Source organism: Somniosus microcephalus, chromosome 4, assembly GCF_052327205.1.
Source record: "Somniosus microcephalus isolate GS21.2 chromosome 4, FLI_Smic_1.0, whole genome shotgun sequence".
Classification (NCBI taxonomy): Eukaryota; Metazoa; Chordata; class Chondrichthyes; order Squaliformes; family Somniosidae; genus Somniosus; species Somniosus microcephalus.
In genome coordinates, this window is record NC_140990.1 from 192,259,736 (window position 1) to 192,403,914 (window position 144,179).

The 144,179-nt window shown below is 50.9% G+C and overlaps 2 protein-coding genes across 2 annotated transcripts; one reads left to right on the plus strand and one right to left on the minus strand.

Moving 5' to 3' along the window:
• The first annotated feature begins 4,295 nt into the window (after nt 1-4,295).
• Nucleotides 4,296-7,406, plus strand: LOC147120092 (uncharacterized). The gene is made up of 2 exons (XM_085983803.1): nt 4,296-4,599; nt 5,197-7,406. The coding sequence occupies exon 2, from the start codon at nt 5,322-5,324 to the stop codon at nt 6,390-6,392; it is 1,071 nt and encodes a 356-aa protein (XP_085839929.1). The 5' UTR covers nt 4,296-4,599; nt 5,197-5,321; the 3' UTR covers nt 6,393-7,406.
• Nucleotides 7,407-39,964: 32,558 nt separating this feature from the next.
• s100b (S100 calcium binding protein, beta (neural)) lies at nt 39,965-105,515 on the minus strand. The gene is made up of 4 exons (XM_085985650.1): nt 105,407-105,515; nt 92,057-92,209; nt 76,130-76,298; nt 39,965-40,320 (listed from the first exon to the last, which is right to left on the minus strand). The coding sequence occupies exons 2-3, from the start codon at nt 92,192-92,194 to the stop codon at nt 76,152-76,154; spliced, it is 285 nt and encodes a 94-aa protein (XP_085841776.1). The 5' UTR covers nt 92,195-92,209; nt 105,407-105,515; the 3' UTR covers nt 39,965-40,320; nt 76,130-76,151.
• Between the last annotated feature and the right edge of the window lie 38,664 nt (nt 105,516-144,179).

Genomic DNA, 144,179 nt, shown 5'->3' on the forward strand with positions numbered 1-144,179 from the left:
GGGCAACAATGGACAGGTCTATCCAGGGCTTCGGGCCAACAATGGAGAGGACTATCCAGGGCTTCGGCCCAACAATGGAGAGGACTGTCCAGGGCTTTGAGGCCGCTGTGGAAAGGACTGTTCAGGGCTTCGGACAATCCCTGGAAAGGTCTGTCCAGGGCTTGTCCGAGGCAGTGGAGCGGTCGGCACCTGCCTTGTCCGAAGCAATGGAAAGAACTGTCCAGGGCTTCTCCGAAGCACTGGCACCTGGCACACAGGTCCTCACTGTTGCCACACCCAGATTGAGGCAACACGATCTCTCACTGCAGCCACCCTCTCTGCATCAGTTAGGATCACCCCGGGCCCTTCCAGTCCCATACAAGGCCAGGAATCAGTGGAGCATGCGATTGTGGCGGATGAGCCGAGCCGGTCCCCTCAGATAGCCAGTGTGTCATCCGACCATGGTGCAGGTGTCCTCTCTCGGCAGGAGACCATTGCACATGCCAGCGCTGGGACGTCTGCAGTGCAGCTGCCACCACCTGCAGGGCACACTGCTTCCAGCCATGGTCACATCAAGCATCCTGCGTCCGCACCCTCCAAGCCCAGAGGTCGGCCAGGCCGTCCCTCAGGGGCTTCTGCGCTTCCACACAGTCAGCAGGCATCCCCCAGCCTTGAGCCCGCCACTGGGGTCCAATTACGTAGCAGCAGCAGGGAGGGAAGGGGCCGGCCGCGAAAGAGAAGTCGTTCTCCCTCAAGGGGCCAGTTGTAGAGGGAGGTGCTGAGATGTTTCTTTGTCCAAATTCAAGGACACCCTCAGCTGTTGTTATATTTGCAGAAGGTTTGTTGAGTTTTGCGGCTTTGCTGAAGAGTTCACAGTTATTTTGTTACTTATGGTTTCTGTTGACATGACGTTGTTTTGCTGTAATGAAAGACTTTTGTGACAATAAACAGAAGTTTCAATGTGGCATGGTGCACGTGACTACTTTCAGTGATGCTGGCATTCAGAGGCCGTCAAACATCCAAAGTGCGCAGGGGTTAAGACTCTCATCATTCCGCCAGAGGGGTCTCAAAACGAGTCCTGATGAGCCTCTGACGTATGGCCCTTCCACTTTCAGGAGCCCTTCCATCTTCCTCCTCCTCCTCCTCCGCCTGCTCTTCGTCCTCCTCCTCATCCTCCTCCTCCGCCTGCTCTTCCTCCTCCTCCACCTGCTCTTCCTCCTCCTCCTCCTCCTCCTCACCCTCCTCCTCCGCCTGCTCTTTGTCCTCCTCCCCCTCCTCCTCCTCCTCCTCTGCCTGCTCTTCCTCCTCCTCCTCCTCCTCCTCCTCCACCTGCTCTTCCTCCTCCTCCTCCTCCTCATCCTCCTCCTCCACCTGCTCTTCCTCCTCCTCCTCCTCCTCCGCCTGCTCTTCCTCCTCCTCCTCCTCCTCCTCCTCCTCCGCCTGCTCTTCCTCCTCCTCATCCTCCTCCTCCTCCGCCTGCTCTGCTGGTCGTTGAGGGACAGCTGGAATTGGCTGGGTGCGTCGATTCGCCAAGTTGTGGAGCATGCAGCAGACGACAATGATGTGTCCCACTTGCTCCGGCGAGTACTGCAGGGATCCCCCCGAATGTTCCAGACATTGGAAACGCTTTTTGAGAACACCAATAGTGTGCTGTTCACTGTGCCTGGTCGCCTGATGGCCGCTGTTGATCAGCTCTTCTGCTGGGGTGTCAGCCACACGGAGTGTTGTCATCAGCCATGGGCAGAGAGGATAGCCCTTGTCCCCAGTAAGCCAGCCTCGTGTTCGAGCCAGCCCCTCAAAAAGGTAACAAACTGAGGTCAACCGCAGGATAAAGGCATCGTGGCTGCACCCTGGGAAATGCGCGTTGACTGCCATGATGATTTGGCGGTGGTCACAGACCAGCTGCACGTTGAGGGAGTGGAACCCCTTGCGGTTGCGGAAGTCCTAAGGATGCTGGCATGGCGCCCTCAAAGCCACGTGTGTGCTGTCAGTCGCCCCCTGCACCATGGGGAAGTCCGCAATAGAAGCGATACCCTGCGCGTGCTCTGCCTGCTTGTGCAGGGTCAGAGGGAAGGTCATGAATTGACGCCTTTGCCTATAAAGGGCATCTGTAACTTGCCGGATGCAACAGTGGACTGCAACCTGAGCGATAGTCGCAATGTCCCCAATGGCTGACTGAAAGGATCCGTTGGCATAAACATTGAGGCCATCAGTCAGTTTAGCGAACACGGACAGAGAGGTCCTGCACCGTTCACGCGGCTGCAGATCCTCAGCAAGCAGGTGGCACAGATCAGTAACAATGTCCCTCCAGAATCGGAGCCTTCGCACACACTGCTCCTCCGACATGTCAAGGCTTGACACCTGCTGCCTAAAGACCCTCGCAGCATACCGTCGGATTGGCCGACCTCCATTGCCCCTCCTCCTTCTGGCCAATCCCGGCCCTCTCTCCCGCCGTCTCTCTGCCCCTTCACAGTGTTGGGCCATGAGGCCGTCGCCCTCCAAAGCAGCTCCCATTCCGATGCCAGTTGGTCAAAAGGCTGTTAGGTGTAGTGCTGCAACTGCTCCGGACAGGTCTGAAGGTCCCAAGTACTCTAAAGCTAAATTCCCAAAACTCTGCTCCACAGTAGCTCGCCAACTCTCTCCACCAATGATCACAATGAGCAGGCCAAGTGGCTGAAGCTTCTGCACTAGAGCTGTCCCCTTTAAATAGCACCCCCCTACTCCGAGAAGGGCCTGCTAGCGCTCCCTCAAACTGTCACTAATAGCGCTAGGCGTTAAGGCTCCGGGCGCCACCCAATATGCGCTCAGGCGCTCCTAAAAGGCGTTGCACACTGAAATGACGTCATGATCTGCTTGCGCTCGTGGGCGCGTGCAAACACTTAGCGCAGGCGTTAAATGTATAGTCAATATGCGAGTTGTCGCTATCTTCATAGCGACCGCCCCAACATAGGGTATCGCCCCAATTCTAGGTCTCTTTAGGCGCTCAACGCTGGCGCTACCAACCGAATTTCTAGGCCTATGACTCTATGAACGTCAGGAAACCCAAATTTCTCGACACAGGGATCGCGAGATCCTCGTGCGAGCTTACTTCGGGCCTTCGCTTCGCCGCTGACCACAAATTACGGACCAATGTTACATCTGAATTGGGGAATTATTAGCTCTGGGCAACGTAACCAAAGGAACTCATTATCTAATCACAATGGTTATGGCCAACTCGTGAATAGCCTGGTACAACTGCTAAAATAGAAATTACGTTTCCCACAAAGCGAGGTGTTTTATTTTTGGGGCAGGGAATCGGATATACAACTAAATTCATCAGGGTGCAAAAAATAGTGACTGGCTTAAATCATAGACTGCACTGCCACGTGTTCAAGGCCCTGGAGTGGGACCTAAATCTCAGACCTGTTGACTCAAGAGGCGAGAGCGCCCGCCACTGAGCCAAGGCTGACACTAAGCTACTTGTTTTCACATCTGATTGTTGGCACTGTTCCTTGAAGCTGTTGGTCCTCTGTTGCTAGTTTTCTATATCGACATGTTTGACTATATTTTATTCTCTCTCTTCTGTTTGCCCCTTCTCCACTCTAGTATTTGAAATCCTCCCTAGCCTCTGTTGATGAGGCGGACTAATAGTTTTTTTTAGCTTTTGAGTTACGGGCAAAGTATTTGGTTGTCGTTGAATCGTCGGAAACGATGACAGGTTTTCTGACAGATTGAACAGGAAACACGCTGTTTAGTAGCATTTCACTCTGTTCCAGTGTCAGGAATCTATGTCCTTTCACAATCTCTAAAGCTTTCTCATGTTTAAACCAAGTCAATGACGGAAAAGAGGATTCGCTGAATCTGTCTCTAAACTCGCGGCGTTGCAGCCATGCCTTTATCATTGAATGTTTTAAACACGTTTTACAGCGACGCTAATCCGACTGGTACATCCTGCATGTAACTGGGATTTAACTGAGCCCTGATTGCATTCGGAAGGCAACGTTTTAATGGAAAATCGTTAAAAATAGAATTAACAGAGGAATATACGCGGGACTTGTCTATGTCACAATTTTTTGCACTCTGATGAATTTAGTTGTAAATCCGATTCCCTGCCCCAAAATAAAACACGTCGCTTTGTGGCGGATTTTTCATTTTTTGTCCTTGCAGGGTAACTTGCTGGAAGACAGGGAAGATTGTGTTTATTTTGTATTAAGCTCCTGCTGTAAGTCGCCAACTGCACGCCCGGCGAAAGGATGCTCTGGGCGCACCTGGCAAGCGATGCCGAGTTGGTTCGTGTATTATTTACAGAGATATACAGCAAGGTAACCGGGTCCCTTTTCCCACCGACACGCACTGAGCACTTAAACCCAGCCCACTGTTTGACACCTCATCCTGATCTTACCCCCCGCCCCGCCCTGCCTGAAAGACTTATCTTCAAAATCCAACCTACCTCGGAAATCCCTGCTGAATTTTTGCAGCAACCCATCAGTCACAAGCTCTTGGATTTCCGCTGGACTCCCTCTCCCGCACCCCCATCCTCGGTCAGTTTGGATCTCAGTCTCCTTGTCATCTCACCGTTCACTGCCAAGATTGTGGATCCTTGCTGAAACGTCCGGCCAGCAAACAGACCCAGAACACAAGGTGAGACCCCAGGACAGGTAATTGCTGCATTGCAAGCAAAACAGTTATTGTACAGTCAATTACCTTGTGTGTTTCACAATATATCCAAAATACAATCAACATCTAAAGATTAAATATATATACATGTCTAATACATTGATATCTTTTATATGTATGTGTCATTTGACATTTGCTTTGTGAAAACCATGGTCAGATTAATAAACCTGCTAATGATAGTTGTAAAGATACAGATATTGGTGCTTATAATGACTGACATCAATTTAGTTAAACCTTAGTGCGATCTAAGCACTGACAATATATTTGCTACGGCAGTTAATTTTTTTTAACAAGGTAAAAGTGCTTCCCTGGGAAAACAAACAATATCTTGTTTCCCAGGACAGTCCTATGCTGATTAGTGTTTACTCAAACCTATCTGTATAATCCTGGAAATTAATAAAATACACGGCTTTACATTACGGTATATATTATCAGTGCATGGATTATATTGGAAGATGCAATTAGATGGATATCAGTCAGTAAATAAGAATACAATCCAGATGAAAAATATTTTATTTCACTTGATTACTTAATTATTTACATTCTGATTGCACCCTTAAGGCTGGAATTGAAAAGTAGAAACAGCACAATTATAAACCAGAGGAAGAGACTGCACCAAATGACTTGGGAGTTTCAGAGCTTCCCACTCCAACCTTCCGATTTCAATTTTAAAAGTATAGTTGAAGATGATTCCCCCTGCAATGCTGTTGCTTATTTTTCACTTCACTGTTATAAGTTCCACATCTGAGACCTGGTCCTTGTGTCCCAGAGGGTGTGATTGTAGAAAGAGCCTCAAGTACATAAACTGCTCAGCTGCTCCACTCCACCAGATCCCCACCAGCTTACCAACAGATACAGAGCACCTGGACCTCTCCAAGAATAACCTGACCATTCTCCCAGCCAAAGCCTTCCAGTTCCTCTGGAAAATGAATATTCTCCTCATTAGCTCCAGCAATGTCAAGGAAGTGGAGGATGGTGCCTTCACCGCACTGGAGAGCCTATGGAGGCTTGATCTCCAGAGAAATGACATCAGGCAGCTAGGCAACAGCTTTTCCATTGGCCTTTCCTTTCTCAATGAGCTAATACTATCAGACAACAATTTAGAGGAGCTCAATTCACAAATGTTCCAGTACCTAGACAATTTGCAGAAACTCTACTTGAATAATAACCAGATCTCTGACATACCAAGTGGAGCTTTCAGAAGTATGACAAGGCTACGGCAGCTGCACCTTCAGAATAATCGTCTCGATAACTTAAATGATGGTGTGTTCTTCATGCTTCAAAGTTTGGAGGTGTTAAATCTTCAGGGTAATCAAATCAAAGATGTTGACACTGGCGTTTTCATGCCATTGACAAGCTTGACACTCTTAAATCTGACCCAAAATGGATTGGAACGAATTAAGTTCAAGACTTTCTTGGGTATTCAGACTTGGGGTACTCATATTTTGCTGTCTGAGAATAACTGGACCTGTGACTGCGAGCTCCAGAGGGTTTTTGGTAAGCTGCACAGCGTCCAGCGCCTGATTGTGGATGACTATGACAACGTGATCTGCTTGGAGCCACCAGCATTGAGGGATTTGCCTTTAGCATCTGTTGACACTCAGTTGTGCATAGCAGAGACTGCCACAGTCCTGGTCATCACTGTTACAGTCTTCATCACTGTAGTAGCTGCCGTTGTAATGGCTGAGAGGAACAGAAAGAAACGAACAGGAAAACACTGGAGTGAGGAAAGCGAAGACATCGATTCACAAGATTAATGTACATAATTCAGTGGACAAGAGTAAGGTTAGGTCACATATCTTCCTCAATGGGTCACAGGGTAGATGAGCCACATGGTGTGGCACTTAGCTATCTAGACGTGGAAGATCCCAGGTTTACTCCATTGTCTGGGTTGAGTTAGCCAAACTGGGTGTGCTGCAACTGACCTCGATGTCCCCAGATGAGGCAAGGGGATAAATCAGCCTATTCCTGCCTTGCCATATAGTGATTTACCCTGGAATTGTGTTTGTGTGGAAACTGGGTGGGGACAGGAGTGGATTAAGCTGTTAAGTAGTCCTAGCACTTGCTGTCTATGGTCACACAAGGGGGAGGTGTTGGACAGCAACTTCATCAGTTGCTGTCTTCACACGTGGTGGGTTGGGGCAGAAAATTGAGAGGCAGAAAAGGAAGGGATAGGCCACAATATATACAGGCGTGTCAACACTCAGTGGGTATTTATTGGACATCCTGGAGAGTTGTGTGTTGGACATCTTGGGGAGTTAAGTGTTAATAGTCAAACTCTCTTGTATCTTGGAGCAACAGGCTTTCCAATATAAACAGGGTGGCTTTGATATATCAGAAATGCTTGTGCAAAAAAATACATGATAGTAATGACGTCAGCCATGAGTGAGTAACGTGTAACTTTAGGGGTTAGGATAATAAACATAGGTAGAGTTATCCATTAACTATAGTATAGAAAGATAACGGTAGATAAAGCCTGTTCTTCAAAGATGTTAAGAAGAGTTACATCAGGAAGCCTTGTTTGAGGGAAGTAGCTTTGGAGTAAACAGCTCCAACAGTTTACGTGAATAGTTTGTCTTCAAAGGATTTGAGAATAGATACGTCATGAGGTCTTATTGTGACATGTACCTTTGATGTAGGCAAAAGATGATGTATAAAGGAGCATGATTTTCAACAGGTTTTCAGAGACCTCAAAAGATACAGAAACTGAAAAGCTGCTCTCTCTGTATATAGGCTGATTACTGTGCTGTATATCAATATATGAATAAAGTCTGTTCCATATATTACACTATAAAGTGTCTCATGCTTACTCGAAACGTGTTGTTATGAACCAGAGGAGGATGGAAATTGAATGCTAACAATATCAAAAGTCAACCATGTAATGCTGGGTTTCAGTCACACAGGTATGCATCTACCACTCTAAACTATGATATATATATAATATGAAAAATGGGTAAAGTTGTACCATTAAGGAAAGAACTTGCATTAATATAGCACCTTTCAGGTTCTCAGGATATCCTTAACTGCCAATGAAGTGCCGTCACTGTTGTAATGTAGGAAATGCAGCAGATAAATTGCATACACCATAGCCCCACAAACAACAATGAGATAAATGGTGAGGCAATTTGTTTTTAGTGATGTTGGTTGAGGGAAAAATATTGGCCAGGTCACTGGGGAGAACTCTGCTCTTCTTCGAATGGTGCCATGGGATCTTTTATGTCCACCTGAGAGGGCTTGGTTTAATGTCTCATTGAAAGACAGCATAGCACTCTCTCAGTACTGCACTAGGGTTTCAGCCTGGATTATCTGGTAAAGTCTCTGGAGTGGGACTTGAGTCCACAATCTTCTAACTCAGAGGGAAGAATGCTACCACTGAGCCAAGGCTGACACCTATTCATTGACGTAGGTGAGATGACTTCATCTCATAATGCTAATTCCCTTAACTTTCCCATATTTTTTATCTTCCTCATTCGAGGTTAACGGACTCACTTAACTAAGTCTCACACAGTCACATGTATGGGTTATTTCATACTGGACAAGAGAAAGATGTAGGTGCTTGTCTTGAGAGCCGGATTTTGCATTCCAGTAAGGAAAGTGAAAGTATGAGATTCTATGTTCATCTTCTGCTGTTCTTTTAACATTTAGCCCACATTTCATAACAGTATGGAGGGGTAGAAAGTAGAATTAGGGACACATACACATCCAACAGACATGTCTTCTCTCCTCCACCACTCCCCTCACATTATTTAATCCTCCTGTCCTGAAGGCAGTGACTCATGCTAGAGTGTGGTTCCACAGTCACCTCCTATATCTGGTCCAAGTGATCATTCTTCATCTACAAGCTTATAGAGTGAGTATTAGTGGGCTTTTGATCTTCTGGGGCATCACATTCAGTTCTGTTCTCATCCAACATCAACTAAGTCACATTTCCAAGTGTAGTTACTGGAAGGTTGCCAGGAGCAGACTCTTTGGCTGATTTTTGTCCTCCCTTTCCAGCCAAGGAGTACTGAGGACAGTTGTTGTGCTTCTATTGTTCCTCAGTCGAGATCAGTTAATTCAACACAAGCCAGGATTTGAACCTCGGACTTTGCTGGTCCTTACATTCACCCACTGAAGAATCTGCTGAGCCCATCAATACTGGGTTTAAGGTGTGTGGGAAGAGATGTTGGAAAAGAGGTGATGATGATGACCCCATTACCTCACTGACATCACCCCTAATAAATTTTGTTCTGGTTTTTTTTGTTGTTGATACATAAGGCTAAAACAGAAATTCCAAATGAAAAAAATTACATTTTAAATTGACAATTAAACCATTTGAAACGGTACTTTAATCAATAGTAACTTTGCTAATGATTGCATGTGTTGAAGTTTCTCTGTGAGACATAAGTTAGAATCAAAGAATCGTAGAATAGTAGAGCACAGAAGGAGGCCATTCGGCCCATCGAGCCTGCACCCACTCTTTCGAAGAGCAATCCAGTTAGTCCCACTCCCCCACTCTTTCCTCATACCCCTGCAATTTTTTCTCCTTCAAGTATTTATCCAATTCCTTTTTAGAGGCTACCATTGAATCTGTACCTACCACCCTATCAGTCTGTGCATTCCTAATCCTAACCATTCACTGTGTATAAAAGTTTTTCCTCATGTCGCCTCTAGTTTTTTTGCCAATCACCTTAAATCTGTGCCATCTGGTTATTGACCCTTCAGCCATTGGAAACAGTTTCTCTTTATTTATTCTATCTAAACTCATCACGATTTTAAACACGTCGATCAAGTCTCCTCTTAGCCTTCTCTGCTCTAAGGAGTTACTCATCATACTGATGACAAAATTGGTCTCTTGAAAAGCATTTAATTGGTGCCTTGACCAGCCAAAGCTTGCAACCATACACAAATAAGGAGAAAAAGACTATCTGACCCATCAAACCCACTGTGTCCATTGTGGCCACCATGTCTCCCTAGTCACACAATCTCCTGGACAGGGCTAAGCGATCCCACAATCAACGGATCAGATCAAAGCTCTGCAGTCCTGCCACATCCAGTCGTGAATGGTAGTGGACCATTAAACAACTAACGGGAGGAGGAGGCTCCATGAATATCCCCATCCTCAATGATGGCGGAGCCCAGCACATGAGTGCAAAAGACAAGGCTGAAGCGTTTGCAACCATCTTCAGCCAGAAGTGCCGAGTGGATGATCCATCTTGGCCTCCTCCTGAGTTCCCCACCATCACAGGAGCCAGTCTTCAGCCAATTCGATTTACTCCACGTGATATCAAGAAATGGCTGAGTGCACTGGATACAGCAAAGGCTGTGGGCCCCGACAATATCCTGGCTGTCGTGCTGAAGACTTGTGCTCCAGAACTAGCTGCGCCTCTAGCCAAGCTGTTCCAGTACAGCTACAACACTGGCATCTATCCAACAATGTGGAAAACTGCCCAGGTATGTCCTGTCCACAAAAAGCAGGACAAATCCAATCCGGCCAATTACCGCCCCATCAGTCCACTCTCAATCATCAGCAAAGTGATGGAAGGTTTCATCGACAGTGTTATCAAGTGGCACTTACTCACCAATAACCTGCTCACCGATGCCCAGTTTGGGTTCCACCAAGACCACTTGGCTCCAGACCTCATTACAGCCTTGGTCCAAACATGGACAAAAGAGCTGAATTCCAGAGGTGAGGTGAGAGTGACTGCCCTTGACATCAAGGCAACATTTGAGCGGGTGTGATATCAAGGGGCCCTAGTAAAACTGAAGTCAATGGGAATTAGGGGGAAAACGCTCCACTGGCTGGAGTCATACCTAGCACAAAGGAAGATGGTTGTGGTGGTTGGAGGTCAGTCATCACAGCCACAGGACATCGTTGCAGGAGCTCCTCAGGGCAGTGTCCTAGGCCCAACCATCTTCAGCTGCTTCATCAATGACCTTCCCTTCATCATAAGGTCAGAAATGGGGATGTTCGCTGATGATTGCACAGTGTGCAGTGCCATTCACAACTCCTCAGATAATGAAGCAGTCCATGCCCGAATTCAACAAGACCTGGACAATATTCAGGCTTGGGCTGATAAGTGGCAAGTAACATTCGTGCCACACAAGCGCCAGGCAATGACTATCTCCAACAAGTGAGAGTCTAACCATCGCCCCTTGACATTCAACAGCATTACAATAGTCGAATCTCCCACCATCAACATCCTGGGGGTCACCATTGACCAGAAACTTAACTGGGCCAGCCACATAAATACTGTGGCTACAGGAGCAGGTCAGAGGCTAGGTATTCTGTGGCGAGTGTCTCACCTCCTAACTCCCCAACGCCTTTCCACCATCTACAAGGCACAAATAAGGAGTGTGATGGAATACTCTCCACTTGCCTGGATGAGTGCAGCTCCAACAACACTCAAGATGCTCGACACCATCCAGGACAATGCAGCCTGCTTGATTGGCACCCCATCCACCACCTTAAACATTCACTCCCTCCACCACCGGCGTACCGTGGCTGCAGTGTGTACCATCTACAAGATGCACTGCAGCAACTCACCAAGGCTTCTTCGGTAGCACCTCCCAAACCCGATTTTCTTCCACCTAGAAGGACAAGGGCAGCAGGCGCATGAGGCACCATCACCTCCAAGTTCCCCTCCAAGTCATACACCATCCTGACTTGGAAATATATTGCCGTTCCTTCATCGTCACTGGGTCAAAATCCTGGAACTCCCTCCCTAACAGCACTGTGGGAGTACCTTCACCATACAGACTGCAGCGGTTCAAGAAGGTGGCTCACCACCACCTCGAGAGAGCAATTACGGATGGGTAATAAATGCTGGCCTTGCCAGCGACGCCCACATCCCAGGAATGAATTAAAATAAGGCAAAAAGTAATTAAGGCCTATTTAGGAAAAGAAGTGAGAAATTCCTCTCTGACTTCTTAAGGAAATCAAGCAAAGCTCCAAGGGCTATCATGGTACCACATAACTTGTTCCCATTTCAGTCTACTCTCTGTAAATGAAAATATCCTCCTGTAGAGAATCCATACTCACCGCATGCTTCAGTAATCTGTTTCGGAGGAAGTTGACTCTGAAAAGAATTTGGAAAAAATTTCAAACATGTAACCTAACTCTTTGCTATCTATCTTAAGTAACTTATCTAACTGGACAGAATCACATCACACACGACTTAAAAACTCTTATTAATATTCCCTCTAAGACATGTTTCTTTAATGAGAATAGCCACAACTCTTGAGCTAATCCTGATGATTCAGAGCCCTAAGACTAGATAGCATTTTTGTTCCCTTCCTCTGTAAAAGAAAGATTTGCATTTATATAGCGCCGTTCACGACCACCAGATGTCTCAAACGCTTTACAGCCAATTAAGTACTTTTGAAGTGGAGTCACTGTTGTAATGTGGGAAATGCGGCAGCCAATTTGCGCACAGCAAGCTCCCACTAACAGCAATGTGATAATGACCAGATAATCTGTTTTTGGTTATGTTGGTTGAGGGAGAAGTATTGGCCAGGACACCGGGGATAACTCCCCTACTCTTCTTCGAAATACTGCCATGGGATCTTTTACGTCCACCTGAGAGAGCAGACGGGGCTTCGGTTTAAAGTCTCATCCGAAAGACGGCACCTCCGACAGTGCAGCACTGTACCATCTCCAGGGCCTTGATGTCCTTTGCCATGGACCCAAAACTGGACATGGTACATCAAGTATGGCCTAAGAATAGTGTCTTTGTTATTATTTTTTTATTAAGGAAAGTGTATGAGCTCCATTCTCTAGTTATCTAATTTCCACATAGATCAGCAGTCATGATATCTTCTGTCACCTGTGGCTGTTTCTCAAAGCTGACGTCAAACAATCGTTATCCTATTATGTGGACAGATCTATTAATCCTGAAGTTATCTCACTCTCTCTCTCTTTATCTCTATTTGTGTTCTATGCAACAAAGATTCTTTGCTGCCATTTTCCAAATGTCGCTTTGTACGTTAGATTGTTCACTGTATAGCTCTCCACTGCTGTTTTGCTAATAACCACCTTGCAGGAATCATCCACTGAGCTGCCCACGCTTTGGAAGCTGATGCTATTGGATATTATTGGAGCAACCTGACTGGGACCATGCTGTCTCTGGGTGTCCTGGGGTCTTGTTTGCATTTTTCAAGGTCGGGAGTAGTTTTAACAAACTTTGAACTGAGAAGTATTTTATGGCAGCAGTTGTGGGTAGGGCTGGCTTGGGCCAATGGTTAAAGGGGTTACTGAGGGGTATCCAATTAAACTCACAGTAGTGGATTCAGCTCTGTGGTAGAAAAGGGTGCAGATCTAGCACCTAGAGAGAAAACAGGGAATTATAGACCGGTAAGCCTTACATCGGTAGTGGGGAAAATGCTAGAGTCCATTATAAAAGATGTAATAGCAGAGCACTTGGAAAACAGTGACAGGATCGGACAAAGTCAACATGGATTTACAAAGGGTAAATCGTGCTTGACTAATCTACTGGAATTTTTTGAGGATGTAACTGGTAGAATAGATAAGGGAGAACCAGTGGATGTGGTCTATTTGGACTTTCAGAAGGCTTTCGATAAGGTCCCGCATAAGAGATTAGCGTGTAAAGTTAAGGCACATGGGATTGGGGGCAAGGTACTGACTTGGATAGAGATCTGATTGGCAGACAAAAAGCAAAGAGTTGGAATAAACGGGTCTTTTTCCGAGTGGCAGGCAGTGACTAGTGGGGTACCGCAGGGATCGGTCCTTGGACCCCAGCTATTCACAATATATATTAATGATCAATATATTAGATAATGATATATATTAGACAAGGGAACTAGATGTAATATCTCCAAATTTGCAGACGACACAAAGCTGGGTGGGCGTGTGTGCTGTGAGGAGGATGCCAAGAAACTCCAGGATGATTTGGACAGGTTGGGTGATTGGGCAGAAGTATGGCAGATGCAAAATAATGTGGATAAATGTGAGGTTATCCACTTTGGTAGCAAAAACAGGAAGGCAGATTATTATCTGAATGGCAATAGATTGGGAGAAGGGGAAGAGCAACGAGACCTGGGTGTCCTTGTGCACCAGTCGCTGAAGGTAAGCATGCAGGTGCAGCAGGCGGTTAAGAAGGCAAATGGTATGTTGGCCTTCATAGCGAGAGGGTTTGAGTACAGGAACAAGGATGTCTTGCTGCAGTTGTACAGGGCCTTGGTGAGACCACATCTTGAGTATTGTGTGCAGTTTTGGTCGCCTTTGCTGAGGAAGGATGTTCTTGCCATGGAAGGAGTTCAGCGAAGATTCACCAGGCTGATACCTGGGATGGCAGGAATGACGTATGAGGAGAGATTGGATCGATTGGGCTTGTACTCGCTGGAGTTTAGAAGAATGAGAGGGGATCTCATCGAAACTTATAAAATTCTAACAGGACTAGACAGACTAGATGCTGGAAGGATGTTCCCGATGGTTGGGGAGCCCAGAACCAGGGGTCACAGTCTAAGGATAAGGGGTAGGCCATTTAGGACAGAAATGAGGAGGAATTTCTTCACCCAGAGAGTGGTGAACCTGTGGAATTCTCTACCGCAGAAGGCAGTAGAGGCCAATTCATTAAATATATTCAAGAAGGAGTTGGATGTATTTCTCAAGGTTAAAGGGATCAAGGGGTATGGAGAGAAAGCAGGGACCGGGTACTGAATTTGGATGATCAGCCATGATCGCATTGAATTGCGGAGCAGGCTAGAGGGGCCGAATGGCCTACTCCTACTCCTATCTTCTATGTTTCTATGTTTCTATTCCATGTTAGTCAACTCTGCCTTTCAACACCGGCAAAGCATAATTTAAAAGGGTAAACACAAGGAGCAATATATATTTACCCCAACACCAATCCTCAACAATTAGAGTTTGCATTACCATTTTAAATGAAGTGTACATGCTGAGATGACAAGGCAAGGGAACTCCATATTACAGCACCTGCTCCATTGCATGATTTGTACTTGTGTTTACGAAAACATGGAACAACATAGTTCATTCTTGCTTCATTAAGAAGGGATCAGGTGGCACAATAATTAGCATATTGTACTCTCACCTCTGGGACCGAGGATTAAACCTAACGCAGATTAATGGATGCTGGTTGTAAGGCACCAAACTGTTATCAATTTGGGACAGTCTTCACTGCCCATAATTTGGCACAAACTGGCACTAAATTTATAATGTCACTCAAAGGTGGCAAGCATGGGAAATGAAGAAGTTACACAGTTGCCACAGAGAGTGCACTTTGGAGATTGGGGTTAAAACACACTGGGGGAATAGAGCCAAGCTTCAATCTGCTTTCCCACATTACAACAGTGACTCCACTTCAAAAGTATTTCATTGGCTGTAAAGCGCTTTGAGACGTCTGGTGGTCGTGAAAGGAGCTATATAAATGCAAATCTTTCTTTCTTCTAATCTGTGCTGTACCGGACCTGGGAGTGCATGATAATGACACTGGCTATAAATAACAGAAAAAAACATTCCATTCCCTGGCACTGCCATCCTTCACTTTGATGTGGAAGCAACCTCACCAGAGGTTTAAAAAATAAATAACAAATTAAAACACACAATTCTGATGTTGTATTTTAGCAATGTCTTTTGTTCTTGTGCTGTTAGATTTCCATGGACTGACGAACCATCTGTAATCAGTGGACTAATGAATGGTGGAGACTGATGGTTTGTGGGAGGAGATCAAGGTCTACTTAAAACCACTTGTGGGGGAAGATCAGGGTCTACTTATAACTCTTTTTCTATAAAGCCTCCCTTTAGCCCAAAGGCTCTATCATTGGCAGGACCAGGGGACTGATGAGTGAAGACTCTGAAAAGGGATTTCCAGCTGCTTGGGACTTGAGAATTAGAGTGGAGAAACAGAGGTGTTGCATTCATTTTAGTGTCTACCATATCATTCATTGAAACCTGTCCAATTGAAAATCTCCTGGCTGTACGAGTCCTGTGTGAAATGAATTGGGGGCAGTGTCAGTCCAGTTCCTAGTGGGTATGTGTATTTATCCACCAGTGAGGCAACGGTGCTACACATAGATGTTTCCAAGCCTCCAGGCCTGCAAAATTCAAACAGGGAAAACAAGCAAGTAAGAAATATAAGCACAAATAGAAAACAGTTGCCTGGGCTTTGAGGGCCAGATTGCTTAGGATTGGCTCAATGGCATCAGGTTGGCACCTGTAATGTACCTGACTTGAGAGTGCTTGATACTGTGTCATTGCCCATCAAAAACATCCCTTGACTATTTAAGAAGTGAACTGACACCCCCTTATGCTGATGAAAATTGACGAAGGTACGGCTTCTCTCCAAAATGTCTCTTCACAAAGAGAGAGTTTAATTATATATAACTGTAATCAAATCGTGAACAGATCTCATTGTATCACTGATCCCAATTTTAAATAGATATTGACAAGTGTGCATAGAATGCTAAATAACTTCATAAAGCCTTTTGCTATTTAATGGATACCTGATCTGATATAATTATTAACCATGCATAGAATATAAACACCTAATTGAAGCATCATTTTCCCATTCATCTGTTTCTAATATGTGTGAATTACTGTATCAACTACAGCGAGTATCTGACCATTGATATCTATCTGTTAATGTTAATGTTGAATTAGTTTCATGTGTTCGATATCACCATAGGGTGGCAATATCATGGGAACACTATCACTTCCAAGTTCACCCCCAAGTCACACAACTTGGACAACCATTCCTTCATTGTCATTAGGTCAGAATCCTGGAATTCCCTACCTAACCACATTGGTGGAGCACAGGAACTGCAGCAGTTCAAGGAGAAGACCTACCATCACCTCCTCAGGGCAACTAGGGATGGGAAATAAATTTAGGGTCACCTACATCCATAGGAACATAGGAATTGCTGGATGAAAAAAGACCACGGTCTATCTAGTTCGCCTTCTACCATCCTGGTAGTCACATGACACAATGCTAATGGGGTTGTTGACTAATCATAGCAATCAATCTCCATTAATTAGTCTACAACAGACCCAGACATGAGGCGTGGAAAATCCCAGTGGTGGGGAGCTTTGGGAATCATGAAACCATTTTTTTGTCAAAAGGAGTTTGTTAGGGAATTTAAGGCAGAGTCAGTGCAGTTTAGCTGTAAAAGGGAGGAAGTTCTGGTGTGAGAAAGTAGCAGAGAAATATTGAGAGTGGAAGGTGATAGCTTTTTGAACAGTCAGCTCCAAGATTTGGCCGGAATTTTAACCCCCCCCCCCTCACCCATCAAGAATGGTGCTTGGGATGAGGTAAAATTTAAAAATTCTACTTCTCAGCCACCATGACTTTTATGACGGCGAATCATGCCATCAACAAGGCTTCCACTAAAGCAGGCGGGGGCCTACTTAATATTCAAATATTAGGCCCAATGACATCATCGGTGCACAGCGTAATATTAACCTGAAGTGAGTGTGCGTCCTGCACTATCTGCAGCCGGCAGCAGGAGGCAAGACTGGCCAGTAGAGTCCAAGGTAAATCTTAAAAAAATGACCTCTGCAAGAACCCCTTGTGGGCCAGGAGAAGCAGGAATGCTACCCCCAGGGCCCGCAAGGATTCCTTGGGCCTTCCCAGCCCTGGCCTCCCCCCAGTCTCTGATCACCCTCAAGACCCCAGCCCCGGTCTCCCCCCCGGTCTCTGATCACCCTCAAGACCCCAGCCCCGGCCTCCCCGCCAACCTCTGATTGCCCTCAAGACCCCAGCCCCAGCCTCCCCGCCAACCTCTGATCACCCTCAAGACCCCAGCCCCGGCCTCCCCGCCGATCTCTGGTTGCTCTCAAGACCCCAGCCCCGGCGTCTCCCCGATTTCTGATTGCCCTCAAGACCCCAGCCCCAGTGTCCCCTCCGATCTCTGGTTGCCCTCAAGACCTCAGCCCCGGCCTCCCCGCCAACCTCTGATTGCCCTCAAGACCCCAGCCCTGGCCTCCCTGCCAACCTCTGATTGCCCTCAAGACCCCAGCCCCGGCCTCCCCGCCGATCTCTGATTGCCTTCAAGATCCCAGCCGCAACCTCCCCTCCAATCTCTGATCACCCTCAAGACCCCAGCCCCAGCATCCCCTCCGATTTCTGATTGCCCTCAAGACCCCAGCTCTGGCCTCCCCTCCAATCTCTGATAGCCCTCAAGACCCCAGCCCTGGTATCCCCACGTTTGCCCGGGGACACCAACCATGGCCTCCCCTCGATCCACGATCACACTGGGACTCCTCCTCTCACTGGCTGCCAGGGACCATGAGCTAAATATTCCACGGGTTCCCAGCTCCCGGGTCAGGCGGGACTCCAAGAACTTTTATTTAAATGAGGCCATGCTGTTAAGATCAGCAAGGCGTTCACTTGCCGAACTCTCCGGGTGGGCCACCCACTACCGGGTACATGCACACCGTTCCCTCCGTCCCCCCATAAAAACCAAAGCTAAGGACTCATCTAACAACAACTACTTACATTTCTACAGAGCCTTTAATGTAGTAAAATGTCCCAATGCACTTCACAGGGGTGCTTAGCAAACAAAATTTGACACTGTAAGGAATTAGCACACGCTAGCGGGGTTGGGGTTATTTGTCTCTGGCCAGTCAGAAGCCTCTGAGCTGCTCCAGTGACCCCCGTGCGGTTTCGAAGCGCTCCCCTATTCCTGGTTCTGACCGCCGGACTTATTCGGTAGCGATGTAGACAGAAAATGTGACTCGTGGTTTGGGTGCAAAACAGATCAGTTTTTATTGAAACAAAAAGAAAGAAACAACTTAAAATGGAATCGATACAGCACTTATGCCTGGTACAGCACTTTTGCTTAACGCAGTACACTCAGTGTCCACTAGAGCGCTCCTTGCTCAGTGCAACACTCCTTTATTTAAATACAGCACTTTTAAATACAGCCACTCAGTGTCCACTGGAGCACTTCTCTGCTCAGTGCAACACTTCTTTATTTAAATATGCAGCACTTTTAAATACAGGAACTCAGTGTCCACTGGAGCACTTCTCTGCTCAGTGCAACACCATCTTACTTAAATAGGGGAGGAGAGAACAGACACAATGAGGGAAGATCGACTAAAATCACAGTTCTAACAAAATTCCCACTTAATTCCCACCCCTATACCTATCCTAAGTTGCCTTGTAAAGGGCCAGAAAAATATATGCTCACCAATGAAAACGCCTTCCCCATGCCCTGCAATCTTTGATCTTCACTGCCCCGAAGTAAAAACACCCCAGTATTTTAAAAGTAAACTGCTGGTGTTCCACTTCTTCAGGCAGACTCCCACGTTGTAGAGGGCACAGAGGTGAGGCCAGAGAGAGAGATGGCTTCTGAGAAGCTATCTTTATCTTTTATACCCCAATTTGGGGCCGAAATGTTCCCGCCAAGATCCGGATGTATCTGGGTTAAAACAAAAGGGATCCAAGCTGCCCCATTGTCTAGGATGGGTTTGGATGAATTACCCATTCGTTAAACTGTTCCTTTTCAGTTTAAATGTGTCTTCAATTGTCTGTGATGGGCTTTCGAATAAAGCTACAGTGGTTTGAAATGTGTCCAATTCCTTGATTGCTTGAGTAAATAGCCTTGAAGGTATTGTAAACAGAAAGTAATTGTCCCTGTGGTCAGACTGAAACCAGTCTCAAATGGTTAATCCTTTGTGTAGCAGTTTCTGTAAACACATCGATTGTCTCTGCAGGGAGGGGAAACTCCCTGAACTGCCTTTGATTGGCAGTCTGGTCAGCCATCTTTGATCTTCACCTTTTTCTCAGGCACACACACAAGCTGCCTTTTCAAGTCCTTTGTCTTTTGCCATGCAGTCTGGTGGCCATTTTGATCCCCTGGGATTTTTAAAGGTATATTACCCAGGTATTCTTTAATCAAAATTAATCTTCAGAACTGTAGGAAATTTCAAAATTATTGTGAAATCCTACAACACCGAGCCACATAAAGAGACATTAGGGCAAGTGACCCAAAGCTTGGTTAAGGAGGTAGGTTTTAAGGAGCAACTTAATGCAGGAGAGAGAGGTAGAGAGGCGCAGAGGTTTAGTGAGGGAATTCCAGAGCTTAGGGCCTAGGCAACAAAAGGCATGGCCACCGATGATGGAGTGATTAAAATCGGGGATGTTCAAGAGGCCAGAATTGGAGGAACACAGAGATCTCGCAGGATTGTAAGGCTTGATTTGGGGGTTTGATTCACCTATCAGTGGCAGTGAATGTGGATATTGAGCAGAAGATAGATAAGTTAGTTCATATCAGCATCTTGGAATAAACAAATTAAGAGCCGGACCATGAGGAAGTTCAGACATCTTGCAGAAAAAGTGATGTAATGTTGTGTTTTCTAAGCTGTTGCATGTCATTGATAGAAGTGATGTGTTTCTGAACAGGATCATGAGTGTTAAGTTATTGACCAGATGCTTGTTGTTTATTTTTAGACAACAGAGACTGTTTCTGGGGAAAAGCAGATTGGTACAGGAGGTCTGAGCTGCATTGCTTAATAGGAACTGCACTTCAAAAAGTAATTCATTGTATGGGAAGCAATTCTGGGATATTTCCGACACGTGATAAGGCAGTATAAGAATGCAAATTCTTTTTTCTTTCTTTCTGGGTGTCCTGGCCAACAGGCTTCCCTCAATCAATACCACCAAAAACAGATTGTCTGGTCATTCATCCATTTTCTTTACGTGGAACCTTGCTGTGCACAAATTGCCGCATTTTCCCACATAACAGTGACTACACTCCAAAAGTGTTCCTCCCATCATTCTTTCCTTCTCTCTCTCTCTCTATGTGGAGGGATCTTCACAAGAGCATGATTAAGAGACACAAGAGCTTCGTTGGTTACCATTGTGCAGGCAACAAAATTCAACTGTTGTGTTTTTGTCTGGGACACCTGCAAATTTTCTGAGCCAAGGAGAAATGAATCCCAAGGGAATTAATTTACTGTTAAATATTCCAGTTAAAATGAGAAGGAAGGGGAAATTAAGTAATAACATGGACAGTGATGAGCTAAATACTTTTATATGACGGCTTGGAGCATACATAACACAATTGCAGGGTTGGAAACATAAGCATTGAGGGTGAGGTGATAAGCAAGTGGAGTGACAGAGATTAATAGGCCATGGTATAGAGTTTGCAGGAGGGATAGAAACAACAAAGTAAGAGGAGAGAAGATGATATGGGTGTAGAAAGATATGTGTCAGCGGAATGAATGTGTTTTGACTGCTGCGGTGGAGACCTACTGAATTGATGTTAAGAATAAAAATAGGGAAGAATGTTATTCTTGGCCATCGTTATAGAACAAGATGAAAAGATAGATCCGGGCATGGTCAGGAGTTAAGGCAGAACATTGATCATAAGTGATTCACTTACCAAGAAATTGCCTGGAAAACAAAAGAAGCAAGATGCCTGATCCTTATGCAGCTACTGTAGGATTGCTTCCTCGCAGTTTGTTCAACAGCCAACAAGGTCAAAGGCAGTTGCGAATTCAATCCTGGGAATGAGCCAGGTATGATAAATAAGGTTAAAATTGGGAAACGTCTAGGATCTAGTAATTCGCAAACACCATTGGAATGGAAATGTTTAAAAGAGGACGTGGGAAAGGGCAGTAACACAAAAAAATTAAGTGCCTGCCTGGCCTGTTTCCACAGTTACTTCTAGTTAAAAGCTTGTGGGTTTGAGCTGCATAACCAGGAGTTTGAGCTCATAATCGAAGTGGATCCTCCAGTGCAGTACAATACTAGATAGTGCTACATATTTGGAGGTGATATCCTTCAAGTAAGATGTCTGCCCCAGTTAATGCAGCTCGCTGGACCACCTGCTGAAAGGTGGCAGTAGGCCCTTAACAGTGGTGGTAAAGGCCTTCTCTCTCTATCAGAAGATTTTGCCACCGTAACTTCACTGGAAGTGTGGCTGAAACCTGTTTACGGGCATACTTAGGGTTTCCACTGCACTTTGGACAAAGTTATGGTGGGGGAGCGGGTGGAGATCTATGGAAATTCCCGGCCCTGGTAACCATTTCCACAACAACTTCTGCTCATTGATTTGAGTATTACGTTTGATCATTGGGAACAATATGGTTGGAGCAATCTCATTGACCTTGGTCCATGGTAAATTCATGATCATAACAAGGAAAGGCAGCATAATATCAGCAACTTCACTACAAGAAAGTTCCCTTCAAATATGTATTACTAGGGGCATTAAAAATAATTGAATTGTGAAGAGAATCACATTGGGGGGGAATTCTAACCCAAAAAAACAGGTGGGTTGGGGTCGGATGGGAAGTTAAAGTGTTAAAAATCTGAATCCCAACCAGAATTATAATGAGGCTGGCGTGTTCCTGGGACTAGGGACAGGGTCACTGGCAAGGCTTGGAAGCTAAGCAGAACCAAGCCTCGTTAGTACCTGGAGGGGTGACCATCAGGGAAGACCAGGTGCAGAAGGTCATGGAAGGAGCCCCGAGGAGGAGCGGTTGGTGAGAAGGTCACGGAAGGAGCCCCGGGAGGGGCGGCTGGTGAGCAGGCCCGGGCGTTGGGCTGAAGATTGTCGGACAGGAGGAATGGTGGAAATGGAATGGCGGTGCGCACAGGCGCAGCGGCTTTGCTTCTCCCAGGGCGGTGCTATTTACATTTAATGTTAATGTTATTTGTACTGGACTCATGGGAGCTTGCAAGATCACATTTCGTTGTTCATGTACTTGTGCATTGTACAATGACAATAAAGTTGAATTATTATTATTATTTAAATTTAACAGTGGCTAGTCGGTTTTTGCAGACCTGGGGAAACCCGACAGCTAAAGTAAGGCAAGGACTGCTGGATTCAGAAGGTAAGAGCCTTTACACTTACCTCCTGGATCCAGCGTCTGTGCCTAACCCAACCCCCACCATCGGACACCCCACTACAAGGCCTCCGATTTCCCCTCACTGGTCTTCGATTCCCCCCCCACCCCAGGCCTCAGATCCCCCCAACGATGCCTCCACCTCCCCATGCTCTTCTGGCCCCCCGATATCGTCTGCCTCTGTTGGATCCGTGATTCTTAGAGTATGATGTTTTCCAATAACAACACGGAGGCTGTAACTTAACAATCAACAGGTGTTTACTGGAGTAGGGTAGTCTCAAGACTGGCAGTACAGAGGCATGCTCAAGGCTTATATACAGGGGTGGTCACTGCCGGTACTACAGTATACAGGAGCTGTAAAAGTAGTTCTCTCTTAAAGGTACATACACTACAATTCCTCCCCTTTTAGATTAGCAGTACCCATAATATTCAAATAACAATTAACACTTTAACATGCACATTAAACAGAAATAGTCCATTTATAGATTCAGTCTTTGGGGCGGCTTCCTGATCCTTTCTGGATAGCGCCTTTCCTGAGGTGCTTGTTCTTGGTGCGGAGGCGATTCTGGCCCCCTTTCGTCGGTTAGTTCATCAGTTTCCACTGCTACTGTTTCTGAGGTAGATGCTACCGGTATGTCGGGTTCATCCCCAGGTACGCGAGACATGGGGTTGACTCGTTCCTGTGACGCTAAGATCTGATTGACGTGGCATCTCACAATGTTCTCCCCGACATCCACTGTGTACATTAATGGCCCCTGCCGTGTGCATATCGTTCCGGGTTGCCATTTCTCTGTTCGGTAGTCACGGGCCAAGACTGGTTGTCCTACATTGAAGCTCCTTGTCGGCTTCTCATTGATGTGCTGGAATTGTTTACCCTCAACATTTCTTCACACATTTGGTCTGAGCAAATCCAGACGAGATCTCAACCTTCGGTTAAAGAACATCATGGCCGGGGTCTGGTTGGTAACTGCATGTGTCGCATTTCTGTAGGCTAACAGGAAATTGTCCACCTTATGCTGTAGTGGAATTTCATCATCGCACATGGCCTTTATCGCCTTTTTAAAGGTTTGTACGAACCTCTCAGCCAATCCATTTGTGGCTGGATGATACGGGGCGGATGTGTAATGCCTTACACCATTCCTTCTCATAAATTTCCGAAACTCTTCGGACACAAACTGTGGTCCATTATCAGAGCAAATCTGCTCTGGCAAGCCGGTCCTGGCAAATATGGTCTGTAGGACTGCAATCGTTTTCTCTGTAGTGGTTGAGGACATTTTTATCACCTCAGGCCATTTCGAGTGAGCATCCACTGCTATTAAGAACATTGAGTCTATGAATGGACCAGCAAAATCAATATGCACCCATTGCCATGGAGAGGAGGGCCACTCCCATGGGTGTAGAGGGGCATGTGGTGGTGCATTTTGGACCTTCTGGCATCCTGAGCAGCTCTTGGTTAGGTCTTCGATTTGTTGATCGATCCCCGGCCACCACACATAAGCCCTAGCAAGGCTTTTCATTTTCACCCCTCCCAGATGACCTTCGTGAAGCTCATTTAGCACTCTCTCCCTTAACTTGGGTGGAATTACCACTCGGGATCCACACATCACTGTCCCCTGGCATACTGACAGCTGTTCTCTTCCGGATGAGAATGCTGGCAACAGTGAGTCGCCATGTGTTGGCCATCCCCTCACCGTCAAATCATATACCCGAGACAGTGTCGGATCATTGCGGGTCTCCTTCTCTATATCCGCGTTAGTTACTGGCAATCGTTCAATTATTGACTAAAATATCTCGATAGGGTCCACTGCTGGTGCTTCCTCCACAGTAGGCAGTGGCAGGCGTGATAGCCCATCAGCGTTTCCATGCTGTTTCGTGCCTTTATATTCTATTTCATATTGGTTCGCACCTAGAAAAAGGGACCATCTTTGTAACCGTTGTGCAGTCACCACCGGAACGCCCTTCTTTGGATTAAAGATGGAGACCAGTGGTTGGTGGTCAGTCAGCAAGCTGAACTTCTGCCCATGCAGATAGTGGTTGAATTTTTTTACTCCCCATACTAGACTGAGGGCCTCCCTGTCAATCTGGGCGTAGCTGTGCTCGGCTGAGGTTAGTGACCGAGACGCAAAGGCTACTGGCCTCTCCAACCCGTCTGGGAATTTGTACGACAGCACCGCTCCAATACCATAGGGTGATGCATCACATGCCAAACGAATTGATAGTGCTGGGTTGAAATGGGCCAACACCTCTTTTGATGTGATCAATTCTTTGCACTTCTGGAAAGCTCATTTACGTTCGTCATTCCACTTCCATGGTACCCCCATTTGCAGTAGGGTGTTCAGTGGGTGTAATACTGTAGACAAATTTGGTAAGAACTTATGGTAGTAGTTCACCAGCCCGAGGAACGACCTCAGTTGTGACACATTTTCCGGTGCTGGAGCCTTGACTACTGCCTCAATCTTTTCAGGAGACTTATGTAACCCCTCTTCATCAATAACGTGGCCACAATACGAGATCTGCTTCTGGAAAAACTCGCACTTGTGGCGATTAGCTCGTAGCCCATATTCCTTTAATCTAGTGAGCACCTTCTCCAGGTTGGCGAGGTGATCACTGTCATTTTCGCCCGTGACCAGGATGTCGTCCAAATAACACTGGGTCCCTGGAATCCCTTGCAGGACTTGATCCATTGCCCTTTGCCAAATAGCCGGAGCCGATGCTACCCCGAACACCAGCCGGTTGTATTGGTAGAGACCGTTATGAGTGTTGATCGTGAGGTATTGTTTCGAGGCTTCTTCTACCTCCATTTGCAAGTACGCCTGGGCTAGATCAATTTTGGTGAAGCGTTTACCTCCAGATAGCGAGGCGAAAATATTCTCAATCCGTGGAAGCGGATATTGTACCATGTGAAGGACTGGGTTCACTGTCACCTTAAAATCCCACAGATGCGGACCTTCTTTGGTTCCCCAGGTGTATTACTCAACGACATCTTCATTACAGGAACGATGGGTGTAGCCCACTCGCTCCAGTCTACTTTGGACAGTACTCCTGAATGTTCCAACCCTTCCAGCTCTGCTTCGACAGCTGGTCGGATCGCATATGGCACTGGTCTGGCCTTAAGAAACTTTGGGCTTGCATTTTCCTCTATTTTAATCATTGCTGTTATGCCTTTTAGTGTTCCGAGTCCCTCCTGGAACACTTCTTTTGCGTCAGTTAGCATTTTTGACAGTCGTCCAGGTGTGACGTCGTCATCCTTTTTGGCCTCAACCTTCAGTGCCTGTATGGAATGCCAATCTAATTGTATCTTCCGGATCCATTCACGTCCTAGTAGTTGGTGGTCCTCCATCTGGCAATACATATAGGTCCATTTTAGGTATTTCCTGGCCTGTACCGCCACAAGGGGTGGTCACTGCCGGTACTACAGTATACAGGAGCTGTAAAAGTAGTTCTCTCTTAAAGGTACATACACTACAGCCTCCACCACCCCTGCTCCTCCGGCCCCCTCGCGATGAGCCCCTTCGGCCCCTCAATCATGCTGCCCTGGCCCCCGCCCCGTGCTGCTCCTGTCTCCCTGATCAGCTGCTTCAGCCCGCTGATGTGCTCCTGGCCCCTCCAATCAGCAGCTCCCAGCCCCTCGATATGCTCCTGGCCCCCCCCCCTGTGCTCCTCCCCACCCCCCACCACCGTGCTCCTCCGGCCCTCCGATTTTCTCCTGGCCATGCCATTGTCACTGGGATAACGAGTGTCAAAAGAAGCTTGTAGGGTGTCGCAGCAGGCCAGCAATCTGTGCTCCAACAGAGCTACGTATGTGCAGTTGATAGCACCCTGCACCATGGGGAAGCTCGCTATCCTGGCAAAGTCACATGCTCATTCATCCTGCTTCTCTCGGTTCAGAGAGAAGACAATGAAGTCCCTTCTCCTGGAGTACAGAGCCTCTGTGACCTCCCAGATGCAGCGATGGACGGCGAACTGGGAAATGTTAGCTATGTCGCCTGCTGCAGACAGGAAGAATCTGGTGGCAAAAAAATTGAGGGCCGCGGTGACCTTGAGGGCCACTGGGAAAGCTGTGGTCACCCTGCTCTCAGGCTGTGGGTTTGGTTCCAGGAGGTGGCAGAGTTCTGTGATCACCTCCTTGGTGAAGTGGAGCCTCCTAATACACTGCTCCTGGTTTAAGTGCAGGTAGGAGAAGTGCTCAAGAAGATCCTAGGTGCGTAAGGCATCTTGCTGAGAGCCTTCCTGGCCCTCTTCCTTCTCCCTCTGTGAGCATCTTGTCCTCTTCTTCGCTGCTTCTGCTCCATCTCCCTGTCATACTCGAGCGCGAGTTGGACTGCAAGTACAGCCCCCATGACAGTGAGCATGTGATCTGAGCAGAACCCTTTCAATGAGAATCAAGGCGTTCTCCATTTGTACTCCCTGTAACCTCAGCAACTTTAAATAACTGTAAAAAATGCCAAAGAGTTGCATAAACTTGGACAGAGCCAGTAGAACTGAAAAACCACGTCAGCTGCAAGTTGTTGATGATTCCTTTAAGTAGCTCTGCTGTGGGCTGCTTCCTGCTGCTGAACGCTTGGTCTGCTGGTCGTGATTAGGACAGGGCGTTAAAAGGAGTGGAGACCTCCAAATTGGCAGATCATGCGTCAAGTCAGTGTTGTAAACTCACCGACGTCACAACTTGCGTCATCTAAATATGTGGAAAGAGCGCCTGCAATGGTTGCACTAATGACCTCCCCAAAATGGCTGCCGCCGCGAGACCCACCGGAAGTGGGCAGAAGTGAATCAGCCGCCATTTTTTCATTAAAACAGACCTTAACGGCTGGCGCTAAACCCCCAAATTTCATGGCCTCAGTCTTATTTTAAATATGGAATCTTAGTGACTGTGGTCTTTGACCTTTGTAACATGTTAATAACACTATATTCAAACTCTGTCAGGCTATTGTGTTCAAAATTTAGCCAAACCACAGATCAATTAATGTTTACATAATATACTTTGTTCAGTGGCATTTTCTCTTAACACCATAGCATCATACAACACATTTTATCGCATGCCTTTACTTATTTTACCTCAATCTATTTTGGATTGGATTGCGTTTACTAATTTGACCAGTTCAAGTCCCAGTGCATTATTCATTGGTCAATAGGATTGGGACTGAGCAAACACATATGTATGGAGGGCAGGAAAGATGCAAAATTAAGGCTGAATTTCAACAGCAGGAGAAAATCATCAGAAATTTATATGGAAAAAAGAAAGTGCGGCAAAAGAACAGAAAAAAATCAGACAAGGAAAGGAATCTCAGTACACTTCAAAATACCGGAAATGCATCGGAAAAGTGTTAAAAATCAAAAGTTCTTAGGAACGTATGTCCCCAGACCGCCATAATAAGTAAACATTGCACCATCATGTTCCCCTTCAAAAATTATATTTTTCTGTGCTTCAATTTTTCTCCATAATGTAACTGATGGAATATAGAGTGTAGCTACAGCTTAAGTCAGGATAAGATCATGGGGGTGAAATAGCGCTGAAAAACGGGCACCGCGATGCGCGATATGCCCGCACCCATTCAAAGGAGCTCATGCAGCACGTCAAATTTGTGCTGCCTGCTGATTATAATGATTGTAGTGCATGGCCCAGCACTGAACACGCTGCTGGCAGGCTATGTGCTCAGCACCGCAGAGGGGCCCAAGTTCTCGATGTTCGCACGAGGCTAGCCTACATCTCTTAAAGGCAATCTGCACCTCTTAAAGTTGAGCTGCCTTCTGCTGATCAAAAATGTTAAAAGTGCTTCAGCACTAACCCAAATGGCTCAACAGGCCAAGCAAAGGGCACCCAGGGTCTCGCATGCACCACTCGAGCTTTGTGCAGGGGGTGAACACTGGAAGAGGGTTCCTCTACACAGAAAGAAGTATGTGGGACCAGATCACCGAGGCCATCACTGCCAGCAGTATCGCCCCAGTACCTAGCTCCGGTGCCCAAAGAAGTTTCATGACCTCAAACAAGTGGTGGAGGTCAGTGAATACATCTTCAAAAGCTGTCTCCTACCAACTGCACCACTAGCCTCACACACTGCTCAACCCATCAATCACTGAACAGCAATATCTACCAAACACGAGGCACACCTCCCATTTCTAGCTTCATCTCACCCCATTGGAAGTGCTGGCCATTCTTGGCAGGAGCATGGCTGAGCCCTTGGCCAGTGGCAGGGCTGAAAGAATACAAGATGCCGGTATTCTCATATGTTATCTTCCTTCTCACACCCCACTTCCCCCTCATTCCACAATCTATTCTGATTTACAAGCTGCACATGGTGTAAGCATGCACCTCTTGCTTTACCCCCCTCCCCTCACCACAACCCTATCCTTGTGCCTGCCTCATTTCAGACACCCAAGAAATCCAGCCTGCACATCCAGTAATTGACCAAGAAGAGGGAGAGGAGGAAGAAGAAGAGGGAGAGGAAGAAGAAGAAGAAGAAGGAGAAGGAGAAGGAGAGGGAGAGGGAGAGGGAGGAGGAGGAGGAGAAGAAGAAGAAGAAGAAGAAGAAGAATTCAATTTCACACTCCCAGCCACCAGCTCCTTGAGATCATCCTGCAAGGCCATCTTCAGTCTCCTCCACTGAAAGTCAGCAGCCTTCCACCAGCCGTGCTGCAGCCACTGGGGTAACAGTGCGTAAGAGCACTCGGATAGCTAAAGGTACATGCAAGACACTCACTAAGGGAATGAACAGGGTGATTATCTGATTTTTTGATGTAATTTTGGATAAAGTTGGACTGAAAAGTTTGCTTTGTGGTGGCTTTTATTTCAGCATTGTGGCCAAGAGGACGCTGTGATGGTTAGTAACAGAGAGAAGGTAAGGTGCAGGACAAATGTTGAAAGGGGAATTGGGGTTGTGTTCACTGGTACCGCAGGCAGATGATTCGAACCCGGATATCCCAGCCAGAAAGGGGCTGTCTGGGTTGCCACCTTTATTCTGCTTCCTCCTCTTCTACTTCTTCCACTTCCTCCTCCTCCTCTTCCACTTCCTCCTCCTCCTCCCTCTGTGAGCAGTTTGTCCCCTTTGCTGCCTCTGCTCCATCTCCATGTCATGTCCCAATGGGGACTGCAACTAGAGCCCCAGGACTGGGAGCAAGTGGTGTTCTCAGAGGTCTTTCTTTCAGAGCCAAAGCCTTGCAAATATTCAGCAGCACTCTCTGCATTCCATTCACACTTTAACAACTTTCTAAATGTCTTACACCAAGCCACTACTCAAATAAAATGTAAAGAGACCAGTACAAAAGCAAAAATCTAAACTTACCTGAAAGTGGCATGTATCCCTTAAAGAATTTCACGACCCATGTCTCACTGCACAACATATTTTTGTAGGTCATACGTGAGGCAATTTTCACAGAAAAATAAACAAAATTGTAGAATGTGATCCCAAAAAGCAAATAAAAGTTTAGAGTTTCAATTTAATAAGAAGGAATTTAACTTATTCAGACGCTTTGAAGCAGTGGCTTCAGTCATAGACCTTTATTGAGATTTGTTTTGTGCAATGTATGAACCTTTAAGGGGAGAACTACTTTTTACAGCTCCTGTATACTGTATATAAACCCTGAGTAGTGATCTGTACAGTAGTTCTAGAGAAAGCCTCATTCAGTAAAAACCTGTTTAATCGTTCCCTGCAGTCTGTTGTCTGATTATTGAAGGACACAACATTAAGATACACGGATCTAACATTGGCGATGAGCAGATTCGAACCTACCTGCAACTCTGCATCACCTCCCAGGGATTCGCTCCTGGAGAAGAGTGGAAGAAGGGCGAGTCCAGAAGCACGGGCGTCAACCACGGGCAACCGCCCAGTCATCCAGCGGAGATTTGAGCATCGCAGGGGAGGCTGTCAAGAGCCAGGCTTGGCTTTCCAGTCACGGTGGTCCAGCGAAACGGGCTGGCAACAGGTACTGCGCAGACCCTTCCCGGACAGTGATGGGCTAGAGCCCGACCGAGCGGCACAGAAAAAGGCCGAGCAGCGTCGACGGGGGAGAGAGAGAGGGCAGAGCGCACAGGGCGCAGCCGGTGTTCAGGACCAAGCGGCGTCAATGGGGAAGAGAGACGAGAGAGAGCAGAGCGCAGCCGGTGTTCAAGGGCCGAGCAGCGTCAACAGGGGAGAGAGGCACGCAGGAAAACGCGCAGAGCGCAGCCGGTGTTCAAGGGCCAAGCAGCGTCAACGGGGGAGAGAGGCGCGCAGGAAAACGTGAGGCGCTGCCATTGCCACGAGGACCGCAGAGAGCGGCGTTGGCAGCAGCGCAGGAGCAGCGCACGAAACCCACAGGGCGTCGCCATTTGCCACGAGGACCGCCGAGAGCGGCGTTGGCAGCAGCGCGGGAGACGCCATTTTAAGCCGCAGCGGGGAAGAAAGGAAAGCGTGGGAGACGCCATTTTAAGCCAGGCTAACCACACCCAAAAATGCCGAAGAGTGGCAGTATCACAGCGTTCGACATTGAAGTCGAAGATTGGACAACATATGTCGAATGCATAGAAGTATACTGCAAGGCGAATGAAGTGCCAGATGACAAGAAAGCGCTGGTATTGTTGAATTCAATGGGTGCCAAACGTATGGCTTACTACGAAACCTAGTAACCCCAGAGAAGCCAGTAGAAAAGCATTTTGAAAACATAGTGTCAATCCTACAGTACCACTTAAACCCCACACCGCTGCTGATAGCAGAAGGATTTAAGTTTCAGAAAAGGAACCAGCATAAAGATGAAAGTAATGCTGAGTATTTAACGGAACTGCGCAAGCTATCGAAACATTGCCAGTTTGGAAAGGGACTAGCAGATACTTTAAGGGATAAGTTTGTGTGTGGGCTTCAAAGTGAGGGAACCCAGAAACGGCTTCTATCAGAAAAGGATCTTACGCTGGACAAGGCTTTCAGCATTGCAGTATCACACGAAGCAGCAGCACGGGGCGCTGCAGAGATACAACGGAGACCGCAAGAATATGGCACAAATGAAATGTCATATGGAACAGTGAAGTGCTATCGCTGCGGCAGAACAACACACAACCATAATGATTGCTGGTTCAAGGACAAAGTGTGCAGACAGTATGGAAAAGTAGGACACATAGCAAGAGTCTGCAGGTCAGGAAAGAAAACCAGCAGCAAGAAATCTCCACAGGAGAAGTACAAGAATGTACATAAGATGACGGAGAGTAGTTCAGACGAACAGAAGAGTGATACAGACTCCGGAAGCAAGGAGCTGGGTTGTCTGAAACTACATAATGTGATCAAAACGGAGGATCACCAAACTATCTGGGTCACGCTCAAGATAGCAGGAGTCCAAGTGAAAATCGAATTGGACACAGGATCAGCCCTAACAGTCATAAACCAAAGGGACTACAAGCAGCTATTCTCACATATACCCTTGAGAGATACAAAGATTGTCTTGAAGAGGTACACGGGGCAAAAAGTCTACCCCAAAGGAAAAATAAGGGTGAACGTTATATATAACGGCAAGGAAACACCAAAAATGGACCTATATGTATTGCCAGATGGAGGACCACCACTACTAGGACGTGAATGGATCCGGAAGATACAGCTAGATTGGCACTCCATACAGGCACTGACTGTGGCTGACAAAAAGGATGATGACGTCACACCTGGGCGACTGTCAAAGATCCTAACTGACGTGAAAGAAGTGTTCCAGCAAGGACTCGGAACACTAAAAGGCATGACAGCGATGATTAAAATTGAAGAAAACGCAAGCCCAAAATTTTTTACGGCCAGACCGGTCGGTACCTTATGCGATCCACCCAGCCGTCGAAACAGAGCTGGAGAGTCTGGAACGTTCAGGTGTACTGTCCAAGGTAGACTGGAGCGAGTGGGCTACACCCATCATCCCTGTGATGAAAAAGTCGTTGAGCAGCACGCCTGGGAAACCAAGGAAGGTTCGCATCTGTGGGGACTTTAAGGTAACAGTGAACCCGGTCCTTCACACCGTACAATATCCACTTCCGCGGATTGAAGATATTTTCACCTCGCTATCTGGAGGGAAATGCTTCACTGAGATTGATCTGGCCCAGGCGTATCTGCAAATGGAGGTAGAAGAAGCATCAAAAAAATACCTCACAATCAACACCCATAAAGGTCTCTACCAATACAACCGGCTGGTATTCGGGGTAGCATCAGCTCCGGCTATTTGGCAGAGGGCAATGGAACAAGTCCTGCAAGGGATCCCAGGGACCCAGTGTTATTTGGACGACATCCTGGTCACGGGCAAAAATGACAGTGATCACCTTGCCAACCTGGAGCAGGTGCTCACTAGATTGCAGGAATATGGGCTCCGAGCTAACCGCCCCAAATGCGAGTTTTTTAGAAAACAGTTCTTGTATTGTGGCCATGTTATCGATAAAGAGGGGTTACATAAGTCCCCAGAGAAGATTGAGGCAGCAGTCAAGGCTCCAGCACCGGAAAATGTGTCACAACTGAGGTCGTTCCTCGGGCTGGTAAACTACTACCATAAGTTCTTGCCAAATTTGTCTACAATACTACACCCACTGAACACCCTACTGCAAACTGGGGTGCCATGGAAGTGGAGTGACGAATGTAGATGAGCTTTCCAGAAGAGCAAAACACTAATCACATCGAAAGAGGTATTGGCCCATTACAACCCGGCATTACCAATTCGGTTGGCATGTGATGCGTCACCCTACGGCATTGGAGCGGTGCTGTCGCACAAATTCTCGGACGGCTCAGAGAGGCCAATAGCCTTTGCGTCACGATCACTAATCTCAGCCGAGCGTAACTACGCCCAGATTGACAGGGAGGCCTTCAGCCTAGTGTGGGGAGTGAAAAAGTTCAATCACTATCTGCACGGGCAGAAGTTCACCTTGCTGACTGACCACCAACCACTTGTCTCCATCTTTAATCCAAAGAAGGGTGTTCCGGTGATGACTGCGCAACGGCTACAAAGATGGTCCCTTTTCTAGGGGCGCACCAATATGAAATCGAGTATAAGGGCACGAAACAACATGGAAACGCTGATGGGCTATCACGCCTGCCACTGCCTACTGCAGAGGAAGCACCAGCAGTGGATCCTGTCGAAATATTTTATTCGACTATAATTGAATGCTTGCCAGTAACTAACGCTGGTATAGAGAAGGAGACCCGAAATGACCCAACACTGTCTCGGGTATATGATTTGATGGTGAAGGGATGGCCAGCACATGGCGACTCACTGTTGCCAGCATTCTCATCCAGAAGAGAACAGCTGTCAGTATGCCAGGGGACCTTGATGTGTGGATCCCGAGTGGTAATTCCACCCAAGTTAAGGGAGAGAGTGCTCAATGAGCTTCACAAAGGTCATCTGGGAGGGGTGAAAATGAAAAGCCTTGCTAGGGCTTATGTGTGGTGGCCGGGGATTGATCAGCAAATCGAGCACCTGACAAAGAGCTGCTCAGGATGCCAGAAGGTCCAAAATGTACCACCACATGCCCCTCTACACCCATGGGAGTGGCCCTCATCTCCACGGCAACGGGTGCATATTGATTTTGCTCGTCCATTCATGGACTCAATGTTTTTAATAGCCGTGGATGCACACTCGAAATGGCCTGAGGTGATCAAAATGTCCTCCACCACCACGGAGAAAACTATTGCAGTCCTACGGACCATTTTTGCCAGGAACGGCTTGCCAGAGCAGATTTGCTCTGATAACGGACCACAGTTTGTGTCCGAAGAGTTTCGAAGATTTATGAAAAGGAATGGGGTAAGGCATTACACATCCGCCCTGTATCATCCAGCCACAAATGGATTGGCTGAGAGGTTCGTACAAACCTTTAAGAAGGTAATAAAGGCTATGTACAATGACAACATTCCGCTGCAGCACAAGGTGGACAATTTCCTGTTCGCCTTCCGGAATGCGACACATGCAGTCACCAACCAGGCCCCAGCCATGATGTTCTTTAACCGAAGGTTAAGATCTCGCCTGGATTTGCTCAGACCAAACGTACGAAGAGACGTTGAGAGTAAGCAATTCCAGCACATCCATGAGAAGCCAACAAGGAGCTTCAATGTAGGGCAACCAGTCTTGGCCCGCGACTACCGAACAGAAAAATGGCAGCCAGGAACGATATGCACACGGCAGTGCCCACTAATGTACACAGTGGACGTTGGGGAGAGCATCGTGAGACGCCATGCTGACCAGATCCTAGAGTCACAGGAACAAGTCAACCCCATGCCTCGCCCATACGTACCTGGTGATGAACCCGACGTACAGGTAGCATCTACCCCAGAAACAGTAGCATCGGAAGCTGATGAACCAACCGACGACAGGGGGCCAGAATCGCCTCCGCACCAAAAGCAAGACACTCGGGAAAGGCGCTATCCAGAAAGGATCAGGAAGCCTCCCCAAAGTCTGAATTTATAAATAGACTATTTTCGGCTAATGTTGCATGTTAAAAGTGTTAATTGTAATTAGTTTGATATTTAATTGTTAAATGAGTGTTATGGTACTGTTAATCTAAAAGGGGAGGAATTGGTAATGTATGTACCTTTAAGGGGAGAGCTACTTTTTACAGCTCCTGTATACTGTAGTACCGGCAGTGACCACACCTGTATATAAACCCTGAGTAGTGATCTGCACAGTTAGTTCTAGAGTAACCCTCATTCAGTAAGCACCTGTTTAATCGTTCCCTGCAGTCTGTTGTCTGATTATTGAAGGACACAACATTAAGATACACGGATCTAACATTTTGCAGTTGTATGTTGTATTTTGAATTGTCAGCTTTTCCAAGTTTTGTAGGTTGGCATATATGAATGATTGATGGGGGGAGGGGGTTGTCATAATCTTTGGCACACCCTCTTGGCATCAAACAGATGTGTTACCTCATCTGCAGCACTGAAATTTGGCTGACACCTGTGGAATCAAGGCCATCAGGAGAAGAAGGGAGAAGGGAAGGAATATATCAATGGACATACAACTCGGCAAGTAAATGCAATAAGATGGAGTTGTAGCACTAACATTTTATCAAAGGAACATTACGACCTGATGCATTTTGCAAGACACGTTTAATAGGTGTCTAAAGATCCTTGCACACAATGGCACAATTGGCTACTGGGGATCAATCAGTGTTACTCAGTGACCAAGTTTAATAGAATTGGTTTCTTTTCACGCCCCAGATTAAGAATGTCTCACTTCTGCACTTTATCTTGATAGTCACCCCTGGGAAAGGCACAAAGTCACAATATTGTAACTGGGAGTTGGCTGTGCGTTCAGCTGCTGGCTCCTTCTTTTGTCCTGCTCCTCTGTCAGTCCTCTTCTGTCATTTTCCATTCACTCCTGACAAGATGTTGTAGCGGCACTATAAAAAGGATCTCTCTTTCAGCAGGAACTTTGAAATCTGTGGTTTCACTTATAAGCCAACAAAAGGCGACAACAGGTTATGTTTGCTCACCTCGCTGATCAGGGGTTGTGGGGCTCTTCAGAATGTCTATAACCTTTTTTTCTGTCATTTCCATTATAGATTTCATTAAGCAGCAGTCCCCAGAATTACGCATTCATTTTGTGTTTCACAGACAAGCCATAACAAAGACCGATGAAATACCAGTGAGTTGGCAGGAACAGCTGAATGCTAATTTATGTTGTTTTTTTTTCCAGACGTACCTTCAAAATAATTGAAGAGATTGTCTGATAACACAAATTTTTGAATCAAATGCCTCCTGAATTAAATCATTAATCTACTGTAATGTTGACTGTGCTACTGGCTTCCTTTTTTGGCAATTAATCCCATGACTGAAACACATACATAAGTAAAAATTGATACAGTCAAGACTCATCGTCTATCTCTATAATCTATGTATATGCTATAAAAACTAACAGGCATGTGCACACTTCCTGTCGTTACACTTCGGATGTCACACACTGTCTATTGCAAATTATCCCTCTTTGTCCTCAACCTCTCTGTCACCTTTCAATCCATTGCACAATCCTCCTCCACTGCTTCTCCACTGATGTTCACCTCCTTGGACTGGCCTTGCTTGGTTCCACTATTATATATCAAATCGTAGCCAGAGCATCCCAAGCAATGGACTCTCTTCCCACCCCACCTGCACTGTCATCTCTGGAGTTCCCCCATACATCCATCCTTGGCCCCCTCTTCCTCATTTCATGATGCTCCTTGGCTTCATCATCTACAGACATGTGGTAGCTTCCACATGGATGCCCAATTCTACTTCTTCACCACCTCTCTCAACCTCTACACTGCCTCTATGCTATCAGATAGTGGGTCCAACATTCAACATCAGTTGAACTGTAACTTCCTCCAGCTAAACATTGGGAAGACCAAAGACATTGTCTTCAGCCCCCGCCACAAACTCTGTCTCCCTCCCTAACCACTGTTTCAGGCTATACCACTGTTCACGGCCTTGGCATCCTGTTCGATCCTGTGTTAAGTTTCTGACCTCATATCCTCTCCATCACAAAGACTTCCAATGTCAGTAATATTACCCGCCTTTGGCCCTACCACAGCCCATCTGCTGCTGAAATGCCTCATCCATATATTTGTCACCTCCCGACTCAATTAAAGTCTGTCATTAAGTAAACAAAGGCTCAGTTGAACAGAGGCTCTAGAAAATTGACACCAAGCCAAAAAAAGGAAGGATACTGAGGGCTGACCAAGAGCTTGATCCAATGCTCACCTGGCCAGCATAACATCCTCCTCCCTCCATAAACTTCATCTCATCCAAACTCTGCTGTATCAATCTTATCCCATACCCGCTCGCCCATCAGCCCTATGCCCATTGACCTATATTGGCGCCCAGATTCCCATCACCTGAATTTAAAATTCTCATCCTTGTGTTTAAATTCCATCATGCCATCACTCCTCCCTACCTTTGTAAACTTTTCCAGCCCTACAACCCCTCTCCCTGTACTTTCTATTCCTCTAACTGTGGTTCCTTATGCATTCCCAAACCCTTCATCTTACAACAACAACAACTTGCACCTATATAGCACCTTTAACATAGTAAAACACCCACCATTGACATCCATGTTTTCAGGCACCTAGACCCCACTCTCTGGAATTTCCTTCCTCTCCAACTATTTCTCCTTCTTTAAGATCCTCTATAAACCTGAACTCTTTGACCAAGCTCTTGGTCACCCTTTACAATCTCTCCTTTTTTTTGCTTGGTGTCCATTTTCTAGCGCCTCTGTGAAACATCTTGGGGCCTTATTACTTTAAAGGTGCCATATAAATGCAAGCTTTTGCTGTTGTTGTTTTGAAGTGCTTCTGATCTGTAGCCTAAACTAACAAGTACATTATACATAAATAATATTTAGGCACTTTACAGCCTTCTGGACTCAACATAGAGTTCAACAATTTCAGATCATAACCCTGGCCCCTATCATATATATATTTTTTATCCACACTTTTGTTCTGTTCGTCTCTCCCACATGGCAGCTGTCTTTCATTCTGCCAGCGCAATTTACACTTCATCTAAAGCCATCCTTTGTTTCTTAACCTGTCCCATTACCATCTCCTTTTGCCTTGAATATCTCCTAATGTCTCTCAATGTCTCTTAATCTCTCCTGCCTTCTATCCTATCATAGGCCTCCCCTTTTTTTCTTTCATCCCCTCCCCCATTTCCCAGCCACTACACTTGCTTAAAAATCTGTTCCATTTCCTGCTTTTTTCCAGTTCTGACGAAAGGTCATTGACCTGAAACGTTAACTTTGTTTCTCTCTTCACAGATGCTGCCTGACCTGCTGAGTTTCTCCAGCATTTTCTGTTTTTATTAAGTGCGTTATACAACCTGCACAGTCCCCTGATCAAACAACACTTAAACACTGGTTCAACTGAGCCTTTGTTTACTTAACAACAGCTAGACTTTAATCTTAAAGGGACATAGCTCCACCTTGGCAGAGTACCTTACAAAACAGCACATTGTCAAACACCAAGATAGGTCTGCTAGCATATTTTAAAAGGGTTGCTGTTAGCTCCTTGGACAACTCTTGTTTGTTGTGGTGCCTGGCTATACCAGATCAGGAAGGTACCAGGTTCAATCAGCTGCGATGTCAGCTGCTCTCAGCTGAGGTAAAGGACATTTTACTGCATTAAAGGCGCTATATAAATGCAAGCTCTTGTTGTTGTTGGTAGAAGCAGTACAGTTGGCCTCAACGTCCTGGGCCTAGGAAGTGGGGAAGGAAACAAAACAGTCAGAGATCCCACTCCTGATCTCCATTCAGTGACCACTGCCGGAAAGTGTGTGTATATAAACAATAGCATAAGAGCCTAGCGTGCAAAGTTAAAGCACATGGGATTGGGGGTAAGGTACTGACTTGGATTGAAAACTGGTTGGCAGACAGGAAGCAAAGAGTTGAAATAAACGGGTCTTTTTCCAAGTGGAAGGCAGTGACTAGTGGGGTACCGCAGGGATCGGTGCTAGGACCCCAGTTATTCACAATATATATTAATGATCTAGACAAGGGAACTAGATGTAATATCTCCAAGTTTGCAGACGACACAAAGCTGGGTGGGCGTGTGTGCTGTGAGGAGGATGCAGAGAAACTCCAGTACGATTTGGACAGGTTGGGCGAATGGGCAGATGCATGGCAGATGCAGTATAATGTGGATAAATGAGAGGTTATCCACTTTGGTGACAAAAACAGGAAGGCAGATTATTATCTGAATGGCAATAGATTGGGAAAAGGGGAAGTGCAATGAGACCTGGGTGTCCTTGTGCACCAGTTGCTGAAAGTAAGCATGCAGGTGCAGCAGGCGGTTAAGGCGGCAAATGGTATGCTGGCCTTCATAGCAAGAGGATTCAAGTACAGGAGCATGGATGTCTTGCTGCAATTGTACAGGGCCTTGGTGAGACCACATCTTGAGTATTGTGTGCAGTTTTGGTCGCCTTTGCTGAGGAAGGATGTTCTTGCCATGGAGGAAGTGCACGAAGATTCACCAGGCTGATACCTGGGATGGTAGGAATGACATATGAAGAGAGATTGGGTCAATTAGGCTTATATTCGCTAGAGTTTAGAAGAATGAGAGGGGATCTCATTGAAACTTATAAAATTCTAACAGGACTAGACAGACTAGATGCAGGAAGGATGTACCCGATGGCGGGGGAGTCCAGAACCAGGGGTCACAGTCTAAGGATAAGGAGTAAGCCATTTAGGACTGAGATGAGGAGGAATTTCTTCACCCAGAGAGTGGTGAACCTGTGGAATTCTCTACCACAGAAGACAGTTGAGGCCAGTTCATTAAATATATTCAAGAAGGAGTTAGATATATTTCTTAAGGCTAAAGGGATCAAGGGATATGGGGAGAAAGCAGGGACAGGGTACTGAATTTGGATGATCAGCCATGATTGCATTGAATGGCGGAACAGGCTCGAGGGGCCGAATGGCCTACTCCTGCTCCTATCTTCTATGTTTCTATATCCGGCTGGGCACTGATGCCGCCCACAGTTGAATAGCCTCTGAACACTCACCACTGAAGCTCACACATGAAGAACTAGAGATCGAACCAGGCGAGTGAGCTGGAATTGAATAAGCCATACACAATGGTGCAATTGTCCAATGCGACTGATTTTATTTATGGATCCATTACAAGCATGTTTAACCATTTACTGATATATCCATTCAGATATGCTAAGAAACATTGTTAATCATTTACTTAGTTAAACAAATCTATACATTGCATGACCTTTGTTATCATCAGTTGTGTTACATTGCTTTCAGAATTACTGCTGTCCATCAGTATCTGTAGTTGAAGCCCTATGCATTATGCAGGATAATGGGCTTCTTCACAACTACACAGAGGGGAAGGTTAGTTTGCAAGCAGCATGCTTGCCTGGAGCTGCACGTTACTTCCGCAGTGTCTACATAGGCAGTGTCCTTCTACGCATTTTGCTTCCAGCGTCCTGTGAAGGAAGACAAAATGAATAAACCACACTAAAATATTTAAATGACAAACGAGAACTCCTCTGGTACTATTTTTGAAGGACCTGCCACTGGGAACATAAGGATTTTGCTTCACTTCAGTCAAAACTAGTGAATTTACCAGACAGATGCAGATAAACTGTTTTGGCTATAGAAGACGCAGTAGGCCATTCTCTATTTAAGGAAATGGAGTTGCTGCCCCAGAGGCTGACCCTTCCTTTTCCTGCTTCCACAATTGCAGAAGCTCAGGATTCCCATGGAACACCACATTGATAGGGATTGATGTCCATCCTAAACACTGAACTTCACCTCAAGGATGTCCCTTCCACGAGGGCAGTGCTCCTCAATGCTGCACTGAGGTGTTATAGAATGGTACAGCACAGAAGGAGGCCATTCAGCCCATCAAATCTGCGCTGGCTCTTTCGAAGAGCAATCCAGTTAGTCCCACTCCCCTGCTCGTTCCCCATATCCCTGCAACTTTTTCTCCTTCAAGTACTTTTCCAATTACATTTTGAAGGCCACTATTGACTCTGTACCCACCACCCTATCAGACAGTGCATTCCAAATCCTAACCACTCGTTGCATAAAAATGTTTTTCCTCATGTCGCCGCTGGTTCTTTTGCCAGTCACCTTAAATCTTTGCTCTCTGGTTATCGACCCTTCAGCCATTGGAAACAGTTTCTCTTTACTTACTCTATCAAAACCCTTCATGATTTTAAACACACAGTTAAGGTGAGGTGCTCAAGCTGTCAAGGGGGGTTTGAATCTACAGCCTTCTAACTCAGAGGCAACAGTGGTACCAACTGAGGCAAACTGACAACCTGCTCCCCTTTACCATGGATTCAACATAAGCCATTTCATCTCTTGAAGAAAAATTCTTGCCCTCTAAAGTAAATGAAACAAAACTCCATATCTATCAGACCTTACATCATATCTATCAGACCTTACATCATATCTATCAGACCTTGCATCATACATTACACATCTTTGACCTGTTGCCGTTCTTAGCATGGTATTTATATAATCTCAGGAGCTCAGCAATTATATTTCACCACCTCTATCCTTTTAGCTCTAATCCAGCTATTCACAATTCTTCATCTAAAAGTCTTCATTGACTCAGCATTAATTGATTTATCTGGGACTTTATTTCACAGTCACTGTTCTGTGAAAAGGAAATACTCTTTGGCCTAGAAATTCAGTTGTTTGCGCCAGCCGCTAGCGCCTTAGGAGGAGGAGATGTTGGGCGCTAGGCGGCTAGCGGCCGGGCGCAGCGCGCTCTGCGCCTCTCCCCAACTTCAGTAAAGATTTAGCGGCGGCGCAAAGCCTTTGCGCGTGCTCAGCTGCGCGCGCAGATCCTGATGTCATTTCATCGTGCAACGCCCTTTGTTTGCCCCAAACCGGAAATTCAGTGGCGCCGCCCTATTGTGCGCCTGGCGCCCCTAGCGACTGGTAGAGGGGAACGGTTCTCAGTCGATGCGGGGCGCGGGGGGCGCAAATTAAAGGGCACTCCTCCTGCAGTAGAAAAGGCAGCCTTTTTGCAACACTCCTTCTTTGTGAGAGACGGATCTTTGCAGAGAGACAAAGGTAGAGAGCTTTCTGGTTTGGCTCAACACTCGCACAGGTACTTGTGGCTTCAGGCCACAGCTTTGCACTTGTCTTTAACTTCAGAGCCATAGCATTGATTGGAAACATATAATGGGGGCTGCAATGGGTGCAAACGTTGGCCTTCTCCATAGTCCTGGCCGTTGTACAGATGAAGCAGCAGTGGTCAGGCCTTGCTTCAGGGCTGCAGTGTGCAGGGCGTGACAGGCAAACAAATCCACCCTCCCCCTTTAAGAGTTCACCGGCGCCAGAGTGTCTGCCATCAATCAGCAACTCGCCGCACCTGCGCTGCGCCTGCCCTCGGGGGTATCGCCCCGGGCCGCCAGCTTAGCGCCTAATGATAGTCGTGCATCGCCTGTTTTAGCGCAGCAGCAACCTCTTGGGGCGATGCGACTGAATATCGGCGAAGGTGGCGCGAACTTGCGCCGGGCGCAAACTTTAGCGGCCGCCCGACTGTAGCGCCCCAAACGTGGCTATACTGAATTTCTAGGCCTTTGAGTCTTGCTAGAATCTTGTTCATTTTACACTCAAGCCTTGTAGTTTGCTGCTCACAGTCCTACTAAACTGCTGGCACTTACAATATTGATTTGTCTTGGCCTTTTAAAAACACAGTTCGCATCTCTCTTGAACCTTTTCTCCCATGAAAACAAGGTCAGTTTCTTTCTTTGCAAGTTCAAAGCTTTTGTCTTCACCCTCCCCAACATGCCAGTGTCCTTTTGAGGGTAAATATGGCCACACCAAAGATCAATGCAAAGTTAAAATAACTTTTACCAAATATCTTTGAGATACATCTTATTGTTTTTTTTAGTCTAGATTATTCTTGGTGATCACAGATTCATATTGAATGGCTTATATTCACACTTAGCAAATTTTCCATCTTTGTTAATGAATGTCCCTTCATCATGTACACGTCAGGGCTTCTGTTCCAATGTGTGTATCAGTCCATTTATCGATATAAAAATGTGTTTGCCATTCCCCAAGCCCATTCAGTTCCACAATTACTAATCATCTCTCATCAAGTTTAGTGCTTTACAAGTGATGGCTGCAGATATTTTGTGCCAAATTTCTTCCTCTGCTGTGACATCCTAAACCTGCTCATTGGCACTCTGCAGTCATGACATCAGCAGCAGAGAAATTTGTAATGTCATTTCAGCATGAGGCTGACACAAACTGTCCACTCAAAGAGTACCCAGGGGTCGGCATCTTGTCACAAATCCGTTGGGTTGTTTGGTGTAAATTTCAACCTAAAAAATGCAGAGTTGTAACTTTGAAATCACTGGATTTGAAAAACTGTGCCAATCTCATGAGGGTAGGAGTCCTGGTTTGGTGCTAGAATTCAAAATGGCGATTCAGAGCCAGGTTTCCTTCTGCCATCACTTCTTCCCTCTGTAGTGTATGTAACCGTCTACCTTTAAGAGACTATTGTATGTAACCGTTCACCTTTAAGAGAACTATTTTAGGTGTGGCACTACTTGTTTGGCTTCTGTATACGGTAATACCGACGGTGACCACACCGGTATATAAGTGCTGTGGCATGATTTATAGGGCAGATTCGCCCTGACCTTCGAATAGTAAAGTCCTGTTGTATGTTACTCCTGAAGTCTGTGTCGTAATTAACTGCACAACCCACAGACTTTACAGTGGCGACGAGTCCGATCGTACCCTGCGGCAACAATATTTTCAAGCAACGAAAGAGCGTCGAAAAGAGGCAACCGCCCTCGTCATTCAGCTGGGAGAAAACTCAAGGCTGCAGCAATAGAAAGGAGGAAGACTTTAGCGACAAAAACTTCCATCAGCAACAGGCACTGACTGTCCCTTCTGCCACGGTGACTGTGAGTAAGGGAAAGTGAAAAGAATAGCCGGAGGATAAGGGCTGGGCACTCGACCACGGTCGAGGGGGAAAAGGAGCCGGACAAAAAGTCGGGTCCAACGGCGTCGTGAGAGACCGCAACCGGCGGGAAAAGCCGGGCGGTGACCGAAGCCACGAAGCGCTGCGACCGGGAGCGTAGGCGCGGGAAGAGAGAAAGTCAGCCGCAGCCGGGGAGAGAAGCACCGGACTGCGAGAGGGCTGGGAGGCGCGATTGGGGTCCGAGCGAGCGGGAGAGGCAGAGCCGACCAAGAGAGACTGCGCGAGAGCCAGTCCAGCGGCTGAACTGTCCTCCGTCAACGGGGTGTAACCAGCGCCGGTAGAGCTGAGCGAGCAGGAGAGAGGCAGAGCCGAGCAAGGGGAACTGTGCAAGAGCCAGTCCAGCGGCTGAACTGTCCTCCGTCAACGGGGTGTACCCAGCGCCGGTAGAGCCGAGCGAGCGGGAGAGAGACAGAGCCGAGCAAGGGGAACTGTGCGAGAGCCAGCCCAGCGGCTGAACCTATTCGCCGTCAACGGGGTACCCAGAGCCGGTCGCCCTGCCATAAAATAAAAAAAAAAGGGAAAGCCTTGAAGCCGACGCGCAGGCTGTGAACCTGAAAGCCAGCGGCCGTCGCCCGTGGGGAAAGTGTACCCCTCCCGCCAGGGAAGAAACGCGGGAAGCCGCCATTAGGCGGGGAAGAAGACAGAAGCGGGAAACCGCCATTGAAGTGGGCGGGGAGAGAAGATAAGAGCGGGAAACCGCCATTTTCGCGGGAAAACCGCCATCTTAGAAAAAAAAAAGAAATAATAATTTAAAGAAATACTTGTGTTGTTCCCAAAGAGAGGAAGATGCCTAAGCGTGGTAACATCAACGATTTTAATTCCGAGGTAGAAGACTGGGCCACGTACGTGGAACGCATTGAGATCTATTGTGAGGCCAATAAAATAGAAGAAGATGACAAAGCTATAACCTTGCTGAACTCAATGGGCGCAAAGACATACGGGCTCTTGAAGTATCTACTAGCACCAGCTAAACCGGCGGATCAGACTTTCAATGATATTGTGGCTGTCCTGAAGGACCACTTGAACCCTACACTGTTGATGTTGGCGGAACGATTCAAATTCTATGCGAGAACGCAACGGAAAGACGAAAGCAACGCAGAATACTTGGTCGAACTGCGTAGACTAGCGAAATATTGCCAGTTTGGAGGGAATCTGACAGAGGCATTGCGAGACAAGTTCGTGTGCGGGTTGGCAAAGGAAGGAACGCAAAAGCGACTACTCGAAGAGAACGACCTTACACTTGACAGGGCTGTCCTTATTGCAGCATCGCACGAAGCCGCAGCGAAGGGAACTGCGGAAATGCAGCTAAAGACAGCAGCACTAAGTGTGGATCAAATTACCTCGACAACAACAAAATGCTATCGTTGTGGGAAGGCAACACACGACCAGAACCAATGCTGGTTTAAGAACCAGGAATGTAGGAAATGTGGCAAACTGGGTCACATAGCTAAGGTATGCCGGTCAGGGAAGAAGACCAACAACCAAAGGACCAACAACCAAAGGAAGCCATCACAGGAAAAGTAAAACAAGGTACACAAGGTGGCTGAGAAGAGTTCAGACGAACAGAATTCAGACTCAGACCCAAACGGCCAGGAGCTGGGTAGTCTGAGAATTCACAATGTGAGTAAGGAAGCTGACCTACAAACTATCTGGGTCATGCTAAAAATAGCTGGAATCCAAGTGAAAATGGAGTTGGACACTGGATCAGCTCTATCAGTCATAAATCGAAGGGATTACCACCGGCTATTCTCACATATACCCTTAAGAGATACCAAGTTCATATTGCAGACATACATGGGGCATAAAGTATACCCCATGGGAAAGATGAGAGTCAAAGTGAGAGATAGGGGTAAAGAACACCCAAGAATGAACTTATACGTACTACATGAGGGAGGACCACCACTTCTAGGACGGGAGTGGATCAAGAAAATAGACATGGAATGGCACTATCTAAAAGCCATAACGAGTGAGGACTCGGTGCAGACAATCAGCTCAGATTCTGAAACGGATGACGATAAGACCAACCCAAATATGAAAGACAAGGCTGAAATGGACTTGCCGACGAAGGTTGGAAAAACGAAGGCATGCATAAAGGCTTATGCTCCAGAGAAGAACAAAGTTTCAGAACAGAACTCCACCGAACAACGACAACCTAGTTCGACAGAAAATTCTGAGCCTGTTCAAGTTACGGACATATCCATGACGGAAGAACACCGAGCTCGGACTCAAACTTATTTCAAATTACGACAACAATTAGAACAATTGAGTTACCGTCTCGTACAGGAGATGAAAACAATGAAAAAGTTCTATGACACCGAATGGGAGAATCTGGAAAGACAACAGAAGCAGCTAGCTCAAGCAGAGAGCGACCATAGAGCCATCGTGACCAATTACCGATCACATCTCCCTTATGCTGTTCAGGAGTTAGAATATTTGCAGGAAGAAGCAAATGAAGAGGAATCTTCAGGAAGCCAGGATTTTATTCCAGTTCTTCTCTACGACTCCTTACAAGCAGAGTTTGAGAAGTTGAAGGAACAGTATGAAAAGGCCCAGGCTACAATTCTGGAAGGGGTTAACTCGGCAACCTCCGAAAAGCTAGTTTCAGTAGAAGCATATGAGCAACTGAAGGTTGAACATGAGCAAGAAGTCCAAAGGCTGCAGGAAATTCTTGATGAGCTCAAGGCCAAGACAGACTCATCGGTAGAAGTTCCATCCATAGATGAGAAATTAGAGGTGAAAGACATGGCAGAACCTGAAAGACAAGATGTACAAGAACTCATAAAAATATTAAAGGAAACCCAAGACAAATATGGGGCGGCAATGACCGAGATTCAACAACTTGAAGAACAGATTCAACTGGGAATCCGTTCAGTGGAAGAAAAGGGAACTGTAAGAAACACGGAGACTGTAAGAATGGCCTCTGAACATGAGCTAGAGAGCATCAAGGCGCAACTTCTCCGAGCGCTGGAAGCCAAAGTACAAGAGGAAAAGAAGGTGAAAGCATTGGAGGAAAAGGTGGATGAAATGGAGAAGACTCTGACCCACAGTGTTCCCGTGGAAGAGTTAACGGTCAGCCAACTCCTTCATATGCTGAAGGACAAGACTCTACAATGGGAACAATCTGAACACGAGCTTCAATCTTCAAAGGGAAGGAGTTCGGAGCTCTCAAAAGTTATGGAAATAGCTGAGGTTGCAACACAGATTTTACAGGGATGCCAAAAGTACACTGAATCACGTCAATGTGAACAGCAGAATGTTGAAACAGCTGCTCCAGTAGAAGGATTGAATAGCCTGATCAATCAATCCCCAAGGGAAGGGGAAGTATTGAAATCACAAACGAGGCCATTAGTGAAGGATTTGCAGGAAACCCAGGAAGAGCGGGATGAATATGAACGCATGAAGAAGTCTCTTCAGGAAAGATGTCTAGGGAGGGAACAACAGTCGGCTAACGTCCAGTTGGGTACGGAAGAAGTAGCAGGCCCTCTCGCTAGACTAGCTCAGGACGACACCGAATATTACCATGACCTGTTGAGTGACACTGAATATTACGAGGATCTGGTCTGCCCAGCTTGTGATGAAAACTCCCAAAGTGCAGAAATCAGGATGAAGCACTTAAAGTCTAAGGAACATAGAGAGATGGTGGCGCTACAGCTGACAGCTGATAAGGGAGCCCCGAGAGTCTCCAAGAAGCAGAAAAGAAAAAGAAGCAGAAGATGATAACCATCAAAATCATTATCACTCCTACCAGATCATGCACGTGGGCCCTACAAAGGGAGATAAATCAGTTGGAAAGTAAGGAAAATTACCAAGGCAATACAGCTGTTTGGAAAAGTCAGCATAGCTGGTTCAGCAGGACGGGAGTTCAAGCTGTTACGTCAAGGGGAAGACTAGTGGAGGAGTCACGCTAGCAATGTGAACCGGCTACACCACAGCGATGTTGTTCGGACCGAGTCAAGACTAGAGACTGAATCTATACACTGTTCCCACAGAGACTGAACCTGTGAACTGTTTCCCACAGAGACTATGTCTGTAAATTGTTTACCTGAAGTTCAATATATGTATGTTAATGAGAAATAGTATGTTGTAAGCTAAAAAGGGAGGATTGTAGTGTATGTAACCGTCTACCTTTAAGAGACTATTGTATGTAACCGTTCACCTTTAAGAGAACTATTTTAGGTGTGGCACTACTTGTTTGGCTTCTGTATACGGTAATACCGACGGTGACCACACCGGTATATAAGTGCTGTGGCATGATTTATAGGGCAGATTCGCCCTGACCTTCGAATAGTAAAGTCCTGTTGTATGTTACTCCTGAAGTCTGTGTCGTAATTAACTGCATAACCCACAGACTTTACACCCTCCTCAGGGCCTGTCCTGCTTCTCACACTGCCCCTTCCCTCCTCAGGGCCTGTCCTGCTTCTCACACTGCCCCTTCCCTCCTCAGGGCCTGTCCTGCTTCTCACACTGCCCCTTCCCTCCTCAGGGCCTGTCCTGCTTCTCACACTGCCTCCTCCCTCCTCAGGGCCTGTCCTGCTTCTCACACTGCCCCTTCCCTGCTCAGGGCCTGTCCTGCTTCTCACACTGCCCCTTCCCTCCTCAGGGCCTGTCCTACTTTCCCACTGCCCCTTCCCTCCTCGGGGCCTGTCCTGCTTCTCACACTGCCCCTTCCCTCCTCGGGGCCTGTCCTACTTCTCACACTGCCTCCTCCCTCCTCGGGGCCTGTCCTGCTTCTCACACTGCCCCTTCCCTCCTCAGGGCCTGTCCTACTTCTCACACTGCCTCCTCCCTCCTCGGGGCCTGTCCTACTTCTCACACTGCCCCTTCCCTCCTCGGGGCCTGTCCTACTTCTCACACTGCCTCCTCCCTCCTCGGGGCCTGTCCTACTTCTCACACTGCCTCCTCCCTCCTCAGGGCCTGTCCTACTTCTCACACTGCCCCTTCCCTCCTCGGGGCCTGTCCTGCTTTCCCACTGCCTCCTCCCTCCTCGGGGCCTTTCCTAATTCTCACACTGCCTCCTCCCTCCTCGGGGCCTGTCCTACTTCTCACACTGCCTGATGCGCCTCAATAACTTCAAGGCTCAAAGTTAACTGGATAAAACAAGGCTTTTATTAGCAAAGAAAGATGCCTGTGTCTTCACCTAGCTTCACCTAGCATTCCGCTGTTCTGCTGCAAGACAAGCCTGGGCTTGTCTTAAGTAGGGCCAGGTATGGGCGGAGCCGACACACCCAATGGGGAGAAAAGGGGTGGTGCACTATATACAATATAAGGTAAAACACAGGAGCAGGCAATACAAACACAGGAGCAGGCAATAAAATATATGTAGTTAAATACAGAGTCTGATGAATGACATATTTCATCACACTGCCCCTTCCCTCCTCAGGGCCTGTCCTACTTCTCACACTGCCCCTTCCCTCCTCAGGGCTTGTCCTATTTCTCATACTGCCTCCTCCCTCCTCAGGGCCTGTCCTACTTCTCACACTGCCTCCTCCCTCCTCGGGGCCTGTGCTACTTCTCACACTGCCCCTTCCCTCCTCAGGGCCTGTCCTAATTCTCACACTGCCTCCTCCCTCCTCGGGGCCTGTCCTACTTCTCACACTGCCTCCTCCCTCCTCGGGGCCTGTGCTACTTCTCACACTGCCCCTTCCCTCCTCAGGGCCTGTCCTAATTCTCACACTGCCTCCTCCCTCCTCGGGGCCTGTCCTGCTTCTCACACTGCCCGTTCCCTACTCGGGGCTTGTCCTACTTCTCACACTGCCCCTTCCCTCCTCAGGGCCTGACCTACTTCTCACACTGCCCCTTCCCTCCTCAGGGCCTGTCCTACTTTCCCACTGCCCCTTCCCTCCTCAGGGCCTGTCCTGCTTTCCCACTGCCCCTTCCCTCCTCGGGGCCTGTCCTACTTCTCACACTGCCCCTTCCCTCCTCGGGGCCTGTCCTACTTCTCACACTGCCTCCTCCCTCCTCAGGGCCTGTCCTATTTCTCACACTGCCTCCTCCCTCCTCAGGGCCTGTCCTACTTCTCACACTGCCCCTTCCCTCCTCAGGGCCTGTCCTAATTCTCACACTGCCTCCTCCCTCCTCGGGGCCTGTCCTGCTTCTCACACTGCCCGTTCCCTACTCGTGGCTTGTCCTACTTCTCACACTGCCCCTTCCCTCCTCAGGGCCTGTCCTCCTTCTCACACTGCCTCTTCCCTCCTCAGGGCCTGTCCTACTTCTCACACTGCCTCCTCCCTCCTCGGGGCCTGTCCTGCTTCTCACACTGCCCCTTCCCTCCTCGGGGCCTGTCCTGCTTCTCACACTGCCTCTTCCCTCCTCAGGGCCTGTCCTACTTCTCACACTGCCCCTTCCCTCCTCGGGGCCTGTCCTGCTTCTCACACTGCCTCTTCCCTCCTCAGGGCCTGTCCTACTTCTCACACTGCCCCTTCCCTCCTCGGGGCCTGTCCTACTTCTCACACTGCTCCTTCCCTCCTCAGGGCCTGTCCTACTTCTCTCACTGCCCCCTCCCTCCTCGGGGCCTGTCCTACTTCTCACACAGCCACTTCCCTCCTCGGGGCCTGTCCTGCTTCTCACACTGCCCCTTCCCTCCTCAGGGCCTGTCCTGCTTTCCCACTGCCCCCTCCCTCCTCGGGGCCTGTCCTACTTCTCACACTGCCCCTTCCCTCCTCGGGGCCTGTCCTACTTCTCACACTGCCCCTTCCCTCCTCGGGGCCGGCCCTGCTTCTCACACTGCCCCTTCCCTCCTCGGGGCCTGTCCTACTTCTCACACTGCCCCTTCCCTCCTCGGGGCCTGTCCTGCTTCTCACACTGCCCCTTCCCTCCTCGGGGCCTGTCCTGCTTCTCGCACTAACCCTTCCCTCCTCGGCGCCTGTCCTACTTCTCACACTGCCTCCTCCCTCCTCAGGGCCTGTCCTATTTCTCACACTGCCTCCTCCCTCCTCGGGGCCTGTGCTACTTCTCACACTGCCCCTTCCCTCCTCAGGGCCTGTCCTACTTCTCTCACTGCCCCCTCCCTCCTCGGGGCCTGTCCTACTTCTCACACTGCCCCTTCCCTCCTCGGGGCCTGTCCTGCTTCTCATACTGCCCCTTCCCTCCTCAGGGCCTGTCCTACTTCTCACACGACCCCTTCCCTCCTCAGGGCCTGACCTACTTCTCACACTGCCCCTTCCCTCCTCAGGGCCTGTCCTACTTTCCCACTGCCCCTTCCCTCCTCGGGGCCTGTCCTACTTCTCACACTGCCCCTTCCCTCCTCGGGGCCTGTCCTACTTCTCACACTGCCTCCTCCCTCCTCGGGGCCTGTCCTACTTCTCACACTGCCTCCTCCCTCCCCGGGGCCTGTCCTACTTCTCACACTGCCCCTTCCCTCCTCAGTGTTTGTCCTACTTCTCACACTGCCTCCTCCCTCCTCGGGGCCTGTCCTACTTCTCACACTGCCTCCTCCCTCCTCGGGGCCTTTCCTACTTCTCACACTGCCCCTTCCCTCCTCAGAGCCTGTCCTGCTTTCCCACTGCCTCCTCCCTCCTCAGGGCCTGACCTACTTCTCACACTGCCCCTTCCCTCCTCGGGGCCTGTCCTGCTTTCCCACTGCCTCCTCCCTCCTCGGGGCCTTTCCTAATTCTCACACTGCCTCCTCCCTCCTCGGGGCCTGTCCTACTTCTCACACTGCCTGATGCGCCTCAATAACTTCAAGGCTCAAAGTTAACTGGATAAAACAAGGCTTTTATTAGCAAAGAAAGATGCCTGTGTCTTCACCTAGCTTCACCTAGCATTCCGCTGTTCTGCTGCAAGACAAGCCTGGGCTTGTCTTAAGTAGGGCCAGGTATGGGCGGAGCCGACACACCCAATGGGGAGAAAAGGGGTGGTGCACTATATACAATATAAGGTAAAACACAGGAGCAGGCAATACAAACACAGGAGCAGGCAATAAAATATATGTAGTTAAATACAGAGTCTGATGAATGACATATTTCATCACACTGCCCCTTCCCTCCTCAGGGCCTGTCCTACTTCTCACACTGCCCCTTCCCTCCTCAGGGCTTGTCCTATTTCTCACACTGCCTCCTCCCTCCTCAGGGCCTGTCCTACTTCTCACACTGCCTCCTCCCTCCTCGGGGCCTGTGCTACTTCTCACACTGCCCCTTCCCTCCTCAGGGCCTGTCCTAATTCTCACACTGCCTCCTCCCTCCTCAGGGCCTGTCCTACTTCTCACACTGCCTCCTCCCTCCTCGGGGCCTGTGCTACTTCTCACACTGCCCCTTCCCTCCTCAGGGCCTGTCCTAATTCTCACACTGCCTCCTCCCTCCTCAGGGCCTGTCCTACTTCTTACACTGCCTCCTCCCTCCTCGGGGCCTGTGCTACTTCTCACACTGCCCCTTCCCTCCTCAGGGCCTGTCCTAATTCTCACACTGCCTCCTCCCTCCTCGGGGCCTGTCCTGCTTCTCACACTGCCCGTTCCCTACTCGGGGCTTGTCCTACTTCTCACACTGCCCCTTCCCTCCTCAGGGCCTGTCCTCCTTCTCACACTGCCCCTTCCCTCCTCAGGGCCTGTCCTACTTTCCCACTGCCCCTTCCCTCCTCAGGGCCTGTCCTGCTTTCCCACTGCCCCTTCCCTCCTCGGGGCCTGTCCTACTTCTCACACTGCCTCCTCCCTCCTCAGGGCCTGTCCTATTTCTCACACTGCCTCCTCCCTCCTCGGGGCCTGTGCTACTTCTCACACTGCCCCTTCCCTCCTCAGGGCCTGTCCTAATTCTCACACTGCCTCCTCCCTCCTCGGGGCCTGTCCTGCTTCTCACACTGCCCGTTCCCTACTCGTTGCTTGTCCTACTTCTCACACTGCCCCTTCCCTCCTCAGGGCCTGTCCTCCTTCTCACACTGCCTCTTCCCTCCTCAGGGCCTGTCCTACTTCTCACACTGCCTCCTCCCTCCTCGGGGCCTGTCCTGCTTCTCACACTGCCCCTTCCCTCCTCGGGGCCTGTCCTGCTTCTCACACTGCCTCTTCCCTCCTCAGGGCCTGTCCTACTTCTCACACTGCCCCTTCCCTCCTCGGGGCCTGTCCTACTTCTCACACTGCCCCTTCCCTCCTCAGGGCCTGTCCTACTTTCCCACTGCCCCTTCCCTCCTCGGGGCCTGTCCTACTTCTCACACTGCCCCTTCCCTCCTCGGGGCCTGTCCTACTTCTCACACTGCCTCCTCCCTCCTCGGGGCCTGTCCTACTTCTCACACTGCCTCCTCCCTCCCCGGGGCCTGTCCTACTTCTCACACTGCCCCTTCCCTCCTCAGTGTTTGTCCTACTTCTCACACTGCCTCCTCCCTCCTCGGGGCCTGTCCTACTTCTCACACTGCCTCCTCCCTCCTCGGGGCCTTTCCTACTTCTCACACTGCCCCTTCCCTCCTCAGAGCCTGTCCTGCTTTCCCACTGCCTCCTCCCTCCTCAGGGCCTGACCTACTTCTCACACTGCCCCTTCCCTCCTCGGGGCCTGTCCTGCTTTCCCACTGCCTCCTCCCTCCTCGGGGCCTTTCCTAATTCTCACACTGCCTCCTCCCTCCTCGGGGCCTGTCCTACTTCTCACACTGCCTGATGCGCCTCAATAACTTCAAGGCTCAAAGTTAACTGGATAAAACAAGGCTTTTATTAGCAAAGAAAGATGCCTGTGTCTTCACCTAGCTTCACCTAGCATTCCGCTGTTCTGCTGCAAGACAAGCCTGGGCTTGTCTTAAGTAGGGCCAGGTATGGGCGGAGCCGACACACCCAATGGGGAGAAAAGGGGTGGTGCACTATATACAATATAAGGTAAAACACAGGAGCAGGCAATACAAACACAGGAGCAGGCAATAAAATATATGTAGTTAAATACAGAGTCTGATGAATGACATATTTCATCACACTGCCCCTTCCCTCCTCAGGGCCTGTCCTACTTCTCACACTGCCCCTTCCCTCCTCAGGGCTTGTCCTATTTCTCACACTGCCTCCTCCCTCCTCAGGGCCTGTCCTACTTCTCACACTGCCTCCTCCCTCCTCGGGGCCTGTGCTACTTCTCACACTGCCCCTTCCCTCCTCAGGGCCTGTCCTAATTCTCACACTGCCTCCTCCCTCCTCAGGGCCTGTCCTACTTCTCACACTGCCTCCTCCCTCCTCGGGGCCTGTGCTACTTCTCACACTGCCCCTTCCCTCCTCAGGGCCTGTCCTAATTCTCACACTGCCTCCTCCCTCCTCAGGGCCTGTCCTACTTCTTACACTGCCTCCTCCCTCCTCGGGGCCTGTGCTACTTCTCACACTGCCCCTTCCCTCCTCAGGGCCTGTCCTAATTCTCACACTGCCTCCTCCCTCCTCGGGGCCTGTCCTGCTTCTCACACTGCCCGTTCCCTACTCGGGGCTTGTCCTACTTCTCACACTGCCCCTTCCCTCCTCAGGGCCTGTCCTCCTTCTCACACTGCCCCTTCCCTCCTCAGGGCCTGTCCTACTTTCCCACTGCCCCTTCCCTCCTCAGGGCCTGTCCTGCTTTCCCACTGCCCCTTCCCTCCTCGGGGCCTGTCCTACTTCTCACACTGCCTCCTCCCTCCTCAGGGCCTGTCCTATTTCTCACACTGCCTCCTCCCTCCTCGGGGCCTGTGCTACTTCTCACACTGCCCCTTCCCTCCTCAGGGCCTGTCCTAATTCTCACACTGCCTCCTCCCTCCTCGGGGCCTGTCCTGCTTCTCACACTGCCCGTTCCCTACTCGTTGCTTGTCCTACTTCTCACACTGCCCCTTCCCTCCTCAGGGCCTGTCCTCCTTCTCACACTGCCTCTTCCCTCCTCAGGGCCTGTCCTACTTCTCACACTGCCTCCTCCCTCCTCGGGGCCTGTCCTGCTTCTCACACTGCCCCTTCCCTCCTCGGGGCCTGTCCTGCTTCTCACACTGCCTCTTCCCTCCTCAGGGCCTGTCCTACTTCTCACACTGCCCCTTCCCTCCTCGGGGCCTGTCCTACTTCTCACACTGCCCCTTCCCTCCTCAGGGCCTGTCCTACTTTCCCACTGCCCCTTCCCTCCTCGGGGCCTGTCCTACTTCTCACACTGCCCCTTCCCTCCTCGGGGCCTGTCCTACTTCTCACACTGCCTCCTCCCTCCTCGGGGCCTGTCCTACTTCTCACACTGCCTCCTCCCTCCCCGGGGCCTGTCCTACTTCTCACACTGCCCCTTCCCTCCTCAGTGTTTGTCCTACTTCTCACACTGCCTCCTCCCTCCTCGGGGCCTGTCCTACTTCTCACACTGCCTCCTCCCTCCTCGGGGCCTTTCCTACTTCTCACACTGCCCCTTCCCTCCTCAGAGCCTGTCCTGCTTTCCCACTGCCTCCTCCCTCCTCAGGGCCTGACCTACTTCTCACACTGCCCCTTCCCTCCTCGGGGCCTGTCCTGCTTTCCCACTGCCTCCTCCCTCCTCGGGGCCTTTCCTAATTCTCACACTGCCTCCTCCCTCCTCGGGGCCTGTCCTACTTCTCACACTGCCTGATGCGCCTCAATAACTTCAAGGCTCAAAGTTAACTGGATAAAACAAGGCTTTTATTAGCAAAGAAAGATGCCTGTGTCTTCACCTAGCTTCACCTAGCATTCCGCTGTTCTGCTGCAAGACAAGCCTGGGCTTGTCTTAAGTAGGGCCAGGTATGGGCGGAGCCGACACACCCAATGGGGAGAAAAGGGGTGGTGCACTATATACAATATAAGGTAAAACACAGGAGCAGGCAATACAAACACAGGAGCAGGCAATAAAATATATGTAGTTAAATACAGAGTCTGATGAATGACATATTTCATCACACTGCCCCTTCCCTCCTCAGGGCCTGTCCTACTTCTCACACTGCCCCTTCCCTCCTCAGGGCTTGTCCTATTTCTCACACTGCCTCCTCCCTCCTCAGGGCCTGTCCTACTTCTCACACTGCCTCCTCCCTCCTCGGGGCCTGTGCTACTTCTCACACTGCCCCTTCCCTCCTCAGGGCCTGTCCTAATTCTCACACTGCCTCCTCCCTCCTCAGGGCCTGTCCTACTTCTCACACTGCCTCCTCCCTCCTCGGGGCCTGTGCTACTTCTCACACTGCCCCTTCCCTCCTCAGGGCCTGTCCTAATTCTCACACTGCCTCCTCCCTCCTCAGGGCCTGTCCTACTTCTTACACTGCCTCCTCCCTCCTCGGGGCCTGTGCTACTTCTCACACTGCCCCTTCCCTCCTCAGGGCCTGTCCTAATTCTCACACTGCCTCCTCCCTCCTCGGGGCCTGTCCTGCTTCTCACACTGCCCGTTCCCTACTCGGGGCTTGTCCTACTTCTCACACTGCCCCTTCCCTCCTCAGGGCCTGTCCTCCTTCTCACACTGCCCCTTCCCTCCTCAGGGCCTGTCCTACTTTCCCACTGCCCCTTCCCTCCTCAGGGCCTGTCCTGCTTTCCCACTGCCCCTTCCCTCCTCGGGGCCTGTCCTACTTCTCACACTGCCTCCTCCCTCCTCAGGGCCTGTCCTATTTCTCACACTGCCTCCTCCCTCCTCGGGGCCTGTGCTACTTCTCACACTGCCCCTTCCCTCCTCAGGGCCTGTCCTAATTCTCACACTGCCTCCTCCCTCCTCGGGGCCTGTCCTGCTTCTCACACTGCCCGTTCCCTACTCGTTGCTTGTCCTACTTCTCACACTGCCCCTTCCCTCCTCAGGGCCTGTCCTCCTTCTCACACTGCCTCTTCCCTCCTCAGGGCCTGTCCTACTTCTCACACTGCCTCCTCCCTCCTCGGGGCCTGTCCTGCTTCTCACACTGCCCCTTCCCTCCTCGGGGCCTGTCCTGCTTCTCACACTGCCTCTTCCCTCCTCAGGGCCTGTCCTACTTCTCACACTGCCCCTTCCCTCCTCGGGGCCTGTCCTGCTTCTCACACTGCCTCTTCCCTCCTCAGGGCCTGTCCTACTTCTCACACTGCCCCTTCCCTCCTCGGGGCCTGTCCTACTTCTCACACTGCTCCTTCCCTCCTCAGGGCCTGTCCTACTTCTCTCACTGCCCCCTCCCTCCTCGGGGCCTGTCCTACTTCTCACACAGCCCCTTCCCTCCTCGGGGCCTGTCCTGCTTCTCACACTGCCCCTTCCCTCCTCGGGGCCTGTCCTGCTTCTCGCACTAACCCTTCCCTCCTCGGCGCCTGTCCTACTTCTCACACTGCCTCCTCCCTCCTCAGGGCTTGTCCTACTTCTCACACTGCCTCCTCCCTCCTCAGGGCCTGTCCTATTTCTCACACTGCCTCCTCCCTCCTCGGGGCCTGTGCTACTTCTCACACTGCCCCTTCCCTCCTCAGGGCCTGTCCTACTTCTCTCACTGCCCCCTCCCTCCTCGGGGCCTGTCCTACTTCTCACACTGCCCCTTCCCTCCTCGGGGCCTGTCCTGCTTCTCACACTGCCCCTTCCCTCCTCAGGGCCTGTCCTACTTCTCACACGACCCCTTCCCTCCTCAGGGCCTGACCTACTTCTCACACTGCCCCTTCCCTCCTCAGGGCCTGTCCTACTTTCCCACTGCCCCTTCCCTCCTCGGGGCCTGTCCTACTTCTCACACTGCCCCTTCCCTCCTCGGGGCCTGTCCTACTTCTCACACTGCCTCCTCCCTCCTCGGGGCCTGTCCTACTTCTCACACTGCCTCCTCCCTCCCCGGGGCCTGTCCTACTTCTCACACTGCCCCTTCCCTCCTCAGTGTTTGTCCTGCTTCTCACACTGCCCCTTCCCTCCTCAGAGCCTGTCCTGCTTTCCCACTGCCTCCTCCCTCCTCAGGGCCTGACCTACTTCTCACACTGCCCCTTCCCTCCTCGGGGCCTGTCCTGCTTTCCCACTGCCTCCTCCCTCCTCGGGGCCTTTCCTAATTCTCACACTGCCTCCTCCCTCCTCGGGGCCTGTCCTACTTCTCACACTGCCTGATGCGCCTCAATAACTTCAAGGCTCAAAGTTAACTGGATAAAACAAGGCTTTTATTAGCAAAGAAAGATGCCTGTGTCTTCACCTAGCTTCACCTAGCATTCCGCTGTTCTGCTGCAAGACAAGCCTGGGCTTGTCTTAAGTAGGGCCAGGTATGGGCGGAGCCGACACACCCAATGGGGAGAAAAGGGGTGGTGCACTATATACAATATAAGGTAAAACACAGGAGCAGGCAATACAAACACAGGAGCAGGCAATAAAATATATGTAGTTAAATACAGAGTCTGATGAATGACATATTTCATCACACTGCCCCTTCCCTCCTCAGGGCCTGTCCTACTTCTCACACTGCCCCTTCCCTCCTCAGGGCTTGTCCTATTTCTCACACTGCCTCCTCCCTCCTCAGGGCCTGTCCTACTTCTCACACTGCCTCCTCCCTCCTCGGGGCCTGTGCTACTTCTCACACTGCCCCTTCCCTCCTCAGGGCCTGTCCTAATTCTCACACTGCCTCCTCCCTCCTCAGGGCCTGTCCTACTTCTCACACTGCCTCCTCCCTCCTCGGGGCCTGTGCTACTTCTCACACTGCCCCTTCCCTCCTCAGGGCCTGTCCTAATTCTCACACTGCCTCCTCCCTCCTCAGGGCCTGTCCTACTTCTTACACTGCCTCCTCCCTCCTCGGGGCCTGTGCTACTTCTCACACTGCCCCTTCCCTCCTCAGGGCCTGTCCTAATTCTCACACTGCCTCCTCCCTCCTCGGGGCCTGTCCTGCTTCTCACACTGCCCGTTCCCTACTCGGGGCTTGTCCTACTTCTCACACTGCCCCTTCCCTCCTCAGGGCCTGTCCTCCTTCTCACACTGCCCCTTCCCTCCTCAGGGCCTGTCCTACTTTCCCACTGCCCCTTCCCTCCTCAGGGCCTGTCCTGCTTTCCCACTGCCCCTTCCCTCCTCGGGGCCTGTCCTACTTCTCACACTGCCTCCTCCCTCCTCAGGGCCTGTCCTATTTCTCACACTGCCTCCTCCCTCCTCGGGGCCTGTGCTACTTCTCACACTGCCCCTTCCCTCCTCAGGGCCTGTCCTAATTCTCACACTGCCTCCTCCCTCCTCGGGGCCTGTGCTACTTCTCACACTGCCCCTTCCCTCCTCAGGGCCTGTCCTATTTCTCACACTGCCTCCTCCCTCCTCGGGGCCTGTCCTGCTTCTCACACTGCCCATTCCCTACTCGTTGCTTGTCCTACTTCTCACACTGCCCCTTCCCTCCTCAGGGCCTGTCCTCCTTCTCACACTGCCTCTTCCCTCCTCAGGGCCTGTCCTACTTCTCACACTGCCTCCTCCCTCCTCGGGGCCTGTCCTGCTTCTCACACTGCCCCTTCCCTCCTCGGGGCCTGTCCTGCTTCTCACACTGCCTCTTCCCTCCTCAGGGCCTGTCCTACTTCTCACACTGCCCCTTCCCTCCTCGGGGCCTGTCCTGCTTCTCACACTGCCTCTTCCCTCCTCAGGGCCTGTCCTACTTCTCACACTGCCCCTTCCCTCCTCGGGGCCTGTCCTACTTCTCACACTGCTCCTTCCCTCCTCAGGGCCTGTCCTACTTCTCTCACTGCCCCCTCCCTCCTCGGGGCCTGTCCTGCTTCTCACACTGCCCCTTCCCTCCTCAGGGCCTGTCCTGCTTTCCCACTGCCCCCTCCCTCCTCGGGGCCTGTCCTACTTCTCACACTGCCCCTTCCCTCCTCGGGGCCGGCCCTGCTTCTCACACTGCCCCTTCCCTCCTCGGGGCCTGTCCTACTTCTCACACTGCCCCTTCCCTCCTCGGGGCCGGCCCTGCTTCTCACACTGCCCCTTCCCTCCTCGGGGCCTGTCCTACTTCTCACACTGCCCCTTCCCTCCTCGGGGCCTGTCCTACTTCTCACACTGCCCCTTCCCTCCTCGGGGCCTGTCCTGCTTCTCACACTGCCCCTTCCCTCCTCGGCGCCTGTCCTACTTCTCATACTGCCTCCTCCCTCCTCAGGGCTTGTCCTACTTCTCACACTGCCTCCTCCCTCCTCAGGGCCTGTCCTATTTCTCACACTGCCTCCTCCCTCCTCGGGGCCTGTGCTACTTCTCACACTGCCCCTTCCCCCCTCAGGGCCTGTCCTACTTCTCACACTGCCCCTTCCCTCCTCAGGGCCTGTCCTACTTCTCTCACTGCCCCCTCCCTCCTCGGGGCCTGTCCTACTTCTCACACTGCCCCTTCCCTCCTCGGGGCCTGTCCTGCTTCTCACACTGCCCCTTCCCTCCTCAGGGCCTGTCCTACTTCTCACACTACCCCTTCCCTCCTCAGGGCCTGACCTACTTCTCACACTGCCCCTTCCCTCCTCAGGGCCTGTCCTACTTTCCCACTGCCCCTTCCCTCCTCGGGGCCTGTCCTACTTCTCACACTGCCCCTTCCCTCCTCGGGGCCTGTCCTACTTCTCACACTGCCTCCTCCCTCCTCGGGGCCTGTCCTACTTCTCACACTGCCTCCTCCCTCCCCGGGGCCTGTCCTACTTCTCACACTGCCCCTTCCCTCCTCAGAGCCTGTCCTGCTTTCCCACTGCCTCCTCCCTCCTCAGGGCCTGACCTACTTCTCACACTGCCCCTTCCCTCCTCGGGGCCTGTCCTACTTCTCACACTGCCTCCTCCCTCCTCGGGGCCTGTCCTACTTCTCACACTGCCTCCTCCCTCCTCAGGGCCTGTCCTACTTCTCACACTGCCCCTTCCCTCCTCGGGGCCTGTCCTGCTATCCCACTGCCTCCTCCCTCCTCGGGGCCTTTCCTATTTCTCACACTGCCCCTTCGCTCCTCAGGGCCTGTCCTACTTTCCCACTGCCCCTTCCCTCCTCGGGGCCTGTCCTACTTCTCACACTGCCTCCTCCCTCCTCAGGGCCTGTCCTACTTCTCACACTGCCCCTTCCCTCCTCGGGGCCTGTCCTACTTCTCACACTGCCTCCTCCCTCCTCAGGGCCTGTCCTGCTTTCCCACTGCCTCCTCCCTCCTCGGGGCCTGTCCTACTTCTCACACTGCCTCCTACCTCCTCGAGGCCTGTCCTACTTCTCACACTGCCCCTTCCCTCCTCGGGGCCTGTCCTGCTTCTCGCACTACCCCTTCCCTCCTCGGCGCCTGTCCTACTTCTCACACTGCCCCTTCCCTCCTCAGGGCCTGTCCTACTTCTCACACTGCCTCCTCCCTCCTCAGGGCTTGTCCTACTTCTCACACTGCCTCCTCCCTCCTCAGGGCCTGTCCTATTTCTCACACTGCCTCCTCCCTCCTCGGGGCCTGTGCTACTTCTCACACTGCCCCTTCCCTCCTCAGGGCCTGTCCTACTTCTCTCACTGCCCCCTCCTTCCTCGGGGCCTGTCCTGCTTCTCACACTGCCCCTTCCCTCCTCGGGGCCTGTCCTGCTTCTCACACTGCCCCTTCCCTCCTCAGGGCCTGACCCACTTCTCACACTGCCCCTTCCCTCCTCAGGGCCTGTCCTACTTTCCCACTGCCCCTTCCCTCCTCGGGGCCTTTCCTATTTCTCACACTGCCCCTTCCCTCCTCAGGGCCTGTCCTACTTTCCCACTGCCCCTTCCCTCCTCGGGGCCTGTCCTACTTCTCACAGTGCCTCCTCCCTCCTCAGGGCCTGTCCTACTTCTCACACTGCCTCCTCCCTCCTCAGGGCCTGTCCTGCTTCTCTCACTGCCTCCTCCCTCCTCGGGGCCTGTCCTACTTCTCACACTGCCTCCTCCCTCCTCGAGGCCTGTCCTACTTCTCACACTGCCCCTTCCCTCCTCGGGGCCTGTCCTACTTCTCTCACTGCCTCCTCCCTCCTCGGGGCCTGTCCTACTTCTCACACTGCCTCCTCCCTCCTCGGGGCCTGTCCTACTTCTCACACTGCCCCTTCCCTCCTCGGGGCCTGTCCTACTTCTCACACTGCCTCCTCCCTCCTCGGGGCCTGTCCTGCTTCTCACACTGCCCCTTCCCTCCTCAGGGCCTGTCCTGCTTTCCCACTGCCTCCTCCCTCCTCGGGGCCTGACCTACTTCTCACACTGCCCCTTCCCTCCTCGGGGCCTGTCCTACTTCTCACACTGCCTCCTCCCTCCTCGGGGCCTTTCCTACTTCTCACACTGCCCCTTCCCTCCTCGGGGCCTGTCCTGCTTCTCACACTGCCCCCTCCCTCCTCGGGGCCTGTCCTACTTCTCACACTGCCCCTTCCCTCCTCGGGGCCTGTCCTGCTTTCCCACTGCCTCCTCCCTCCTCGGGGCCTTTCCTAATTCTCACACTGCCTCCTCCCTCCTCGGGGCCTGTCCTACTTCTCACACTGCCTGATGCGCCTCAATAACTTCAAGGCTCAAAGTTAACTGGATAAAACAAGGCTTTTATTAGCAAAGAAAGATGCCTGTGTCTTCACCTAGCTTCACCTAGCATTCCGCTGTTCTGCTGCAAGACAAGCCTGGGCTTGTCTTAAGTCGGGCCAGGTATGGGCGGAGCCGACACACCCAATGGGGAGAAGAGGGGTGGTGCACTATATACAATATAAGGTAAAACACAGGAGCAGGCAATACAAACACAGGAGCAGGCAATAAAATATATGTAGTTAAATACAGAGTCTGATGAATGACATATTTCATCACACTGCCCCTTCCCTCCTCAGGGCCTGTCCTACTTCTCACACTGCCCCTTCCCTCCTCAGGGCTTGTCCTGCTTTCCCCCTGCCCCTTCCCTCCTCAGGGCCTGTCCTGCTTTCCCACTGCCCCTTCCCTCCTCGGGGCCTGTCCTACTTCTCACACTGCCCCTTCCCTCCTCAGGGCCTGTCCTGCTTTCCCACTGCCCCTTCCCTCCTCGGGGCCTGTCCTACTTCTCACACTGCCCCTTCCCTCCTCGGGGCCTGTACTACTTCTCACACTGCCTCCTCCCTCCTCAGGGCCTGTCCTATTTCTCACACTGCCTCCTCCCTCCTCAGGGCCTGTCCTACTTCTCACACTGCCCCTTCCCTCCTCAGGGCCTGTCCTAATTCTCACACTGCCTCCTCCCTACTCGGGGCTTGTCCTACTTCTCACACTGCCCCTTCCCTCCTCAGGGCCTGTCCTCCTTCTCACACTGCCTCTTCCCTCCTCAGGGCCTGTCCTACTTCTCACACTGCCTCCTCCCTCCTCGGGGCCTGTCCTGCTTCTCACACTGCCCCTTCCCTCCTCGGGGCCTGTCCTGCTTCTCACACTGCCTCTTCCCTCCTCAGGGCCTGTCCTACTTCTCACACTGCCCCTTCCCTCCACGGGGCCTGTCCTGCTTCTCACACTGCCTCTTCCCTCCTCAGGGCCTGTCCTACTTCTCACACTGCCCCTTCCCTCCTCGGGGCCTGTCCTACTTCTCACACTGCCCCTTCCCTCCTCCGGGCCTGTCCTACTTCTCTCACTGCCCCCTCCCTCCTCGGGGCCTGTCCTACTTCTCACACTGCCCCTTCCCTCCTCGGGGCCTGTCCTACTTCTCACACTGCCCCTTCCCTCCTCCGGGCCTGTCCTACTTCTCTCACTGCCCCCTCCCTCCTCGGGGCCTGTCCTACTTCTCTCACTGCCCCCTCCCTCCTCGGGGCCTGTCCTACTTCTCACACTGCCCCTTCCCTCCTCGGGGCCTGTCCTACTTCTCACACTGCCCCTTCCCTCCTCGGGGCCTGTCCTGCTTTCCCACTGCCTCCTCCCACCTCGGGGCCTGTCCTACTTCTCACACTGCGTCCTCCCTCCTCGGGGCCTGTCCTACTTCTCACACTGCCTGATGCGCCTCAATAACTTCAAGGCTCAAAGTTAACAGGATAAAACAAGGCTTTTATTAGCAAAGAAAGATGCCTGCGTCTTCACCTAGCATTCTGCTGTTCTGCTGCAAGACAAGCCTGGGCTTGTCTTAAGTAGGGCCAGGTATGGGCGGAGCCGACACACCCAATGGGGAGAAAGGGGGCGGTGCACTATATACAATACAAGGTAAAACACAGGAGCAGGCAATACAAACACAGGAGCAGGCAATAAAATATATGTAGTTAAATACAGAGTCTGATGAATGACATATTTCATCACACTGCCCCTTCCCTCCTCAGGGCGTGTCCTACTTCTCACACCGCCTCCTCCCTCCTCGGGGCCTGTCCTACTTCTCACACTGCCCATTCCCTCCTCGGGGCCTGTCCTACTTCTCACACTGCCTCCTCCCTCCTCGGGGCCTGTCCTACTTCTCACACTGCCGCTTCCCTCCTCGGGGCCTGTCCTGCTTCTCACACTGCCCCTTCCCTCCTCAGGGCCTGTCCTACTTCTCACACTGCCCCTTCCCTCCTCAGGGCCTGTCCTACTTCTCACACTGCCCCTTCCCTCCTCGGGGCCTGTCCTACTTCTCACACTGCCTCCTTCCCTCCTCAGGGCCTGTCCTGCTTCTCACACTGCCTCCTCCCTCCTCGGGACCTGTCCTGCTTCTCACACTGCCCCCTCCCTCCTCAGGGCCTGTCCTACTTCTCACACTGCCTCCTCCCTCCTCGGGGCCTGTCCTTCTTCTCACACTGCCCCTTCCCTCCTCAGGGCCTGTCCTACTTCTCACACTGCACCTTCCCTCCTCGGGGCCTGTCCTACTTCTCACACTGCCTCCTCCCTCCTCAGGGCCTGTCCTACTTCTCACACTGCCCCTTCCCTCCTCAGGGCCTGTCCTTCTTCTCACACTGCCCCTTCCCTCCTCGGGGCCTGTCCTACTTCTCACACTGCCCCCTCCCTCCTCAGGGCCTGTCCTACTTCTCACACTGCCCCTTCCCTCCTCGGGGCTTGTCCTGCTTCTCACACTGCCCCTTCCCTCCTCGGGGCCTGTCCTACTTCTCACACTGCCTCCTCCCTCCTCAGGGCCTGTCCTACTTCTCACACTGCCCCTTCCCTCCTCGGGGCCTGTCCTACTTCTCACACTGCCTCCTCCCTCCTCAGGGCCTGTCCTGCTTTCCCACTGCCTCCTCCCTCCTCGGGGCCTGTCCTACTTCTCACACTGCCTCCTACCTCCTCGAGGCCTGTCCTACTTCTCACACTGCCCCTTCCCTCCTCGGGGCCTGTCCTGCTTCTCGCACTACCCCTTCCCTCCTCGGCGCCTGTCCTACTTCTCACACTGCCCCTTCCCTCCTCAGGGCCTGTCCTACTTCTCACACTGCCTCCTCCCTCCTCAGGGCTTGTCCTACTTCTCACACTGCCTCCTCCCTCCTCAGGGCCTGTCCTATTTCTCACACTGCCTCCTCCCTCCTCGGGGCCTGTGCTACTTCTCACACTGCCCCTTCCCTCCTCAGGGCCTGTCCTACTTCTCTCACTGCCCCCTCCTTCCTCGGGGCCTGTCCTGCTTCTCACACTGCCCCTTCCCTCCTCGGGGCCTGTCCTGCTTCTCACACTGCCCCTTCCCTCCTCAGGGCCTGACCCACTTCTCACACTGCCCCTTCCCTCCTCAGGGCCTGTCCTACTTTCCCACTGCCCCTTCCCTCCTCGGGGCCTTTCCTATTTCTCACACTGCCCCTTCCCTCCTCAGGGCCTGTCCTACTTTCCCACTGCCCCTTCCCTCCTCGGGGCCTGTCCTACTTCTCACAGTGCCTCCTCCCTCCTCAGGGCCTGTCCTACTTCTCACACTGCCTCCTCCCTCCTCAGGGCCTGTCCTGCTTTCCCACTGCCTCCTCCCTCCTCAGGGCCTGTCCGACTTCTCAGAATGCCTCCTCCCTCCTCGGGGCCTGTCCTACTTCTCACACTGCCTCCTCCCTCCTCGAGGCCTGTCCTACTTCTCACACTGCCCCTTCCCTCCTCGGGGCCTGTCCTACTTCTCTCACTGCCTCCTCCCTCCTCGGGGCCTGTCCTACTTCTCACACTGCCTCCTCCCTCCTCGGGGCCTGTCCTACTTCTCACACTGCCCCTTCCCTCCTCGGGGCCTGTCCTACTTCTCACACTGCCTCCTCCCTCCTCGGGGCCTGTCCTGCTTCTCACACTGCCCCTTCCCTCCTCAGGGCCTGTCCTGCTTTCCCACTGCCTCCTCCCTCCTCGGGGCCTGTCCTACTTCTCACACTGCCCCTTCCCTCCTCGGGGCCTGTCCTACTTCTCACACTGCCTCCTCCCTCCTCGGGGCCTTTCCTACTTCTCACACTGCCCCTTCCCTCCTCGGGGCCTGTCCTGCTTCTCACACTGCCCCCTCCCTCCTCGGGGCCTGTCCTACTTCTCACACTGCCCCTTCCCTCCTCGGGGCCTGTCCTGCTTCTCACACTGCCCCCTCCCTCCTCAGGGCCTGTCCTACTTCTCACACTGCCCCTTCCCTCCTCGGGGCCTGTCCTGCTTTCCCACTGCCTCCTCCCTCCTCGGGGCCTTTCCTAATTCTCACACTGCCTCCTCCCTCCTCGGGGCCTGTCCTACTTCTCACACTGCCTGATGCGCCTCAATAACTTCAAGGCTCAAAGTTAACTGGATAAAACAAGGCTTTTATTAGCAAAGAAAGATGCCTGTGTCTTCACCTAGCTTCACCTAGCATTCCGCTGTTCTGCTGCAAGACAAGCCTGGGCTTGTCTTAAGTCGGGCCAGGTATGGGCGGAGCCGACACACCCAATGGGGAGAAGAGGGGTGGTGCACTATATACAATATAAGGTAAAACACAGGAGCAGGCAATACAAACACAGGAGCAGGCAATAAAATATATGTAGTTAAATACAGAGTCTGATGAATGACATATTTCATCACACTGCCCCTTCCCTCCTCAGGGCCTGTCCTACTTCTCACACTGCCCCTTCCCTCCTCAGGGCTTGTCCTGCTTTCCCCCTGCCCCTTCCCTCCTCAGGGCCTGTCCTGCTTTCCCACTGCCCCTTCCCTCCTCGGGGCCTGTCCTACTTCTCACACTGCCCCTTCCCTCCTCAGGGCCTGTCCTGCTTCTCACACTGCCTCCTCCCTCCTCGGGACCTGTCCTACTTCTCACACTGCCCCTTCCCTCCTCGGGGCCTGTACTACTTCTCACACTGCCTCCTCCCTCCTCAGGGCCTGTCCTATTTCTCACACTGCCTCCTCCCTCCTCAGGGCCTGTCCTACTTCTCACACTGCCCCTTCCCTCCTCAGGGCCTGTCCTAATTCTCACACTGCCTCCTCCCTCCTCGGGGCCTGTCCTACTTCTCACACTGCCCCTTCCCTCCTCAGGGCCTGTCCTCCTTCTCACACTGCCTCTTCCCTCCTCAGGGCCTGTCCTACTTCTCACACTGCCCCTTCCCTCCACGGGGCCTGTCCTGCTTCTCACACTGCCTCTTCCCTCCTCAGGGCCTGTCCTACTTCTCACACTGCCCCTTCCCTCCTCGGGGCCTGTCCTACTTCTCACACTGCCCCTTCCCTCCTCCGGGCCTGTCCTACTTCTCTCACTGCCCCCTCCCTCCTCGGGGCCTGTCCTACTTCTCACACTGCCCCTTCCCTCCTCGGGGCCTGTCCTACTTCTCACACTGCCCCTTCCCTCCTCGGGGCCTGTCCTGCTTTCCCACTGCCTCCTCCCACCTCGGGGCCTGTCCTACTTCTCACACTGCGTCCTCCCTCCTCGGGGCCTGTCCTACTTCTCACACTGCCTGATGCGCCTCAATAACTTCAAGGCTCAAAGTTAACAGGATAAAACAAGGCTTTTATTAGCAAAGAAAGATGCCTGCGTCTTCACCTAGCATTCTGCTGTTCTGCTGCAAGACAAGCCTGGGCTTGTCTTAAGTAGGGCCAGGTATGGGCGGAGCCGACACACCCAATGGGGAGAAAGGGGGCGGTGCACTATATACAATACAAGGTAAAACACAGGAGCAGGCAATACAAACACAGGAGCAGGCAATAAAATATATGTAGTTAAATACAGAGTCTGATGAATGACATATTTCATCACACTGCCCCTTCCCTCCTCAGGGCGTGTCCTACTTCTCACACCGCCTCCTCCCTCCTCGGGGCCTGTCCTACTTCTCACACTGCCCATTCCCTCCTCGGGGCCTGTCCTACTTCTCACACTGCCTCCTCCCTCCTCGGGGCCTGTCCTACTTCTCACACTGCCCCTTCCCTCCTCGGGGCCTGTCCTGCTTCTCACACTGCCCCTTCCCTCCTCAGGGCCTGTCCTACTTCTCACACTGCCCCTTCCCTCCTCAGGGCCTGTCCTACTTCTCACACTGCCCCTTCCCTCCTCGGGGCCTGTCCTACTTCTCACACTGCCTCCTTCCCTCCTCAGGGCCTGTCCTGCTTCTCACACTGCCTCCTCCCTCCTCGGGACCTGTCCTGCTTCTCACACTGCCCCCTCCCTCCTCAGGGCCTGTCCTACTTCTCACACTGCCTCCTCCCTCCTCGGGGCCTGTCCTTCTTCTCACACTGCCCCTTCCCTCCTCAGGGCCTGTCCTACTTCTCACACTGCACCTTCCCTCCTCGGGGCCTGTCCTACTTCTCACACTGCCTCCTCCCTCCTCAGGGCCTGTCCTACTTCTCACACTGCCCCTTCCCTCCTCAGGGCCTGTCCTTCTTCTCACACTGCCCCTTCCCTCCTCGGGGCCTGTCCTACTTCTCACACTGCCCCCTCCCTCCTCAGGGCCTGTCCTACTTCTCACACTGCCCCTTCCCTCCTCGGGGCTTGTCCTGCTTCTCACACTGCCCCTTCCCTCCTCGGGGCCTGTCCTACTTCTCACACTGCCCCTTCCCTCCTCAGAGCCTGTCCTTCTTCTCACACTGCCCCTTCCCTCCTCGGGGCCTGTCCTACTTCTCACACTGCCCCTTCCCTCCTCAGGGCCTGTCCTTCTTCTCACACTGCCCCCTCCCTCCTCAGGGCCTGTCCTACTTCTCACACTGCCCCTTCCCTCCTCGGGCCTTGTCCTGCTTCTCACACTGCCCCTTCCCTCCTCGGGGCCTGTCCTACTTCTCACACTGCCCCTTCCCTCCTCAGAGCCTGTCCTGCTTCACACACTGCCTCTTCCCTCCTCGGGGCCTGTCCTCCTTCTCACACTGCCCCTTCCCTCCTCGGGGCCTTTCCTACTTCTCACACTGCCTCCTACCTCCACAGGGGCTGTCCTACTTCTCACACTGCCCTTCCCTCCTCGGGGCCTGTCCTGCTTCTCACACTGCCCCTTCCCTCCTCGGGGCCTGTCCTACTTCTCACACTGAACTGAAGTTGTTGCTGAACACATGGGAGTACGATATTGTTGCTATCACGGAGACATGGTTGAGGGAGGGTCAGGACTGGCAGCTCAATATTCCGGGGTATAGAATCTTCAGGCGAGAGAGAGGGGGGTGTAAAAGGGGAGGGGGTGTTGCAATATTAATTAAGGAATCAATTACTGCTGTAAGGAGGGATGATATATTAGCGGGTTCCTCTAATGAGGCCATATGGGTAGAACTTAAAAACAAAAAGGGGGCAAGCACTTTGCTGGGAGTGTACTATAGGCCCCCGAACAGTCAGGGGGAGATAGAGGACCAGATATGTAGGCAAATCTCAGAGAAGTGCGAAAATAATAGGGTAATAATAGTGGGGGATTTCAACTTCCCCAATATTAATTGGGATAGTCAGAGTGTGAAAGGCTTAGAGGGTGCAGAATTCTTAAAGTGCATCCAGGAGAGCTTTTTGAGCCAACATGTAGAAAGTCCTACAAGAGAGGGGGCGGTACTGGACCTAATTCTAGGGAATGTAGCCGGGCAAGTGGTGGAAGTGTCAGTAGGAGAGCATTTTGGCGACAGTGACCATAATTCGGTGAGATTTAAGGTGGTCATGGAAAAAGACAAAGACGGCCCGGAAATAAGGGTTCTAAATTGGGGAAAGTCCGATTTTAATATGATAAGGCAGGATCTGGCCAAAGTGGACTGGGAGCAGCTACTTATAGGAAAATCCACATCAAAGCAGTGGGAGACTTTCAGAAGGGAAATAGAGAGAGTACAACGCCAACATGTTCCTGTAAAGGTCAAGGGTGGGACCAACAAGCAAAGGGAACCTTGGATGACAAGGGATATACAAAAATGCATTAGGAAAAAAAGGGGGGCTTTTGGCAGTTACAAAAGACTAAAGACGGAGGAAGCCCTAGAGGAGTATAAAAAGTGCAGGGGCATACTTAAAAAAGAAATTAGGAGGGCGAGGAGGGGCCATGAAATAACACTGGTGAGCAAAATAAAGGAAAATCCTAGATGTTTTATAAGTATATTAAGGGCAAGAGGATAACCAGGGAAGGGGTAGGGCCCATTAGGGACCAAAGTGGCAATCTGTGTGTAGAGCCAGATGATGTAGGCGTGGTTTTAAATGAATTTTTTGCATCTGTGTTCACTGTGGAGAAAGACGATGTAGACATAGAAATCGGGCAAGGGGACTGTGACATACTTGAACACATTAGCATCGAGAGGGAGGAGGTACTAGCGGTTTTAGCAGGCCAAAAAGTGGATAAATCCCCAGGCTCGGAAGAGATGTATCCCAGGCTGTTGTGTGAGGCAAAGGAGGAGATTGCAGGGGCTCTGACACAAATTTTCAGAACCTCTCTGGCCACAGGGGATGTACCAGAGGACTGGAGAACAGCTAACGTAGTACCATTATTCAAGAAGGGTAGCAGGGATAAACCAGGGAATTACAGGCCAGTGAGCCTAACATCTGTGGTAGGGAAATTATTGGAAAAAATTCTGAGGGACAAAATTAGTCTCCACTTGGAGAGGCAAGGATTAATCGGGAATAGTCAGCATGGCTTTGTCAAGGGTAAATCATGTCTGACCAATCTGATTGAATTTTTCGAGGGGGTGACTAGGTGTGTGGATGAGGGAAATGCTGTGGATGTGGTTTACATGGATTTCAGTAAAGCTTTTGACAAAATCCCGCATAGGAGACTGGTCAAGAACGTAAGAGCCCATCGGATCCAGGGTGCCTTGGCGCGTTGGATCCTAAACTGGCTGAGTGGCAGGAGGCAGAGGGTGATGGTCGAAGGTTGCTTTTGTGACTGGAAGCCTGTGTCCAGTGGGGTACCTCAGGGATCGGTGCTGGGACCCTTGCTGTTTGTGATCTACATAAATGATTTGGATGAGAATGTAAAAGGTATGATCAGTAAGTTTGCAGATGACACGAAAATTGGTGGGGTGGTAAATTGCGAGGAGGAAAGCCTCAGGCTACAGGATGATATAAACGGGTTGGTCAGATGGGCGGAAAAGTGGCAAATGGAATTTAACCCTGAAAAGTGCGAGGTGATGCATTTTGGATGGACAAATAAGGCAAGGGAGTACACAATGAGTGGTAGGACCCTAGGAAGTACAGAGGGTCAGAGGGACCTTGGTGTACATGTACATAGATCCCTGCAGGCAGCGGAACAGGTAGATAAGGTGGTTAAAAAGGCATATGGGATACTTGCCTTCATTAGCCGAGGCATAGAATATAAGAGCAGGGAGGTTATGATGGAGCTGTACAAAACGCTGGTGAGGCCACAGCTGGAGTACTGTGTGCAGTTCTGGTCGCCTCACTATATTTGCTTTGGAGAGGGTGCAGAGAAGATTCACCAGGATGTTACCTGGGATGGAGCGCCTCAGCTATGAAGAAAGACTAAACAGGCTGGGGTTGTTTTCCTTGGAGCAAAGAAGGCTGAGGGGGGACCTGATTGAGGTGTACAAAATGATGAGGGGCACAGATAGGGTAGATAAAGCGGAACATTTCCCCTTAGTAGGGGGGTCAATAACAAGGGGGCATAGATTCAAGGTAAGGGGCAGGAGGTTTGGAGGGGATTTGAGGAGGAACGTTTTCACCCAGAGGGTGGTTGGAATCTGGAACTCACTGCCTGAAAGGGTGGTAGAGGCAGGAACCCTCATAACATTCAAGAAGCATTTGGATGAGCACTTGAAATGCCATTGCATACAAGGCTATGGACCAAACGCTGGAAAATGGGATTAGACTGGACAGGGATTGATGGTCGGCGCAGACACGATGGGCCGAAGGGCCTCTTTCTGTGCTGTATAACTCTATGACTCTATGACTCTATGACTGCCCCTTCCCTCCTCGGGGCCTGTCCTACTTCTCACACTGCCTCCTCCCTCCTCGGGGTCTGTCCTGCTTCTCACACTGCCCCTTCCCTCCTCGGGGCCTGTCCTGCTTCTCACACTGCCCCTTCCCTCCTCAGGGCCTGTCCTACTTCTCACACTGCCTCCTCCCTCCTCGGGGCCTGTCCTACTTCTCACACTGCCTCCTCCCTCCTCGGGGCCTGTCCTACTTCTCACACTGCCTCCTCCCTCCTCGGGGTCTGTCCTACTTCTCACACTGCCTCCTCCCTCCTCAGGGCCTGTCCTACTTCTCACACTGCCTCCTCCCTCCTCAGGGCCTGTCCTACTTCTCACACTGCCCCTTCCCTCCTCAGGGCCTGTCCTACTTCTCACACTGCCCCTTCCCTCCTCAGGGCCTGTCCTGCTTCTCACACTGCCTCCTCCCTCCTCGGGGCCTGTCCTACTTCTCACACTGCCCCTTCCCTCCTCAGGGCCTGTCCTGCTTCTCACACTGCCCCTTCCCTCCTCAGGGCCTGTCCTGCTTCTCACACTGCCTCCTCCCTCCTCGGGGCCTGTCCTACTTCTCACACTGCCCCTTCCCTCCTCGGGGCCTGTCCTACTTCTCACACTGCCCCTTCCCTCCTCAGGGCCTGTCCTGCTTTCCCACTGCCTCCTCCCTCCTCAGGGCCTGTCCTGTTGCTACCATTGCCTCTTCCCTCCTGGGACACCTTCTGTTACTCTTCGCTCTTGCCTCCCAAGGACCTGCTCTTCTGCCGCTTCTCCTAATTTTCCCAGGCCCCATTCTGACAGAAATGTCTCCCTAGGCCCTCTTCTCCTGGGCCTTATTCTCTATTAGTCTCTCTCTGTTTGATCACTTTTGCTTTTTTTATTGCAGGCTGCTCCATTTTTTTTTGTTGGAGCCACTGCCTCTCCTGTTCCGTTTCTCCGTGTTGTCCCCGTTAGTTGTTAATTCCCAAGACTGCTCCCTCTCTTGTTTTTGTTTTTCAGGCTGCTCCTGTTTGTGTTTTCCCAGCACTTGGCTGCTGCTGTGCTCTATTTACATCATAGGACCCCGATTTCCATAATAAAATGGGCCCAATCACCTGAAACAGGCGATTTGGGCACTTGGCAGTAGGCCCCTTTCAAAATGGAGCTGGCCATGTTGCTGCTGTTAACGGGTCAGTAAGGCCACCGACTCCATTTTGAGGCCCCATTAATGGCAGGCGCAGGCATGTAAAATTGCCCCCAGGAATTTACATCAACAATCCAAAGGAAAAATTCAGAGGGGATGGTACTTGTAAAGGAGGGGAGTCGTTAGGTTATATTACTTGTGCCACAATGTGATGGTTAGTTTTCTTTTGCCTGTAGTGCACAGCAGCTCCACCATATAAAAGTCCACTGCAAGTAAAATATTTTTCCCATAACTGCTTATTTCTGGGGTTTGCCCATTAAGAGCAAGAAATAAGCTTCAAGAGTGGTCTGCTGCACATTTCACACCAAGGAAAATACAAGGTCGTGAAATAGAGGTCGATAGAAATATCCAGACAGGCTGGGAACTGGTGCCCTAGGCACTAGTACGCATTGAAACTCCAAGTGCTTGACAATGGGGTGACGTGATGCTTGTAACTCAGAAGGGAGTTTGTATTGCTTTGGTTGGTTGCAAGTCCTTTATCAACTATGTTGTAGTATTATTTGGACTGAAGAGTTTGATCAAGCAAATTGTTTATCCTGCCAGTAAATTAACACAAATTACTCTAGATTATCCAATAGAAGTCACTTCCTCTGCCATTCGGCAATGAATAAATTGTTTGCAGAGCTATGTGACGCAGTAAAGAGAAGAACATGACTTGCTGCACCACGTGCCTGTGTTAATGAACTTTCCTGGCTTCTGAGGCCTGATTGATTTCAAGTCTGGGTTATATAAGGACAAGTCCCTATGAGAAAAAGTATACATAAGCAGATCGCTGACTTGGTGTTACAGCAGGTTACTGCACAGGAGATGCAACACCTGCCCTTATACCTCCCCACTTCCCACTGTCCAGGGCCCCAAACACCCCTTCCAGGTGAAACAGCGATTTACTTGTACTTCTTGCAATCTAGTATATTGTATTTGCTGCTCACGATGTGGTCTCCTCTACATTGGGGAGACCAAACTCAGATTGGGTGACCGCTTTGCGGAACACCTCCGTTCAGTCCGTAAGGGTGACCCCGAGCTTCCGGTCGCCTGTCATTTCAATTCACCGTTCCACTCCCACTCAGACTTCACCGTCTGCTGTCTCTTGCATTGTTCCACGGAAGCTCAGCATAAGCTCAAGGAACAGCACCTCATCTTCCGATTAGGCACTTTACAGCCTTCCGGACTCAATACGAGTTCAACAATTTCAGATCATAACCTCGGCCCCATTACATTTTTATATATTTTTTATCCACACCTTTGGTTTGTGCCTTTTCCTTTTTTTCTCTCCCACATGGCAGCTGTCTCTCATTCTGCCAGCGCATTTCACACTTCATCTAGAGCCATCCTTTGTTTCTTTACCTGTCCTATTACCATCTTGTCTCATCTTGAATATCTCTTAATGTCTCTTCACCTCTCAGACCTTCCCTTTTGATCTTTCATCCCCTCCCCCATTTCCCAGCCCCCAAACTGGCCTTTTAATCTGTTTCATTTCCTGCTTTTTTCTCAGTTCTGAAGAAGGGTTTCGACCTGAAACGTTAACTCTGTTTCTCTCTCCACAGATGTTGCCTGGCCTGCTGAGTTTTTCCAGCGTTTTCTGTTGTTATTTCGGATTTCCAGCATCTGCAGTATTTTGCTATCGTATCAGGTTACTGCTGCTGTTGGTTGGCACACTAATCTTTCACTTCTGGAATCGAGGTTTGAATCCAATGCAGAATGATGGGATTAAGCAGTCTCCTCTCTTTGCTGTTTGTGAGGGTCCTAAGTATAGAGTTTAGGACTGTCTATGTGGATGCAGGCTGACTGTGTAACACTGCCCACAATTAGGCCTAAATTGGCACCGCTATGGCTTTGTGACTCAGAGGCATTAAGCTGGCCAGCTCAGTGGACCAGGAGGGAGTTGACAGAATGATCTCACACTGAGCTCAGTGCCTTTGTCTACCGTTTTAAATCTTTCCAACTCCCTTAACTATAAAAAAGCAAATAGAAATTAATTAGAGGAGATGCATGAAAACATTAAAAATCCAATCTTGAACAATAGGGTCTGAGAGTTGCCATGTAAGCAGAATGTTATGTACTTGACATCACACATTCCAGGCACCTCACAACCATTCAGAGGGTGTTTCAATTGCTGAGGAGTGCTGATTTTCATAAACTATTGAACTCATTTCATTCAAGCCTTTTTTTTAAATTTCTAAATGCTTGAAAACAAGTGGAGGCAGAAAGCAGACAGAGGTAGACTGGTGGTTGTATTATATCATTTAGCCATCTCTTGGGTAATATTGTGTGCAGGATGAAGGATACTAATGTCGAGAATTGAACACTTTTCTCATCATTATATAGTGTCAGCTTGGCTCAGTGGTAGCACTCTCACCTCGGAGTTAGAAGGTTCAAGCTACAGTCTAGGACTTCAGTGCAGAATCTAGGCTGACATTCTAGTGCAATACTGATGGACTGTTTCAATGCTAAAGATGCTATCCTTCAATTCAGAAGCACAGGTGAACGTTAAAAATCCCTGACACTACCTGAAGAAGAGCCGAGTTGTCCTGGTGTCCTGGCCACCATTATTCCCTCAACAAACACCAGCAGAAACAGATTAACTGGTCATTCATATCATTACTGTTTATGGAACTGTGACAAGCACACAATGGCTAATGGACTTACCTACAACAGTAACTGTTGTAATTCAATCTATGTGAAACATTTTGAGATGTTTCTGAGAGATATGATGAGGCACTGTATAACTGCAAGTTCTTTCTTACCACCCAGTGTCATGAAGTACTCCCAGTTCTGGTACAGCATAGGGCTAGATGCCAAATAAAGCTCTCTAAACTCTGCCCAGCAAGCACCCCACCTCAAGTAGAGTAGGGGTTAGATGCAGAATGAAGTTTCCTTTCCACTGCTCCGTCAAGTTCTTACAGGTCATGCACATCATGAGTTCAAAAGAACACGAAGATCCCTCAACGCTGTCCCAACATTGTACATTAAATCCATACTCAAAAGACCATCCCTAACTACAACTGGGTTAACCATGGTAAAAGTACTGCTTTTCAATGCGAGCTGAAAACAAACATAATCAATTGGCCCAGGGAGACATGAATTTCTCTGGACCTGCTATCAGACTGTGGGTTGATAATTTTGGCAGATGATGCTCATTAATGATTCTTATTTACAAACTCTATAAACTAAGCTTGAATGCTCACTCATAACTCTGGCTTGTCACAAGCCATTCAAAGTGGAAAACACGAGGAAAACAATGTCTTACATTGTGCCATCACATGATCGGCCTACTCATCTTCCTGCACAAAGAACTCATGGCAAGACACGGTTACCATACTAATGAAAGTAACAAACTCCTGAAAGTCGCACTCTGCATCACCATCAGCATCCAGGCCTTCCATCAGCTTGTCTAGGGTCTCTTGGTCTTTGATGTCCTAAAAGGTTTTTAAAAAAACATAAACTTCAAAAAGCAATGCACACATGTACAGCACAGATCATCCTGCATACCTTCACCTTAAATTAACTTTTTTGCTTTTAAAAAGTATATGCATGGTAATTTAAAGTCAAGTGCCAAGCAGCTTAACACTTCAATCAACAGACCTGTAATATTTCATTACATTACAGATTTACCACCAACATGGTGTTTGCTTCTCCAATTCTTTTCATGGTACATAAGCAGTTAGAACCCCGATTCACTCACAAAACCATTCCTTTATTTTAATTTAATAGTTTCAAAATGTGTCACTTTGCTTGAGTCAGTTGTTCGAAAGAAGAGACAAGCCATTCAATTCGAATACAAACATCCTGTGGGCTTGGTTTGAATTTATACGATTGGCAGCTCTTTTGGAGCTGGACAGGCATTTATCTAAATGTGCTTAGTCCCAGTCATTTTTTGAAAACTATTTCTCAACCTGTCTGGTTCAAATTGGGGAGACTGTCTAAAGTCTTCAGAGCGTTAGTCAGGCCATAGAGCTTCCATGGACAATGAGAAAAAAAGAACATAAGGATATTTTGTACATTACAGTTTAGTGTGACCATTTTTTATTTTCTGCTCATGTGAGGTAGTCTTAAAATCTACTGTATAATCTACAATGTGTCACTGCTACTGGTTACTTATTCTTCTACTGTTTAATAAATTAGGTTGACAGTTAATGTCTAAGTCGTGGTCCAGTGAAGTGTTTATGCAGCCAACTTCCAAAGTCAGGGAAGATTACGTCAGGGCATGTGATAAAGTCAGCAAACTAGAATAAAGTGCAGTGGGTTCTTCATTTAATCCCTAGGTGCCTACAAATTTATTTAGCTATTTAGGCAAGTGAAAGCACTTTCCTTGATATAGGAACAGGGACTCATCTACAGGAATGGTCAGAAACATAAACCAAATAAAATACCTAAAGTAAAAAAGTCCCCCAAAAAACCCGATCATTGCACTTCAAAAAGGTTGAGTTAGGCTATGTTAGGACCTTGTAAAAGTCAAGTGGGTTTAATTGACATCGTAGATTGTATGAGATGTTCGTGACCATCATCTGAATCCCTGGCTCGTTGTGGCCCTTGACTCACTCCAATGCATGTAATGCAGTATATGCAGATACTGAACCAGAGAGACCAGTTTCCATCCCAAATTCCATCCCTGGTCTGTGCTGAGTTAGCTGATCTCAGCTGGGACAGCAATTTTGGCATTACAATTGGGATCAGTATTTCTGGGCTATGAAGGGGGATACCAAATCAACGAAGGTGCTCCTTCCTGATCCCTATCCAGTGAGCCCTGCTGTGTTGACATTGCGTGAAGCTAGAGCAGGGTTCGGCTCCAGGAATGAACTGTGGGCCAAAACTCATGGCCAAAGATCACACATAGAAAGTAGTCAATTTGGGCAACGTTTGAGAGGCTGCCTATTGAACAATACCTCTGCATGAGTAGGCTCTTCTGGAGAAGAAGGGAGAAAAATGAAAAATATATACATAGACAGAATAATGGATACTTGATGGACTAAATGCCCTCATTTTATGTCAGGGCATCTGTTTTCCCAATATAATTAGTGGATATCACATGGCATTGCTCATGGCAAGCTTGAGGGTAAATAAAGTGTGACAGGATAAAAGTTACAGGAAGTAACTGTGGCACTTACAGGAAGTGTCAAGACTTTTAATATATTATAGCTAGATGTTCAGTTTAAGCACTGATCGGATGCGTTGTGATACAGTAGGGTGTAGATCAATGCCTGTGTCCCCATAGTGTCTCCACAAGTTCCTGATCTCACTTGAAACAAACAGAGACCAAGACCTTATCCCACATGGAGAGAGAGAAAAATATATAGAGTAGGCGTTAATTGTTCTCAGACATCTCCTAGTGGCTACACCAGGCTGCACTGGTGAACACCAGTGTTTTGGGTCACAGGTGATGATCTGGAGTGACAAAGTGCCATCCTCTTAGGGCACTAACAGGAGGTGCAAAGCAACCGAATTTCTCCCCCTTAGAGACTTTTGTCAAAGAGGCTTAGAAATGCTTCTTCTCGCATCCCACTTCCCCCTCAGCCACAATCTCTTCTCACTTTCAAGCTGCTGTATGTATGCATATCTTGCTTCCTCTCTCCCCTCACCATAACCCAACTCTTGTGCCTTTCTGCTTCCAGATAATCAAGAACAAGCACCTGAGCAGCCTGTCCCCGAGGCAATGTACGAGAGCGAGGGGGGAGAAGAAGACACAGCATCACTGCATCTGTCACTCGCAGACACCAGCTCAGAAACTGGCACTGCGCCTAATTCGGGGCTAGTGTAGAAGCGGATTCTGTACAGGGTGAGGCACTGGGCACGAATGGGCTCCAGCAAGGCCGGGGGAAAGGGTAGCTCAGGGGCCAGCTCCCCGGAGGGTGAGTACGTGTGCAAGTTCTGCTGCACAGAACTCGGATGAGGACCTCGATGGGGCGACCTTCAGAAGACGAGTGATGGGCATGCACACCGAATTGCTAGGTGCAAAGGCAAGCCTGCTGGAGAGCCTCTTGGCAATGTCAAGGAGCATGGTGGAGTCCGCCTCCAACATTGCACAAGCTTGGAGCCCAGGATTTCCAGGCTGCAAATGATGAAAGACTCCCAAAGAGACCATGTTGACCCAGCCATGATGGTGCGTGTGATGGGCAATGTCGCGGCTGCCATTGCAGCACAGGCGGAAGCGACCCAACATTTTAGAGCTGCAGCAGAAGCGCAGCAGGCTCGCGTGAAGTCTCAGCTTGATGCCACCCAAACACAGACTGCACTCATGCAATCTCAGCTTGATGCCACAGAAGTTCAGACTGCTGCCATCGTGGCTGGGTTTACCAGTGTCGACCAGGGCTTTCAGGGTGTCACTGCAGCCCAGCAATCTGTGTTCCAACTGATTGCTAGGAATGCTGAGGCGCCGCCCCGGGGGTGTGGCAGTGGGTCAGAGCAGCAGGAACCACTGCCATTCAGCCATTGCCCTTGTCGCTACCTGTCACCCAGCCAGCCCAGACTGCTGCCGCACATGCCGAGGTGGTGCAGTCTACAGCTGGGCCTTCTAGGGCCAGAGCTGCTCGAGGTCATCCTGCAAGGCCATCTGAAGTCTCCCCCTTGGAACCTCAGCAGCCTTCCACCAGCCATGTTGCAACCATTGGGGGAGAACTTCGTAGGAGCACTAGGACAGAAAGGGCACCTGAACTACAGGCACTAAGGGATTGCACAAGGGTGATTAGTTCATATTGTAAGTGTAAATATGTGTGAAGTTATTTTGGATAAATTTATGAATTTTGTTTGGAATCTTTAGTGGTGGTTCTCATTTCAGCTTTGTGCCCAGGAGGACGCTCTAATATTCCGTGACCGAGGGATGGTTTGACGGGGATGTGGGGAGAAAGTTGTGAAACATGCAGCAGACCACCACCAAATGGGACACCCGCACTGGCATGTACTGGAGGGCTCCTCCCAAGCGGTCAAGGCAGCGGAACCATTGCTTGAGCACCTCAATGATGTTCCTGGTGACAGCATGGCTCTCATTATATGAGTTCTGGGTGTGAGTGGTGGGGTTGCAGAGGGGAATCATGAACCAGGTGCAGAGCAGATAGCCCTTGTCTCCGATCAGCCACCCTCGAGTTTGATGTGGTGGCTGGCAGATTGCCGGCACACCGGACTGACGGAGAATGAAGGCATCCTGGTTGCTGCCAGGATAGCGGGCATTGACCATCAGGAAGCGCTGGGAGTGGTCGCACACCAACTGCACATTAAGTGAGTGGTAGCCTTTGCGATTACAGAAGATCTCAGGATTGGTATACGGCACCCGCAAAGCCCCATGGGTGCAGTTGATTGTGCCCTGCACCATGGGGAAGCCCGATATCTTGGCAAAGCCACTTGTGCACTCGTCCTGCTTCTCTCTGCTAGTCCCTTCTCCTGGTGTAGAGTGCCTCAGTGACCTCCTGGATGCAGCAATGGACAGCGAACTGTGAGATGTTGGCTATGTCCCCTGCTGCAGACTGGAAGGATCCGCTGGTGAAGAAATGGAGGGCCACGGTGACCTTGACTGCCACTGTACGGCCTGCTCTCAGGCTGCAGGTCTGGTTGCAGGAGGCAGCAGAGTTCTGTGACCACCTCCTTGGTGAAGCGTAGGCTCCTAATGCACTGCTTCTCACTTAAATTGGTATGAGGAGTGCTCTCTGAAGACCCTAGGTGGGCAAGGTCTTCTGCTGATGTCATGATCTGAATCATCTACATGATTTTAGCGATCGCTGATATCGACAGTGCTGCCGGCCATCCGAAAATGACAGCCGCTGCAGGGCCTGCTGGCGGAAGAGCAGCGGCCCCCATTTTTTCGCCTGTATCTGGCAGTAACGGGTGGCGATAAACACCCTCCCCCCCAATTTCTAGGCCATGGTTTCTCTTATGGAAAACCAAGACCCCACTCCAAAAACTGTTAGATTGGAAACCCTGTGACATATTTCCCGCCGCCATCTTTGTTGCTGGCGGTGAAGAACTTCTTCCAAAAGCACTCTGCCCCGCTTCCTGCCTTCCAAACACCTAGTAGCTCTTTGACTGTACCTTCAGTCACCCTAATTATATCCCTTCACTTCCGACTGTCCCGCTGACATGTTTGTTCATGTACACACGTCGGTTGTTGCTGGTGTGATGTTACCGTTGTTATGTTCATAAATAAATAGACGTTTTCATTATGAACAGCTAGCTTGAGCTAGTCATTTATTCAGCCATGTGGACTAGTGTACAGGCATCCATCTTGACTACTGCCTTGTGGGTAGCCCACTACTAAACATACAGCTCCACCTAGTGTACCATTCTAGAATGACATGTTACTGATCATTAAATACCCCTTCCTTAGAGGTTAAACAAAATCAATATCAATCAATCATAACGACAAACATCTTCACAACAGTCAACACATTTTCAAAGCTTTACTTTATGAACACAAGCTTTTCATTCTTTTATTTTAGTTTTCTTTGTACTCAAAGATTAAGTCTATCAGGCTTTTTTACTTCACGTGTGGATCTTCTCAGCACAGGTAAGTCTGATGTGTTTTCATGAGAGCCTGTATGTGTGTTTGTGTTAGATTGTTCTGGTGGTGAGTGACAAGATTCAGTTGCGGCATTGTCATCGATTTGCTCTTGGATAGTTTCTTGTGTTTTCAGGAGGGAATGGCGGTTCCTCCTGAGAATCTGTCCTTCCTCAGTTCTAACAGTGTATGACCTTGGTTCTACTTCCTCAAGAACTGTAGCTTTCCTGTTCCTTGCATCTGGATCCTCAATCCTGACAACATCATCCCTTGTCAATGGTTTCAGAGTTTTTGATGACTTGTCATAGTGTGATTTCTGTTTCAGCTTTAACAGTTGAAGTCTCTGTCTCAGTTCCTTACTCTGCTTTTCTTTTGCACAGCAGGGTAGTGTGGTGCGCAACTTGTGACCCATTAGGAGTTCAGCAGGTGAAGAACCAGAGTCTAAAGGGGAGGCTCGGTAGCCCAGCAGGGCGAGATAAGGACCAGACTTGCTTTCTGTTGCTTTCTTCAGTCGCTGTTTGAGAACTTGAACACCTTTTTCTGCCTTACCATTCGACTGAGCATACAGAGGACTGGATGTGATGTGTTGAAAGTCATAATGTGCTGCAAATTGTTGCCACTCCTTACAGTTGAAGCACGGGACCATTGTCGCTAACGGCAATCCTGGGAATTCCATGTCTGGCGAAGATGGATTTAACATGCATTATGACACTGCTTGCTGATGTGCTTGAGAGCAGCACCATCTCAGGATAGTTAGAATAGTAGTCAATCACTATTAGATAGTCTTTACCATTCAAATGAAAGAGGTCCATACCAACCTTTTGCCATGGTGCTGTTGGTAAGTCAGCTACTATCATTGGTTCCTTTGCTTGTTTGTTTTGGTGTTTCTGACATGTCTCACATTTGCCTATCATGTTCTCAATGTCCTTTCTTATGCCAAGCCAATAAACAGTGTCTCTTGCTCTCCTTTTGCATTTTTCAATTCCGAGGTGTCCCTCATGAATCCTTTTGTGCATGTCCCGATGTAGAGCCTGTGGAATGACTATTCTGTTCTGTTTTAGTAATAGTCCACTTGTGACACTCAACTCTGACCTGATGTGATAGTACTTTGGACAGGAACCTTTTGGCCAACCATGATGAATGTTCTCTATTACTGTTTGTAACACTGTGGCCTAGAAATTCAGTTGGCGCCGCGCCAGGGCTTTAGCGCCGGAAAGTTAGCGCCGGCGCTAAGTCCCCCTGCGCGCGCCAAAAATTCAGTAGCGCCGCGCCCAAACGGCTGCCGGCGCTACTGAAGGGTGTTTGCGCCTGAAAATGGGCGCTACCTGCCGCATTGCGGCGCTATTCCGGCGCTGCGGCGCCCGATGCGGTGCGGCAGGCTCGGGAAGTGCAGGCCTCCTCCTTCAGTTAAGGAGGAGCTGCCTGCACCCGCCCGCTGGCCGGTAAAATCTTCACAAAAATGAGCCCGGCACCTCGGGGAAGTGCCGGCCTCGCAGCCCAGAAGCATCTGTTCCGCGGGGGGGGGTGGAGGAGTCCAGGGAGGGAGGTGCGGGCAGACGGCCGGCGGGAAAGCGGCCGGCCGCCGCGCGACCTTAATGCGCCGGCGCAAACTCCTGTAAGACTCGGTTGCCAGAGTCTTAGTTGCGGCTGCCACGGGCGAGGCGGCCGCAACTCAATTTCGGCGCTGGGGCCCGTCACCACGGCAACCGGGATGCTGCGCACACCGATGACGTCATCGGTGCCGGCGCAGCGCAACCGGTCTACCGCCGATGGTAGGGCCCCAGGGAATTTCTGAACCGGCTGTAAGTCCAGCGCAATGACCTCTAGCGCCGCAAAATGGGCGCAAAGCCCACTCAATTTCTAGGCCTGTATCTTTTACTGTTTCTTCTGCTATTTGCTTTGATTTTGTGTCTGACGTGGGCAGCGCAGCAGTGACCATACTCACATGAACATCCACGTCTTCCTCAGTAGAGCTCACATGACTCATTGTGGGTGCTCGGGATAGTGCATCTGCTAACATTATGTGTTTGCCTGGTGTGTAGATCAGTTCAAAGCCATATCTTTGCAGCTTCATCATGAGTCGTTGAATCCTTGGAGACATCTCATTCAGATTTTTTTTAATGATGGCAACCAGTGGGCAGTGGTCTGTCTCAACTGTGAAGGTGGGAAGTCCATATATGTAGCCATGGAACTTTTCTAGTCCAACTACCAAGCCTAGACATTCCTTTTCAATCTGGGCGTATCGACACTCAGTATCAGTCATAGACCTGGAGGCATAGGCAACAGGCTTCCAATCTTCACCCTCTGCTTGTAGCAAGACTGCACCTAGGCCATCTTTTGATGCATCCGTTGACACTTTGATTCTCTTTGTTGGGTCAAAGAAGGTGAGTACAGGTGCGGTTGTCAGCACTGTTTTGAGGTTCATCCACTCTTGTTCATGTCTTTCTGTCCATGCAAACTCATTTGTTTTATGTAGCAGGTCTCGCAGACAGGCTGTCTTGGCTGACAAATTAGGAATGAACTTTCCAATGAAGTTTATCATCCCCATGATGCGTAGCACTCCTTTTTTGTCAGTGGGTCGGGGCATTTTGAGTATGGCGTTTACTTTTTCCATATCTGGCTCTATTCCTTTACCAGATAGATTATCTCCTAGGAAAGTGACTTCCTGGACGCCAAACTGACACCTGGCTTTGTTGAGCTTCAGTCCATTCCGGCATATGCTCTGTAGCACTTTAGTCAGTCTCTCATTGTGTTCTCAGTGTGGAGCCCCAGATGATGATGTCATCAACATAGACCCGAACTCCTTCCAGACCTTCAATTATGTGTTCCATCACTCTATGAAAGATTTCAGATGCAGATATTATCCCGAAAGGCATTCTGAGGAAACAATACCTGCCAAATGGTGTGTTGAAGGTACAGTATTTGGTGCTCTCTTCATCCAGTTTTAGTTGCCAAAATCCTTGAGGCATCGAGCTTTGTGAAGTATCTGGCACCTGACATTTCACTGGTGATTTCTTGTCGCTTGGGAATCTGGTAGTGTTCACGTTTTATGTTTGCATTTAAGTCCTTTGGGTCCATGCATATTCTTAGATCATTGTTCTTTTTCTTTACACATACCATGGAGTTAACCCAGTCTGTTGGCTCTTCCACTTTCCTGATGACTCCTAGTGTGGTCATTCTGTCCAGTTCTTTCTTGAGCCGGTCACGCAGGGGTGCTGGAACTTTCCGTGGAGCATGTACCACTGGCTGAGCATTCTCCTTTAGCTGGATCTTGTAAGTGAATGGTAGATCTCCAAATCCTTTGAACGCATCCTGGCAATTACTCACTACAGAATCCACTGAGTCATCTGGTCTGCTTATGGCACAGTTTATACGGTAGACTCTCTTGACCAGTTCTAAGTCCTCACAAGCTTTGTCATCTAGTAGTGAATCAAGTCCTGCAGCCACAACAGAAAACATGAGATGATGCACTTTGTCTTTGACTGTCACTAAGTCTGCATACACCAAGCTATCTATTTTCTGTCCATTATAGTCCTTAAGTAGTACTGACTTTTTCTGTATTTTGGGCTTTTCTTTCATATTTTTAATGTCACTCATACTGATTAAGTTTGCTTTTGTCCCAGTGTCTAGTTTCAATGTAACTAATGCTCCATTTACCTGCAGTGGCATCATCCATTTGTCCTCTTTTACTGCATTAACTTTATGTTCAGCATTGTCCATTCCTGAGGGCTGCACATTTTCTGTATCCTTTTCTATATTGTCACATGACACCATTCCTACAAAAAATGTCTCACTTAAATCAGTGTCCTCAATCACATTGACTTGTTGCCCTTTCTTTGTTTTTACTTTTGAAAAGCATTGTTTGGCAAAGTGATTCTTTCCATGACATTTTGTGCACATTTTTCCAAACACTGGGCATTGTCTTGACTGGTGCTGGTAACCACAATGTTTACAATTAAAAATTCCATCCTCCGATTGCTTTGCATTTCTGTTCTGCCCACGTTTCTTCCCCTTGTAGGACACAGCACCGACAGCAGCACAGTCACTCACTACAGTCGCATTACTATTAATTCCACTGAAAGTCTTTGCGTGCTGTTGAGCTAGCTCACTGGCATGGCATATTTTCACAGCATCCTCCAATGTTAGTTCGGTTTCTCTCAACAAACGTTCCCTGACCTTTTTATCATGAATACCAAACACAATCTGGTCACAACTCATGGATGATTTCAGGTCAGAGAAATTACATGTCTGTGCTTTCAGTTTCAGATTGGTCACAAAGCTATCAGAAGTCTCATTTTGCTGCTGTGTCCGTGAACGGAACACGTACCTCTCATAGGTCTTGTTCTTTTTGGGAGAACAATGTGTATCAAACTTCTTTAGCACATCGTCCATCTTTTCTCTGTCCTCCTCTTGATCAAATACAAACATATTAAATACCTCTATCACCTGTGGGCCTGCAACCGTGAGCAGCAACGCTATTTTCCTTGCGTCTGGCATCGTACCGAACCCGATGGCAGCAATGTAGAGTTCGAATTGTTGTTTGAAAGTCCGCCAATTGCAGTCAACATTCCCCGTGGGTTTCAAACCCTCTGGTGGCTTCAAATTCTCCATGTCGCATTTCACAATATTCAGCAGATATTACCAATCCTGGTACCATTTTATGTTCATAAATAAATAGACGTTTTCATTATGAACAGCTAGCTTGAGCTAGTCATTTATTCAGCCATGTGGACTAGTGTACAGGCATCCCTCTTGACTACTGCCTTGTGGGTAGCCCACTACTAAACATACAGCTCCACCTAGTGTACCATTCTAGAATGACATGTTACTGATCTTTACAACCATCAGTGAAATTAACAATGTAAAAGTCACAAGTCAGAGCACAGCGTTAACCAGGAAAGCCTCGATGCCTTCTGGTGTCCGGAGTGCAACAGCTATTCTGTTCCAATTTGTGAGGGCAGAATCTCTATGCCCGAAAATCAGATTTCACTGATAGAACATCCTCTGAACCATATACTTTATGCTGCCTGGCAAGTAATAAAAAGGTTAAGCCAACGGTATACACGACATGTGTTACATGAATTCATGTCCCCTCCCCCCCCATCCCTGCTATCCACCCACCAGAAAAAATTGCTTCTGTCAATATTAATGTGAGCAACTCAATCAGCTGAAAAATAAGAACAGTAGCATTGTGCCCCCCAGTCGTTGACCTGAAACGAACGGGGTCGATTTTGTCGAACCTGTCGGGAAGAAGGCAGGACTTCCCCTTTTGGGTTTCTGACCCGCCTACTTCGCCGTCCGGCCAATCTGCACGATTTTCCCTTGATTGACCTTGTTGAACCCGCCCAGCGGGCTCAGCAGGCCAATTAAGGGCCACCCGGCAACAGGTGACGTCACAGACTGCAATTTCATCCGTCAAGATTTCTGACAGATGAAATATCAGTGTTTCACAGCTGTTTGAAGCTGTCAAACACTGACAGTCTGATTTCTAAGATGAGCCCTTCTGCGCAGACTCATTTAGAAATCTCAGCAGCACTAAAAGCTGAAGGCTGTCACTTTTGACAGATCGCAGCCGTTCAGCTTTCAGTTCCGGCTGAGTGCTGCGCTCCCGACGGCTACAAGAAGAAAGGCTGTTAAGGTAAGTAAAGGTAAGTAAAAGTTCTTTACACACTTTAGACACACTAAACACACTTACCTTTACACTCATGCACCCATCACTCACCTGAGTGCTGACATCGCGACACCTCCAACTCATTCAACCCGACAGCCCGCTGCTCTAACCTGGCGTGGTTTGGAGCCGTCGGGAAACCCACACGAAACCCCTCAAAATAGGGATTAGGCTAAAAACTGTCTGTTAACTACCTGTTAACAGGCAGTTAATTGGCATTAATCCCTTCCCGCCTGGTTTCGGCGGGTCCCAGTGCGGGGCAGGTACCTGCCGCCCCTGAAACTTACGTGGGGTGGGGTTTTGGGCGGGATGGTATCGGGACCCCCAAAGTCAGGATTTCCACCCCCCCACACGCCTGATACCCCGCCTGACGGCTCCACGAAAACCTAGTCCGTTAACTCAACAACTCTCTTTCTCTCTCCACAGAGTCTGCCTGACCTGCTGAGTGTTTGCAGCATTTTCTGTTTTTATTGAAGATTTCCCCCAGCGGTTGGTTTGGGATACCAGTGTGTCTAATTGACACCACTGTGTCAGCCAATGAGTCTATTCCGGCTGGGAATAGTGGGTTCACTATCTGCAGCCAGCAAAGACACAAAACCAGGCACTAAGGAAGGTCGTACACATTCCTCACAGTTCAATGCTCCTTTCCCACCCCCCAGACTAATTTGGTTAAACAAGCATTCAACTAATAAGACAAACTATATAAAATCACTAATGCCAACCAAAACTGAGAATGAGAATCACAGACAGAAGGGACCTGAAATTACACAGGGGTTCTCCCTGATGTTCCTGCTGGTTGCTACCGGAGTTGTAGTGTGAGACTGGGAGAACGCCCACAGAACTTCACCGCCAACATATTTCAAGAGGCAACTGGGGAGGAAATAAATTTCCACTCAAAGGCCAGACCATAATACACTCACCAAAATAAATTTCAGGTCCTGGATCTAACCAAGTCCTGTTCACCCATCACCCTTGTGCTCGCTGACCTACATTGGATACCTGATGAGCAACGCTTCGATTTTAAAATTCTCATTTTTATTTTTAAATCCCTCCATGGCCTCGCCCCTCCCTATCTCTGTAACCCCCCCTCCAGCCCTACAACCAATGTTCCCTTTAAGTCGGCTTGCTGGCCTTTAAATAGAAAAACCACACATGCGCGGTATTTTGAATGGGCCAGCAGCCCATTAAAAGGGGCCAAAGAAAATTACAGGGAACGTTGCCTACAAATCCTCCGAGATCTCTGCGCTCCTCCAATTCTAGCCTCTTGCGCATCCCCAATTTTAATCGCTCCACCATTGGCGGCTGTGCCTTCAGCTGCCAAGGGCCTAGGCTCTGGAATTCCCAGCCTAAACCTCTCTGCATCTCTACCTCTCTCTCTCCTCCTTTAAGATGCTCCTGAAAACCTACCTCTGTCAACTGCCCTAATATCTACTTATGTGGCTTGGTGTCAAATTTTATTTGATATCGCTCCCGTGAAGCGCCTTGGGACGTTTTACTACGTTAAAGGCGCCATAAGTGCAAGTTGTTGTTGTTTAAATATTTAGAAACAAATAAAAAAGCACATATTGTCCCAATGGCTCCATTAATGTATTTAATGAGTAGCTGAGGCGTACAGACTAGGAAGGGTCCAGGTGCAATTCCTAATCTGTGCTGATTTAGCTGATAGCTACTGAGGTGCAGCTGAGAAACCCCACTGTTCCTGAGTTAGGCTGGCGAAAGTCAACTGGGATTCCTGTTCCTGATCGCAATCACAGCGATCCCCGCTAGATATCCATAGACAAGAACATTCGGTCATATAGAGTTACCCTTACACCCTCTTGTGGTTGAATAGGCTGCTGACACTCATTGCCAATGCTTATACATAAATGGCCGGTTGGACAAGGTGCTACACAAGGACCAGTGGCTGTTTGATTGTGTCCCAGCAAGAACAGAATTCCTGAGACGAGGAAGCTAACCGGTGAGGGATAGAAAAGGCAAAACAAAGCAGTATTACATGCTGTTTTGTTCCCTATATGGCCAATATGGGACAGCACGTCTGAACAATCTGTGATATGACACATGATACTTGCAGGTACTACATCAACACTGACACCTGGCTTCATACCGCCCTGAAGTGCAACCAAAACCAATCGACAAGCAACAACCGACCCTCCAACACCTTATTGGCAGGTCGAGAATTCCTCTGGTTGCTGAGAGGTAGGCACATCTTAAATGCGTTGATGAAAATGTTTTCCTTTCACTATTTCTTGTGAAATTCTAAGTGGGTTCTTTTAGAGCATGTTTCCAATTTTGCTAGAAAGATTGAAAAAAGTACATTTTTAAAAATTCATTGATGGGATGTGGGCATCGCTGGCTAGGCCTGCATTTAGTGCCCATCCCTAATTGCCCTTGAGAAGATGGTGGTGAGCCGCCTTCTTGAACCGCTGCAGTCCATATGGTGTAGGTACACCCACAATGCTGTTAGGAAGGGAGTTCCAGGATTTTGGCCCAGCGACAGTGAAGGAACGGCGATACAGGTCCAAGTCAGGATGGTGTGTGGCTTGGAGGGGAACTTGTAGGTGGTGATGTTCCCATGCGTCTGCTGCCCTTGTCCTTCTAAGTGGTAGAGGTTGCAGGTTTGGAAGGTGCTGTTGAAGGAGCTTTGGCGAGTTGCTGCAGTGCATCTTGTAGATGGTACACACTGCAGCCACAGTGCGCCGGTGGTGGAGGGAGTGAATGTTGAAGGTGGTGGATGGAGTGCCAATCAAGTGGGCTGCTTTATCCTGAATGGTGTCGAGCTTCTTGAGTGTTGTTGGAGCTGCACTCATCCAGGCAAGTGGAGAGTATTCCATCACACTCCTGACTTGTGCCTTGTAGATGGTGGAAAGACTTTGGGGAGTCAGGAGGTGAGACACTCGCCGCAGAATTCCCAGCCTCTGGCCTGCTCTTGTAGCCACAGTATTTATATGGCTGTTCCAGTTCAGTTTCTGATCAATGGTAACCCCCAGGATGTTGATAGTGGGTGATTCAGCGATGGTAATGCCATTGAATGTCAAGGGGAGATGGTTAGAGTCTCGCTTGTTGGAGATGGTCATTGCCTGCCACTTGTGTGGTGCGAATGTTACTTGCCACTTGTCAGCCCAAGTCTGAATGTTGTACAGGTCTTGCTGCATATGGACACGGACTGCGTCAGTATCTGACGAGTCTTGAATGGTGCTGAACAGTGTGCAATCATCAGCGAACATCCCCACTTCTGACCTTATGATGGAGGGAAGGTCATTGATGAAACAGCTGAAGATGGTTGGGCCTAGGACACTGCCCGGAGGAACTCCTGCAGTGATGTCATGTGATTGAGATGAATGACCTCCAACAACCACAGCCAACTTCCTTTGTGCTAGGTATGATTCCAACCAATGGAGAGTTTTCCCCTTGATTCCCATTGACTTCAGTTTTGCTAGGGCTCCTTGATGCCACACTCGATCAAATGCTGCCTTGATGTCAAGGGCAGTCACTCTCACCTCACCTCTTGTGTTCAGCTCTTTTGTCCATGTTTGGACCAAGGCTGTAATGAGGTCAGGAGCTGAGTGGCCCTGGTGGAACCCAAACTGGGCGTCAGTTAGCAGGTTATTGCTGAGTAAGTGCCGCTTGATAGCACTGTTACATTCACAATAGCAACCAGAGGGATTCTTATTCCCTCTTTGTTGCTTGATTCTGGGATATGCACCAAGTTTTTATTAATTAAAAATGGTCACAAAGAAAGATGAGGAGGACAGTGGGAAGCTCCAAGGCTCTGAGGGAATATTTTTTATCCTACTTCTTCCCATATATAGTGGGGAGCATTTCTGGGCCCTCTTTTCTCATACAATGACTTCACCCATTAATCTTTTATTCTCTCTCTCTCACTCTGCAGCCTTCATAAGCATCCAGGCTAACACGTTACAGAGCATTGCTCACTAGTTCCTGTTGAAGGCTGTATGTTCACCTGATCTCCCACTGTAATTTCAGCAGAAGATTGGCGGAAACCCCGGAGAAATGGGGCAAATGGCCAGTTATGTTATTCCTTTGGCTTATCTTTTCGAAGTTACGGCAGATGATCTGGAGAACCCCCGCGGAAATTGTACCCCTTCATTTTTTTGCTGACTCGCTCACTGCACCCCAACTCTGCTGCTACATATTTATATATAAGTACGGGTAATTACTCAGCTTGTACACTAGATGGCTCTGTACTTACAGTCAGTGGGCAGATTTTATAACTTACCCCGCCTAGTCCTGAGCTTGTTGCAATGGAAGCGCATAGCGAGAATTCGAGTGCAGAGGTCAGTGCATCCTTGATGGTTTTCCATCTGTTTAATGGAAACACTGACCTCCACACCCTAATTCCCAAGATGTGCTTGGGGCTCTGGGTTGGGAGCACTAATCTGTAAAATCTACCTCAATATCTAAGATAACTGTAGCTGCTACAGCCTACACTCCACCTTGCTATGCTCATGATATCAGGGAGTGTCAGCACTTAGGTACTATCCCTCATTTTGCTCTCGGCCTGTCTCAGCCACGTTGCTTGTAGGAAACCTGGGAATGTAGACCAGGCATTTACCCACAGGAGGGAAGAGAGAGAAAACAAATAGTGGGGAGTGTGGTTCCCAGGGCTGCTCCTGTGATCTTCTTGAGAGTTGGTTCATAATAGCAATGCAACAGCACGGAGGAAGGCTGCCCTCCTGGTTCTGGGTACCGCAAGGCGCAGGACAACAACCAACAACAAAAATTCCTACTTCAGTGCATTTTGTCGCACCTAATTGTGCTAAACACCAAATCAGCGCATCGCTCCTTGTGTGGGAATCTGACCAATGCAGCTCACAGTGTGAAGTAAATAAATAATGCCTCCACATAAAGGTTGTTTGTTGTGAGAAAAAAAGACTCCTTTCAGTCTGAGTCCTGACACTAGTATTTGAGATACACTGCCAAGATCTGAAACACTGTCAGCAGAACCAATGCAAAGGCCCACTTTCCCTCTACATGGCTAAAAAAAAGAACTTGACTATACTCACGCCAATGAAGTTGGTGAGCTCGTTGTTAATGAGTTCCTTCAGTTCCGCCTTCTTCAGCTTCAGCTTATCTCCATCTTTTCCACTATATTTGTGAAAAGTTTCAATAATTGTGACAAGCGCATTCTCCAGATCAGACATTCTGTCAGTAAAACCCTGCATGAGAGTGAAAAGAGGGGAATGGGTTAGCTCCCAGCCTGGCAAAGCCTTGATTTTAAAATTTTCATCCTTGTTTTCAAATCCCTCCATGGTCTCACCCCTCCTTATCTCTGTAACCTCCTCCAGCCCTACAAGCCTTCGAGATCTCTGTGCTCTTCCAATTCTGGCCTTTTGTACATCCCCGATTTTAATCGCTCCACCATTGGCGGCCGTGCCTTCAGTTGCCTTGGCCCTAAGCTCTGGAATTCCCTCCCTAAGCCTCTCCACCTCTCTTTGCTCCTTTAAGACTCTCCTTAAAACCTACCTCTTTGACCAAGCTTTTGGCCATCTGCCTTAATATCTCTTTATGTGGCTCGGTGTCAAATTTGCCTGATAACACTCCTGTGAAGTGCCTTGGGACGTTTTACTACATTAAAGGCACCATATAAATGTAAGGTGTTGTTGTTATAATACAAACTGATCATGTTCTCTTAGACAAAAGGCTGCCCAATATTCCCGAAAATCACTAAAAGCAATGCTAAGTGAAAGAAACTCTGTTCTTTGTCTGCTGGGGACTGAATTATTTTTCTGAAATAATTCCCCACTTATGGAAAGTCCAACTCCCCCAAATGCCTCAACTGGCAAAAGCAGTGCGTCAGTAATCCATCGCGAGCAGAGGGCCCCAGATGTGATTATCGATCTGTGCTGAGCTCATTGATAACAGGGAGTGGGGGAGGTTCAGTGGTGACAATTGGTCTCACCATCTCTGCACTCAGGAGGAAAAAAAATCAGCCAGGATTCCTGCCCCGATCTCTATCCAGTCACCCCCCTGGTGAAAAACTGACATGTGCGGGCATCAGCTGAGACCAGGAATAGCTGTGACAGTATCTAGTTAAAATCTTCATTCGCATTGACTGTAAACTGAAACATTTGTGGGGCCGTTTCATGATCCTGCAGTGGGGAAGTAGTTGCACTCACAAGGAATGCAGTGATAGGGCTACAACTCCCGACGAGTATGGCTCACTATTGGGTGTGCGGGATGTTGCATGGGCCCCAACAGTTTCTGTTCCATTTGCCTCTCTCCCCCTCCTGTAGCCTGTTGAGACATATTAGACTGCATTTTCCTCCAATTGCCAGGTAAGTAGTGGGGTTGGGCTTTCCTCATCATGCCAGCGCTAATCCCCTAAAATTTCTCAGATTGTCCCTGATTATCGAACCAGGGCTGCTTTGGTGCAGCAATAAAACATGACAGCTAATTACAGGGCAAACTGGCCTTGTGGGAAATCTGGAGCACTCCCAGTGAATGCTCCCATATTGCTGTATTATAGGCGCTGCCCCCCGCCCCCTGCTTTTTTATCCATGAGAGTCCTGTGCCCTATCATGGGCAGCCAGTCCACCCATCTTAAAGGGGCATGTGTTTCATTTTAGGCAGGGAACAGCACAACTGTGAAACAATGAGTGAGGAAGGAGCAGCTTCGAGGGGGCGGGCGGGGAGGGGAAAGACAGCAGCTGGAAGGGCTGCCAGATGCTTTAGTGTAAGCTCTTTTAGCTGTATTAAGGTGAAGAATAGGACTCCTGGGTAATGAGGGCGGGAAGCCCCATAGAGGGGAATGCAGACTTTATGGAGGGGGATGGCAGAGTCCTGAGTGCAAGCTCCACCAGCCCACAAATTGGCACACTGGGCAGGAAGAGGTTCAATGACCTCACCAGGTTGGCCAAGGGAATTCATGGCCTTGTTCCCCATGTATACCCTATAGGAATGATAGGGACATGGCTCACCCCCTTACCTCTCGGCCACTCAGTGTCATTAACTGACTTATTACCAGGAAACCTCTGGAAACGATTACAAGGTATTTACAGCACAGAAACAGATTGTTCGACCCAACAGGTCAATGCCGGTGTTTATGCTCCACACGAGATTCCTCCCACTCCTCTTCATCTCACCCCATCAATAATAAGGCACAAAGTTAGACCCAAACCAATGGGCGAACTCTTATTCCTTGTCATAATGCATTTTGCTAGTCCTGAAGGAGAGGTGTTTAAAGGTTGCCTGCACCCGCAAGTCTGATAGGAATAGTGCACATGCAGATATAAGGATGATTAAAAGGTATCCTTGCCAGTCACATTCCTTTGACCCTATGGGGGTAAAATTCTTTCACGGGGGCATAAATCAGACGACTCCAGATCATTTGTAAGATATATACCCCACCTGATTTTCCTTCCCGTTACGTAAAGCAAAATTGGGCTGGATGAATAATGGGCAGCTGATCTGCTGTCGCCCGTCTTGCACACACCAGCCATAGTTGAATTCCACCTGCTGTGTTTTCTCATTGCAAAGGAAAGGGTAAGAATATAAGAATGTAAGAAATAGGAGCAGGAGTAGGTCATTCGGCCCTTTGAGCCTGCTCCGCCATTCAATAAGATCATGGCTGATCTTCTACCTCAACTCCACCTTCCCACATTATCCCCATATCCCTTGATTCCCTTAGTATCCGAAAATCTATCGATCTCTGTCTTGAATATACTCACCGACTGAGTCTCCACAGCCCTCTGTGGTAGAGAATTCCAAAGATTCACCACCCTCTGAGTGAAGAAATTTCTCCTCATCTCAGTCCTAAATGATCAACCCCTTATTCTGAGACTGTGACCTCTGGTTCGAGACTCCCCAGCCAGGGGAAACATCCTCCCTGCATCTACCCTGTCAAGCCCTGCAATAATTTTGTATGTTTCAATGAGATCACCTTCCATTCTTCTAAACTCTAGGGAATATAGGCCCATTCTACTCAATCTCTCCTCATAGGACAATCCCCCCATCCCAGGAATCAGTCTGGTGAACCTTTGTTGCACTCCCTCATAGGCAAGTACATCCTTTCTCAGGTAAGGAGACGAAAACTGTACACAATACTTCAGGTGTGGTCTCACCAGGGCCCTATATAATTGCAGTAAGACGTCTTTATTCTTATACTCCAATCCCTTTGTAATATGGGCCAACGTACCATTTGTTTTTCTAATTGTAACGAGAAAGGATTAATTAGCAATCTTGTTGTACGAGGCCCCTTGGGTCGGAGCGATCATAATATGATCGAATTCTTCATTAAGATGGAGAATGAAGTAGTTGACTCAGAGACAAGGGTCCTCAATTTAAATAAAGGAAACTACGATGGTCTGAGCAGCGAGTTGGGTAGGATTGATTGGGGAATGGCACTCAAAGGGTTGACGGTGGATAGGCAATGGCAAACATTCAAAGACCGAATGGATGAGCTACAGAATTTGTTCATCCCAGTTTGGCATAAAAATAAAACAAAAAAGGTGACTCAACCGTGGCTAACAAGGGAAATTAGGGATAGCATAAGATCCAAGGAGAGGACATATAAATTGGCTAGAAAAAGCAATAATCCTGAGGATTGGGAGCAGTTTAGGAGTCAACAGAGGAGGACAAAGGGAATAATTAAGAAAGGGAAAATAGAATATGAGAGTAAGCTATCAGGGAACATAAAAACTGACTATAAAAGCTTTTATAGATATGTGAAGAGAAAAAGATTGGTGAAGTCAAGCGTAGGTCCTTTACAGTCAGAATCAGGGGAATTTATAATGGGAAATAAGGAAATGGCAGCCCAACTAAATTCATACTTTGGTTCTGTCTTCACGAAGGAGGACACAAATAACCTCCCAGAGATGCCGGGGAACATAGGGTCTGATGAAAGGGCGTAACTGAAAGAAATCAGTATTTGTAGGGAAATGGTGTTAGGAAAATTGATGGGACTGAAGGCCGATAAATCCCCAGGGCCTGATGGTCTACATCCCAGGGTACTTAAGGAAGTGGCCCTAGAGATAGTAGATGCAATGCTGGTCATCTTCCAGAACTCGATAGACTCTGGAACGGTACCCATGGATTGGAGGGTAGCTAATGTTACCCCACTATTCAAAAAAGGTGGTAGAGAAAAAGCGGGGAATTATAGAACGGTAAGCCTGACATCGGTAGTGGGGAAAATGCTAGAGTCTATTATAAAAGATGTAATAGCAGAGCACGTGGAAAGCAGTGACAGGATCGGACAAAGTCAACATGGATTTACAAAAGGTAAATCATGCTTGACTAATCTACTGGAATTTTTTGAGGATGTAACTAGTAAAATAGATAAGGGAGAACCAGTGGATGTGGTGTATTTGGACTTTCAGAAGGCTTTCGATAAGGTCCCACATAAGAGATTAGCGTGCAAAATTAAGGCACATGGGATTGGGGGCAAGGTATTGACTTGGATAGAGAACTGGTTGGCGGACAGAAAGCAAAGAGTTGGAATAAACGGGTCATTTTCCGAGTGGCAGGCAGTGACTAGTGGGGTACCGCAAGGATCGGTCCTAGGACCCCAGCTATTCACAATATATATTAATGATCTGGACGAGGGAATTGGATGTAATATCTCCAAATTTGCAGATGACACAAAGCTGGGTGGGACGGTAAGCTGTGAGGAGGATGTTGGGAAACTCCAGTACGATTTGGACAGGTTGGGTGATTGGGCAGAAACATGGCAAATGCACTATAATGTGGATCAATGTGAGGTTATCCACTTTGGTGGCAAAAACAGGAAGGCAGATTATTATTTGAATGGCAATAGATTGGGAGAAGGGGAAGTGCAAAGAGACCTGGGTGTTATTGTGCACCAGTCGCTGAAGGTAAGCATGCAGGTGCAGCAGGCAGTTAAGAAGGCAAATGGTATGTTGGCCTTCGTAGCAAGAGGGTTCGAGTACAGGAACAAGGATGTCTTGCTACAGTTGTACAGGGCCTTGGTGAGACCGCACCTTGAGTATTGTGTGCAGTTTTGGTCACCTTACCTGAGGAAGGACGTTCTTGCCATGGAGGGAGTGCAGCGAAGATTCACCAGGCTGATACCTGGGATGGCAGGAATGACGTATGAGGAGAGATTGTGTCAATTGGGCTTATACTCACTGGAGTTTAGAAGATTGAGAGGGGATCTCATCGAAACCTATAAAATTCTGTCAGGTCTGGACAGACTAGATGCAGGAAGGATGCTTCTGATGGCCCGGGAGTCCAGAACCAGGGGTCATAGTCTAAGGATAAGGGGTAAGCCATTTAGGGCTGAAATGAGGAGGAATTTCTTCACCCAGAGAGTGGTGAACCTGTGGAATTCTCTGCCACAGAGGGCAGTGGAGGCCAGTTCATTAAATATATTCAAGAAAGAGTTGGATATATTTCTTGAGGCTAAAGAGATCAAGGGATATGGGGAGAAAGCAGGGACAGGGTACTGAATTTGGATGATCAGCCATGATCTCATTGAATGGCAGAGCAGGCTCGAAGGGCCAAATGGCCTACTCCTGCTCCTATCTTCTATGTTTCTATGTTTCTATGTACCTGCATGTTAACTTTCAGTGATTTGTGCACAAGGAAACGAGATCCCTCTGAACACTAACATTTCCCAATCTCACCATTTAAAAAAATATTCTGCTTTTATATCTTTCCTATCACAGTGGATAACTTCACATTTTTCCACATTATATTCCATCTGCCATGTTCTTGCCCACTCACTTAACCTGTCTATATCCCTTTGCAGCCTCTTTGTATCCTCCTCACAGCTTACTTTCCCACCTAACTTTGTATTGCCAGCAAACATGGATACATTACACTCGGTCTCCTCATCTAAGTCATTGATATAGATTGTAAATAGCTGAGGCCCAAGCACTGATCCCTGCGGTACCCCACTGGTTACAGCCTGCCAACCTGAAAATGACCCGTTTATTCCGACTCTCTGTTTTCTGTCCATTAAAAGAGAATACATGGGCTGAGAGATTTATTTTATTCATATTGAACCACAAACATGAATTGTTCCATTTTTAATGTTTGTGTGGTTTCAAACTGGCTATCCATTGCATGTTAGGTGAACGTGATAACCAGTACACTACAAAAATGTCCACTAATAGGTAGTGTATAACCAGCGCCAAAGAACTGCTACAGGAGGAGGAACACCAATTTTGAAAACTATGAGTGCCTGAGCAGGGAACTCTGCAGCTCATAGGCAGACAAACAGGAAAGGCTTCAAGAGATAGAGAAGTTGGAGGTGAAGTGCCAAGGTTGGGCTGGTAAAGGCAGGGCAAGAGGGAGCACAGGCTGTTTCAGCTTTATGCGGACTGCCATAGTATTGCAATGATCATGCAATTAGTCAATGGCCCAGAAATTCGGGTTGGGGGCTTCCCGTGGGTGTAAGCCCCCGACCTGCACTTACCTACCATGCCGGCCGTTGAACTGTGGGCCCGCGTGGGATTCCGATCTTGGGCCTGCTCCAACTGCCGGTGTGCAGTGCTTGCGTATCCCAGGGGAGCCTCAAGTGTTCGATGCGTCCCCTGGGGTCACGTGGGCCACGGAGAGCCAATGGCAGCAGGGAATGCTTCATTCATAAGTTTGACAGGAAGACCTGTCAAACCTATAAATACTATAAGCCCCAAAACATCACTAAATCTTCAAATATATATATTTTTTTATAATCACATTTTAAAAATAAACTATAAATTACATGAAATAACTATTTTAAACAATAATTTAAATTTTTGAAAATATTAATTACATTTTCTAACGGGGCTAAAAATAAACTCACCTTTCTTTAAAGTATTTAAAAATAATAAACCTGTGGAAAAAATGTTTTAATTGTAATTAATTCACCACTTACTTTGTAAAAAGCAGGCTTTGTGACTGCTTTTTACATGTCTAACTTCTGGAGACTTACCCTCCCAGGAAAACCTGCAAAAAAAATGTAAGTTCGATGCGCACACGCAGCCTCTCCTGCGCACGCGTTCGATTTCTGAACCCCTTCTTTCAGGGGAACGGAAGTGCCGGTTTCCCGCGCATGCGCAGTGCATGCACGAAACCGGCACTTCCATTGGGCTGACGGGTGAGTACCCCGTGCGTACTCACCCGTGGAGACCCGAATTTCTGGGCCATTATTATTCAAGAAGTCATGTGAGTGTTTACATGGCTAAACAAGCTTCTGTGCATCCGGGGGAATACCTTGTAGGAAGAGGCCAGGCATTCAGATGAACAGCCAAGGAGTAGAAGAGAGGGAGATTACAGTTCCTCCATAGAGGCTGGAGCAATGACTCCCCTTATCTAAAGAGCCAAGGGAGTCAGATCACAGGGGTCCAGTCTTCTAAAGAACAATAATTTGGTAGCATAGCTCTCAAGAAGAGGCAGTGGAGATGGTTTTTATGCATATAGCTGAGATGATTGAGGAGTGAGAGGGGTCCAATACACCCATCTGCAGCACATTGCATGAAGTTTCTTATGACATGCAAAACACACTGGAGAATGTGACAGTGCAGCCAATCGCCACGCCAACAAGGGGCCAGGTGGAGGTTCTAAGGACGCATGTGGCTTCCGGTGTGGCAGCCAGCACTGCTTCAAGGGTCAGCCTGAACATGACACGCTCACAGAGCTTTCAAGACTTGATTGGGACTATGCAGTCTGCAATGGCACCAGCAAGTAGCCCATCTGAGCCTGTGCCCTGCACCAATGAGCTACAAGGAGTGGTAGCAGATTCTGCTGTCTCTCATGGTACCATAAATGACAGGAGAAGTCTTCAAGAGAAGCTTCTGAGCAGCAAACAGTAATAATCAACGTCCGGGCAAAATTTGACAACGCTTCCGATAACTGAACCAAGGTGGCTGCCCGAATGCAGCATCCGCCTCAGGGATATTGCTCATACCGTCATAATATAATGGGCGGTATTCTCAGAGGTTGGGTTTGGAGTGTCAATTTGGGGAAGTTGTGTGCAGAGTTTAGCTATGCCCGCCCTCCACCATTGACTTGCAGCAGGGTTGGCTGTGTCCAGCTGCTACTGCAGACTGACAGGTTTTACCTAAGATAATTTTCCTTCCAACTTTGTTGGGGCAGTGTTGCAGTGAAGTTGTACCACCTTGTTTTACAGTTTTTAGCACCCTAAGGCCACCCAAAAAACACCTGGCAGTAAAAAGAAGGCAAAACCAGCCCATTGTCCACACTCACACACTAATGGTGATGAGGTACCAGGGGTCCCCTTGCCAGTGGATCTATAGCCCACCTGGAGTCAACACCTTCAGGAAAGCAAAGGAAATAATTGACAGGGACATAAATAAAAAAACACAATTTCTGTCCCAATTAATGCTGAAGAACATTTCAAATATGCAATAATCTCTGTGGAACCCCAGTGGCACAGTGAGTAAATGAAACTCCTTATAGGAAGAATTGAATGAAAAATCCCAGATATTGGGCAAAATTCTGTAGGAAGAGCTGAATTGCAATTTACCATTTAAGTTCAAGATTTTATATGGGATCCCACTTAGTTTCAGCGTTGTCCTACATAAGCCAACTCAATTAATGAAACTCACGGTCAGTGATTAATGTGAGGATTGATGTAGCACTGCTAGTAACTTTTAACACCGTAAAGATGTAATCAATAATCAACTGGAAACTACGTTATTCAGCTACAGTTGTAACAGTGTGGTTGGCATCGTTCTAAACTTCAAATATCTGCGACCACAGAAAAAGATGTGTATAGATTGATAGAAACGAATCTATTACAGCATTAATTTGATTTACCCCTACACTAAGTCATATTCAGAATCTAAGATTGCAGCATGTACTAGGCAGAGTTCCGGGTTCAAAGAACTGTTAGTTTGTTTTTAGGTTAATCTCTAACTCCGATTTTCAGTTCCAATCTGTTTCATGTAATAGAAGATTTGCTTTTTGATAAATTGTCCATTCGGGGTTTGTCAAACCCTCTTTTGTTGATTTCCTGCATTGGGGCCTCCTTTAATGTCCTTTTCAAAATCTCATGATTCAAATGCTTCTAAAATTGTTTTCCTTTAGAACCTTCTGTAAAACCTTTTAAAAGACTGTCTAAAATTAGATGAATAATGTTAGACCTTAAATCACTTAAACTACTACAGTTGAACATCACTTCAGGCAATCTGGCCAATCATAGTAAACAAATCCGTGATCATTTAAAAAGAAATAATTCAACCAGAAAAGCTTTTCACCCTTGCATTTTGATGTGTGAAAATATCTGTGGAATGCTTTACTAAGTATTGTGTCAAGGGTTTTACTATGTTGTCTGTCACAAAACCAGAAAGAATATATCCCTTTTTTCTGGGATCTAATGTCTCAGTGGCACACCAGACTGAAATAAGCTCAAATTAATGGTTGAATTAAAAGCCTCCCCAGCCCCTTCCCTTTCCCCCTCCCACTTGGCACCTGTTCTTTGTCCACTGCCCTGTAAAGTGCTTTAAGATGCATATGAGGATCATTTTAGAAATGCAGGTTGTTGTTATTGTTGTCACTCAAATGAGGCAACAGTAGGGTGGGTAGGATGGGGGTGGGGAAGTGGGGGGGGGGGGGGACTACAATGGAATCAACATCCCTGGGCTAGTGAGTGGGTAAACAAGCCAGTTCCTGCTCCTGATCATCATCCACTAATCTTCACTGGAATGTGTGCTGATGCCAGGCAAGACTTGGTGGTGATGCACCACATGGATGAATGGCCCACTGCTGTTCACTGCCCAGGCCCATGAAGAACAGCCCACTTGGGTGAGATATGGAGGGTGACAGACCTCCAGTGAACCATACCTCATCATGAATTAGTGCTGTCAGAAAGGAAGGGAGAAAAAGAATTGGAGGAAGTGCAAAAGCAAGTCATATGGAGGATACATACTGGAGACCTATTGTATATGATATCAATCCAATGTGTGGACCCAAAAAGGTCGAGTGATGATGTCCTGAATGCAGTACAATTTTGTTTGCTCGCTGGATTGTATATGCAGTGCATTACCAAAATGTTTCCCCCAGTTAAAACCTCATTATATTTTAGATAAGCAGTTCAATTAATAATTTCAGGAAGTTGCCCCATAGCTAACAGTTTAAATGCACTACACGGCCAAAAGAGCAGAATACAAGTCAGAGTAAGATGCGATCAAACTGTCCAGAACTCTGGCCACACCATACTTTGAATCCTGCCTCCAGTTTCTGGTCGCCGAGACACAAGGGGGCCACTCAGGAGCTGGAGGCAGGGCAACAAAGAGTCACAAGACTGATCCTAACCGTCAATGGTCTGAGTTATGAGGAAAGATTAGAGAAACTGGGGCTTTCCAGCCTGAGGGAAAGGGTATCTGAGAGGTGATTGATCTTCTAGGAGCATGCAAGATGATTAAGAGTGGAGAAGGTAAATTCTGACAATTATGTTAGCTTAAGTTGGGAGAGTAGGACAACAGAACACAGGCTCAAACCAGTAAAGGATCATTTTAGGACTGACAGCAGGATAGCCACACAAAGAGAGTGTGGAATAAACTTGAATAGTGGAGACAAAAGCCCTGGAATCATTTAAGAAACAATTGGATGTTACAGTTTGGTGAGGTTAAAATTCCTCTGGATGGGTGAAGCAAGATAGGTTAAATGGGCTTCCTCATCCGTAATTATCTTGTGATCTTGTAGGTTGCTGCTGAGCTTTACAGACTGGGCAATATTCCAGGATCAGTCTCAGAAATAAGTACAAATAGTCACTGTTTAAACTTCCAGTGGGTCAGAAAGTAGGAATAAAAGTTAGATGGATTTAATGTGGACTAACATTTTGGGCTCAGTGAAATCAGAAAGGTTCACTGCAGGAAAAAAATGGTTCTTTCACCGTTGTCATGGCTGCGACACCAGGGATTGTTTGATTGTCTAATTTAAGTTGGGCAGTAGGGAACATTGGTTAGTATGAGCTAACCGTTTCAACAGTGAGCACTGTTCTGTTAGTATTGTTCTTATGTTGATCTTGTTTTAGGATTCATCATGATTCAACATCCAATGAGAAGGGAAACAGAAAAGTTTTAACACAAGTTCAAATACAGCAGCAATCAGCAGTACCAGTCGCTTCATAAATTCCAGCTCACTGACTCCTTTAACTGCAGCCTGATAACGGACACATTGTCAGAGACTGGTAGTCAAGTGGCTGTCTATAAATGCTCATACTCAAACTGATATGAAACACTGAAGCAAGAGAATGTCTATAAATCCCTGTTCTAGGTTATTACATTGGTACATCCGGGGCGTTCACTAAAGTTTTCTGAAAGACCACAGTCTGGGGTAATGACTTGGTCAAGGGCAATAAAGCAACTCTATTGGAGCAAGTTGATTCAAAATCGTTTCTCTTTCCCTCTCTTCCCTTCCCTCACTCCCAACTTCAGTAACATCCCAGAGTTGGCGAGAGCTGGATGTTGTCCGAGAGATAGTGTTGAGCAGCCATTGGTATGGGAGGTATGAACTGTATACAAGTTTACTGTGTTAAGCAGCAGTGGGGAAATGAATCAGAGGGGTTCGGAGCATCACTCGTTTTCGTAGAAAGAACTTGCAGTTATGCAGCGTCTTTCACAATCTCGGGACACCCCAAAAGTGCTGTACAGCCAATGAGATACTTTTGAAGTGTAGTCTCTGTCAAAGTAGGAAATGTGGCAGCCAAATTTGTGCCCAGCAAGATCCCATAAAAAGTAATGAATAACTGACCAGATAATCTGTTTTAGGTGTTGGTTGAGGAATAAATGTTGATTAGGACATCAGATGAACTCCCCTGCTCTTCTTCGAAAGAGTGTGCGGGTGTAGATTGGCCAGCACATAAACAAACTTCAACTAGCTACACCCCTGGGAGCAGCAACTCTATTGAGGGGAAAGTACGCCACCAGTGACGCTGAATCATACGATATGTACAACTTTGCTTTGCCCGTATATGGGAAGGAAGGAGAATAGTTCCATGCAAACTGAAGCTCGTGGGTGGTAATTCACATGCAGCAAGCACCCTGAACACAGTGATAAAAATTAACAGCACACTTCAACTTCAGTTACAAGCAGTTTCGATCTTTCATGGAAGTTTATCACTTTAGCAAAAATAAATCGGGGGAAATTTCATATCCACCACATTTACCATTCAATAGCTTCAATATATTTCGTAATATTGCTATTTATACACTGCGAGCAATCAAACAGAATCATACAGCACAGGAGGCCACTCGTCCCATTGTGCCTGTGCCGGCACTTTGAAAGTGCTCTCCAATTTGTCCCACTCTCCTGCTCTTGCCCCATAGTCCCTGCAAATTTCTCCTTTTTAATTATTTATCCAATTATCTTTCTGAAAGTTATTATTGAATCTGCTTCCACTGCTCTTTCAGGCAGTGCATTCTAGATCACAACAACTTGAGGAGTTAGTACTTGCAGGCACTGCTTCCCTCTCACAGACCAGTTCTAGTTACACTGAAGGGCTTGGCAGCACACTGGGTTCTGCACGCTGCGAATCTCTCTTCCTTTGTTCGTTCCCGTACTGAATTAGTTCTAAACTTTGCTACAAGTTATATTGAATTTCCAGCCTAGAAGAGCAGCAATATATGGTTAATTAAGAAGTGAAAATCGTAGACAAAGAGAAACCAATCTGGTGATGTATTAAGCTATCTCTTTCTTGCAGATTCGGACTGATCTGCTGTGCATTTCCAGCCTGGCTATTTTTATGTTGTTAATTTAGATTTTCAGCATTTGCTGTTTTTCTTTTGATTTTTTCCAGTAAAATAGAACTTTGATTTTCAAACTTTTCTGTTTGGGACCTTCCCCACACCCGTCCGAACTTCTGAAAGACAGCTACCCAAAGGAAAGCAGTGCTATCACTGCAGAAAACATTTTTAAAAATTAATACACAGCAAGAGAATTAATACGCTAACAGGTCAAAAAATACAGAAATTTAATAAGACAGAATGACATCTGATCCCTTCACAGACCCACTGGAATCTTCTCATAGAACCTTAGAATCATACAGCACAGAAGGTGGCCGTTCGGCCCATCGTGCCTGTGCCGGCTCTTTGAAGGAGCTTTCCAATTTGTCCCACTCCCCTGCTCGTTCTCTATAGTCCTGCAAATGTTTCTATTTCAAGCATTTATCTAATTCTCTTTTGAAAGTTAATATTGAATCTGCTTCCACCCCCCTTTCAGGTAGTACATTTGATTCTTCTAACACCAGTTTTAAAACCTATGGATTAGGATCAACCCTAAGTATACTTAGTGAGTGACTTTATTCCATTTTTTCCATAGTAGGACATTATTTTTCAGCCAGCAATTTTATTTTAACAATATTAAGTATGATTGTCTTAAACTGACACAGATTATATTGATGCATCTCAGTTTCATTCCACACCAGCAGTTTTTGACAGTATACTCCTTACCTTGGTGTGATTCCAGCTAACTTTCAGCGAGCAGTTGACTGCAAGTTTTGCTGCCTAACAGTGATGCTTTTATCCTCTCTGAGTTGGGAGTTAGAAGCTGTTATTGAAATCACTGCAGTCCCTATGCGGATAGATTCAGCCAATCGGTGACTGAGGCTCACCACATCCCTCAGACCAGTTACATCAGTTGCAACTTAATGAAGCTTAAATGATGCAGCAAAATCTTTTAAAGGACCCAGAACCTTGTTGGAACTCGAGCAGAGGAGCACAAATTGTCTCTGCAAAATTGTGATGATCTGCATTGTCCCTGATGAATATCACACTATGGGTTTTGTTTTGCATCTGAGATCGATGATATTATCCATGATTTAAATTAAGATTCGTTACATGATTGTAGGTGACCTAATGACTCATGCACAATGATCACCTCATTCTTATATCTGTCCAATGTTCTCCCCTTCTCTCCTGAAGAAGCTAATTCATGTAGGGGAATAGATAATGCTAAATCTACTCAAATAGTTGGTTGGGCTGCAGTTAGAATATTGTGTCCAGTTTTGGGAGCTCTACCTTAGGAAGGATGTCAAGGCCATGGGGAGGGTGCAGAACAGATTCATTCTGATGATACCAAGGATGAGCAGGTTTAGTTGTGAGGAGAGACTAGAGAAACTGGGACTCGTTTCATTAGAACAGAGAAGGTAAAGAGGAAATCTAATAGAAGTGCTCAAAATTATGAACCATGGACAGCTGAGCCCAATCCTGCACACATCATTCACCAATGCAGACTTTCCAGCAGGGATCTATGTATAATGATCAGGCGGCTGATTTCTCCCTCAGTCCAGGTGTACTGAAAATAATTGTAGCACCTCAGCTATTGGTGTTGCTGGGATCGGAGCAGGAACACAATCTGGGGCTTTCTAGGTCTGTATGGCTCAGTGATACCCTACATAATGCTTTAGCTACTGAGTCATTGGGGGAACCCTAAGTGCTAATATTATTGAAATACTGAGCTGCAATTTAATGTTTAGGATCAGCACTGATGGAAGCCAAGCCCATTCAACGCGGGTCGGCCCATTCAACACGAGTTGTCCCATTCAACGCGGGTTGGCCCATTCAACGCGAGTTGGCCCATTCAAAGCAGATTGGCCCATTCAACGCGAGTCGGCCCATTCAACGTAGGTTGGCCCATTCAACGCGGGTCGGCCCATTAAACGCGAGTTGGCCCATTCAACGCGGGTCGGCCCATTCAACGCAAGTCGGCCCATTCAACGCGGGTCGGTCCATTCAACGCGGGTCGGCCCATTCAACGCGAGTTGGCCCATTCAAAGCAGGTCAGCCCATTCAACGCAGGTTAGCCCATTCAATGCGAGTCGGCCCATTCAACGTAGGTCAGCCCATTCAACGCGGGTCTGCCCATTCAACGCGATTTGGCCCATTCAACTCGGGTTGGCCCATTCAACGCAAGTTGGCCCATTCAATGCGAGTTGGTCCATTCAACGCAAGTTGTCCCATTCAACGCGGGTCGGCCCATTCAACGCGAGTCGGCCCATTCAATGTAGGTCAGCCCATTCAATGCGAGTTGGTCCATTCAACGCGAGTTGGCCCATTCAACGCGAGTTGCCCCATTCAACATGGGTCAGCCCATTCAATGTAGGTCAGCCCATTCAACGCGGGTCGGTCCATTCAACGCAAGTTGGCCCATTCAACGCGAGTCGGCCCATTCAAAGTGGGTCAGCCCATTCAACACAAGTTGGCCCATTCAACGCGAGTTGGCCCATTCAAAGCAGGTCAGCCCATTCAACGCAGGTTAGCCCATTCAACGTGAGTCGGTCCATTCAACGTAGGTCGGCCCATTCAATGCGAGTTGGCCCGTTCAACGCAAGTTGGCCCATTCAACGCAGGTTGGCTCATTCAATACAAGTCGGCCCATTCAACGCGGGTCGGCCCATTCAATGTGAGTCGGCCCATTCAATGCGAGTCAGGCCAGTCAACTTGGGTCGGCCCATTCAATGCGAGTCGGCCCATTCAACACAGGTCAGCCCATTCAACGCAGGTTAGCCCATTCAACGCGAGTCGGTCCATTCAACGTAGGTCGGCCCATTCAACGCGGGTCGGTCCATTCAACGCGAGTTGGCCCATTCAACGCGAGTTGTCCCATTCAACGTGGGTCAGCCCATTCAACGCGGGTCGGCCCATTCAACGAGGGTCGGTCCATTCAACGCGAGTTGGCCCATTCAACGCGAGTCGGCCCATTCAAAGTGGGTCAGCCCATTCAACACAAGTTGGCCCATTCAACGCGAGTTGGCCCATTCAAAGCAGGTCAGCCCATTCAACGCAGGTTAGCCCATTCAACGCGAGTCGGTCCATTCAATGTAGGTCGGCCCATTCAACGAGGGTCAGCCCATTCAACGTGGGTCACCCCATTCAACGCAGGTTGGCTCATTCAGTACAAGTCGGCCCATTCAACGCGGGTCGGCCCATTCAATGTGAGTCGGCCCATTCAATGCGAGTCAGGCCAGTCAACTTGGGTCGGCCCATTCAATGCGAGTCGGCCCATTCAACACAGGTCGGCCCATTCAACGCAAGTTGGCCCATTCAATGTGGGTCACCCAATTCAACGAGGGTCAGCCCATTCAACGTGGGTCACCCCATTCAACGCGAGTTGGCCCATTCAGCGTGAGTCAGCCCATTCAACGCGGGTCGGCCCATTCAATGCGGGTCGGCCCATTCAACGCGAGTCGGCCCCTTGAACGTAGGTCGGCCCATTCAATGCGGGTCGGCCCAGTCAACGTGGGTCGGCCCATTCAACGTAGGTCGGCCCATTCAACACGAGTCGGCCCATTGAACGTAGGTCGACCCATTCAACGTGAGTAGGCCCATTGAACGTAGGTCGGCCCATTCAACGCGGGTCGGCCCATTCAATGCGAGTCGGCCCATTCAATGCGAGTCAGGCCAGTCAACTCGGGTCGGCCCATTCAATGCGAGTCGGCCCATTCAACACAGGTCGGCCCATTCAACGCAAGTTGGCCCATTCAACGTGGGTCACCCAATTCAACGAGGGTCGGCCCATTCAACGTGGGTCACCCCATTCAACGCGAGTTGGCCCATTCAGCGTGAGTCAGCCCATTCAACGCGGGTCGGCCCATTCAATGCGGGTCGGCCCATTCAACGCGAGTCGGCCCCTTGAACGTAGGTCGGCCCATTCAATGCGGGTCGGCCCAGTCAACGCGGGTCGGCCCATTCAACGTAGGTCGGCCCATTCAACACGAGTCGGCCCATTGAACGTAGGTCGGCCCATTCAACGCGAGTAGGCCCATTGAACGTAGGTCGACCCATTCAACGCGAGTCGGCCCATTGAATGTAGGTCGGCCCATTCAATGCGGGCCGGCCCATTCAACGCGAGTCGGCCCATTGAACGTAGGTTGGCCCATTCAACGCGAGTCAGCCCATTGAACATAGGTCGGCCCATTCCACGCGGGTTGGCTCATTGAACGTAGGTCGGCCCATTCAACACGGGTCGACCCATTCAACGCGGGTCGGCCCATTCAACGCGGGTCGGCCCATTCAGCACGGGTCAGCCCATTCAACGTGGGTCAGCCCATTTAATGCGGGTGGACCCATTCAACGTGAGTCGGCCCATTCAACGCGAGTCGGCCCATTCAACGCGGATCGGCCCATTCAACGCGGGTCGGCCCATTCAACGCGGGTCGGCCCATTCAACGCGGGTCGGCCCATTCAATGCGAGACGGCCCATTCAACACGGGTCAGCCCATTCAACGCGGGTCCACCCATTCAACGCTAGTCGGCCCATTCAACGAGGGTCGGCCCATTCAATGAGGTTTGGCCCATTCAACGCGGGTCGGCCCATTCAACACGGGTTGGCCCACTCAACACATGTCGGCCCATTCAATGCGGGTCCACCCATTCAACGCGAGTCAGGCCAGGCAACTCGGGTCGGCCCATTCAACACGAGTCGGCCCATTCAACACAGGTCGGCCCATTCAATGTAGGTCGGCCCATTCAATGCGGGTCAGCCCAGTCAATGTGGGTCGGCCCATTCAATGTAGATTGGCCCATTCAACGCGAGTCGGCCCATTGAACGTAGGTCGGCCCTATCAATGCGGGTCGGCCCATTCAACGTGGGTCAGCCCATTCAACGTGAGTTGGCCCATTCAACGTAAGTTGGCCCATTCAAAGCAGGTCAGCCCATTCAACGCACGTTAGCCCATTCAACGCGAGTCGGCCCATTCAACGCGAGTCGGCCCATTCAACGAGAGTCAGCCTATTCAATGCAAGTCGTCCCATTCAACGCGGGTCGGCCCATTCAACGCGAGTCAGCCCATTCAATGCGAGTCAGGCCAGTCAACTCGGGTCGGCCCATTCAACGTGGGTCGGCCCATTCAACGTAGGTCAGCCCATTCAACGCGAGTCGGCCCATTCAACGTAGGTTGGCACATTCCACGCGGGTTGGCCCATTGAACGTAGGTCGGCCCATTCAACACGGGTCAGCCCATTCAACACGGGTCAGCCCATTTAACGCAGGTGGGCCCATTCAACGTGGGTCGTGTTGTGTATGTAATATGTGTGCTACTTTGAACCTATGGACAGGACTGCACTACTTGTTGGGCGTAGTGATACGCAGTACCACTCCTGGCCATAGGGGTATAAATAGTACTGTGGGTACTGATCTCCCCTCAGTTCCCGCCTGTGGGCATGAAGTAAAGACCTACGTGTAGTCCCTACCTCCAACCAGTAAAGACCTGTTTTATTGTTACTGATTAAGTCTGAGTATTAATTACTTGAACAACTCACAGATTTAACACTGGCGACGAGTCTGATTCGGACCCTGCAGCAGTCACTCCACGGCAGCTTCGTCCACAGCCAGGAAGTTGCAGAGAGGTTTCCACCCTCTCCACCCCACTGGAAGACATCCTGACCTCGGAGCCTCCATCGGCGACCGTCAGCTTCTTCTCCAGCTTGGTGGTGGGTAAGCCGTTGTCTGAGCCGGGCAGCGACGCGACAGGCAGTCGACCGCGTTGGCCGCACGAACGGGGCTGGGGGAGCTGGAGGAATAGGGCGCGAGAGCCGCTTCGAGCGGGAGGCGTTTCAACAGAGCGATCGCATCTCCTGATAAGAGCCGAGAGCCGCTTCGCGATCCAGCGATCGCATCCGCTGATAAGGGCCGCACTCGGGCGATCGCATCCGCTGATAAGGGCCGCACTCGGGGGCTGAAGGGAGACGGCGTCGGGGGACGGGTGAAGACCGCCAAGCGCGGGAAAACCGCCATTTTGTGGGCGGAGGACGACGGCAAGAGCGGGAAGCCGCCATCTTTGATAACAAGTAAAGAAAATAAAATCTGAGAAATTGCAAATCTACAATGCCTAAACACGGGAATATTAGCACCTTTGATAGTGACCTCGAAGATTGGGCCATATATGTTGAAAGAGTAAAAAATTATTGTAAGGCCAATAAAATTCGTGACCAAGATAAAGCTCTAACATTATTAAATTTAATGGGTGCGAAGACATACGGGCAATTGAAACACCTGTTATCACCAGATGAACCGGCGGATAAGACGTTCGATGAGATTGTTACTGTCCTGAAAGATCATCTAAACCCCACGCCGCTGATGCTAGCGGAACGATTTAAATTTTACGACAGAAGGCAGCTACAGCATGAAAGCAATGCTGAATATTTGCTGGAATTGCGTAAATTAGCGAAATATTGCCAGTTTGGAACGGGACTGACAGAGGCACTTCGAGACAAATTTGTGTGTGGTTTATTTAAACAGGATACACAAAAGCGACTGCTCAAGGAGAATGAGCTGACGCTTGAGAAGGCGGTCACTATGGCAGCAGCACACGAAGCCGCAGCGAGAGGCACGGCAGTAATGCAGCTACGGTCACCGGAGCTCAGTGCACACAAATTGGGTGTGAGTTCTGGCAAATGTTATCATTGTGGAAAGACAACGCATGATCAGAACCAGTGTTGGTTTAAAAACCAAGAATGTAGAACTTGTGGTAGGCTTGGACATATAGCCAGAGTATGCAGGTCAGCGAAGAAGACCAGCAACAAGAAGTCACCGCAAGGAAAATACGCAAAGGTACACAAGGTGACCGAACAGGAGTCCGATTCAGACGCTAGCAGTAATGAACTGGCTAGCTTAAGAGTACTCAACGCTGGTAAGGGTGCAGACCTCCAGACAATTTGGGTCACTCTTCAGATAGAAGGAGTCCAAGTAAAACTGGAATTGGACACTGGATCGGCATTGACGGTCATAAATAAGAAAGATTACGGAAAGTTATTCCAACATATTTCCCTACAGTATACGGGGATTATATTGGAAACATACACGGGGCAAAGAGTGTACCCCATCGGGAAAATAGAGGTTGCAGTGGTCCACAAGGGCGAAGACAGTCAAATAATGGACTTATATGTGATATCTGAAGGAGGTCCTCCACTACTAGGACGGGAGTGGATTAGGAAAATGAATATGGACTGGCATTTCCTACAAACAATAACGAGTGCGAACTCGGTGAAGATAGTCGGCCCAGACTCTGGAACGGATGATGGTAAGCCCAACTCAGGTGCAAAAGACAAAGTTTCAGCACAGAATTCCACTGAGCAACAACAACATAGTTTAACTGTGGATTCTGAGTCTGGCAAGTCTACTGATGTGCCCATTTCTGAGGGACACCGGGCTCGAACTCAACTCCATTTCAAACTACAGCAGCAATTAGAACAAATGCTTCGCCGTTTTGAGCAAGAGTTGAATGCAACGAAAGAGTTCTTTGATATAGAGTTGGAGAATCTGGAAAGACAACAGAAGCAGCTGATGGAGAAAATGGAGCAGGAGCACACAAAACGTCTGATGTCAGAGGAGTTAACGGTCAGCCAACTCCTGCATATGCTGAAGGACAGGACTCTGAAATGGGAAAAACTTGAACACGAACTTCAATATTCAAACGAAAGGGGTTCGGAGCTCTCAAAGGTTATTGGAAGAGCTGAGGTGGCAACACAGACTGAGATGACTGCAACAGAGCAGCCCTTGGATGCCAAAAGTACACTGACTCACGTCAACGTAGAACAACAGACCGCTGAAACAGCTGCTCCGGTAGAGGGATTGAATAGTCCGATCAATCAATCTCCAAAAGAAGTTGAAGTAGTAAAATCTCAAATGAGGTCATTAGTAAATGACTTGCTGAAAGCCCAGAAAAAGCTGGATGAAGAGGTACGCATGAAGAAGTCTCTTCAGGAAAGATGTCTGGACTTGGAACAAAAGCTGGCTAACGCCCAGCTGGGTATGGAGGAAATAGAAGACCCTCTCGCTGGCCTAGATCAGGACGACACCGAATATTACTATGTCCTGTCCTGCCCAACTTGTAACTTCGACTCCCACCATACAGAAATCATGGAGGAGCACCGAAAGTCTACGGAACATCGGGAGAAGGTGGCTCTACTACGGAAAAAGGAGGGAGAGAAGGAGGAACTGCGCATGCAGCTGGCAGCTGACAGTGGAGCCCAGAGAGTCTCCAAGAAGCAGAAAAGGAAAAGTCGAAACAGAAGATGACCCATCTGAACCATTATTACCTCTACCAGATCACACACGTGGTCCCTCCGAACGGAGCCAATTCAGTTCGGAAGTTCAAACTGTTAAATCCATGGAAGGACTATTGAATGAGTCACTCCAGCAACGTGAACCGACTCCACCACAGAGATTGAATCTGTGAACTGTTTTCCGCAGAGACTGAATCTGTGATCTGTTTTGACATGAAGTTATCTATGTATCTATGTTATTCTGTTATGTAAACCTGAAGTTATATATGTATATATGTTATTACGTTATGTTAAATGGGGAGATGACTGTAAAGCTAGGAAGGGAGGAATGTTGTGTATGTAATATGTGTGCTACTTTGAACCTATGGACAGGACTGCACTACTTGTTGGGCGTAGTGATACGCAGTACCACTCCTGGCCATAGGGGTATAAATAGTACTGTGGGTACTGATCTCCCCTCAGTTCCCGCCTGTGGGCATGAAGTAAAGACCTACGTGTAGTCCCTACCTCCAACCAGTAAAGACCTGTTTTATTGTTACTGATTAAGTCTGAGTATTAATTACTTGAACAACTCACAGATTTAACAGGTCGGCCCATTCAACGCGGGTCGGCCCATTCAATGCGAGTCAGCCCATTCAACGCGGATCAGCCCATTCAACGCGAGTCGGCCCATTCAACACGGGTCGACACATTCAACGCGGGTCGGCCCATTCAACACGGGTCAGCCCATTCAACGTGGGTCCACCCATTCTACGCGAGTTGGCCCATTCAACGAGGGTCGATCCATTCGACGCGGGCCAGCCCATTCAACGCGGGTCCACCCATTCAACGTGAGTCGGCCCATTCAACGAGGGTTGGCCCATTTATTGCGGGTCGGCCCATTTATTGCGGGTCAGCCCATTCAATGCAGGTTGGCCCATTCAACGCAGGTTGGCCCATTCAAAGCAGGTCGGGCCATTCAACGCAGGTCGGCCCATTCAACGCGGGTTGGCCCATTCAACGAGATTCAGCCCATTCAAAGATGGTCGGCCCATTCAACGCGGGTCGGCCCATTCAACGCGAGTTGGCCCATTCAACGCGGGTCGGCCCATTCAACGCAGGTCGGCCCATTCAACGTGGGTTGGCGCATTCAACGAGATTCGATCCATTCAAAGATGGTCGGCCCATTCAACGCGGGTCGGCCCATTCAACGCGAGTTGGCCCATTCAACGCGGGTCGGCACCATCAACGCAGGTCGGCCCATTCAACGTAGGCTGGCCCATTCAACGCGAGTCGGCCCATTCAACGTGGGTCGGCCCATTCAACGCGGGTCGGCCCATGCAACGTAGGTCGGCCCATTCAACGCGAGTGGGCCATTGAACGTAGGTTGGCACATTCCACGCGGGTTGGCCCATTGAACGTAGGTCGGCCCATTCAACGCGGATCAGCCCATTCAACGCAGGTCAGCCCAGTTAACGCGGGTGGACCCATTCAACGTGGGTCAGCCCATTCAACGCGGATCGGCCCATTCAACGCGGGTGGGCCCATTCAACGCAGGTCAGACCATTCAATGCGAGTCAGCCCATTCAATGCGGCTGGACCCATTCAACGCGAGTCGGCCCATTCAACACGGGTCGACACATTCAACGCGGGTCGGCCCGTTCAACACGGGTCAGCCCATTCAACGCGGGTCCACACATTCAACGCGAGTTGGCCCATTCAACGAGGGTCGACCCATTCAACGCGGGTCAGCCCATTCAACGCGGGTCCAGCCATTCAACGCGAGTCAGCCCATTTATTGCGGGTCGGCCCATTTATTGCGGGTCGGCCCATTCAACGCGGGTTGGCCCATTCAACGAGATTCGGCCCATTCAAAGATGGTTGGCCCATTCAACGCGGGTCAGCCCATTCAACGCAAGTTGGCCCATTCAACGCGGGTCGGCACCATCAATGCGGGTTGGCCCATTCAATGCGGGTCGAACCATTCAACGCGAGTTGGCCCATTCAAGGCGGGTCGGCCCATTCAATGTAGGTCAGCCCATTTAACGCGAGTCGGCCCATTGAACATAGGTCGGACCATTCAACACGGGTCAGCCCATTCAACGCGGGTCAGCCCATTTAACGTGGGTGGACCCATTCAACGCGGGTGGACCCATTCAACGTGGGTTGGCCCATTCAACGCGGGTCGGCCCATTCAATGCAGATCGGCCCATTCAACGCGGGTCGGCCCATTCAACGCGGGTCGAGCCAATCAATGTGAGTCGGCCCATTCAACGCGGGTCAGCCCATTTAACGCGGTTCGGCCCATTGAACGTGGGTCGGCCCTTTGAACGTGGGTCGGCCAATTCAACGCGGGTAGGCCCATTCAACGAGGGTTGGCCCATTTATTGCGGGTCGGCCCATTTATTGTGGGTCAGCCCATTCAATGCAGGTTGGCCCATTCAACGCAGGTTGGCCCATTCAAAGCAGGTCGGGCCATTCAACGCAGGTCGGCCCATTCAACGCGGGTTGGCCCATTCAACGAGATTCAGCCCATTCAAAGATGGTCGGCCCATTCAACGCGGGTCGGCCCATTCAACGCGAGTTGGCCCATTCAACGCGGGTCGGCCCATTCAACGCAGGTCGGCCCATTCAACGTGGGTTGGCGCATTCAACGAGATTCGATCCATTCAAAGATGGTCGGCCCATTCAACGCGGGTCGGCCCATTCAACGCGAGTTGGCCCATTCAACGCGGGTCGGCACCATCAACGCAGGTCGGCCCATTCAACGTAGGCTGGCCCATTCAACGCGAGTCGGCCCATTCAACGTGGGTCGGCCCATTCAACGCGGGTCGGCCCATGCAACGTAGGTCGGCCCATTCAACGCGAGTGGGCCATTGAACGTAGGTTGGCACATTCCACGCGGGTTGGCCCATTGAACGTAGGTCGGCCCATTCAACGCGGATCAGCCCATTCAACGCAGGTCAGCCCAGTTAACGCGGGTGGACCCATTCAACGTGGGTCAGCCCATTCAACGCGGATCGGCCCATTCAACGCGGGTGGGCCCATTCAACGCAGGTCAGACCATTCAATGCGAGTCAGCCCATTCAATGCGGCTGGACCCATTCAACGCGAGTCGGCCCATTCAACACGGGTCGACACATTCAACGCGGGTCGGCCCGTTCAACACGGGTCAGCCCATTCAACGCGGGTCCACACATTCAACGCGAGTTGGCCCATTCAACGAGGGTCGACCCATTCAACGCGGGTCAGCCCATTCAACGCGGGTCCAGCCATTCAACGCGAGTCAGCCCATTTATTGCGGGTCGGCCCATTTATTGCGGGTCGGCCCATTCAACGCGGGTTGGCCCATTCAACGAGATTCGGCCCATTCAAAGATGGTTGGCCCATTCAACGCGGGTCAGCCCATTCAACGCAAGTTGGCCCATTCAACGCGGGTCGGCACCATCAATGCGGGTTGGCCCATTCAATGCGGGTCGAACCATTCAACGCGAGTTGGCCCATTCAAGGCGGGTCGGCCCATTCAATGTAGGTCAGCCCATTTAACGCGAGTCGGCCCATTGAACATAGGTCGGACCATTCAACACGGGTCAGCCCATTCAACGCGGGTCAGCCCATTTAACGTGGGTGGACCCATTCAACGCGGGTGGACCCATTCAACGTGGGTTGGCCCATTCAACGCGGGTCGGCCCATTCAATGCAGATCGGCCCATTCAACGCGGGTCGGCCCATTCAACGCGGGTCGAGCCAATCAATGTGAGTCGGCCCATTCAACGCGGGTCAGCCCATTTAACGCGGTTCGGCCCATTGAACGTGGGTCGGCCCTTTGAACGTGGGTCGGCCAATTCAACGCGGGTAGGCCCATTCAACGAGGGTTGGCCCATTTATTGCGGGTCGGCCCATTTATTGCGGGTCAGCCCATTCAATGCAGGTTGGCCCATTCAACGCAGGTTGGCCCATTCAAAGCAGGTCGGGCCATTCAACGCAGGTCGGCCCATTCAACGCGGGTTGGCCCATTCAACGAGATTCAGCCCATTCAAAGATGGTCGGCCCATTCAACGCGGGTCGGCCCATTCAACGCGAGTTGGCCCATTCAACGCGGGTCGGCCCATTCAACGCAGGTCGGCCCATTCAACGTGGGTTGGCGCATTCAACGAGATTCGATCCATTCAAAGATGGTTGGCCCATTCAACGCGGGTCAGCCCATTCAACGCAAGTTGGCCCATTCAACGCGGGTCGGCACCATCAATGCGGGTTGGCCCATTCAATGCGGGTCGAACCATTCAACGCGAGTTGGCCCATTCAAGGCGGGTCGGCCCATTCAATGTAGGTCAGCCCATTTAACGCGAGTCGGCCCATTGAACATAGGTCGGACCATTCAACACGGGTCAGCCCATTCAACGCGGGTCAGCCCACTTAACGTGGGTGGACCCATTCAACGCGGGTGGACCCATTCAACGTGGGTTGGCCCATCAACGCGGGTCGGCCCATTCAATGCAGATCGGCCCATTCAACGCGGGTCGGCCCATTCAACGCGGGTCGAGCCAATCAATGTGAGTCGGCCCATTCAACGCGGGTCAGCCCATTTAACGCGGTTCGGCCCATTGAACGTGGGTCGGCCCTTTGAACGTGGGTCGGCCAATTCAACGCGGGTAGGCCCATTCAACGAGGGTTGGCCCATTTATTGCGGGTCGGCCCATTTATTGCGGGTCAGCCCATTCAATGCAGGTTGGCCCATTCAACGCAGGTTGGCCCATTCAAAGCAGGTCGGGCCATTCAACGCAGGTCGGCCCATTCAACGCGGGTTGGCCCATTCAACGAGATTCAGCCCATTCAAAGATGGTCGGCCCATTCAACGCGGGTCGGCCCATTCAACGCGAGTTGGCCCATTCAACGCGGGTCGGCCCATTCAACGCAGGTCGGCCCATTCAACGTGGGTTGGCGCATTCAACGAGATTCGATCCATTCAAAGATGGTCGGCCCATTCAACGCGGGTCGGCCCATTCAACGCGAGTTGGCCCATTCAACGCGGGTCGGCACCATCAACGCAGGTCGGCCCATTCAACGTAGGCTGGCCCATTCAACGCGAGTCGGCCCATTCAACGTGGGTCGGCCCATTCAACGCGGGTCGGCCCATGCAACGTAGGTCGGCCCATTCAACGCGAGTGGGCCATTGAACGTAGGTTGGCACACTCCACGCGGGTTGGCCCATTGAACGTAGGTCGGCCCATTCAACGCGGATCAGCCCATTCAACGCAGGTCAGCCCAGTTAACGCGGGTGGACCCATTCAACGTGGGTCAGCCCATTCAACGCGGATCGGCCCATTCAACGCGGGTGGGCCCATTCAACGCAGGTCAGACCATTCAATGCGAGTCAGCCCATTCAATGCGGCTGGACCCATTCAACGCGAGTCGGCCCATTCAACACGGGTCGACACATTCAACGCGGGTCGGCCCGTTCAACACGGGTCAGCCCATTCAACGCGGGTCCACACATTCAACGCGAGTTGGCCCATTCAACGAGGGTCGACCCATTCAACGCGGGTCAGCCCATTCAACGCGGGTCCAGCCATTCAACGCGAGTCAGCCCATTTATTGCGGGTCGGCCCATTGAACATAGGTCGGACCATTCAACACGGGTCAGCCCATTCAACGCGGGTCAGCCCATTTAACGTGGGTGGACCCATTCAACGCGGGTGGACCCATTCAACGTGGGTTGGCCCATTCAACGCGGGTCGGCCCATTCAATGCAGATCGGCCCATTCAACGCGGGTCGGCCCATTCAACGCGGGTCGAGCCAATCAATGTGAGTCGGCCCATTCAACGCGGGTCAGCCCATTTAACGCGGTTCGGCCCATTGAACGTGGGTCGGCCCTTTGAACGTGGGTCGGCCAATTCAACGCGGGTAGGCCCATTCAACGAGGGTTGGCCCATTTATTGCGGGTCGGCCCATTTATTGCGGGTCAGCCCATTCAATGCAGGTTGGCCCATTCAACGCAGGTTGGCCCATTCAAAGCAGGTCGGGCCATTCAACGCAGGTCGGCCCATTCAACGCGGGTTGGCCCATTCAACGAGATTCAGCCCATTCAAAGATGGTCGGCCCATTCAACGCGGGTCGGCCCATTCAACGCGAGTTGGCCCATTCAACGCGGGTCGGCCCATTCAACGCAGGTCGGCCCATTCAACGCGGGTTGGCCCATTCAACGAGATTCGGCCCATTCAAAGATGGTCGGCCCATTCAACGCGGGTCGGCCCATTCAACGCGAGTTGGCCCATTCAACGCGGGTCGGCACCATCAACGCAGGTCGGCCCATTCAACGTAGGCTGGCCCATTCAACGCGAGTCGGCCCATTCAACGTGGGTCGGCCCATTCAACGCGGGTCGGCCCATGCAACGTAGGTCGGCCCATTCAACGCGAGTGGGCCATTGAACGTAGGTTGGCACATTCCACGCGGGTTGGCCCATTGAACGTAGGTCGGCCCATTCAACGCGGATCAGCCCATTCAACGCAGGTCAGCCCAGTTAACGCGGGTGGACCCATTCAACGTGGGTCAGCCCATTCAACGCGGATCGGCCCATTCAACGCGGGTGGGCCCATTCAACGCAGGTCAGACCATTCAATGCGAGTCAGCCCATTCAATGCGGCTGGACCCATTCAACGCGAGTCGGCCCATTCAACACGGGTCGACACATTCAACGCGGGTCGGCCCGTTCAACACGGGTCAGCCCATTCAACGCGGGTCCACACATTCAACGCGAGTTGGCCCATTCAACGAGGGTCGACCCATTCAACGCGGGTCAGCCCATTCAACGCGGGTCCAGCCATTCAACGCGAGTCAGCCCATTTATTGCGGGTCGGCCCATTTATTGCGGGTCGGCCCATTCAACGCGGGTTGGCCCATTCAACGAGATTCGGCCCATTCAAAGATGGTTGGCCCATTCAACGCGGGTCAGCCCATTCAACGCAAGTTGGCCCATTCAACGCGGGTCGGCACCATCAATGCGGGTTGGCCCATTCAATGCGGGTCGAACCATTCAACGCGAGTTGGCCCATTCAAGGCGGGTCGGCCCATTCAATGTAGGTCAGCCCATTTAACGCGAGTCGGCCCATTGAACATAGGTCGGACCATTCAACACGGGTCAGCCCATTCAACGCGGGTCAGCCCATTTAACGTGGGTGGACCCATTCAACGCGGGTGGACCCATTCAACGTGGGTTGGCCCATTCAACGCGGGTCGGCCCATTCAATGCAGATCGGCCCATTCAACGCGGGTCGGCCCATTCAACGCGGGTCGAGCCAATCAATGTGAGTCGGCCCATTCAACGCGGGTCAGCCCATTTAACGCGGTTCGGCCCATTGAACGTGGGTCGGCCCTTTGAACGTGGGTCGGCCAATTCAACGCGGGTAGGCCCATTCAACGAGGGTTGGCCCATTTATTGCGGGTCGGCCCATTTATTGCGGGTCAGCCCATTCAATGCAGGTTGGCCCATTCAACGCAGGTTGGCCCATTCAAAGCAGGTCGGGCCATTCAACGCAGGTCGGCCCATTCAACGCGGGTTGGCCCATTCAACGAGATTCAGCCCATTCAAAGATGGTCGGCCCATTCAACGCGGGTCGGCCCATTCAACGCGAGTTGGCCCATTCAACGCGGGTCGGCCCATTCAACGCAGGTCGGCCCATTCAACGCGGGTCGGCCCATTCAACGCGGGTCAGCCCATTTAATGTGGGTGGACCCATTCAACGCGGGTGGACCCATTCAACATGGGTTGGCCCATTCAACGCGGGTCGGCCCATTCAATGCAGATCGGCCCATTCAACGCGGGTTGGCCCATTCAACGCGGGTCGCCCCACTCAACGCGGGTCGGCTCATTCAACGAGGGTCAGCCCATTAAATGCGGGTCGGCCCATTTGACTCTGGTCGGTCCAGTAAACGCGGGGCGGCCCATTCAACGCAAGTCGGCCCATTCAACGCGTGTCGGCCCATTCAACGCGGGTCAGCCCATTTAACGTGGGTGGACCCATTCAACGCGGGTGGACCCATTCAACGTGGGTTGGCCCATTCAACGCGGGTCGGCCCATTCAATGCAGATCGGCCCATTCAACGCGGGTCGGCCCATTCAACGCGGGTCGAGCCAATCAATGCGAGTCGGCCCATTCAACGCGGGTCAGCCCATTTAACGCGGTGCGGCCCATTGAATGCGGGTCGGCCATTTGAACGTGGGTCGGCCCATTCAACGCGGGTTGGCCCATTGAACGCGGGTCGGCCCATTCAACGCGGGTCGGCCCATTCAAAGCGGGTTGGGCCATTCAACGCGGGTCGGCCCATTCAACGTGGGTTGGCCCATTCAACGCGGGTGGACCCATTCAACATGGGTTGGCCCATTCAACGCGGGTCGGCCCATTCAATGCAGATCGGCCCATTCAACGCGGGTTGGCCCATTCAACGCGGGTCGCCCCACTCAACGCGGGTCGGCTCATTCAACGAGGGTCAGCCCATTAAATGCGGGTCGGCCCATTTGACTCTGGTCGGTCCAGTAAACGCGGGGCGGCCCATTCAACGCAAGTCGGCCCATTCAACGCGTGTCGGCCCATTCAACGCGGGTCAGCCCATTTAACGTGGGTGGACCCATTCAACGCGGGTGGACCCATTCAACGTGGGTTGGCCCATTCAACGCGGGTCGGCCCATTCAATGCAGATCGGCCCATTCAACGCGGGTCGGCCCATTCAACGCGGGTCGAGCCAATCAATGCGAGTCGGCCCATTCAACGCGGGTCAGCCCATTTAACGCGGTGCGGCCCATTGAATGCGGGTCGGCCATTTGAACGTGGGTCGGCCCATTCAACGCGGGTTGGCCCATTGAACGCGGGTCGGCCCATTCAACGCGGGTCGGCCCATTCAAAGCGGGTTGGGCCATTCAACGCGGGTCGGCCCATTCAACGTGGGTTGGCCCATTCAACGAGAGTCAGCCCATCCAAAGAAGGTTGGCCCATTCAACGCGGGTCGGCCCATTCAACGCAAGTCGGCCCATTCAACGCGGGTCGGCACCATCAACACGGGTCGGCCCATTCAACGCGATTCGGCCCAATCAACGCGGGTCAGTCCCATCAACACGGGTCGGCCCATTTAACGCGGGTCGGCCCATTGAATGTGGGTCGGCCCATTCAACGCACGTCGGCCCATTCAAGGGGATCGGACCATTTTGACTCAGGTTGGTCCAGTAAACGCGGGTCGGCCCATTCAACGCGGGTCGACCGATTCAACACGGGTCGGACCATTCAACGCGAGTCTGCCCATTAAAGGCGAGTCAGCCCAATCAACGCGAGTCGGCCCATTCAACGCGAGTTGGCCCATTCAACGTGGGTCAGCCCATTTAATGCGAGTCGGCCCATTCAATGAGGGTCGGCCCATTCAACGCGAGTCAGCACATTCAACACAGGTCGGCCCATTCAACGCGAGTCAGCCTATTCAACGCTGGTCGGCCCATTCAATGAGGGTCGGCCCATTCAACGCTGGTCGGCCCGTTCAATGCGGGTCGGCCCATTCAACGCGAGTCAGCCTATTCAACGCTGGTCGGCCCATTCAATGAGGGTCGGCCCATTCAACGCTGGTCGGCCCGTTCAATGCGGGTCGGCCCATTCAACGGGGGTCGGCCCATTCCACACGAGTCGGCCCATTCATAGCAATTCGGCCCATTCAAAGCATGTCGGCCCATTCAACGCGGGTTGGCCCATTCATTGTGGGTCGGCCCATTCAACACGAGTCGGCCCATTCAACATGGGTCGGCCCATTCAATGCGGGTCGGCCCATTCAATGCGGGTCGGCTCATTCAACGTGGGTCGGCCCATTCAACGTGGGTTGGCCCATTCAATGCGGTTCGGCCCATTCAACGCGGGTCAGCCCATTCAACGTGGGTCGGCCCATTCATTGCGGGTCGGCCCATTCAACACGAGTTGGCCCATTCAACGTGGGTCGGCCCTTTCAATGCGGGTCGGCCCATTGGATGTAAGTCGGCCCGTTCAACGTGGGTCGGCCCATTCAATGCGGGTCGACCCATTCAACGTGGATCGTCCCAATCATTGCATGTCGGCCCATTCAATGCGGGTTGGCCCATTCAACGCGGGTCGGCCCATTCAATGTGGGTCGGCCCATTCAATGCGGTTCGGCCCATTCAACGTGGGTCGGCCCATTCAACGTGGGTCGGCACATTCAATGCGGTTCGGCCCATTCAACGTGGGTCGGCCCATTCAACGTGGGTCGGCCCATTCAACACGGGTCGGCCCATTCAATGCGGGTCGGCCCATTCAATGCGGGTCGGCCCATTCAACGCGAATCGGCACATTCAACGCGGGTCGGCCCATTCAACGCGGGCCGGCCCATTCAACGTGGGTCAGCCCATTTAATGCGAGTTGGCCCATTCAATGCGGGTCGGCCCATTCAACGCGGGTCGGCCCATTCAACACAGGTCGGCCCATTCAATGCGGGTCGGCCCATTCAAGGCGGAACGGCCCATTCAACGCGAGTCTGCCCATTTAAAGCGAGTCGGCCCATTCAACGCGGGTTGGCCCTTTCAAAGCAAGTCGCCCCATTCAATGTGGGTCAGCCCATTCAACATGAGTCTGCCCATTTAAAGCGAGTCGGCCCATTCAACACGAGTCGGCCCTTTCAAAGCAAGTCAGCCCATTCAAAACAAGTTGGCCTATTCAACGCGGGTCGGCCCATTCAATGCGGGTCGGCCCATTCAACACGAGTCGGCCCATTCAACAAGGGTCAGCCCATTCAACGTGGGTCGGCCCATTCAAAGCAAGTCAGCTCATTCAAAGAAAGTCGGCCCATTCAACGCGGGTCGGACCATTCAACGCGGATCGTCCCAATCATTGCATGTTGGCCCATTCAACGTGGGTCAGCCCATTCAACGCGGATCGGCCCATTCAATGCATGTCGGCCCATTCAAAGCAAGTCGGTCAATTCAACGCGGGTCAGCCCATTCAACTTGAGTCAGCCCATTCAATGCGGGTCGGCCCATTCAATGCGGGTCGGCCCATTCAACGCGGGTCCACCCATTCAACTCGTGTCGGCCCATTCAATGCGGGTCGGCCCATTCAATGCGGGTCGGCCCATTCAACGCGGGTCGGCCCATTCAACGCGGGTCGGCCCATTCAATGCGGGTCGGCCCATTCAACACGCGTCGGTCCATTCAACACGAGTCGGCCCATTCAACGTGGGTCGGCCCATTCAAAGCAAGTCAGCTCATTCAAAGAAAGTCGGCCCATTCAACGCGGGTCGGCCCATTCAACGCGGGTCGGCCCATTCAATGCGGGTCGGCCCATTCAACGTGGATCATCCCAATCATTGCATGTCAGCCCATTCAACGCGGATCGGCCCATTCAATGCGTGTCGGCCCATTCAAAGCAAGTCGGTCAATTCAACACGGGTCAGCCCATTCAACGCGAGTCAGCCCATTCAACGCGGGTCGACCCATTCAATGCGGGTCGGCCCATTCAACGCGGGTCGGCCCATTCAACGCGGGTCTGCCCATTTAATGCCGGTCTGCCCATTCAACGCGGATCGGCCCATTCAATACCTGTTGGCCCATTCAAAGCAAGTCGACCCATTCAACGCGAGTTGGCCCATTCAATGCGGGTCGGCCCATTCAACGTGGGTCTGCCCATTCAATGCGGGTCGGCCCATTTAATGCGGGTCTGCCCATTCAACGCGGATCAGCCCATTCAACGCGGATCAGCCCATTCAACGCGTGTCGGCCCATTCAACACGGGTCTGCCCATTCAACACGGGTCTGCCCATTCAATGCCAGTCGGCCCATTCAACGCGGATCAGCCCATTCAACGCGGATCAGCCCATTCAATGCGTGTTGGCCCATTCAACGCGGGTCTGCCCATTCAACACGGGTCTGCCCATTCAATGCCAGTTGGCCCATTCAACGCGGATCAGCCCATTCAATGCGTGTTGGCCCATTCAAAGCACGTCGGCCCATTCAATGCGGGTCGGCCCATTCAACGCGTGTCGGCCCATTCAATGCGTGTTGGCCCACTCAACACGGGTCTGCCCATTCAACACGGGTCTGCCCATTCAATGCCAGTTGGCCCATTCAACGCGGATCAGCCCATTCAATGCGTGTCGGCCCATTCAAAGCACGTCGGCCCATTCAATGCGGGTCGGCCCATTCAACGCGTGTCGGCCCATTCAATGCGTGTTGGCCCATTCAACACGGGTCTGCCCATTCAACACGGGTCTGCCCATTCAATGCCAGTCGGCCCATTCAATGCGGGTCTGCCCATTCAACGCGAGTCCTCCCATTCAACGTAGGCTGGCCCATTCAATGCCAGTCGGCCCATTCAATGCGGATTGGCCCATTCAACGTGGGTCGGCCCATTCAACGTGAGTCGGCCCATTCAACGCGAGTCGGCACATTCAACGTGGGTCAGCCCATTCAACGCGGGCCAGCCCATTCAACGCGGGTCGGCCCATTCAATGCGGATCAGCCCATTCAACGCTTGTCTGCCCATTCAAAGCAAGTCAGCCCATTCAACGCGGGTCAGCCCATTCAGTGCGGATCTGCCCATTCAATGCTTGTCGGCCCATTCAAAGCAAGTCGGCCCATTCAACGCGGGTCGGCCTTTTCAACACACGTCGGCCCATTCTACGCAAGTCGGCCTAATCAACGCGAGGCGACCCATTCAACGCGGGTCGGTCCATTCAACGCGGGTCGGCCCATTCTACTCGAGTCGGCCCATTTAACGCAGGTCAGCCCATTCAACGTGGGTCGGCCCATTCAAAGCAAGTCAGCTCATTCAAAGAAAGTCGGCCCATTCAACGCGGGTCGGACCATTCAACGCGGATCGTCCCAATCATTGCATGTTGGCCCATTCAACGTGGGTCAGCCCATTCAACGCGGATCGGCCCATTCAATGCATGTCGGCCCATTCAAAGCAAGTCGGTCAATTCAACGCGGGTCAGCCCATTCAACTTGAGTCAGCCCATTCAATGCGGGTCGGCCCATTCAACAAGGGTCAGCCCATTCAACGTGGGTCGGCCCATTCAAAGCAAGTCAGCTCATTCAAAGAAAGTCGGCCCATTCAACGCGGGTCGGACCATTCAACGCGGATCGTCCCAATCATTGCATGTTGGCCCATTCAACGTGGGTCAGCCCATTCAACGCGGATCGGCCCATTCAATGCATGTCGGCCCATTCAAAGCAAGTCGGTCAATTCAACGCGGGTCAGCCCATTCAACTTTAGTCAGTCCATTCAATGCGGGTCGGCCCATTCAATGCGGGTCGGCCCATTCAACGCGGGTCCGCCCTTTAAACTCGTGTCAGCCCATTCAATGCAGGTTGGCCCATTCAATGCGGGTCGGCCCATTCAATGCGGGCCGGCCCATTCAACGTGGGTCGGCCCATTCAATGCGGGTCGGCCCATTCAACACGCGTCGGTCCATTCAACACGAGTCGGCCCATTCAACGTGGGTCGGCCCATTCAAAGCAAGTCAGCTCATTCAAAGAAAGTCGGCCCATTCAACGCGGGTCGGCCCATTCAACGCGGGTCGGCCCATTCAATGCGGGTCGGCCCATTCAACGCGGATCGTCCCAATCATTGCATGTCAGCCCATTCAACGCGGATCGGCCCATTCAATGCATGTCGGCCCAATCAAAGCAAGTCGGTCAATTCAACACGGGTCAGCCCATTCAACGCGAGTCAGCCCATTCAACGCGGGTCGACCCATTCAATGCGGGTCGGCCCATTCAACGCGGGTCAGCCCATTCAACGCGAGTCTGCCCATTTAATGCGGGTCTGCCCATTCAACGCGGATCGGCCCATTCAATGCCTGTTGGCCCATTCAAAGCAAGTTGACCCATTCAACGCGAGTTGGCCCATTCAATGCGGGCCTGCCCATTTAATGCGGGTCTGCCCATTCAACGCGGATCAGCCCATTCAACGCGTGTCGGCCCATTCAACGCGGATCAGCCCATTCAACGCGTGTCGGCCCATTCAATGCGTGTTGGCCCATTCAACACGGGTCTGCCCATTCAACACGGGTCTGCCCATTCAATGCCAGTCGGCCCATTCAACGGGTCGGCCCATTCAACGCGGGTCCGCCCTTTAAACTCGTGTCAGCCCATTCAATGCGGGTTGGCCCATTCAATGCGGGTTGGCCCACTCAATGCGGGCCGGCCCATTCAACGTGGGTCGGCCCATTCAATGCGGGTCGGCCCATTCAACACGCGTCGGTCCATTCAACACGAGTCGGCCCATTCAACGTGGGTCGGCCCATTCAAAGCAAGTCAGCTCATTCAAAGAAAGTCGGCCCATTCAACGCGGGTCGGTCCATTCAACGCGAGTCAACCCATTCAACACGGGTCAGCCTAGTCAACGCGAGTCAGCCCATTCAACACGGGCCGGCCCATTCAACGCAGGTCGGCCCATTCAACGCAGGTCGGCCCATTTAACGCTGGTCTGCCCATTCAAAGCGGTCGGCACATTCAACGCGGGTCGGCCCATTCAATGCGGGTCTGCCCATTGTATGCGGGTCGGCCCTTTGAATGCGGGGCGGTCTATTCAATGCGAGTTGGCTCATTCAACGCAGGTCAGCCCATTCAACGCGAGTCGGCACATTCAACGCGAGTCGCCCCATTCAATGCGGGTCGGCCCATTCAACGCGAGTCAGCCCATTCAAAGCAAGTCAGCCTATTCAAAGCAAGTCGGCCCATTCAACGCGGGTTGGCCCATTCAACGCGGGTCGGCCCATTCAACGCGGATCGTCCCAATCATTGCATGTCGACCCATTCAACGCGGGTCGGCCCATTCAATGCGAGTTGGCTCATTCAACGCAGGTCAGCCCATTCAACGCGAGTCAGCCCATTCAATGCGTGTCAGTCCATTCAATGCGTGTTGGCCCATTCAATGTGGGTCGGTCCATTCAATGCGTGCCAGCCCATTCAATGCGTGTCGGTCCATTCAATGCGTGTCGGCCCATTCAATGCGGGTCGGCCCATTCAATGCGTGTCGGCCCATTCAATGCGTGGCAGTCCATTCAATGCGTGTCGAACCATTCAATGTGTGTCGGTCCGTTCAATGCGTGTCGGCCCGTTCAATGCGTGTCGGCCCATTCAATGCGTGTCAGTCCATTCAATGCGTGTCGAACCATTCAATGTGTGTCGGTCCGTTCAATGTGTGTCGGTCCGTTCAATGCGTGTCGGCCCATTCAATGCGTGTCGGCCCATTCAATGCGTGTCAGTCCATTCAATGCGTGTCGGTCCATTCAATGCGTGTCGGTCCATTCAATGCGTGTCGGCCCATTCAATGCGTGTCGGTCCATTCAATGCGTGTCGGCCCAGTCAATGCGTGTCGGTCCATTCAATGCGTGTCGGTCCATTCAATGCGTGTCGGTCCATTCAATGCGTGTCGGCCCATTCAATGCGTGTCGGTCCATTCAATGCGTGTCGGTCCATTCAATGCGTGTCAGTCCATTCAATGCGTGTCGGTCCATTCAATGCGTGTCGGCCCATTCAATGCGTGTCGGTCCATTCAATGCGTGTCGGCCCATTCAAAGCGTGTCGGCCCATTCAATGCGTGTCGGCCCATTCAAAGCGTGTCGGCCCATTCAATGCGTGTCGGCCCATTCAATGCGTGTCGGCCCATTCAATGCGTGTCGGCCCATTCATTGCGTGTCGGTCCATTCAATGCGTGTCGGTCCATTCAATGCGTGTCGGTCCATTCAATGCGTGTCGGCCCATTCAATGCGTGTCGGTCCATTCAATGCGTGTCGGCCCATTCAATGCGTGTCGGTCCATTCAATGCGTGTCGGCCCATTCAATGCGTGTCGGTCCATTCAATGCGTGTCGGTCCATTCAATGCGTGTCGGCCCAGTCAATGCGTGTCGGTCCATTCAATGCGTGTCGGTCCATTCAATGCGTGTCAGTCCATTCAATGCGTGTCGGTCCATTCAATGCGTGTCGGTCCATTCAATGCGTGTCGGCCCATTCAATGCGTGTCGGTCCATTCAATGCGTGTCGGCCCAGTCAATGCGTGTCGGTCCATTCAATGCGTGTCGGTCCATTCAATGCGTGTCGGTCCATTCAATGCGTGTCGGCCCATTCAATGCGTGTCGGTCCATTCAATGCGTGTCGGTCCATTCAATGCGTGTCAGTCCATTCAATGCGTGTCGGTCCATTCAATGCGTGTCGGTCCATTCAATGCGTGTCGGCCCATTCAATGCGTGTCGATCCATTCAATGCGTGTCGGCCCATTCAAAGCGTGCCGGCCCATTCAATGCGTGTCGGTCCATTCAATGCGTGTCGGCCCATTCAATGCGTGTCGGTCCATTCAATGCGTGTCGGCCCATTCAAAGCGTGTCGGCCCATTCAATGCGTGTCGGCCCATTCAAAGCGTGTCGGCCCATTCAATGCGTGTCGGCCCATTCAATGCGTGTCGGCCCATTCAATGCGTGTCGGCCCATTCATTGCGTGTCGGTCCATTCAATGCGTGTCGGTCCATTCAATGCGTGTCGGTCCATTCAATGCGTGTCGGCCCATTCAATGCGTGTCGGTCCATTCAATGCGTGTCGGCCCATTTAATGCGTGTCGGTCCATTCAATGCGTGTCGGCCCATTCAATGCGTGTCGGTCCATTCAATGCGTGTCGGTCCATTCAATGCGTGTCGGTCCATTCAATGCGTGTCGGTCCATTCAATGCGTGTCGGTCCATTCAATGCGTGTCGGTCCATTCAATGCGTGTCGGTCCATTCAATGCGTGTCGGCCCATTCAATGCGTGTCGGCCCATTCAATGCGTGTCGGCCCATTCAAAGCGTGCCGGCCCATTCAATGCGTGTCGGACCATTCAATGCGTGTCGGCCCATTCAATGCGTGTCGGTCCATTCAATGCGTGTCGGCCCATTCAAAGCGTGTCGGCCCATTCAATGCGTGTCGGCCCATTCAAAGCGTGTCGGCCCATTCAATGCGTGTCGGCCCATTCAACACGGGTCTGCCCATTCAACACGGGTCTGCCCATTCAATGCCAGTCGGCCCATTCAACGCGGATCAGCCCATTCAATGCGTGTTGACCCATTCAAAGCACGTCGGCCCATTCAATGCGGGTCTGCCCATTCAACGCGAGTCCTCCCATTCAACGTAGGCTGGCCCATTCAATGCCAGTCGGCCCATTCAATGCGGATTGGCCCATTCAACGTGGGTCGGCCCATTCAACGTGAGTCGGCCCATTCAACGCGAGTCGGCACATTCAACGTGGGTCAGCCCATTCAACGCGGGCCAGCCCATTCAACGCGGGTCGGCCCATTCAATGCGGATCAGCCCATTCAACGCTTGTCTGCCCATTCAAAGCAAGTCAGCCCATTCAACGCGGGTCGGCCCATTCAGTGCGGATCTGCCCATTCAATGCTTGTCGGCCCATTCAAAGCAAGTCGGCCCATTCAACGCGGGTCGGCCTTTTCAACACACGTCAGCCCATTCTACGCAAGTCGGCCGAATCAACGCGAGGCGGTCCATTCAACGCAGGTCAGCCCATTCAAGGCGGGTCGGCCCATTCAACGCGGGTCGGCCCATTCTACTCGAGTCGGCCCATTTAACGCAGGTCGGCCCATTCAACGCGGGTCGGCCCATTCAACGCGGGTTGGCCCATTCAGCTCGAGTCGGCCCATTTAACGCAGGTCGGCCCATTCAAAGCGGGTCGGTCCATTCAACGTGAGCCAACCCATTCAACGCGGGTCAGCCTAGTCAACGCGGGTCGGCCCATTCAACGCGGTTCTGCCCTTTCAATGCGGGTCGGCCCATTCAACTCGAGTCGGCCCATTTAACGCAGGTCGGCCCATTCAACGTGGGTCGGTCCATTCAACGCGAGTCAACCCATTCAACGCGAGTCAACCCATTCAACGTGGGTCGGCCCATTCAACGCGAGTCAACCCATTCAACGCGGGTCGGCCCATTCAACTCGAGTCGGCACATTTAACGCAGGTCGGCCCATTCAACGCGGGTCGGTCCATTCAACGCGAGTCAACCCATTCAACACGGGTCAGCCTAGTCAACGCGAGTCAGCCCATTCAACACGGGCCGGCCCATTCAACGCAGGTCGGCCCATTCAACGCGGGTCGGCCCATTTAACGCTGGTCTGCCCATTCAAAGCGGTCGGCACATTCAACGCGGGTCGGCCCATTCAATGCGGGTCTGCCCATTGTATGCGGGTTGGCCCATTGAATGCGGGGCGGTCTATTCAATGCGAGTTGGCTCATTCAACGCAGGTCAGCCCATTCAACGCGAGTCGGCACATTCAACGCGAGTCGCCCCATTCAATGCGGGTCGGCCCATTCAACGCGAGTCGGCCCATTCAAAGCAAGTCAGCCTATTCAAAGCAAGTCGGCCCATTCAACGCGGGTTGGCCCATTCAACGCGGGTCGGCCCATTCAACGCGGATCGTCCCAATCATTGCATGTCGGCCCATTCAACGCGGGTCGGCCCATTCAATGCGAGTTGGCTCATTCAACGCAGGTCAGCCCATTCAACGCGAGTCAGCCCATTCAATGTGGGTCGGTCCATTCAATGCGTGCCAGCCCATTCAATGCGTGTCGGCCCATTCAATGCGGGTCGGCCCATTCAATGCGTGTCGGCCCATTCAATGCGTGTCAGTCCATTCAATGCGTGTCGAACCATTCAATGTGTGTCGGTCCGTTCAATGCGTGTCGGCCCGTTCAATGCGTGTCGGCCCATTCAATGCGTGTCAGTCCATTCAATGCGTGTCGAACCATTCAATGTGTGTCGGTCCGTTCAATGCGTGTCGGCCCGTTCAATGCGTGTCGGCCCATTCAATGCGTGTCGGACCATTCAATGCGTGTCGGCCCATTCAATGCGTGTCGGCCCATTCAATGCGTTTCGGCCCATTCAATGCGTGTCAGTCCATTCAATGCGTGTCGGTCCATTCAATGCGTGTCGGTCCATTCAATGCGTGTCGGCCCATTCAATGCGTGTCGGTCCATTCAATGCGTGGCGGCCCAGTCAATGCGTGTCGGTCCATTCAATGCGTGTCGGTCCATTCAATGCGTGTCGGTCCATTCAATGCGTGTCGGCCCATTCAATGCGTGTCGGTCCATTCAATGCGAGTCGGTCCATTCAATGCGTGTCAGTCCATTCAATGCGTGTCGGTCCATTCAATGCGTGTCGGTCCATTCAATGCGTGTCGGCCCATTCAAAGCGTGTCGGCCCATTCAATGCGTGTCGGCCCATTCAAAGTGTGTCGGCCCATTCAATGCGTGTCGGCCCATTCAATGCGTGTCGGCCCATTCAATGCGTGTCGGCCCATTCATTGCGTGTCGGTCCATTCAATGCGTGTCGGTCCATTCAATGCGTGTCGGTCCATTCAATGCGTGTCGGCCCATTCAATGCGTGTCAGTCCATTCAATGCGTGTCGGCCCATTCAATGCGTGTCGGTCCATTCAATGCGTGTCGGCCCATTCAATGCGTGTCGGTCCATTCAATGCGTGTCGGTCCATTCAATGCGTGTCGGTCCATTCAATGCGTGTCGGCCCATTCAATGCGTGTCGGTCCATTCAATGCGTGTCGGTCCATTCAATGCGTGTCGGTCCATTCAATGCGTGTCGGTCCATTCAATGCGTGTCGGTCCATTCAATGCGTGTCGGCCCATTCAATGCGTGTCGGTCCATTCAATGCGTGTCGGCCCATTCAAAGCGTGCCGGCCCATTCAATGCGTGTCGGTCCATTCAATGCGTGTCGGCCCATTCAATGCGTGTCGGTCCATTCAATGCGTGTCGGCCCATTCAAAGCGTGTCGGCCCATTCAATGCGTGTCGGCCCATTCAAAGCGTGTCGGCCCATTCAATGCGTGTCGGCCCATTCAATGCGTGTCGGCCCGTTCAATGCGTGTCGGCCCGTTCAATGCGTGTCGGCCCATTCAATGCGGGTCGGCCCATTCAACGCGGGTCCGCCCTTTAAACTCGTGTCAGCCCATTCAATGCGGGTTGGCCCATTCAATGCGGGTCGGCCCATTCAATGCGGGTCGGCCCATTCAATGCGGGCCGGCCCATTCAACGTGGGTCGGCCCATTCAATGCGGGTCGGCCCATTCAACACGCGTCGGTCCATTCAACACGAGTCGGCCCATTCAACGTGGGTCGGCCCATTCAAAGCAAGTCAGCTCATTCAAAGAAAGTCGGCCCATTCAACGCGGGTCGGTCCATTCAACGCGAGTCAACCCATTCAACACGGGTCAGCCTAGTCAACGCGAGTCAGCCCATTCAACACGGGCCGGCCCATTCAACGCAGGTCGGCCCATTCAACGCAGGTCGGCCCATTTAACGCTGGTCTGCCCATTCAAAGCGGTCGGCACATTCAACGCGGGTCGGCCCATTCAATGCGGGTCTGCCCATTGTATGCGGGTCGGCCCTTTGAATGCGGGGCGGTCTATTCAATGCGAGTTGGCTCATTCAACGCAGGTCAGCCCATTCAACGCGAGTCGGCACATTCAACGCGAGTCGCCCCATTCAATGCGGGTCGGCCCATTCAACGCGAGTCAGCCCATTCAAAGCAAGTCAGCCTATTCAAAGCAAGTCGGCCCATTCAACGCGGGTTGGCCCATTCAACGCGGGTCGGCCCATTCAACGCGGATCGTCCCAATCATTGCATGTCGACCCATTCAACGCGGGTCGGCCCATTCAATGCGAGTTGGCTCATTCAACGCAGGTCAGCCCATTCAACGCGAGTCAGCCCATTCAATGCGTGTCAGTCCATTCAATGCGTGTTGGCCCATTCAATGTGGGTCGGTCCATTCAATGCGTGCCAGCCCATTCAATGCGTGTCGGCCCATTCAATGCGTGTCGGCCCATTCAATGCGGGTCGGCCCATTCAATGCGTGTCGGCCCATTCAATGCGTGGCAGTCCATTCAATGCGTGTCGAACCATTCAATGTGTGTCGGTCCGTTCAATGCGTGTCGGCCCGTTCAATGCGTGTCGGCCCATTCAATGCGTGTCAGTCCATTCAATGCGTGTCGAACCATTCAATGTGTGTCGGTCCGTTCAATGTGTGTCGGTCCGTTCAATGCGTGTCGGCCCATTCAATGCGTGTCGGCCCATTCAATGCGTGTCAGTCCATTCAATGCGTGTCGGTCCATTCAATGCGTGTCGGTCCATTCAATGCGTGTCGGCCCATTCAATGCGTGTCGGTCCATTCAATGCGTGTCGGCCCAGTCAATGCGTGTCGGTCCATTCAATGCGTGTCGGTCCATTCAATGCGTGTCGGTCCATTCAATGCGTGTCGGCCCATTCAATGCGTGTCGGTCCATTCAATGCGTGTCGGTCCATTCAATGCGTGTCAGTCCATTCAATGCGTGTCGGTCCATTCAATGCGTGTCGGCCCATTCAATGCGTGTCGGTCCATTCAATGCGTGTCGGCCCATTCAAAGCGTGTCGGCCCATTCAATGCGTGTCGGCCCATTCAAAGCGTGTCGGCCCATTCAATGCGTGTCGGCCCATTCAATGCGTGTCGGCCCATTCATTGCGTGTCGGTCCATTCAATGCGTGTCGGTCCATTCAATGCGTGTCGGTCCATTCAATGCGTGTCGGCCCATTCAATGCGTGTCGGTCCATTCAATGCGTGTCGGCCCATTCAATGCGTGTCGGTCCATTCAATGCGTGTCGGCCCATTCAATGCGTGTCGGTCCATTCAATGCGTGTCGGTCCATTCAATGCGTGTCGGCCCAGTCAATGCGTGTCGGTCCATTCAATGCGTGTCGGTCCATTCAATGCGTGTCAGTCCATTCAATGCGTGTCGGTCCATTCAATGCGTGTCGGTCCATTCAATGCGTGTCGGCCCATTCAATGCGTGTCGGTCCATTCAATGCGTGTCGGCCCAGTCAATGCGTGTCGGTCCATTCAATGCGTGTCGGTCCATTCAATGCGTGTCGGTCCATTCAATGCGTGTCGGCCCATTCAATGCGTGTCGGTCCATTCAATGCGTGTCGGTCCATTCAATGCGTGTCAGTCCATTCAATGCGTGTCGGTCCATTCAATGCGTGTCGGTCCATTCAATGCGTGTCGGCCCATTCAATGCGTGTCGATCCATTCAATGCGTGTCGGCCCATTCAAAGCGTGCCGGCCCATTCAATGCGTGTCGGTCCATTCAATGCGTGTCGGCCCATTCAATGCGTGTCGGTCCATTCAATGCGTGTCGGCCCATTCAAAGCGTGTCGGCCCATTCAATGCGTGTCGGCCCATTCAAAGCGTGTCGGCCCATTCAATGCGTGTCGGCCCATTCAATGCGTGTCGGCCCATTCAATGCGTGTCGGCCCATTCATTGCGTGTCGGTCCATTCAATGCGTGTCGGTCCATTCAATGCGTGTCGGTCCATTCAATGCGTGTCGGCCCATTCAATGCGTGTCGGTCCATTCAATGCGTGTCGGCCCATTTAATGCGTGTCGGTCCATTCAATGCGTGTCGGCCCATTCAATGCGTGTCGGTCCATTCAATGCGTGTCGGTCCATTCAATGCGTGTCGGTCCATTCAATGCGTGTCGGTCCATTCAATGCGTGTCGGTCCATTCAATGCGTGTCGGTCCATTCAATGCGTGTCGGCCCATTCAATGCGTGTCGGCCCATTCAATGCGTGTCGGTCCATTCAATGCGTGTCGGCCCATTCAAAGCGTGCCGGCCCATTCAATGCGTGTCGGACCATTCAATGCGTGTCGGCCCATTCAATGCGTGTCGGTCCATTCAATGCGTGTCGGCCCATTCAAAGCGTGTCGGCCCATTCAATGCGTGTCGGCCCATTCAAAGCGTGTCGGCCCATTCAATGCGTGTCGGCCCATTCAACACGGGTCTGCCCATTCAACACGGGTCTGCCCATTCAATGCCAGTCGGCCCATTCAACGCGGATCAGCCCATTCAATGCGTGTTGACCCATTCAAAGCACGTCGGCCCATTCAATGCGGGTCTGCCCATTCAACGCGAGTCCTCCCATTCAACGTAGGCTGGCCCATTCAATGCCAGTCGGCCCATTCAATGCGGATTGGCCCATTCAACGTGGGTCGGCCCATTCAACGTGAGTCGGCCCATTCAACGCGAGTCGGCACATTCAACGTGGGTCAGCCCATTCAACGCGGGCCAGCCCATTCAACGCGGGTCGGCCCATTCAATGCGGATCAGCCCATTCAACGCTTGTCTGCCCATTCAAAGCAAGTCAGCCCATTCAACGCGGGTCGGCCCATTCAGTGCGGATCTGCCCATTCAATGCTTGTCGGCCCATTCAAAGCAAGTCGGCCCATTCAACGCGGGTCGGCCTTTTCAACACACGTCAGCCCATTCTACGCAAGTCGGCCGAATCAACGCGAGGCGGTCCATTCAACGCAGGTCAGCCCATTCAAGGCGGGTCGGCCCATTCAACGCGGGTCGGCCCATTCTACTCGAGTCGGCCCATTTAACGCAGGTCGGCCCATTCAACGCGGGTCGGCCCATTCAACGCGGGTTGGCCCATTCAGCTCGAGTCGGCCCATTTAACGCAGGTCGGCCCATTCAAAGCGGGTCGGTCCATTCAACGTGAGCCAACCCATTCAACGCGGGTCAGCCTAGTCAACGCGGGTCGGCCCATTCAACGCGGTTCTGCCCTTTCAATGCGGGTCGGCCCATTCAACTCGAGTCGGCCCATTTAACGCAGGTCGGCCCATTCAACGTGGGTCGGTCCATTCAACGCGAGTCAACCCATTCAACGCGAGTCAACCCATTCAACGTGGGTCGGCCCATTCAACGCGAGTCAACCCATTCAACGCGGGTCGGCCCATTCAACTCGAGTCGGCACATTTAACGCAGGTCGGCCCATTCAACGCGGGTCGGTCCATTCAACGCGAGTCAACCCATTCAACACGGGTCAGCCTAGTCAACGCGAGTCAGCCCATTCAACACGGGCCGGCCCATTCAACGCAGGTCGGCCCATTCAACGCGGGTCGGCCCATTTAACGCTGGTCTGCCCATTCAAAGCGGTCGGCACATTCAACGCGGGTCGGCCCATTCAATGCGGGTCTGCCCATTGTATGCGGGTTGGCCCATTGAATGCGGGGCGGTCTATTCAATGCGAGTTGGCTCATTCAACGCAGGTCAGCCCATTCAACGCGAGTCGGCACATTCAACGCGAGTCGCCCCATTCAATGCGGGTCGGCCCATTCAACGCGAGTCGGCCCATTCAAAGCAAGTCAGCCTATTCAAAGCAAGTCGGCCCATTCAACGCGGGTTGGCCCATTCAACGCGGGTCGGCCCATTCAACGCGGATCGTCCCAATCATTGCATGTCGGCCCATTCAACGCGGGTCGGCCCATTCAATGCGAGTTGGCTCATTCAACGCAGGTCAGCCCATTCAACGCGAGTCAGCCCATTCAATGTGGGTCGGTCCATTCAATGCGTGCCAGCCCATTCAATGCGTGTCGGCCCATTCAATGCGGGTCGGCCCATTCAATGCGTGTCGGCCCATTCAATGCGTGTCAGTCCATTCAATGCGTGTCGAACCATTCAATGTGTGTCGGTCCGTTCAATGCGTGTCGGCCCGTTCAATGCGTGTCGGCCCATTCAATGCGTGTCAGTCCATTCAATGCGTGTCGAACCATTCAATGTGTGTCGGTCCGTTCAATGCGTGTCGGCCCGTTCAATGCGTGTCGGCCCATTCAATGCGTGTCGGACCGTTCAATGCGTGTCGGCCCATTCAACGCGAGACGGCCCATTCAACGCGTGTCGGTCCATTCAATGCGTGTCGGTCTATTCAATGCGTGTCGGCCCATTCAATGCGAGTCGGCCCATGCAACGCGGGTCGGCCCATTCAATGCGTGTCGGTCCATTCAATGCGTGTCGGTCCATTCAATGCGTGTCGGTCCATTCAATGCGTGTCGGACCATTCAATGCGTGTCGGCCCATTCAATGCGTGTCGGCCCATTCAATGCGTGTCGGCCCAATCATTGCTTGTCGGCCCATTCAATGCGGGTCGGCCCATTCAATGCGTGTCGGTCCATTCAACGCAGGTCAGCCCATTCAATGCGTGTCGGACCATTCAATACGTGTCGGTCCATTCAATGGGTGGCGGCCCATTCAACGCGTGTCGGTCCATTCAATGCGTGTCGGCCCATTCAATGCGTGTCGGCCCATTCAACGCGGGTCGGCTCATTCAACGCGGGTCTGCCCATTCAATGCGGGTCCATCCATTCAATCAAGTCGACCCATTCACCGCAGGTCGGCCCAGTCAACGCGAGTCAGACCATTCAACGCGAGTCAGCCCATTCAACGCAAGTCAGCCCATTCAACGCAGGTCGGCCCATTTAACGCTGGTCTGCCCATTCAAAGCGGTCGGCCCATTCAACGCGGGTCGGCCCATTCAATGCGGGTCTGCCCATTGTATGCGGGTCGGCCCATTGAATGCGGGGCGGACTATTCAATGCGAGTTGGCTCATTCAACGCAGGTCAGCCCATTCAACGCGAGTCGGCCCATTCAACGCGTGTCGCCCCATTCAATGCGGGTCGGCCCATTCAACGCGAGTCGGCCCATTCAAAGCAAGTCAGCCTATTCAAAGCAAGTCGGCCCATTCAATGCGGGTTGGCCCATTCAACGCGGGTCGGCCCATTCGACGCGGATCGTCCCAATCATTGCATGTCGGCCCATTCAACGCGGGTCGGCCCATTCAACGCGAGTTGGCTCATTCAATGCGTGTCGGTCCATTCAATGCGTGTCGGCCCATTCAATGCGTGTCAGTCCATTCAATGCATGTCGGTCCATTCAATGCGTGTCGGCCCATTCAATGCGTGTCGGCCCATTCAATGCTTGTCGGTCCATTCAATGCGTGTCGGCCCATTCAATGCGGGTCGGCCCATTCAACGTGAGTCAGCCCATTCAATGCGTGTCGGTCCATTCAATGCGTGTCGGCCCATTCAATGCGTGTCAGTCCATTCAATGCATGTCGGTCCATTCAATGCGTGTCGGCCCATTCAATGCGTGTCGGCCCATTCAATGCGTGTCGGTCCATTCAATGCGTGTCGGCCCATTCAATGCGTGTCGGCCCATTCAATGTGTGTCTGTCCATTCAAAGCGTGTCGGCCCATTCAATGCGTGTCGGCCCATTCAACGCGGGTCGGCTCATTCAACGCGGGTCTGCCCATTCAACGCGGGTCCATCCATTCAATCAAGTCGACCCATTCACCGCAGGTCGGCCCAGTCAACGCGAGACGGACCATTCAACGCGAGTCAGCCCATTCAACGCAAGTCAGCCCATTCAACGCAGGTCGGCCCATTTAACGCTGGTCTGCCCATTCAAAGCGGTCGGCCCATTCAACGCGGGTCGGCCCATTCAATGCGGGTCGGCAAATTCAATGCGTGTTGGTCCATTCAATGCGTCTCGGTCCATTCAATGCGTGTCGGACATTCAATGCGTGTCGGTCCATTCAATGCGTGTCGGCCCATTCAATGCGTGTCGGCCCATTCAATGCGTGTCGGTCCATTCAAAGCGTGTCGGCCCATTCAATGCGTGTCGGTCCATTCGATGCGTGTCGGTCCATTCAATGCGTGTCGGTCCATTCAATGCATGTCGGCCCATTCAATGCGTGTCGGTCCATTCAATGCGTGTTGGCCCATTCAATGCGTGTCGGTCCATTCAATGCGTGTCAGCCCATTCAAAGCGTGTCGGCCCATTCAATGCGTGTCGGCCCATTCAATGCGTGTCGGCCCATTCAATGCGTGTCGGCCCATTCAATGCGTGTCGGCCCAATCATTGCATGTCGGCCCATTCAATGCGGGTCGGCCCATTCAATGCGTGTCGGTCCATTCAACGCAGGTCAGCCCATTCAATGCGTGTCGGCCCATTCAATGCGTGTCGGTCCATTCAATGGGTGTCGGCCCATTCAACGCGTGTCGGTCCATTCAATGCGTGTCGGCCCATTCAATGCGTGTCGGCCCATTCAACGCGGGTCGGCTCATTCAACGCGGGTCTGCCCATTCAACGCGGGTCCATCCATTCAATCAAGTCGACCCATTCACCGCAGGTCGGCCCAGTCAACGCGAGTCGGTCCATTCAACGCGAGTCAGCCCATTCAACGCAAGTCAGCTCATTCAACGCAAGTCGGCCCATTTAACGCTGGTCTGCCCATTCAAAGCGGTCGGCCCATTCAACGCGGGTCGGCCCATTCAATGCGGGTCTGCCCATTGTATGTGGGTCGGCCCATTGAATGCGGGGCGGTCTATTCAATGCGAGTTGGCTCATTCAACGCAGGTCAGCCCATTCAACGCGAGTCGGCCCATTCAACGCGTGTCGCCCCATTCAATGCGGGTCGGCCCATTCAACGCGAGTCGGCCCATTCAAAGCAAGTCAGCCTATTCAAAGCAAGTCGGCCCATTCAACGCGGGTTGGCCCATTCAACGCGCGTCGGCCCATTTGACGCGGATCGTCCCAATCATTGCATGTCGGCCCATTCAACGCGGGTCGGCCCATTCAACGCGAGTTGGCTCATTCAACGCAGGTCAGCCCATTCAACGTGAGTCAGCCCATTCAATGCGTGTCGGCCCGTTCAACGCGGGTCGGCCCGTTCAACGCGTGTCGGTCCCTTCAATGCGTGTCGGTCCATTCAATGCGTGTCGGCCCATTCAATGCGTGTCGGTCCATTCAATGCGTGTCGGCCCATTCAATGCGTGTCGGCCCATTCAATGCGTGTCGGTCCATTCAATGCGTGTCCGTCCATTCAATGCGTGTCGGTCCATTCAATGCGTGTCGGCCCATTCAATGCGTGTCGGCCCATTCAATGCGTGTCGGTCCATTCAATGCGTGTCGGCCCATTCAATGCGTGTCGGCCCATTCAATGCGTGTCGGTCCATTCAATGCGTGTCGGCCCATTCAATGCGTGTCGGCCCATTCAATGCGTGTCGGCCCATTCAATGCGTGTCGGCCCATTCAATGCGTGTCGGCCCATTCAATGCGTGTCGGCCCATTCAATGCGTGTCGGTCCATTCAATGCGTGTCGGCCCATTCAATGCGTGTCCGCCCATTCAATGCGTGTCGGCCCATTCAATGCGTGTCGGTCCATTCAATGCGTGTCGGTCCATTCAATGCGTGTCGGTCCATTCAATGCGTGTCGGCCCATTCAATGCGTGTCGGCCCATTCAATGCGTGTCGGTCCATTCAATGCGTGTCGGCCCATTCAATGCGTGTCGGACCATTCAATGCGTGTCGGCCCATTCAATGCGTGTCGGCCCATTCAATGCGTGTCGGCCCATTCAATGCGTGTCGGCCCATTCAATGCGTGTCGGCCCATTCAATGCGTGTCGGCCCATTCAATGCGTGTCGGCCCATTCAATGCGTGTCGGTCCATTCAATGCGTGTCGGTCCATTCAATGCGTGTCGGTCCATTCAATGCGTGTCGGTCCATTCAATGCGTGTCGGTCCTTTCAATGCGTGTCGGTCCATTCAAAGCGTGTCGGCCCATTAAACGCGTGTCAGTCCATTCAATGCGTGTCGGACTATTCAATGCGTGTCGGCCCATTCAATGCAAGTCGGCCCATGCAACGCGGGTCGGCCCATTCAATGCGTGTCGGCCCATTCAAAGCGTGTCGGCCCATTCAATGCGTGTCGGTCCATTCAATGCGTGTCGGTCCATTCAATGCGTGTCGGTCCATTCAATGCGTGTCTGCCCATTCAATGCGTGTCGGTCCATTCAATGCGTGTCGGCCCATTCAATGCGTGTCGGCCCATTCAATGCGTGTCAGTCCATTCAATGCGTATCGGTCCATTCAATGCGTGTCGGTCCATTCAATGCATGTCGGTCCATTCAACGGGTGTCGGCCCATTCAACGCGTGTCGGTCCATTCAATGCGTGTCGGTCCATTCAATGCATGTCGGTCCATTCAATGGGTGCCGGCCCTTTCAACGCGTGTTGGTCCATTCAATGCGTGTCGGCCCATTCAATGCGTGTCGGCCCATTCAACGCGGGTCGGCTCATTCAACGCGGGTCTGCCCATTCAACGCGGGTCCATCCATTCAATCAAGTCGACCCATTCACCGCAGCTCGGCCCAGTCAACGCGAGTCGGACCATTCAACGCGAGTCAGCCCATTCAACGCAAGTCAGCCCATTCAACGCAGGTCGGCCCATTTAACGCTGGTCTGCCCATTCAAAGCGGTCGGCCCATTCAACGCGGGTCGGCCCATTCAATGCGTGTCGGCCCATTCAATGCGTGTCGGCCCATTCAACGCGAGTCGGCCCATTCAAAGCAAGTCAGCCTATTCAAAGGAAGTCGGCCCATTCAACGCGGGTTGGCCCATTCAACGCGGGTCGGCCCATTCGACGCGGATCGTCCCAATCATTGCATGTCGGCCCATTCAACGCGGGTCGGCCCATTCAACGCGAGTAGGCTCATTCAACGCAGGTCAGCCCATACAACGTGAGTCAGCCCATTCAATGCGTGTCGGTCCATTCAATGCGTGTCGGCCCATTCAATGCGTGTCAGTCCATTCAATGCATGTCGGTCCATTCAATGCGTGTCGGCCCATTCAATGCGTGTCGGTCCATTCAATGCGTGTCGGCCCATTCAATGCGTGTCGGCCCATTCAATGCGTGTCGGTCCATTCAAAGCGTGTCGGCCCATTCAATGCGTGTCGGCCCATTCAATGCGTGTCGGTCCATTCAATGCGTGTCGGTCCATTCAATGCGTGTCGGTCCATTCAATGCGTGTCGGTCCATTCAATGCGTGTCGGTCCATTCAATGCGTGTCGGTCCATTCAAAGCGTGTCGGCCCATTAAACGCGTGTCGGTCCATTCAATGCGTGTCGGACTATTCAATGCGTGTCGGCCCATTCAATGCAAGTCGGCCCATGCAACGCGGGTCGGCCCATTCAATGCGTGTCGGCCCATTCAAAGCGTGTCGGCCCATTCAATGCGTGTCGGTCCATTCAATGCGTGTCGGTCCATTCAATGCGTGTCTGCCCATTCAATGCGTGTCGGTCCATTCAATGCGTGTCGGCCCATTCAATGCGTGTCGGCCCATTCAATGCGTGTCGGTCCATTCAATGCGTATCGGTCCATTCAATGCGTGTCGGTCCATTCAATGAATGTCGGTCCATTCAACGGGTGTCGGCCCATTCAACGCGTGTCGGTCCATTCAATGCGTGTCGGTCCATTCAATGCATGTCGGTCCATTCAATGGGTGCCGGCCCTTTCAACGCGTGTTGGTCCATTCAATGCGTGTCGGCCCATTCAATGCGTGTCGGCCCATTCAACGCGGGTCGGCTCATTCAACGCGGGTCTGCCCATTCAACGCGGGTCCATCCATTCAATCAAGTCGACCCATTCACCGCAGGTCGGCCCAGTCAACGCGAGTCGGACCATTCAACGCGAGTCAGCCCATTCAACGCAAGTCAGCCCATTCAACGCAGGTCGGCCCATTTAACGCTGGTCTGCCCATTCAAAGCGGTCGGCCCATTCAACGCGGGTCGGCCCATTCAATGCGTGTCGGCCCATTCAATGCGTGTCGGCCCATTCAACGCGAGTCGGCCCATTCAAAGCAAGTCAGCCTATTCAAAGGAAGTAGGCCCATTCTACGCGGGTTGGCCCATTCAACGCGGGTCGGCCCATTCGACGCGGATCGTCCCAATCATTGCATGTCGGCCCATTCAACGCGGGTCGGCCCATTCAACGCGAGTAGGCTCATTCAACGCAGGTCAGCCCATTCAACGTGAGTCAGCCCATTCAATGCGTGTCGGTCCATTCAATGCGTGTCGGCCCATTCAATGCGTGTCAGTCCATTCAATGCATGTCGGTCCATTCAATGCGTGTCGGCCCATTCAATGCGTGTCGGCCCATTCAATGCGTGTCGGTCCATTCAATGCGTGTCGGCCCATTCAATGCGTGTCGGCCCATTCAATGCGTGTCGGTCCATTCAAAGCGTGTCGGCCCATTCAAGGCGTGTCGGCCCATTCAACGCGTGTCGGTCCATTCAATGCGTGTCGGTCCATTCAATGCGTGTCGGCCCATTCAATGCGTGTCGGTCCATTCAATGCGTGTCGGTCCATTCAATGCGTGTCGGTCCATTCAATGCGTGTCGGTCCATTCAAAGCGTGTCGGCCCATTCAACGCGTGTCGGTCCATTCAATGCATGTCGGACTATTCAATGCGTGTCGGCCCATTCAATGCAAGTCGGCCCATGCAACGCGGGTCGGCCCATTCAATGCGTGTCGGCCCATTCAAAGCGTGTCGGCC

Bases quoted from the DNA above. Each gene is read 5' to 3' on its own strand.
- LOC147120092 (XM_085983803.1), top strand. From the start codon at position 5,322: ATGATTCCCCCTGCAATGCTGTTGCTTATTTTTCACTTCACTGTTATA.
- s100b (XM_085985650.1), bottom strand. From the start codon at position 92,194: ATGTCTGATCTGGAGAATGCGCTTGTCACAATTATTGAAACTTTTCAC. The intron at 76,299-92,056 runs GTGAGTATAGTC...AAAACCTTTTAG, and splicing joins AGCTCACCAACTTCATTGGC to GACATCAAAGACCAAGAGAC.